The sequence below is a fragment of the Mandrillus leucophaeus genome, unplaced genomic scaffold (genome assembly GCF_000951045.1).
Source record: "Mandrillus leucophaeus isolate KB7577 unplaced genomic scaffold, Mleu.le_1.0 Scaffold722, whole genome shotgun sequence".
In the NCBI taxonomy this organism is placed as follows: domain Eukaryota; kingdom Metazoa; phylum Chordata; class Mammalia; order Primates; family Cercopithecidae; genus Mandrillus; species Mandrillus leucophaeus.
Window position 1 is genome coordinate 1139701 of NW_012107831.1, and position 139748 is coordinate 1279448.

The 139748-nt window shown below is 37.1% G+C and overlaps 2 protein-coding genes across 4 annotated transcripts in view; one reads left to right on the top strand and one right to left on the bottom strand.

Moving 5' to 3' along the window:
- Positions 1-17835, bottom strand: part of STAP1 (signal transducing adaptor family member 1) — a 51113-nt gene extending 33278 nt beyond the window's left edge. For all 3 annotated transcript variants that reach the window (XM_011965396.1, XM_011965397.1, XM_011965395.1), the window contains exons 1-3: positions 17603-17835; positions 5147-5218; positions 820-933 (exon numbers count right to left, since the gene is read on the bottom strand). In XM_011965396.1, coding sequence (XP_011820786.1) covers positions 820-933; positions 5147-5218; positions 17603-17722 — 306 coding nt within the window. In that variant the 5' untranslated portion in view covers positions 17723-17835. The remainder of the gene's footprint in view (positions 1-819; positions 934-5146; positions 5219-17602) is intronic.
- A 13281-nt stretch (positions 17836-31116) lies between these two features.
- Positions 31117-103397, top strand: CENPC (centromere protein C). Its single transcript, XM_011965398.1, has 19 exons — positions 31117-31379; positions 32489-32535; positions 35632-35702; positions 36762-36856; positions 43584-43683; positions 55381-55666; positions 56511-56723; positions 60166-60779; positions 62608-62775; positions 67249-67540; positions 69415-69561; positions 71069-71154; positions 81193-81246; positions 82451-82555; positions 83435-83563; positions 84162-84257; positions 86200-86354; positions 101027-101117; positions 103201-103397. Exons 1-19 carry the CDS (start codon positions 31362-31364, stop codon positions 103269-103271), a joined length of 2838 nt encoding a protein of 945 aa, XP_011820788.1. The 5' UTR covers positions 31117-31361; the 3' UTR covers positions 103272-103397.
- The last annotated feature ends 36351 nt before the right edge of the window (positions 103398-139748 follow it).

Below are 139748 nucleotides of genomic sequence, written 5' to 3' on the forward strand. Positions count from 1 at the left end.
ATAATAAACATAATAGTAAATTTTATAGTGTCAAAAAGAAAGAAATGAGAAAAATTAAAGGTACAGAAGGGTAAGAGAGATTAGGAGTGCAACTAGAGGGTAGGAGAGGGGGAAAAGGTTGCCACTGTAATAAAGTGGTCCAGGTAGGCCTTGATGAGGGGGTTTCATCTGAGCAAAGACTTACTTCTGAGTGAAGAAACAAAGACACAAAAAGGGTAAGTGACTTGCCTATAATCACAATGAATGAATAAAACAGCCCAAATTCAGACCCAAGTATCCGACACCAGTCCTGTGCTCTTCACCATCATATCTGCAAATCATCTGGGAGCTTGCTTAAAATATAGGTTTTGGGTTGGGGAATGGGGGGTCCTATTTCCTTAGTACAGGTGATTCCTATTACACGAAAGTTTAGACCAGTGCTTTTCAAGGTCAATCAGTAATCTCCCAGGAAAAGTCTCAGAGTATATCTTATTTAATACATGTTGTTCTCTTTATGTTATTACTGTAGTTACTGGTTGACTTTTATTGGCTCATTTTGAATGCTGATTCAAGAACAACCTTAACAAACACCAGGTGGGATCCCTGACTTTGTCAGAGCGCAGGAGTATCTGGTTTCGTGGTGCTTGTATGCTAAACAAGTGACCATATCTTTTTATATTCCAATTCAGAAAACTAGCTCTTGGCCAGACGCAAGCAAAAAATATTAACAAAGTATAAGACTTAGCCTGTCTTACAATTTCTCTTTACTTTAGCCACTGGATGTGAAGAATGTTATTTATAACCACAACCCTTTACAGACTACTGTTTCTCCTCACTCACCTTCAGTTGTACTTCCTCTTTCGGCAAAACAAGGGTGAATTTCGCACAATTCTTTTCAGTTGAATTCTGCTCAGTAAGGCATGTGAGGTCTATTATATCTAATTTGTCAATATACTGCAAAGATAAAGGAAGATCACATTACATTATTTCATGGGTAATACATATTAGTTCTAGCAGGAAGCAAAATAAGTAATAGCTTCCTTTCAACTGATTAGTACTTTGTATGATACCCTGGTTTTCCTAATCCCAGAGGACATGTGGAAATGTATTATGTGGTGGTGTGCTGAACCTGGCTCACATAGGTTTGCAAAAGCCAATTGTTAAATTTTCAGGAATTTTGTAAGCAGGTTGTTAAACACAGCCATTATTTTAAAAAATTGAATTATATAAACATACCAGTAAATAAATTACATTCAAAGCAAAAGTAATTAAAACAAAATTTGTTACATTCTAATTGTGTTTCTATATTTTACTGTTCTGTATGTTCTTAAGGTTATTTACATCTTCATTTCTGTATGGTGAAAATACCATATAATACTGTGCTACTGTGCTTTTCTTCCCAACTACATGTTCAGTGAGGTCATAGTGATAGGTTGAAATCAGCCATGGTAGGAGTATTTTACACCATGGAAATTGGTAAACCTTACAAATCAAGCTTGATTTATTATTTTGTTGATGTCCAGGGGCAGCACTTTTTTTCTGCAAAAGGCCAAACAGTACCTACTTCAGGAATACATACAGCCTGTTGCACATTCTTTGTTTTTGTTTTTTTCTTTAGAAGCACTTTAAACATATAAAGACATTCTTAGCTCAAAGACTGAACAAAATCAGGCCATAGGCCAGATTTGGCCCATCATCCAGATTATTGGCCCCTGGGGTAGGCTTTAAAAAGTAAAGGAAAAAACGTTAATACGCAGATGAGATAGGTTTGTTGTGTCTGAATCTGTTTCACTGTAAATAGAATAAAAATTGACAAAATATTCTTCCAATTCAGCAAAGAAATTGCTCACATTTATTGATTTTAATAAATACATGATGTTTTAACATACATTATTGTTTTGCTTTCTTTTTACTCTTTAATGTAAATGAAAATATTAGACAATATTCATGTCAAATATCATAATGCATTTATTATGGAAATAGATTTTAAATACCATTTAAATCTCCATATGTCAAATTATGATTGAATTACATTGACAGTTGCTTACCAATGCAAAAGGTAGGCAAAAATCAAGGAAAGCATTCTGTGAGAATGAATTGTCTGTATGGACATTACAATAAAGACTATTGTGTATTTTTCTAATTGTGTACTATACATTGTTCATATCAGTAATATTTATAACAAGTTTATGTACATATATATTCATACTGTTTTCCAGAAAACTATTCAACATTTACTACACACCACTGATTATGGCATTCCTATTAAGAAATTCCTATCCTATCCAAGATAATAAAAATATTTGTTCTGAGAAACTGGTCAATTTCCTTCTCTATATGCAACAGGCTTGCCTTCTAGTAGTAGAAAGAACCACCTGTGGTAAGTATAGTAGGGTTTTTATGATGTATATATTTTTACTAAATTAGCCTCATTCTTGAGTTCTTTTTATCTTTTTACATTTCTTTCAACTGTGCCCAGTATAACTTATTTTACTGTATATTTGTAAGTCTTATTTTTTGAGTAAAGTAGGACGTAAAAAAAGATATGTAATTTTTTTCCAAAGCTATTTCTATATTGATGAGGTTGAGAGTAAGTTTGAGTTGGCCTAGTTATTTTCAATTTAACCATTCCACAATGTATATATACTTTAAAACATCATGTTGTACATAATAAACAATTTTATATGCCAATTTTAAAAATAAATAAATTTTTAAAATATGGAAGGAGAGGCACAAGGGAAGAAAGAATCTAAAATTAAACAAATATTTTTTCTGAGGGATTGTCTAGATCAAACTCAGTGAGTTTTGCTGCAACGAAGGAGGAAGCAACAGAGGAAGAGGAAGCAGTTAGATGGAGTGCGGTAGCCTGATCCATTGATTAGAAGAAAGGAAGTCATATCTTTTTGTTGTTATTTGTATCTTGTGAAGAGGCTTAAACGTCATCTGTCTAACCTCACTGACATCTGATGGCATCTCTGCCAGGGTATCCTTTTATTAGTCATCCAGTCTGTGTTCAAACATCTCTAACATGGAACTCATGCCTCCTGAGCACCTCTGCCTACTAGGCAGTTTTTTCTTGTATTAAGCCACAGCTTTCCTCCAATTTTCATCCATTGCTCCTAATCTCTTCTTTCTGGAGTAACATAAAACAAATTCAGTGACCCTTTCACACGACTTCCTGACAGCCTTTCAAATATTTAAAGGCAGCTTTAAATTCTTCCCTTTTGTAAGATAAAAATCTACACTTCTCACCTTGTCTATCCCAGTGCTTTCTTCTGAGACTATCACTTTAAGAAGTTCCCAAAAGGTCTGTATACTCTTAACAAAAATTGGTAGATGGGCAATTCTGAGTCATTTCATTATAACAATCTCTTCATGGCATGGTGATGAAGAAGGCTGGCTTAGGAGAAGACCTGGACTGTACCTTTCATATTTCCTGTCTGACCTTGTACAATTTCTTAATCTTTAAACTTCACTAATCTCATCTATAAAGCCAGAATTAAAATAGCACCCATTCTGCAGAGTTGTGAGAATTAAATTAGACAATGCATGTAAAATGCCTGAATGCTTACTATGTGCCAGCTACTGTCTTAGATCCTTACATATGCTATCTCATTTAGTTATTTTGAGAACCTTATAAAATAGACTACTATTTTTATTCTAATTTTAGAGATTTGAAGACTGTGTTGGAGATCTTTTGTTTGCCCTTTTAGATTCACTTTTATTCCTTCACCACCCAACACTCTGCATCTGGAGAGAGACCTGTATGGACAACATCAAGGAGCTCCGTACCCTTTGAGTTCCTATTGGGTTGGACCACTGGAGAACAGTGGCAGGAGATCAGAAGAGTGAGGGTGGATATTTATTACCCTGCGCAGTTGCTCCCTCAATCAAAGATCATACTCTCCTCAAGGCAGTCATCTCCATACAATTCTCACTACTTTCCCACTCTTTGCTCTCAATCCTAGATGTGGTAATGGACACTGTTGCTAGCCTCAGGGTTTTGTACTATCTTTGTAATTTTCCTACACCCTGCTCACTGCTTTGCATATTTATTAAAACTTTATTAAATTCTCTTCAAATTGCCCAATTTGAGATGTCTTCTGTTTTCTACCAGTTTCCTGTCTGATAACACTGAGACACAGAGAGGTCGGTAACTGACCCAAGATTCTGCAGTTAACAGTGGCAGGGCTAGGACAAACACCCACGCAGGCTGTTGGAAGAGACCAGGCTCTTGATTACTAAGCTTTACTGCCTCTTGCCATGTAGTAAGTGAGCAACAATTGTTAGCTCTCTCACTTACTGTGCATTAGAAAAGGTTAGAATGAAAGCTTTTTTATATTTACGGACATCAGTGGGAAATTGGAATGCACAAAAGAGGAATTAATTTTGTAAAATTTATTATGGCATTTGAAAACATTCTACATTACACGGGTTATATTTCTGTCTCTTTCATTAGATGTTGGCTTCTATAATGATGTTCTAAGAAGTATGGGCTACTATATCCAGATCCAGAATGTTTATATTTAATCAAGTTACTGGCTCAGAAAATCTCTTATAAATATAGTGTTCCAAGGTAGGTAAGCATTTGCCACTAAAATGCTATATCTTATTCCTGGAAGAACTGAAACATACAATCAGAATTTGAAATTAATATGAATAAATAAATCTCAGAATCCCTTTATTGTTATTCTCATGTTTAAGCCCTTAGAAGTCCTGCTTTGTGAAATATGTTTTTGTCTTTTCAGAAAACTTAAATAGTGGCTTTGCATGCTCTGGAGATCGTTTTCTTCCTTTCCAATTATAAATGCATGCTATAGCAAGATAAAAAATGGGAGAAATTGAAGCTATCACTTGGTATTAAGCAATATATGTGCATATGTCTTGTTAAAAATTTTTACTTTGTAACTAAGTTTAGTTATCAGAATCAGAAAGAAAAGAATGAAAAGTAAAAAACATGAGTCAATATCTTCTTCTGAATTGCCCAGGAAAATTTGCCATTGTTCCTGTCATCATTGATGGCCTTCACAGATTTAAACTTTCTTTTTTGAATTAATTTTACCAGAGCATCTTTATTCTTGGATGACAGAAAATGCAAAATGAATAATATGCTATGTGACAAGGTTGTATTGGGAAACAATGGAATCAGCTGAACGTGTTTACTTACTATTGTACTCTTTTTGTCGGTATAAAAGAAAAGTGTAGTTCCTCTCAACTCTGTCCAGTAATGCTCATACTCCTGTGGGAAAGAAATCATAAGCCTTATTTCATTAGTGTATATTCAACTATTTTTCTAATAATATTACTCTTTGTAACTTTCTTAATTGCTTGTGTGATATAAGAAGACTTCTTTATCCTGGATAATTCTAATTTTTATAGCTTAATTTTACATTTAATTCTTCTCGTTTTTTGAGATAGGTTCTGTGGTCTCAATATGTCACCCAGGGTGGACTCCCCAACTCCTGGGCTCAAGGAATTCTTCTGCCTCAGCTTCCCCTCCAAGTAGCTGGGACTACAGGCATATGCCACCATGCCTGGCTTAGGCTTAACATTTAATTTCCTTCCTTCCTCCCTCCCTCCTTCCTTTTCTTTCCTTTCCTTTCCTTTCCTTTCCTTTCTTTCTTTCTTTCCTTTTTCTCTTTTCCTCTTCTTTCTTTCTTTCTTTCTTTCTTTCTTTCTTTCTTTCTTTCTTTCTTTCTTTCTTTCTTTCTTTCTTTCTCTCTCTCTCTCTCTCTCTCTTTCTTTCTTTCTTTCCTCTCTTTTTCTTTTCTTTTCTTTCTTTTTTCTGAGTCTGGCTCTGTCACCCAGGCTGGAGTGTAGTGGTACAATCATGGCTCACTGCAGCCTTGAACTCCTGGGCTCAAGCAATTCTCCCACTACAACCTCCAGAGTAGCTAGGACTACAGGCCTATGCCACCACTTGATTAAATCATTCTCAAATTTATTTTAGTATAAAGTTTCAGATAAGGATATACAATCATGTGCCACAAAAAGATCTTTTAGTCAATGACAAATTGCCTATATGACAGTGGTCCCATAAGATACAATGGCACTGAAAAATTCCTATCAACTGTCATGATGTTGTAGCGCAATGCATGACTCAGGTGTTTGTGGTGATGATGGCAAACAAACCTACTGCATTTCCAGTCAAACAAAAATATATGACATATAATTATGTACAGTAAATAATACTTGTTAATGATTAATAAATGACTATATTACTGGTTTAGGTACTTACTACACTATACTTTTAATCATTGTTTTAGAGTGTACTACTTCTACTTTGAAAAAACATAACTATGAAGCAGCCTCAAGCGCATTCTTCAGGAGGTATTCCTAAAGAGAACATTGCTATTATAGAGATGACAGCTCCATGCATGTTATTACCCCAAAGGCCATCCACTGGGGCTGGGCATGGTGGCTCACGCCATAATCCCAACACTTTGAGAGGCTGAGGTGGGCGACTCCCTTGACGCCAGGAGTTCCAGACCAGCCTGAACAACATGGCAAAACCCCGTCTGTATCTAAAAATACAAAAATTAGCCAGGCATTGTGATGTGCACCTGTAATCCCAACTACTCAGGAGACTGAGGCAGGAGAATCACTTGAACCCAGGAGGCAGAGGTTGCAATGAGCCGAGATCATGCAACTGCACTCCAGCCTGGATGACAGAGCGAGACTCTATCACAAAAAAAAAAAAAAAAAAGAAAAGAAATAAGATATGAAGGTGGAAGACAATGATATTGATAATCTTGACCCTGTGTAGGCCTAGGCTAATGTATGTGTTTGTGTCTTAGTTTTAAACAAAAAGCTTAAAAAGTAAAAAAATAAAGAATTTTAAAAATATAAAAAGCTAATAGAATACAGATATAAAGAAAGAAAATATTTTTGTAGAGCTGTACAATGTGTTTTTGTTTTAAGGTAATGTTACTACAAAAGAGTCAAAAAGTGACAAAAGTTTATAAAGTAAAATAGTTACCGTAAGCTAAGATGAATTTGTTAATGAAGAAAGAAAAACGTTTTTTATAAACTTAGTGTAGCTTGAGTGTATAGTGTTCATAAAGTCTACAGTAGTACCTGGTGATATTCTAGGCCTTCACATTTACTCACCACTCACTCACTGACTTACCCAGAGAGACTACCAGTCCTGCAAGCTCCATTTGTTGTAAGTGCCCTATACAGGTATACCATTTTTTCTTTTATACCACATTTTTACTCTCTTTTGCTATGTTTAGATAAACAAATACTTACCTTTATTTTACAACTGCCTACAGTATTTAATACAATAACATGCTATACAGGTTTGTAGCCAAGAAGCAATAGGCTATATCATATAGCCTGGGTGTGTAATAGGCTATACCATCTATGGTTGCATAAGTCTACTCTGTGATGTTCACACAATGATGAAATCACCTAACAATGCATTTCTGAGAATGTGTCCCCATTGTTAAGTGACTCATGAATGTAATTTGATTTGTGTTTAAATAGTTCATTTTCTAAAACTTTCTTCATTGATTTAGGACTTTTTATGCAATTTCAGTGGAAGCTTACACATGTCAGATGGACCAATGAAGGGCCCAGGATAGGAAAAGCATATAGTATCTACCTTCTAGGACAGATGAAAGAATTTAATGAATTAATACATGTAAAGCACTTAGCAGAGTACATGGCTCATAGTTGGGGTTCAATAAATAGTACATATTATTGACAGATCAAGAAAATGTGAGAAATTAATAATTTAACACCATCAAAGCTGAACTTTAAAATCCAAATCTTATTCATGTGGTGAATATTTAATTATTAATACATTCATACTACTCTGAATTCTACAGAAATATGACTTTTGAAGTTTAAAGTACGTAAATAACCTAGTCAAACTCCCATTTCATTCAAGTGAATTTATTTAAGTAAATACAAAGAGTGACTATATTACAAAAGAATGGCAAGTAAGTTTTAAAAATAAAATCCTTTCACATCTAAAGATTTACCTTCATATGCGACTTTTTCCAAAAGTGTGTTTTTAAAAATTCCAATTATTTTAATAAACATGTTAATTATTCCTTCCTTTATGGTTTGATAAGCTGATGTTTTACAACTTAGTGAACCATCATGACATATATTGGTGATTAATATAAGAAAGTTATATAAAGGGTTCTCTTTTATTGTGCATGTGAAGATACTTTGTTTTATGGTATTTTGTGTCTCTTCCATATTGACATATCTTTTATGTTTTTTAACCAGTATGTTTGTCAGCTCTTCAGAATTTATATGCTTATTTTCTCAAATAGTGACAACTCTATAACTCAATCTTGCTTTTAATTCACTGGCTACCAGGAAGCTCAAGATTAAATTCATTTTGAACTACAATCACCTTTTTTTTCTTATGTTTTTGGTAGAATTCTTTTCTTTCTTTGTCTTCATGGCTAGTAAGATAGTATATCAGTTAGCTTCTCCCATGTAACAAGTCACCCTATAACTTAGTGGACTAAAATAAGCAAATGATTTCTCTTTCTCACCATTCTATGGTTGGCTGATGACCTTTCTGATCTGGGCTTGCTTGGCTATGGCTGAATGGTCTAAGGTGGCCTCACTTACTTGTCTAGGGTCTTAGCTGGGAAGGCAGGAATGACAGGGAAGAGACGGACAACTGGAGTCTCACTCTGTCTGCTCTCTTATCCAGTCAGCTAGCCTAGACTTGACACAGGCTGGCAAAAGGATTCCCAGGAAAAAGAGAGAGCAAAACCCAACGGGCAAGCTTATTCTAAGCCTCTGCTTGTGTCACATTTACCAACACATGTCACATAACCCAATCCAGATTCAAAGGGTAGAAATTTATTGTTTGCTGTAAGTTCAATTTTTAAAAAATAGAATAAAGATTAGAGAAATAGATTCAGCCTCTTTGTAGGATGAGCAGAAAAGTCATATTTCAAAGAGAGGTACATACGGTAAGACTTGAACAAATTGGTAGTGTGACTGCAGCAGTCAACCTCAGGGGCACATTGGAATTTGGGACAATGTATCTTTGTTCAAGCCCTGCTGTGTTTTCACTCTGTCCTCCCCCAGGTTGAGAACTGCTTATAACATGTAATGAACCTGCTGATGCCTCTTGAACCAAGAACAAATTACCATTGAAAAGAACAGTTCAAAAGGGCATATGATTGGAGGATCAGCCAATAAATGGTCCTCAAAGAAGCAGTTATAAAACTAGGCAAAGGGATTCTCTCTCTTGTCTGAAATTGAGATGCCCAATATATACCTGACACATCCCAGAGTCAAGAAGTTGAATAGGACAAGAAAACACATTTTAATTTCAACCCCACCCAAAGTCTTTTCTTTCCTTATTTTTATATAGGATGTAAAGTATTATTGCTATAACAGTATCCCTTTACCTGTCTTTCTACCACCTTCTTATACTTTCTAATCTATTAATCTACTCTATATTTATTTCATTTTATTTTTTGATGGAAGTCTCACTTACTCTGTTGCCCAGGCTAGAGTGCAGTGAGATGATCTTGGCTCACTGCAACCTGCTCCCCTCTGGGTTCAAGCGATTCTCCTACCTTAGCCTCCCCAGTAGCTAGGACTACAGGCATGTGCCATCATGCCCGGCTAATTTTTATATTTTTAGTAGAGATGGAGTTTCACCATGTTGGGCAGGCTGGTCTCTAACACCTGACCTCAAGTGATCTGCCCACTTCAAACTCCCAAAGTGCTGGGATTACAGGCATGAGCCACCATGTCCAGCCTACTTTCTTATCTATTCTGCTCAGTGCGGCCAGGGTGAATTATCTCCTTTGCAGAGAGTAGGACTGAGTATGTAATAGGTGTGTTTGGGAGGCAGCAAGCTCAACTCAGCCCCTTCCTGTTCTCTCTCAACTCAGTCTACCAGGAGAGAGGGAGTATACTGCTGTGTTCCCTGCCATGTGGTAAAGGGCCTCCAAGAGGTTCAGGCTTGTGGTTCTTAATCTGAGTCAGTGACTTGATGTAGCTCAAGGTTACCCAAATCTGGAGTAATATATTAGCACAGCTTTGGCCTTAATTCTAAACTACACATTGATAAATTGTCAGTAATAAAAGTAACTAACTGATCTTCATTTGTGTGATTTCTGTGTCTGACTGGCTTCACACTTGGGAGAAGAAAAATTCTAACAAAAGAGTATATAAAAAATGGAAAGAGAGGAAAGAGAGCCAGGTGCGGTGGCTCATGCCTGTCATCCCAGCACTTTAGGAGGTTGAGGCGGGCAGATTACCTGAGGTCAGGAGTTCGAGGCCAGCCTTGCCAACATGGTGAAACCCTGTATCTATAAAAATGTGAAAATTAGCCGGAGTAGTGGTAGACACCTGTAATCCTAGCTACTCGGGAGGCTGAGACAGGAGGCTCTCTTGAACCCAGGAGGTGGAGTTTGCAGTGAGCAGAGATTGCGCCACTGCACTCTAGCCTGGGCGACAGAGCAAGACTCTGTCTCGAAAAAAAAAAAAAAGAATAAAAAAGCAGTTGGGTTTGGGGGAAGAAAAGTGGGTGTGACTGCCTATGGAGCTTCTTTTTAAAATTATGAAAATGTTGTGAAATTAGATACTGGTGATAGTTGTATAAGTTTGTGAATATATCAAAAGACACTGAATAATAATAATTATTATTGTGTCTCCTATATGAGAGTTCACTTTAAGGGACCAAAAATAGGAGTACCCCATAAACACAACCCCACCTCCTGCTATTGCTCCATAGGGTTGTTAAATAATCGAATGGACTAATAATGTATGTATGTAAAGCACCTAAGACCTGGGACATAGCAAGTATTTAATAAATGTTAGGCACTTTAAAAAAAGAAAAGAAAAGAAAAAGAAGAGCATTGCCTCAACACTCACATTATTGGCAAGAACTTTGCATTTTTTATTAGTCACATAATACTTCTTCCATGTGGTGCTTTGTATGTGTGGGTGTGATAGCAGTATCTAAAAATTTCTAACATAGGTCTCTTTCAATGACAATATGTATGAGAAGGAGGAAATATTTTGTAAACCAGAATAATGAAACCTGTTGTCATTCCTATGTAAAATCACCCTTTCGTGTTTTCTCAAATAAAGAGATTTAAGAATCCATTGAGAAATCTGGCTTGAGAAGTTGCTAATATATACTAGCACTATGATCAGACAGCCATTCTGTAAAAACCATATGGGAGTGACTAGTTTGTTTCACTCTATTAAAAAATACTTGAACTTTCTCAGATCTGACTTATAATTACATAACAAAACAATTAAAATTTGTCTTGCAAGTTGGTTTGTTTCTTTGCTTATCAGACCAACTCTTTTTAAGGCTTCCCCACCCTGCGTTAATGGTAAACCTCTGCAATGAAAGGAGTAAATCAAGGCTATCCTATTTTTTGGAGCTAGGAAGCAGGTGAGGAAGAGTGCAGGAGGAGATGGGAATGTAGAGAATGCATATTGTTCTGAGAACTTTATCATCTGTGTAGTTTGTTTGTTTTGAGATGGAGTCTCCTTCTGTCTTCTGTCGCCCAGGGTGGAATGCAGTGGTGTGATTTCGATCTCTGCTCACTGAAACCTCCGCCTCCCAGGTTGAAGCCATTCTCCCACCTCAGCCTCCCAAGTAGCTGGGATTACAGGCACATACCACCATCCCTGGCTAATTTTTGTGTTTTTAATAGAGACAATTTCACCGTGTTAGCCAGGCTGGTCTCGAACTCCTGACCTCACATGATCCGCCCGCCTCAGCCTCCCAAAGTGTCATTTGTGTAACTTTACTAAAGTATGGCTTCTAAGGTTTAGTCCATCTCCAGGACTGTATGATTCCTGGAGGAAAAAAATACAAAAGAAAACCCTGAAGTCAAAGCGTACCACTCTGTTCATCTTCCTAATCGGCCTCATAAGTACAGTATTACCCTGCCATAAGGTATAAAAACTAGCGTTACTGATAACCAGTAAAAGTTTATTGAATTCCCTCTGTATGTACATGCAGACCTCCATTGTACTACTGAAAAAAAATTGTAGAGGTGTTCAATCTCAAAAGAACAATAAGAATTGGGTAGAGTTAAATAGGGAAAAATGGGAGTTTTATGGGTAAGCAAACATACATAGTTGTGGAAAGGATTAAGGATTTATTAAATGGGAGGAAAAACAAGTATAAAAGCACTGAGTTGAAAGCAAAGGCAGCCCTTTAGGAAAAGTAAGGTTACAAATAGCATTAGACTCTGTGAACTGCAAACACAGCTGCAAACCTAAGGACAGACCAAACTGGTATTCAGTATGCAGAGACTTACAGGTCACAGTCTTGATTTCATTTCTGATAAGATGTAATAAATACACGTATAAGCTGAGTCATTTATAAATATCAATCTCAATAAAAAACATCTAGGTACCTATTCATATCTAGAGAAATAGTTAAAAATTTAAAAAATTAATTTGGAAGGACATGTCTTTGGAATGAAGCACAAACTTCTTTTTTTTAAACAATCGTTTTGTGTTAAATTACTGACATAAGAAAAGAGACTAAAATAAGACTTCTGAATTTATCACTAGCTTAACTAGGAAACCTACAATCAAATGGAATTAGAACTTGAGTTTCAGAAGCAGCATAGTCAAGTGCATCACAATCAAATCCAAGCTAGCCTCCTTAATGGAAGAGGAACCTTGAATAAACTCTGTGTCCAGAACTCACTCATTTGTTTATTTGGGGTTGTTTTAGAGAGACAGGGTCTCGCTCTGTTGCTCAGGCTGGGGTGCAGTAGTGCAATCATAGCTCACTGCAGCCTCGAACTCCAGGGCTCAAGTGATCCTACCACTTCAGCCTCCCGAGTATTTGGGAATACAGGGTGTGCCACCACACCTGGCTAATTTTTTGATTTTGTAGAAATGGGATTTTGCTATGTTGCCTAGGCTGATCTCCAACTCCTGGCCTCAAGCAATCCTCCTGCCTTGGCCTTCATAAGTGCTGGGATTACAAGCATGAGCCAGCATGCCCCACCTACTCACTCATTTGTGAAGTGAATAAAATAATTTCTACCCAGAAGAGTTACTGTAAGGATCAGAGTGACAGAACACTAAGAGCCTAGAATGGTATCCATTGTATGTTATACCTCAAAAGGTTGTACTCATTATTATATAGTCCACTTAGTCATTGGAGCAACCTATTCAGCTATGCAAGAGGTAATTATTCTTTTCAGAAAGGAGGGAATAGATTTAAAAATGTGAAGGAATAGCCCAAATTCTAGAATTGGACTGACACTTTTATCTCTTGCCTCCCCAGTGCTCTTTTCTCATTAATATAACTAGCAAAAATGAATTAACTAGCAAAAATGAATTAACTAGCAAAAATGAATTACAATGCAAACTCTAGTTAAGTTTCTCTTCCCCTCTCCCCAATAAAAAGCTCTCATTCTTTCTTTTTTTGTGAGCAAATAAAGTACATTTACCTAAGGAAGAACGTTGTATAGTGGTCTCCAAAATGGGATGCATAAATTCCAAAGGTGTGCAAGATGATCCATTGGGAGAGAAAATTTTAGAATATTTAATTATATTTTATGTTTCTTAATTCATTTTTTATATATCTTAATTTACATGGAGTAATAGTATGGGACTATATATGTTTATAATTTCTAAATGAATCAATATTCTTATTTTAAGGATCTGTGCTCAAAATGTTTCCCTGAAAGGAGTGTGTTATTTTAAAATTCGGAGATTACTGCTGTAGAGAACTGTTTGTGAGCACAACTTAGACAGCAAAAAATTTACTTTTTTTTTTTTTTCGAGACAGAGTTTCGCTCTGTCACCCAGGCTGGAGTGCAGTGGCACGATCTTGGCTCACTGCAACCTCTGCCTCCCGGTTCAAGCGATTCTCCTGCCTCAGCCTTCCCAATAGCTGGGATTACAGGCGTGTACCACCACGCCCAGTTAATTTTTGTGTTTTTAGTAGAGACGGAGTTTCACTAAATGAATTAGAGGTGAGTAGATTAGTCAGAGGAATACGATTTTGATATAGTTATGATGATCCCATGCTTATGTTCAGGTTAATAAGACATATTAAACACACTGTTTTTGTTGTTGTTTTGAGACCAGTCTCGCTCTGTAGTCCAGGCTGGAGTGCGGTGGCGCGATCTCGGCTCACTGCAAGCTCAGCCTCCCAGGTTCAGGCCATTCTCCTGCCTCAGCCTCCCCAGCAGCTGGGACTACAGGCTCCCGCCGCCACGCCCAGCTAATTTTTTTGTATTTTTAGTAGAGATGGGGTTTCACCGTGTTAGCCAGGATGATCTCGGTCTCCTGACCTCGTGATCCACCTGCCTCAGCTTCCCAAAGTGCTGGGATTACAGGCGTGAGCCACCACGCCCGGTCAACACACACAGTTTTTGTTTTTGTTTTTTTTTTTAATTTTAGCACATCACAGATTGAAGGAATTACGAGACATTGCCCAAACTCTCTCTTATTTTCTTTTTCTTTTTTCTTCCTTTCTTTTCTTTCTTTTTTTTTTTTAAAGATAGAGTCTTGCTCTGTTTCCAGACTGGAGTGCAGTGGTGCCATCTCAGCTCACTGCAACCTCTGCCTCCCGGGTTCAAGTGATTCTCCTGCCTCAGCCTCCCTAGTAGCTGGAACCACAGGCATGTGCCACCACACCCAGCTAATTTTTGTATTTTTAGTAGAGACGGGGTTTCACCATGTTGACCAGGTTGGTCTCGATCTCCTGACCTCGTGATCTGCCCACCTGGGCCTCCCAGAGTGCTGGGATTACAGGCATGAGCCATGGCGCCTGGCCCACCCAAACTGTCTTATTTTCAAACGGTCCCAGAAAAAATGAGCAATTTTCCCATTTGTAAGAACTGCAAGGCCATTGGTATTCCACTGTGGCATTTAATAGTTTTTATTATCAAATACATCTTCCTGGTTAATCCAGAATCATAGTGATGTGGTTTAAATAAATCTTCTCACATTATCTTTTCCATAAAGATTATGTGTTTTTCATGGGTTCTTGACCTCAGATTTAGAAACCTTCTAGAATTGCATGCAAAATGGTATACACTGGTACATTTTCCTGGGGAAAAGCTCTTTAAATACTTAAAAGTGCCCCACAAAAAAAATGGCTAAGAAACACCTCTCAACATTCAATGCCTTTATAGACCAGGTTACTCATCAGTTATATTTTTTCTAGTTTAAATGTTCTAAATGACTTTGGCAGAGACCCAACTTTACATTCTGCAGAGCCTCTCAACTTCCTCCAGCCAATCAGCTCCGAAGATTACTTGGCTATATACCTGTGGCTCACCTTCTGTTCAAAGATTCCCTGGCACTTTGCTGCCAATTGCTTGGAAATTCCACATATTTTCCTTAGATTTTTCTCATAGCTACTATTTTCAAGTACTCTAATTATCACCATGCTCACTCTCCTTTGAGCCATATTACTTGTAGACCTCAAACTAATTTTAGCACATGAGTAAGAATATGGTAAGTGATGAAAGGGTAAGAGAATGAATCTAACCTTTAGTGTGAGCCAGGTGTTTTACATATGCTATCCCTGAAACCACAACATAAGTAGGCATTATTGTCATCCTCTTGCTCTCTTCTCCCTGACATACAAGTAAAAGGTACTTTGTAGCCTAACTCAGTGGCCCACACCTGTAATTCTAGCACGTTGGGAGGCCAAGGTGGGCAGGTTGCTGGAGCCCAGGGGTTTGAGACCAACCTGAACAACGTGATGAAACCCTGTCTCTATAAACAATACCAACATTAGCTGGGTATGGTACGCACTTGTAGTCCCAGCTACTCAGGAGGCTGAGGCAGGAGAATCACCAGAGCCGGGGATGTTGAGGCTGCATGACTAGTGATTGCACCACAGCACTCCAGCTTGGGCAACAGAGGAGACACTGCCACACACACACACACACACACACACACACACACACACACACACACAGGTACTTTATTATAAATTCAAATAGAAACCAGTTAATTTCATTGGAAATATTTATGCCTATGGTTATTCATTCTGCATCAAATAATGCTTTCTAAGAGAAGGTAAAGAGTAGAAATTCAGTAAGGAAGACATCATTCCTACTATATTAAGCCTCTTGAAAATAAAATCTTTGTGTTTTTTTCATATTCTCCAGAAATAAAAGTGATGCTTGGTGCATAGAAGGCACACAATAAATGCTGAGTGAATAAATTGCTTGAACACTACTGTGTCCCAGAATGTGCCTTAGGAGGCAAGTAGCAAGTAGTGTACTCTCTATCTTATAGTTGAAGAAACAGTCTCAAGGAGATTGAGTAACTTGCACAAGATAACGAGCAGTAAGTGGCAAAACCATCAGATAAAGACACTCTAAAATTCTTATTCTTTCTGCTAACCATACCAATGACGTACCTTCTTTAAGCATTTAAAAAAAAACTGCTATCATAAACAGTTATTACAAACACCTTGGAAAACATTCAGTGAACAACCAAATTTAAATTACAAATTAGATTTTTTTTTTTTCTCAACTTCCCTTTCCTGGCAAAGTGTGACTATGTGGCTTACCTGTGGTGACAAGATTAAATTTACATTAAAAGCATGTAGGAACAACCTGAAAATATTCTAATATAACTGAAAGATAATTATTTATGCATGTTTAACATCCATAACAGAATACAAATTACCATGTCTTTACTCTCAAATAGTAAATGATCTGATTATATATGTAAGAAATATGAATATGCTCTTACAGATTTTTCATATATATAATTTTTCCATATAAGTATTCATAAATCCTCAGAAAATATATTTTATCATCATTAAACATTTCTGATGGAATTTCTGAAAACCTTAAAGTTTTTCTAGTTTTAGTCAATATACAATTTCATAAAATTTGACGTAAGTTAATGATTTTTTCTTTAATAACAGGCAATTTTGGGCTCATTTCTCTAATTAATTTCAAGTCATCCACAATTACTATTTTAAAAGTAATGATTTTAACTAACTATAAGTTTTAATTATTACATTTAAAAATACAGAATGCTTCATGGATTTTCTTAGAGCAAAGGTATTTGTGTAGCTTAGTGTACTTAATATCCACAGTAGTACCCCAAAAATTAAAAGCCACTATCTTGAATAGTATTTTAGAACACATAACACTATATAATGTTAAACAGTACGAACTTTGTCATTTTAACAATTTTTACAAAAGCCATTTTTAATAATTTGATCATTATAAACTTCAAATGACTGAGAACAGAAGTAGGTTTAATTTCAATAATGATATTTTATCTTAATGGTACATCTCATCATTGAAGCATAGCAATAAATTGTGGAGAAAATACAGGAAACATTTTATCTCCCAAGCCAAAGTCTTCTGTGATATTTAAATTCTTTGGAATTCTTTGTAAATTTAGCTTATTGAATTTTTTATATTAGTGCCTTAATATTACAACCTGTGTTATTATACATATTATATATTCATAGACATACAGGTTTAAGCCAGACATTGTATTTAAATTATGAAAAATTGGAATCATTTCTGAGCTCAAAGAAGAGAAGATGATTTAATTTCAACAGAAACAAGGGGGTCTCAACACATCACATCACCATGAAATAAATATTAAATTAAAAGAGAAGTCTTAGGTTTAACATTATCATGTATAGACTCACCCGGTATCCTGACCGCTTGACTAACAAAAAACCTTCAAAGTACAAAGGTAGAGCAGTAATCTTTAACCTTTCCTGGAAGATCCTGCGAGGGGCTGGTTTTGGGGGCTTCTTAGCCATCATACCCCTCTCTTTGGTGTGTGGTTTGGTTTCTCGTCTCAAACAAAATGAAATCCTCCTTGTGTGAGAGGAAAAGGCAACTGTTCAAAGAGGAAGTCCCAAATTGCTTTTTAACCACCAACAGGACACACACAGACACACACACACACACACACACTTTTTTTTCCATTACTTTTTGTGAGGTAAGAAAGAACAGGTGTAATCTGACTTTTAGAGAGCAATCTCTGGGTAATCTACATGTGCTTAGATTTAAAGCAGCAAAATAAACAGAAGATTAACATCACCGAAGATGAAAGAAACAGGTGTAGAGATTGTGAACTTTAGGGGAGACATCAAGAACATTCTTTCTACCTTTGTTTTTGTTTATTGCTGTCCATTTTTATTTGCAGAAGACATGACTTGAATAAACTCTGCTTCATTAAAAATTGCTTCATAGAATAATTTTATTAGTACTATTTCTGTTGGTTAAATATTTCAGGGCCAAGTTTTGTGTAAATAAAAAAAATAGTTCTATCTCATGCCCATTTGATGCTTCACTAAATATAAACCACAGTTATGGGAACATGGAATATGGAATTTTTTTCTTTTTTTATTTTTGCCAGTAGGTATTCCAAGTACATGAGTTCACAATGAATATTTAGTACTATGTTTTGAATGTGTCCTCCAAAGTTTGTGTGTTAGAAACTTAATCCCCAATGCAACAGTGTTTAGAAATAGGACCTTTAGAAGGGGGTTAAGTCATGAGGCATCTGCCCTCATGAATGAATTAATGAATTAATGCTGTGGGAGTGGGTTTCTTTCTCTTTTTTCAGAGGCAGGGTCTTGCTGTGTTGCCCAGGCTGGAATACACTGATGCAATCACAGCTCACTGCAGCCTTGACCTCTCAGGCTCAAACAATCCTCACATATCAGCCTCCCAAGTAGCTGGGACTACAGGGCAAGTGCCACCACTCCTAGCTAACTTTTTCATTTTTTGTATAGACAGTATCTCCCTATGTTGCCCAGGTTGGTCTCGAACTCTTGGGCTCAAGCGATTCTCCTGCTGTGGCCTCCCAAAGTGCTGGGATTACAGGTGTGAGCCATTGCACCTGGCCTGAAAGTGGGTTTTTTATAAAATCAAGTTTGGCACTTTCTGGCATGCTATCACCCTCTCTTGCTCTTCTATCTTCTGCCATGGAATGATGCCGCATGAAGGTCCTCATCAGATGTTGGCTTCCAGCCTCCAGAACCATGAGCCAAATACATTTCTGTTCATTATAAGTTACCAGTCTGTGGGTGTTCTGTTACAGCAACACAAAGGAGTCTAAGATATTTGGCAAAAAATATCTGACAGAGAAAGCTGTAAGTTTTCAAACTTTTATTTTGTTCTTTTTGCTTTCTGAGCTGCAGACCATTGATTCATGGATGGAGTTCATGAATACTATTGATACTATGATTCATGGATGGAGTTCCCACAGTTATCTAGTGAGATTTATAAAGCTATACTGGGGCCAAAGTGCACTCAATGGTTGCATGTAGGAAATGGCCCTTAAGAGATTGGATTTGACCTAGCACAGTGCAGGAAATGATGGGAGAAAAGAATATTAGAAGGAATTTTGATTTGTCTTACAGGGGTCCTAAGAATTTCTACCATTGCCTATTTCACACTCAGTATTTCAGAACTACTCTAGATTTAGAACAGCCTGGGCCCAGTGAGACCAGCCTATTATTAGAAATCAGAGCAAGCCAGGAGTCTTCAGTCTGATTCTCCTTTCCTAATGGAGAGACTGCATGGTTTTCTCCACCAGTGTGGGTCCCACTGATCCTGCAGTGGGATATGAGATGCCAAATTGTCTACAAAGTAACGTAGAACAATACAGACTGATTATCAGTAAGTTAGAGGAGAGTGTTCAGATGTATTATCAAAATGAAAACAGCTAGAGACAGACATAGGGAGTTGAAGATCCAAAATTACTGCTTTGCTTTTATAAGTTTAGACCTGCTTCTTGCTACCCAACCTTCAAATAATAAAATATAAGTCCAACTTAATTTTTTGAGACAAAAACCATAACTCTTTTTTTAGTTTCAGTATACTAAGAAAGTGACTTGAGTAACGGGAAAACCTCCTGATTGAATATATGATCTAATCCACTTTCTTGGCAGCTGTTAGTTGTTGTAATACAGGGGGGAAGTGAAAGGAAGGATTAAGAATTGAAAAATGAAAAGAAGCAGCAAGGACAGAGAAAGATAGAATGCTGGGGATCATCAGTGATTAGATACTGACTTTATGGCCAGAAAGTTTCATAGGCAAGAGAAAATAATATCTCTAGAAAAATGTAAAGAGGAGTTTTTTTTTCTTGTTGTCAAATAAGCACTTGGTTATGTTCTTTTTGCCTTTAAAAAAATAAGCAACAATTTAAAAACAGCTAATCAGACGCGGTAAGTTACTTTGGTCTACTGATTTATACATCAAATTCATTTTTAATATACCAAGAATCTCCCTAAAAAAGACTACAAAATGCAAAAATCTTTCTTAAACAATATTAACCAGTTAGTCTTGTCTGCAATTACTAGTATCATTGTACCACTGCACCATTACAATGGAAATCCTCTTACAGATATCTCAAGTCTTAGGCAGTGAATAATAAATTTGTAGGTAAGGAAATACAGTAGAAAATATGTTTGGACATAGGGCTGAAGCTAATTTTGCTACTAACTGGCTCTTGAGACCTTGAACAAACCACTTGACTTCTCTGGTATCATAGCTTCCTCACCTATACAATGAGACGATGGACTACATGACTTATTGTCTGAAGAGCTGCAAAAGGCTTTTAAGTGGTCTCCTAGTTTCCACTCTTTTTCTTCTCCAATTCATTTAAAATTCAGCCTAATCAAGATACTCCCCTACTGAAAAGACTTTAATGGATTTTCATTGCTTTTGAGATTTCTTTTTAAATTTTTTTCATTGAACATTGAATATTTATTGAATACAAACAATGGGCTCAAGCATGGCACATTGGTCCTTCATAGCAGGGCCCTTTTAAATAATAACTCCTCAAAATACCCTTTGCTCTGGTAATTTCATTTATTCTCAGTTGCCTGAATACCCTATGATCTTCCCTATCTCCTCATACCTTTTCAGTCACTGTACTCTGCTTAGATGCCCCTCCTTCCCTTTGTTTATATGGTAATGTCCTACTCATCCTTCAAGACCCAGGCTGAATCTATCCTTAATTCTGAAGATTTCCTAATTTCCTGAATCTTTCTTCACCCTCCCCCCACACACAAAAAAAGGTTATTACTCTCATTTCTGCTTTCCCAATGCACTTTGTATGATTTCTTTTTTATAGCATTTGTCCTGTTGTAGTTATTTGTATACATTCAGTATCAACAAGAAACAGTTTTTCCAAGGGAAAGATTGTGTTGAAGTAGGGGTTGGTTATAAGTAGATTGCAATATCATTTATTTACTGAATAGCTTCCAGATAAAAAATATGATTCTAATTTGGAGAATTATTAGCTTCCATTGTGACAGGAGTTTCCTTTTTTCTGATATATGTGACTATTGGTTGACATATGATTCTTGTGTTGCCTTGTAGAATAATCATGTTACTATTAAACTATTGGAGTCCAATATTACAGCCATCGGTAGCATCTGTGTCACAGAAGATTGTTATAAATCAGGTTTTATGGCAAATATAACTTAACTACTTTGGGTAAAGTATAACAGTTAACTCATATAAACCAAAATGTCAGTGATCTATTGAGTCCTCTATGTTATAATGTCATTTGAGTAAAAATCCACATTTTTTACAATAATTGAGGATCTCTAAAATACTTTTCTATCCATTTATTAGTACTGAATCAATCAAGTCTGAATAGGAGGCTCCAACTCTGCTCTAGTATTTCCACATTTCTGACCTTTGTTTTACTTAATATTTATTGATGATTTATTGCCATATGCATTATAATTTGCGTTAGTATATTTCGAAGATATTTTAATTCAATGCATTTATGTTTATAACTCATACCTGAAGAATACAGCTTTAATTTTAACCACTGCATGAAATGCTTATAGCTTATCAATGGCTGGTATGAATCCAATACCATCTTTATTATGAGTAAATTTTTTATTACTATTGATAGAATTAAGCCACATTTTCTTTTTCTTTTCTTTTCTTTTTTTGAGACTGAGTCTTGCTCTGTCGCCCAGGCTGGAGTGCAATGGCACGATCTCAGCTCATTGCCACCTCTGCCCCCCGGATTCACACCATTCTCCTGCCTCAGCTCCTGAGTAGCTGGGACTACAGGTGCTCACCACCACACCTGGCTAATTTTTTGTATTTTTAGTAGATACGAGGTTTCACCATGTTGGTCAGGCAGGCTAGTCTCGAACTCCTGACCTTAAATGATCCATCCACCTTGGCCTCCCAAAGCGCTGGGATTTATAGGCATTAGCCACCACACCCAGACAAGCAGCATTTTCAGTGGAGAAAATGCACATTGTAATACCACAACTCCAGAGATTATCAGACATACAATATGGAGTTTCTTACTCCTTTGCTTGAGACATAGTGAGCCATTGTTACTCAGAAAATGTTTCCCTTAAGTCTTTTGAAACAGAAAAAAAAGGTGGGCAATCATTGTTACAGAAGTGATATTAGTAGCTCTGTCAGAAAAGTTTAATTTGCTAACCCTTATAATTTTCAGTGCAAAGAGTTGCAACTGGGATGATAAGAGCCTTTCCTAGTTATGTATTTTCAAACTACTTTTGTAGTGGAAAATATCACTTTTATTACTGAGAAGTAGTTTTTGGATGCCAGGTAAATACAGGACACTGGTTTTCGTACTAGGTAACTCACAGAATAATGGTAACTTTAATGGAAACTAGAAATTCAGAGTGGGGAGATAGTTTGGGGGGTAGAGGGATAATGAATTCAGTTTTAACCATTTCAAACTCAATGTATACAAAGGTTAAGTCTATGTTTTCTCTTTTATTTCTCATCCTTCATGGCTTCCTTAGGGAATAAGGTGGATTGGTGCTTACCATCATTCCAAACCCTTCTAGTGTGCTTTTCTTTATTGCAGAGGCTAAAAAGATAAAATCTACATTTCTCAGACTTCTTTGCAGCTAAGATTGAAAAACATTCAACATGATTGACAAGGCAGAAGGGAGGCAGTGTTCATCGTTATGCTGCCTTTGTTTTTGTTTGTTTGTTTGTTTTTTAAACTCCATTGAGAGGGAGTCTGGCTATGTTGCCCAGGCTGGTCTCAAACTCCCGGGCTTAAGTGATTGTCCCACCTCAGCCTTCTGAGTAGCTGGAATTAACAGATGTGAGCTAGTGCACCAGGCAACCTTTGGTTTTCTAACCAATAAAAAGGCATGTGTGGCCTGTAGGCATCTAACTTTCCTGTGGCAATGTTATCAGAAGTCCCAATGTCTGATCACTAACTTCATGGGTCAAGTCATTGATAGTCAAGTCACAGACATCAGTTGGCTGGTGCATGTCATCATATCATTTTAGGTAAGGTGTGACTCTGGAGCCAGAAGCAGTAAGGAGGCTTTCTGCTCATGAGAGGATTCTTTTTTTTTTTTCTTTTTTTGAGACAAAGTCTAGCTGTGTCCTGCAGGCTGGAGTGCAGTGGCACCATCTTGGCTCACTGTAACCTCCGCCTCCTGAGTTCGAGTCTCATGCCTCAGCCACCTGAGTGGCTGGGATTATAGTGTGCCACCACTCCTGTATAAGTATAGAACAAGCTACCATTATTCTGTGAGTTACCTAGTATGAAAACCAGTGTCCTGTGTTTACCTGGCATCCAAAAACTACTTCTCAGTAACAGAAGTGATATTTTCCACTACAGAAATAGTTTGAAGATACATAACTAGGAAAGGCTCTTATCATCCCAGATGCAACTCTTTGTATTGAAAATTATAAGGGTTAGCAAATTAAACTGTTCTGACAGAGCTACTAATATCACTTCTGTAACAATGATTGCCTTGCTAATTTTTGTATTTTTAGTAGAGATGAGGTTTCACCATATTGGCCAGGCTGGTCTCCAACTCCTGGCCTCAAGAAATTTGCCTATCTCAGCCTCCCAAAGTGCTGGAATTAAACATGAGCCGCCATACCCGGACTCATTGGAAAATTCTTATTTGTGGTGACTGATAGAGCAGGAATACCATCATCTCAAACACTGCCACTTTAAGTTCCAGCTCCCTTTCTAGCCTCATGCATTTCAAGGAAATCACTTCTCTTCTAACTACAAGCAGCCAGGAAGAGCAGACAGTAAAACAGATAAGACAGCTTGGGCACAGAGGGAGGTGGGGGGAAAGTCTCTTGGGTAACTGCCAGACTTCACCCTCATACAATAGGCCCAGTAAAACAGTGGGCCTTAATAAGCACATTCCTTTCCCTTCAGGTGCACTAAGATAGGGAAGCTAAAAGCAGACTCCGGGGAGTATACCTGCAGTACAGAAAGATGTATGGGAACAGACACACAAATCTTCCTCCCAGATAATCACAGCAAAGAGACAGAAGCAGTACAAGCCTCTGATAAACTCTCCCACCCTGAATCCTTCAAAACCCTTAGTCTGTAAGAGAGTGTGCCTCTGACCTAACTTGGCCAGAAGCCCTCTTGGGTTTTCTCTAAAATAAACCTGACTTTGACTGTCAAGTCACTTTTTGTGTTTCTTTCCTCTTTCTTTAATTCTTACAGTGATTTCCATGACATGGCAGCTTTGTAATTGTGGTGGCTTCCTGATTGCATGATGTCAGTATGATCTTGGAGACATAAGCAATAATGTCAGCTTCTCAATTTTTCTATTTGTTTTATGACTGTAGAAACATCAGCTGCCTCTTAATGGCTTAGTTCTTTAATGTGCATTTGGGAATTATTCCTGAAAATCCAAAATACATGGTTTCTTCATCCTCTCAAGAATTTTATGAGCTGTTAAATGCAGGTAGCAGATCCCTTTTTGCCAAAACTAGCCATCACAAATTGTCTTTTTTTTTTTCTTTTTTGAGATGGAATCTCACTCTGTTGCCTTGTCTAGAGTGCAGTGGTGCAATCTCGGTTCACTGCAGCCTCCGTCTCCCAGGTTCAGGTGATTCTTCCGCCTCAGCCTCCCGAATAACTGGAATTACAGGCATGTGCCACTATGCCTGGCTAATTGTTTTTGTGTTTTTAGTAGAGACGGGGTTTCTCCACGTTGGTCAGGCTGGTCTCAAACTCCCGACCTCAGGTGATCTGCCCGTCTCGGCCTCCCAAAGTGCTGGAATTACAGGAGTGAGCCACCGCACCTGGCTACAAATTTTCTTCTATGTAATTGAACCCTGATGACCACAGTTCCCCATAGTCTATAGGATAAGTGAAAAGTTACCCTGACATTGAAGTTGCCACATAATCTAGTTCCATTGTGTCAACATGAACACTTTTAAAATTTTTATTGTTAGTTTAAGAGAAGGAGTCTTGCTCTATTGCCTAGGCAGAGTGCCATGGTGCAAACTCCTGGGCCCAAGCAATCCTCCCACCTCAGCCTCCTGAGTAGCTGAAACTAGTCACATGCAATCACACCTAGCTAAATTTTTAAATTTTTGATTTTTTGTTGAGAATGGGTCTCACTGTGTTGCCCAGGCTGGTTGTGAACTCCTGGCCTCAAGTGATCCTGCTGCCTTGGCTTCCCAAAATGTTGGGATTACAGATATGAGCCACTGTGCCTGGCCACACTTTTCAGTATTAGTCAGGTTTCTCTGTGTCAACAGCACATCATTTCTGCCCTGTGTCTTTGCTTCTAGTTTATCTTCCTCTTGTCTCTTACTTTTAGGTGAATGATGGAGCCTTCGGAAAAACAAAACCAAACAACTCTTACTTTAGGTACTGTCTGCAAGTTACCATTTTGGTATTTTATGTTTATGAGTTTCTATAGACACTTGAATTTACAAATATGTTATATATCCTATGCCACATATACTTAATTTAAAATGACCCAAGCTTAGAAAGTAGTATAACAATTCACCAAAAGATGCTCACTCTGTATCATAAGTTGCAGCTGAGAAGAAGGCAGGCACTATTCAAACTATTCTTGATAGCTTTCTTTTTTTTACAAAGAACTTAAGCATGTTTCCTGTCAGGAGCCAAAAATAAAAAAAGAGAAAAGAAAACTGAGAACTAAAGCATTTTAATGATCAATGTTTCTAATGCTTTGAGTTACAATGTGCTAAATAAGTATTAGTTTTACTATTTTTTCATTTTCCCATAAATTTATAACTGACAGTAAGAGACATGGCAATATTTTGATAATTTTTTTTTTTTTTTTTTTTTTTTTTGAGATGGGGAGTCTCGCTCTGTCGCCCAGGCTGGAGTGCAGTGGCCGGATCTCAGCTCACTGCAAACTCCGCCTCCCGGGTTTACGCCATTCTCCTGCCTCAGCCTCCCGAGTAGCTGGGACTACAGGCGCCCGCCACCTCGCCCAGCTAGTTTTTGTATTTTTTAGTAGAGATGGGGTTTCACCGTGTTAACCACGATGGTCTCGATCTCCTGACCTCGTGATACACCTGCATCTCACTCTGTCGCCCAGGCTGGAGTACAGTGGCATGATCTCGGCTCACTGTAGCCTCTGCCTCCCAGGTTCAAGCAATTCTCTTGCCTCAGCCTCCTGAGTAGCTGGTATTACTGGCGCTCACCACCACTCCTGACTATTTTTGTATCTTTATTTTTATTTTTTTTGAGACAGAGTCTCGCTGTGTTGCCCAGGCTGGAGTGCAGTGGCACGATCTCGGCTCACTGCAAGCTCCGCCTCTTGGGTTCTCATCATTCTCCTGCCTCAGCCCCCTGAGTAGCTGGGACTACAGGCGCCCGCCACCATGTCCGGCTAATTTTTTTGTTTTTCAGTAGAGACAGGGTTTCACCGTGTTAACCACGATGGTCTTGATCTCCTGACCTTGTGATACACCTGCCTCAGCCTCCCAAAGTGCTGAGATTACAGGCGTGCCCAGCTTATTGCTGGGATTACTACGCCCAGCTAATTTTTGTATTTTTAGTAGAGACGGGGTTTCGCCACGTTGGCCAGGCTGATCTTGAACTCCTGACCTCAGGTGATCCGCCCGCCTCAGTCTCCCAAAGTGCTGGGATTACAGGCATTAGCCACCGCGTCTAACTGATACAGTTTTTTAAAGATCATGAAACAATCAGAATTTTTCCCAAGCAAAGATTGGTTTGCATGGTTTCAGCTTACATAGTCTTTTTTAGGGTCCTGCACTAGTTTGCAAAGCAATGACTGTCTGAAATTTAAAAACTGTATCCTACATTACTTGCCAATTTTCACTCAAGGTAATTTAAATCTTCTCAAGAGTAAAATTATAATGCAGAACCATTTTATTAAGCTTTTGAAAATCTTAATATGTTTTCAATGACAAAATTTCCTTTGTGTGAGTAGAAAATAAGTTGACTAGAAGTAAACTATCCTAGGATGCAGAATGGAGATCTACAGAATAGTGTTATTTGTTGTGATCTTGAGTTGAGAAACAATGTGTACATAATAGAATATAACTATAACTAATAAGCAATGGTTGACACAGAGATAATTTAGGAAATGTAAAGATCAGTTAATTTATACAGCATTTTACAATTAAGGACTCATTGCAGACCTTAACAACTCATAGCATTGTAAAACTGTTTTTGTAAACATTGCTGCCACCTACCTGTACATTGCAAGCACACTTTATTAACTTTTCCATTATGAGCTACATAGCATAGATAGCATTTCTATTGGAGGATAATTTTTTATCAGAAAAGGATACTTAAATGAATCTCCTTAACAGAGGGACCAACATTTGGCAGTAAGGAGTAAAAGAAAAAAAAATTACATTATAAAAAAAACCAAAATCATAAAAATAAGTCTCTTTTATCTTAGCAAATATTGTTATAATTGCAACTATGCTATACTTTTTAGAAAAAATTCATTTTTCATGTATAATTTTTCTGACAAAATTATATGATAATCGTTTGCTAATATTTTCACTTTTGACTTTTGCAGAATAAATAATAAATGTTTTCACGAAAGTTTTTAGAACTTAAGCAATTTTATTAAGGTCAAGTTTCCTCATCATTTTTCTATGAAATATTTCAAATATACAGAGAAACTGAAAGAGTAATGTTAATAAACATACCAACGAACTAAGTTCAATAATTGACATTTTTCCATATTTATTTAACTAAATCTCTTTATGATTAACAATTTCAAAGTGCTTACAAATATCACAAGACATTTTACCCCTAAATACTTTGATATGCATATCCTAAGAGTAATGACAAATTACATAAATATAATCACATTATAATACCTAAGAAAACTACAATTCTCTAATATCATCTGAAAATGAATTTTTTCATTTTCACTTATTGCTTAATGCTCTTTACAGTTACTTTGTTTTGAACTAGACTCTAATCAAAGTTTACACATTGCATTTGGTTTTCATATAGTGCCTTTGAGTCTCTCTCATTTTCTCTTTCTCTCTTTCGTTATCTCTCTCACAGATTTACTGAGGTATAATTTATTGCAAAAGTCACTATTTTGGCCAGGTGTGGTGGCTCATTCCTGTAATCCCAGCAATTGGGAGGCAGAAGCCAGAGGATCACTTGAGCCCAAGAGTTCAAGACCAGCTTGAGCAACATAGGAAGATCCCATCTCTACAAAAAATTAAAAAAAAAAAAAATTAGCAGGGTGTGGTGGTGCATGCCTGTGGTCCCAGGTATTCAGGAGGCTGAGGTAGGAGAATTATTTTAGCCCAGGAGGTCGAGGCTGCAGTGGGCCTTGATTGTGCCACTGCACTCCAGCCTGGGCGACTGAGCAAGATCTTTCTCATTAAAAAAAAAAAAAAAAAAAAAAAAAAGTCACCTTTTTTCAGGGGCACAGTTCTAACTAGGAATTTTGACAAGTAGATATAGCCATGTAACTACCATCATAATCAAGACATAGAATATTTTCAGCACTACAAAAAGTTCCCTCATATTCCTTTATAGCCTTTTTCCCCCACCCTCCTCAACCCCTGGTAACCATTGATTTGACTTCTTTTCATACAGTCATTGATATCCAGCTTCTTTCACTTAGTACAATGCTTTCAAGATTCATCCATATTGTACATCAGTAGTTTGCTTTTATTGCTGAAGAGTATTGCACTGCATTGAGGTACATTTGTACCTCAATGGACAGATGCGCATGTTAAGCTGTGGGATGGGAATGAATACAGACTAATTTTTAAGTGGTTAGTTCAGTTGTGAATATTTTTGTGCTAACACTTAACGGAAGACACGTTGATAGTAAATACTCATACCATAATTGTTTGATGGAAATCAAAGATCTAAAACAAAATATTCTTTGAAATAATTTTAATATTTACAAATTTTAAATTATCTACCTAAAACCATAAGTAATGAAAAGTTTTTTTGCTTCTCTTTCAAGACAAATTTCTGGATACTTTATGTTCCCATATACACATCTAATTATGTATATGTTAATACTTCCATATACTGATATGTAAGTACACACACACACACACACACACCCTTAACTAGGTAAGTAGTTGTGAAAGAAAACTTCAAGATTGCATTAGCAGCTCATAAGAAGTAATCTTGATGTATTTTGGGGGGAGATTTATAAAGACAAACCTGGGTTTTTAAATAAATATTACTCCCCCCATTAATTAGCAATCCTATTTTAGGATACTAAAACCATGGTGGGGCTACTAAGCACTACAACAATATGGAAGTAAAACGTCTGTCTGGAAACTGTGGCGTCTCCATAACTGTTTTTATAAGAGTGCTGCTCCATTTTCTTTAGAACAGTTCATCCTCAGCACCCTGTGTGGCCTGCATTCTACAGCAGCACAAGCCATTGCATTTCAAATTTCTTAAAACCCTCTGTGGGACTTAGTTTCCAGTGGAAGCAGGAGGATATAATTTTACATATGGGACTTTACATCTATAAGTGTGCTTGCTAAAATTTCTTACCCAGAGGCAAAGAGTGTAGTGATTAAGAGCTCAGTTGTGGAGTCAGAATTCTTGGGATAATATCCCATCCTACCATTTAGTGGTGATGTGATCTTGGGCAAGACACTTCTCTCTCTGTGTTTCAGTGCCCTTGTTTATAAAACAGGAATATTAATTGTTCTCTTCAATGCATGCGAAGCATTTACAGAACTGGGCATAGAGTATGCACTCAATAAATGTTAGTGTTTATTACTATCTATTCCAAATGTGATACTACCAAAATATATATAATGTGGACTGATTGGCAAAACTGCCAAACATAGTAAAAGTGTCTCCATAATGATCCCAATAGCTTTATTATTGAATTCTTACTCTGTTCCAAACATTGTGCGTAGATCTTAACAGGAATTATTCAATTACAACATCTCAACCACTTAATATTATTCTCATTTTGCAGACAAGAGAATTAAGGAACAGATAACTTAGTTGCCCATAATGGCAGAATTAATGGAATGGAGTGCAATCTAGGCCTAATTTCTGTCAGAGTTCATAGTTCCTCTTTCTTTCCTATCAAAAAAATAAATAAAATAAAAAATTGGCTTTCATAGGTGACAGCATTTATTAAAGCACTACATGTTTTAAAAATCTATTAGCTCAACTCCTGATTAATGTATTTATTCAATGAGTAAACTACTTTCTGATTAGAATTTTCTTGTAATTTTAAATTAAATAATAAAATAAGACACAGCTTCATAGAATCATACACTGGTCAGGTGAGAAGTCTTCAGAGCGTCTAAGTTAGACTTCCATTCTATCACTATGGAAACACCCAGAATGGTGCCGAAATTTTTCTCCCCATAACACAGCTAGTCATTGGCTGGCAGGTTTCAGGATTCTGTATAGAATTCTTTTCAGTGCATCATAGTTAAATGATAGCTATTTACGTGGGTCATTTGTTGGCAATGCATCATAAAAACATCACCCACATACTTGAAAAAGAATACAAGCCATCATCACCATTATTACACATAATTATTCAATTATTTTCAGAGATGATGGTTAGATGGGTTGGGCGTGGCTGACGAATTTGCATTAGAAAAATCTCTTCAAAAAGATTCTATTAAAAAAAAAGTCTTCAATTTCTACCTCTCATCCTTCCAAGTATTACTTATTATTCTTTAATAGAACTGTTGAGACGTTTTACATTGGGCACAAGGAGCGGTTCCCAGGACCGCGCCTTCCAAATAAAAGCCCACTCTCGCGCCTGTCCCCGACGCGGCGCTGTGGAAGGGAGGTGGGAAGAGCAGAGCAGCTAGAGATAGGGCGGGCGGAGCTGCGGGCGGGAGGGCCATTGGCTTAGAGAGCAAGAAGGGGCGAGCTCACTAACCGCTTGCTTCCTATTGGACGGCGCAGCCCGTTTTGCGCATGTGCCGCTGGGTTCAAACCCATGCAGGCGCCGAGCGTTCTTGTTTGTTGAGGGCGGAGCTAATGGCGGGGAAGTGTTGTTAGCGCGCGCCTTCCGGATCGCAGCGCTAGCGCCCGTCGCCTTCGACTTAGGGGTGTTGCTTGGCCGCCGCCTGGTAGTCTGGCGGTTCATTTCTTGCTCGGCCTCCTGGAGTTGTGGTCCGTGTGGGCTTCCACCTCAGACCCCTGCGCTGGTTCAGCGGGGCCGGAACATGGCTGCGTCGGGTCTGGTAAGTGCGGGCCCTCGCGCTCCAGGCAAGCGGTTGAGCGGCTGGCTGGGGACACGGGCGCCCGAGGAGGGGGAGAAGGGCTCCAGGCAAGCGGTTGAGGGGCTGGCTGGGGCTGTGGTCCATGAGGGATTTCAGTGGGAAAGCCGCAGGAATTTTTGAAATCAAGTGTGATCGTGTGTCGATAATCGGAGTTAATTTACTGTACTTTTATTATTTCTTAAGTTTTCGTGTCTTCGTCTGTGCCTGCGTCTTACTCTTGAGAGGTGCTTGTAATTTCTGTTGGGGTTTTTTTTCGAGACGGAGTCTTGCTGTATCCCCCAGGCTGGAGTGCAGTGGCGCGATCTTGGCGTCTGCTTTTTAGTCTAGCTCCAGTTCCTAGTCCTCCAAATACTTTTCTCCCCATGGTAGAAGTATTGAAACGCCTTAAAAATGTGCCTTTGCGTCACACTTGCTAGTTGGGAGAAACAGATTATGTAATAAGTATGTCCCGAAATAGTTTGACGTTTTCAGTTCTTCTGTCAAAATGGTGGCGTTATATGGAGTTCTTGAGGCTGATTTATGGAGCATCAGTTATCGACAGTGTTCTTAAAGACAGCTATTAGTTAAAAGGTACAAGCTGTGAATGACTAATGGGGGCGGCAACTCATATTTTGTTTACATATTTCTGGACTTCTTTGGTGTTCACTATTCTATATTTCATACTTTGGTTATGGTTGCTATATGAAACCCGTATCATTTCTTTTCTAATTTATCTCCTAAGAAAATCTTCAGCTTCGATGATCTTCCATTGTGTGACGTTATACATATAAACATAAAGAGTTGTATGAAAGAATAATATAATCTATACTTTTTACTATGAGCACATATATTGTTTACATTATATATAATCAGAAAAAAGCAATAAAGCCATTCTCACTGGGGAGAGAAGCGGAATAAAGCTTACCAGATGCCGGCCGTTCAATTTTTAAATCCTATCATAACCTTAGAATTGTTTTGAGCCCTTAGGAGATGTTTGGTGTATAGCATGCCCATGCTGGATGAAGTTACTTTGAAAATAAATTTTATTCTGCTATATCTTAAACCAAATTGATGATTTACTTTTCTTTCAGGATCATCTCAAAAATGGCTACAGAAGAAGATTTTGTCGACCTTCCAGGTGATTTATATACTTAAGCTTTTAATATTATTTTTATTCTCATCGTTAATAGATTTTTAAATGAAGAAAGGAAAAACTATCACCTCTGACTAAAATAATGATTTCTATGCCCATTGATTAAGGGTAGTCATCTTATACTAACGGAATGTTAATGCAAGCAGTGCAATGACTTTGTGGCTGTGAAAAAAGAAATTCACCTGATAAAACAGTGGAACCAGGAAGAGGGAGTCTCAGTTCTGACTAAGTGACTGCCATGGGAAAAGCATTTTGTAGAATGAATCAAATGGTAAAATTAGAAGGATGTAGCTTATTCAGTGGGGCAAAAAGAAAAATAATACATGCTACCATGCATTTATTTGTTGGATGTTTATTTGGGTTGTTTTGGTCCTTCTTTTAGTTGTGAAACCTGTAAAAAGTAAATTTTCTAGTTAAATATTTACTAGTAATAGGATGAAAAGCATGTTTTTAAAAGTGAAGGTGTTATTGTGAATAACATCTTGTTTATTAAGCTGTGATTTTAGTAGGTCCGATAAGGCACAGAAGTATGTTATTTTGCTTCCAAGAAGCTTTCATTTCTATTGGGAAGATGTATATGTACATTTGTGAAATACTTTAATAGACAAAAATTAGTACTTATAATACTGAAGTAATGACTTGTGTATCATAGAGAGTACGCCTATATATAATTAGTCATTAACTTGCAGTATAGACAGCCATGTGAGAAATTAGGGATTTCTGTGTTGTTGATATTAAGAAAAGCTTTAAAGTTGTAGTGTAACTTTGGTGGACTTTGAATAGGTTAGGTATTTAAAGACTAAGATAAAGTTCATTCCAGACATAGAAAGTAACTTAGCAAAGGAACCAAAGTAGGAATACATACATTTGTCGGTAGCAGAAACCTGATTTAAGAAGGTTGAATATGTTGGGTAGAAGTGGAAAACAAGACTATATGAGTTGGATTGAGCCATAAAATGGATATGTTAGGCTTAGGTATCTATTATAGGTTTGAATAAGCTGTCCTAAATCTTCTGTGGAATAAGGGCTATCTGATGTAAACACACACACACATTTAAAAAAGCAAAGATGTTTGATGTTTACAGAGTAGCTTAAGGAAGGGGTTATAGTAATCTAGACTTGATGGAGGTGCTTTTATGCTAAGGTAATAATGACAAGGGGGAAGAAAAGATGAATTTGATAAATTTTGAAAAAGCTGTTGCCTAGACTAATGTGACCTGTGTTCTAATAGTGACTCTGCATTATCACCTTAGAAAATCTGATGTTTCTGGATCTCCTCCTTGAAATAGGTAATAGTAGGAGTGTATTTATAGCTGTAGGTGGTATTTTGGGGTGGTGTCAAGGCCAGAATTTGTAACAGTCACCTATATATATATTCTGGTAGAAAACCGGCCACTAATACTAATTAGGTTTACAAACTGAGGTAGGCCATTTGACCATTTTGGATTTCAGTTAGCCTGTCTGCAAAATGAGGGCATAGGATTCAGCCTAGTAGTTTTTAACTAGATTTGCACCTCAGAATTATCTCCGTCACCCTAGGAAATCTGATTAAATTGGTCTCTAGGAAGTGACCAATTATGTGTATTTCTGCAAAGCTCCAAAAGTAACTTATGCATCTATTTGGATAATTATTGGACTGGATGATATCTGAGATCTTTCAGTTATGAAACTTTATGACGGATGACCTGATAATGCACTGTGGCTCACAATCTTTACTGCATATATAGTACTTTTCGAGCTCTCAAGAATAATAGGAATGTTGTAGATCAGGGATCAGTAAATTCTGGCTGATAGGCCAGCCAAATGTTTTGTCACAGGTTTTGTTTCAATTTTTTTATTGGAACACAGCCATGCCTCTTTGTTTACATACTGTCTGTGATTGCTTTCGGGCTAGAATGGGAGAGTCGACTGGTTGTGACAGAAACTATGGTTTACAAGCCTAAAATATTTACCATCTGGCCCTTTAAGCAAAAGTTTGTCCACCCTGTTAGAGATGCATGTCAGTTTTTTACTGATTGAAATCCAGATGTTCTTCAACAGGTAAATGGTTAAACACTGTGGTGCACATATAGCATGGAACACTATTTGACTCTAAATAGCAATGAAATATTGATACATTCAACTTGGATTGATTTCCATAGAATTGTGTTGAGTGAAAAAAGCCAAGGCCAAAGGATATGTACTGTATGATTCTAGTTACATATAATTTTTTCCAAATGACAGAATTTTAGAAATGGAGGACAGATTAGTAGTTGCCAGAGGTAGGAATGAGAAGAGGCAGGAAGGAGATGAGAGAAAGGTGGTTATGGTTACAAAAGGACAATAGAGGATCTTTGTGATGATGGAACTATTCAGTATCTTGACTCTGGTTGTTTTGTCTGAACTTAGAGATGTGATACATTGTGTAGAAATAAATACAAACATGAGTATATTCAGAAATGAGTACATGTAGAACTGAAGAAATCAGAATAGCATTGGTAGATTTTAATCAGTATCAGTATCCTGATTGTGATGATATGCTATAGTTTTGCAAAATATTAGCACTGAGGAGAACTAGGTAAAGTGAACAAGGGATCTCTATTATGTTGTATAGCTGTGTGTGAATCTACAAGCTCAATATAATTTTTAATTAAAATTTATACTGATTCATAAACTGTTAAGATTAATCAATGATACTGAATCAAAAATGCATTTGAGAATTTATAGGGAGGAATCTGTTATTTGGAGATGTGACTGTAAAGTCTGTTAAAGAAGCGTTTCAGGACTGATTGGATTCATTCAAAAAAATTTGTGTTTTTGAGATACAGCAGTAATCTAAAACAGCTTTAGACATGGCTGTTCAACTAAGAAATATTAATTATTAATGTAGATTATGATATACTAATTCTTATTAGGAAGGAAAGAGTTCAGTTCAGGGAATGTATAGACCCTCAAGTACTTGTTTTGTCTTCAGATAGTAAAGATATTTTACATATTAAGTAAATTAATATTTTACAATGAGATGTGGAATTTTCAAATAGATGGTAAGATAAAGAAATATCTTCTGAAAATGATAGGCTGTATTTTTCCTTTCTTTATTAGGGCACGTGACATTAACACACAGCAAGGCCAGAATGTTCTGGAAATCTTACAAGACTGTTTTGAAGAACAAAGTAAGTCTTCATTTCAAGATGGAATTTGAGGGTTAGATGGATGAAAATATGAATTTGTCATGGTAATTAATACCAAATGCAGCAAATAAAAAATAAAAAATTTAAACCCTATAGGGTTTAAATATATGTAAAATGTTTTCCCTGGTATTTTGAATTCATATGCAATCCTTTGTGTACCTTCTGGTATACTTAGGATAATACTGACAAAAATAATAATTTGACAATAATTTGTCATCCCCTTTAGTTCACATTAGATTACTGTAATCTAGAAGTCCATACATAATTATACATAAGAAAAAGTATTTTATTATTTATTTATTTATTGAGACATAGTCTCACTCTGTCACCCAAGCTGTAGTACAGTGGCGCTATCTCAACTCACTGCAACCTTTGTCTCCCAGGTTCAAGTGATTCTTGTTCCTCAGCCGTCCAAGTAGCTGGGATTACAGGTGTGTGCCACCACGCCTGGCTAAGTTTTGTATTTTTTAGTAGAGACCACGTTTCACCATGTTGGCCAGGCTGGTCTTGGACCTCTGCCCTTCAGTGATCTGCCCTCTTCAGCCTCCCAAAGTGTTGGGATTACAGGCATGATCCACTGCATCCAGCCACAAAAAATAGATAATGAAAACAGATGTGTAGAATTGTTGGGATCATTGGAGAATTTGAGATAATCTTTGATGATTTACATATCTGTTTAAGGAAGTCATAAATTACTGCAAAAACTTTTCCAGTTGCTGATTAACATCAGCAGGTATTGGAATAAGAGAATAAGCCACCCAAAGAAATAGGGGCACTTGACAGAAAAGAATGCTTTCTGTACAAGCTCTTTCTGTACAATATATGAAAGAAGAACCGGCATATATTGATACTTCAGGTGTTTTGTTTGCTTTTCTCATTTCCTGATGCTTCTCAGGAACATTTGAATCTTGAACTGAGGTCTCTACTTGATTGAAGCTAATTGTGGTCAGTGAGTCACATGTCATATACAGCTACTTTTAATTGTAACTAATAGATATTACACTATATCTTGTTTTTGAAAATTTCATACTTTTGTTTTAGGTCTTGCCAATGATTTTAGTACAAATTCTACAAAATCAGTGCTTTATTCCACACACAAAATAAAAGACACTTGTATTCAGTCACGAAGCAAAGAGGTAAGTGATGAAGAAGAGCTGGTATAGGTTTAATATTTTAATGAATGAAGATATATACACAATATACTTAAGTATATTTTAGTTGTTTGTAAGTCTTATTCTTGAAAGGGAATTCTATATTCCCGTTGACTTTCTGTAAAATTAGGAGGTATTTTGTGAAAAGTTTTATTTGATATTTTCTGTGTTGGAATTGGGGTTATGGGAATTAGAATTATCAAATTATAACAAACATTTTTCACTTCCCTAAAATAATACTCAAATTAGATTTTTAGGAAAATGGGCAGCAATCGAAGTTGCTAATCAGGTTGACAGGGTTGGTTATATTCTAATAAATGAAGGCACTTCATTGCTATATGGGGAAATCAATCTTCTATTGATTATAGGTTTTAATTGCTTGCTGTTAGTTTGATCAGAAATAAAGTATTGGTTGACTTAACTATACTAAATAGCAGACTTTCAAATAAAGTATTTGAAGCTAATCTAAGGCAAATTATTCAGAAGCACAGTACTAATTAGAAAAATCATATACAAACTGTAAAAGACAATCAACATATTAAACATATGTAGCCTTTTGGTTCCAAGGAATGAAGACAAAACCATTTCTTTCAGAATTGAGAGACCTGAAACATAAATTACAATGGTTTTTGAAAGTTAAAGCAACTTGAAGTTTTCTGGGATAAACTTGACTTGGTCATAAAGTATTAACTTTTTTTGATTCGGTTTGCCTAATACTGAAGATGTTTGCATCTATGTTTATGAATAATACTGTCTTTTTTTTTTTTTTTTTTAATGTTCTTACAGGGCTTTGGTATCAAGGTTATGCTAGAGGTTCCTCTTCTAGGTAGAATGCAATAAGTCACAGAAGGCTAATACTCCTGCTAAGGCAGCTATTTTAAAAAAATGGAAACAAATTTTAGAGATATGAGAAGCCATGGACACAATAAAGGCTAGCAAAATATAGTCTGTAGCTAATTTGCTCTCCTTCTGAGGCAAAATTCTTCTTTACTGTGTCCCGTTATTTATGGAGGTTTTCGACTCTGGCTGGTAGGTACAGGCATTATTCTAGGTCCTTTGTAACTGGGAGGATATTCCCCCTGAAGGCTTTGGGTGGTTCTTTCTCTGGTTTTCCTACGACACTTTCTCTGATCAATGTTTGATTGAATGCTTGAGAGAGATCTGCACATTCTGCAGTTTTCTCTATGTAACTGTCTCCTGTCCAGTACTTTACCCTGCAAATTCTAACCACTTTCGTCTTCCTGAATCCTCAGCTTTGGCTCCTCAACTGAGGATTTCTCCTTTGTCACATTCTGGAAATGGGTGATGAGAGGGTTTACCTCATTTGTTTACCATCTCAGTAATCATTCTTTTTGGTTTTTCAGTTTCATATTTCTTGAGAATCTTGTATACTTTTTCTTTTTTTAAAATTGATTCAGGCAGAAGGGTAAATCTGGTCCCTTTTAAGACATTTTGAAAATTTATACATTTAAGTCATGTAAGACAGAGAGCAAGACTCTATGCTCTAAAGCCAAGGTCCACTACAGTGACTTCTAAATGACTTAGAATGTGTCTTATATGTCTTATGTCTCTCTTTGTCTTTTTACAGTCTTGTTAATGTCTGTGGGATCTACAGTTATATCCCCTTTTTTATTCCTGACTTTGGTTATGTATGCCTTATCTTTTTTTGTTTGTTTGTTTAGATGTAGGGATTTTGGTATGTTGCCCAAGCTGGATTAGAACTCCTGGGCTTAAGTGATCCTCCCTAACCTACGGAGTAGCTGGGACTACTGCTTGTGAGGCACATGCCACTGTACCTGCTATGCCTTGTCTTTTTCATTGATTAGTTTTGTCAGGGTTTATCAATTTTGGTCTTTCAGAAAACCAAGTTTGGCTTTGTTGGTCCTCTCATTTGATTGTTTTTAGTTTCATTATTTTTTTCTTAATTTTATTTTTCATATATTCTTTATTTTTATTTTTATATTATTAATTTTTTTCTAATCCTTGAGATGGATGCTTCCAAACAGCAGAGACTTTGTAGGTGTTCGAGGTTTTTTTTCAGATAGATCCTTTCCATGCAGCAAGCTTGGCCCAGGCCTTCCACGTAAGAAATGGAATTTGTTTACTTGATTTGAAAATAAAATCAGACTTAAGACTTACCTATCTTACAAGCTTTTCTGTTTGAGAACTTGAGATTCCTAGGTCTGGTTATTACTTCATATTTGTTTGTTTTTAAGTAAAATAAGATACTACTCCTTAGGTTTTTTCTGAAACACAGCTGAACTTCATAAAAGAAATTAGTTTTTCTCTTCTGTTTTCTGGGATAACTTGATTAAGCAAAAATGATCTGTTTCTTCAAATTTAGATCATTTGTAAAACATGGTTGGGGCTGTTTTGGTGGGGTGTTTGTGATTACCACTTTATTTAATGATCTGTTACATTTTTTGTATTTCTTTTGCCAGTTTTGACATTTTATAATTTTCTTGAAATATTTCCTCTGTTCTCAGTTTGTGTATAGTTAACTTTATGATCTTTCTCATAGTTAGTACTCTCCTTTTATTGCTGATTTTCACCTTTTTAAATATTCTGTGTTGTTAGAGGTATTTTTCTGTCATTAGCATTTTCAAAGAATCAGCAGTCTATTCTGGTTCACTATTTTATTCTGTTCCCTATCTTTTTACATAATTTTCTTCTTAATTTGTTGGAAGAATGATTTTAAAACTCAAAGGCATTATGTACATGGTAGTTAAAATAGTTCCATAAATTCCACAAAAAAACAGTAGAGCCCTCTTTTCCTCCTCCAAGTCCAACTTCTTATTCTTAGCTATTTCTTCCAGGTATTTTGACTCCATATTTCTAAATAATGTTTATATTGCTGTTTCTTGATTTTTTTTTTCAGTCTTTGCTATTATTTATTGGCTTTCTACTATGGAAATTTAGACTATTTGTCATATAATTTCTACTTCCCACCACAACACATAAACTTCCATTCTTTAGTACGACATAATTTTTAGTAGGATTAGTATTTAGTGTTTACGGTATTATTACGACTGTTTCAGTAGTCACAGCTATGTAGAGTACTAATGGTTAAATTTTCTTTATGTACAACTCTTAGTTTTCTCTTGATTTAATTTTGGTTTTTCCATTTTTGACTTTCTGTGCACCTATGACTAATTCGTCACCAGTTTTCTATGACAAAAGTCTAAGTATAAATGTCTTAGTATATGTAGACACATTAATTTATCGTTTTCAGCTTTTCTCTCTCTGCTCTTTTCTTTTTTTTTTTTTTCCTGCAATCTGTCCTTAGACCTGTTACATAGGTTTTGTCATGTACTCTCCCTGTATCACAGGGAGTCCCTTTGCTTTTCTCCTGAATTGCAACTCTTATTTCTTGGATCTTAAATCTTCCTTTTTTCTTGGCCTCTCCTTTTTTGGTAGGACTTATCCTTTAGCAGCTTTCTGAGACTTTAAGACCTTAATTGTTTAAAAATACCATGGTTTTACCTTCATGATGTGTAATTTGGGTGAGTACAGAATTCTAGATTAGAAATTATTTTCCTTTAATTAAAAAATATATTTTTTTCATGTCAAGCCTCCCTTTTAGTCAGGTATATTTTCCCTTAGACTTTTAAAAATGTTGCTTTCTTTTATTTTAGCTTCCCTGTTGAGAATACTGTTTTGATTTCATGATCCTTTGTGACTATTTTTGTCCTCTTTGCAGGCTTTTAGGATCATGTCCTCTGTCTTTAGTGATCTAAATTTTTATTATATTCCTTGACTTTAGGTTCTTCTAACCATTTTCATACATATTTCTTCAGTTTCTGTTTTCTGCAAGTACCTTTTTTACTGACTTTGCTCTTTACCTGGCCTTTTTTCATATGTCCGGTGATCCTTAGCTATCTCTTCTTGTTTGAAAGTGGGAAACTAAAATGCATTGGAAGCTCTATATGCCTAGTAAAATTTGTAAACTGGTGGATGTCACCGTGGTGTAGTTTGGTCCATTTCATTGTTGATGTCCAGGTGTTAATATCTGTAGTTTTCTTTTCTCTTGGCTGGTAAGTATTTCTGACAAAGAAATCTCTCCCACTTGGCTGTTGGAGTCTAACTGTGATTGTTTTCCATTTCAATCAGATGTGGCAGAGGGGAAAGTGCAGTTTGAATGCTCCTACTTAATATCTCTGGTTTTCGTGTATTGCCCTTAACTTCAGCTGTATCTTATGCCACTAATGTCACAGTCTCTCTGATTTAGAAACTCAAGAGAGTAAATATCTAATCTTCTGATAGGTTTGGGAGGGGCTTCTCGGTTTTACTACCTTCTTTTTTTGAGACGGAGTCTCGCTGTGTCTCCTGGGCTGGAGTGCAGTGGCACGATTTCAGTTCACTGCAACCTCTGCCTCCGGGTTCAAGCAATTTTCCTGTCTCAGCCTCTCGAGTAGCTGGGACTACAGGTGTCTGCCACCATGCCTGGCTAATTTTTGTATTTTTAGTAGAGACAGGGTTTCACCATATTGGTCAGGCTGGTCTCGAACTCCTGACCTCAGGTGATCCACCCGCCTCGTCCTCCCAAAGTATGGGGATTACAGGTGTGAGCCACTGCACCCAGCCAGTTTTACTACTTTCTATACACACCTTTTTTTTCTCTGACAAAAGACATATTCAACTATACGCACTTTTAACACCCTCTGTTTACGTGCCCCTTCTGTTTTTTGAGACAGGGTCTTGCACTGTTGCTGGAGTGCAGTTGCGTGCACATAGCCCACTGCAACCTCAAACCTCTGGGCTCAAGTGATCCTCCTGCCTCAGCCTCCTGAGTAGGTAGGACCACAAGCATGCACCACCACTCTTGGCTAATTTTTTATTTTTACATAGAGATGTGGTCTTGCTTAGTTTCCCACGCTGATCTTGAATTCTTGACCTCTAGTGATCCTCCTGCCTTGGCCTCCCAAAGTGCTAGGATTACAGGTGTGAGCCACTGCATCTGACCTGCCCCCTTTTTTTAGTGGTGTCTTGCAATTTTACTAATCTTTATAGGTTTATCCATAAACTGATCTGTCTGCTTCTGGGTTTTCTCCATTGCTAGCATGTTTCCATTCTCTCTGGGTTGCTTAATTACCAGTAATTTGCTTTTCAACCTAAAAATGTTTGCTGACATGTCTCATCTACTCCTTTGTCTTTCTCTTCATCCTTCTGAGTTTGTTTTTAAAAATCTTTAATGAGATATTAAGAGGGAGCAGAGATGAAGTGAAAGCCTGCCTCTGTCTTTTTATGGAATTGAATTCCATACTGTGGTCACTCAACAACAGTGTAGTGGATCTGTGTATTAGTCCATTTTCACACTTCTGATGAAGAGATTCCTAAGACTGGGAAGAAAAGGAGATTTAATTTGCCTTACACATGGCTCGGAGGCCTCATAATCATGGCAGAGGGCAAAAGGTACTTCTTACATGGTGGTGGCAAGAGAAAAATGAGGAAGAAGCAAAAGTGGAAACCCCTGATAAATCCATGAGATCTCGTGAGACTTATTCACTATCACGAGAATAGCACGGGAAAGACTGGCCCTGATGATTCAGTTATCTCCCACTGGGCCCCTTCCACAACACAGGGAAATTCTGGGAGATACAATTCAAGTTGAGATTTGGGTGGGGACACAGCCAAACCATATCAGCCTGTCATTTATTCATTTCTGTACTGTGCCAATACTGTGTCCACACTTCTGCTACCACTTGTGACAGAGGTCCCACTACCATCCACATTTGGGTGCTTCACTAAAAGGACTCGGCAGACTTGACATATAGTTGAACTCATGACCGATACTTATTATAGTCATTCAGCCAGGATACACAGCTGGGTCAGTAAGGGAAAAATGTACATTAGCAGAGTCTGGAGGAATCCATGTATAGGCTTCCTGTGCTCCCCAGCGGGCCATATAGAGTGTACTCATTCCTTCCAGCAGTGAAATGCAGTAACGTGTATATATTCTTTCTCCTCAGAGAAGCCTTTTGAAACTCAGCCTGTTTTCACTGGGGATTGGTCTAAGCACCCTATGCCTACCAAAATTTTACACACTCCCAGAAGGAAAGAAAGCAGATGTTCACCACAAATCACAGTGTTTATGCAAACAGTCTAGGCAGGCTGGCATAGCAGGTGCAACCTTGTCTGCTGGTAATGGAGGGAACATTCTAAAAGTCAAGTTTTCGGATGCCAACCAAGGGGTAGCCCTGTAAGCTGGCCCTTTAAATATATCAGGCCTGCTACGTTAACTCTTACCTGCAGAATGAATCTCTAAATACTGTAGTGTTTTATGTGGCTGTTTTGAACTTTACATAGATAGGATTGTTATGTACTTCTGCAGCTTGCTTTTTTTTCTGGTTAAAATAATAATTTATATTATTGTAGTTTATTTGGTCCACTGTTATATATGTAATATGATATATCTATACTATATTTATTCAATAAGTTTATTCAGTCTTCTATCCACATAGTTGTTTGCTGTTTAGAGCCATACTGTTTCTGTGATAGGTTGTATGAAATTTCAGCTTTACTGAATAATGCCATATTGTTTTCCAAAGTAACTATTACTTTAGAAATAAAATAAAAAGTAGTGTAAAACTCTTAACAGCTGGTTTGTTGTTTTAGAATACTTGTTTTTCCCCCCATTTAAAAAACAAATATATTTCATCAGAATTGGTAAGTTAATAAAATAGTTCTAATGTTGTATTTCTTCTGTGCTCAGTGCCAGAAATCACATCCAAAGTCAGTTCCAGTTTCTTCAAGGAAGAAAGAAGCCTCTTTGCAGTTTGTTGTAGAACCAAGTGAAGCCACCAACAGATCAGGTTGGTGGCATTCCATGGGCATTATTTGCTTGGATATATTTAAAAAGTGAGAAATGCTAATGGTGCCTGTGTTGCTTTGAGTATGAAGGTCAGGGTCAGCCTAGACAGAATTGTGAATTGTGAAATGGATGAATTCGTTTTTGATTTCCTTACAACTCCATGGTCAGTGCTCTTTTTCTCTCTTCTCCATTTCCTTTAGTCAGTGATATGTGCTACTACTTATTAAAGTTTTATTTATATTCATTTTTCAGATTAAAAGAGTGTTATATTACTCCATTGAGTTAATAAAGGTTTAAAATAAGAATTTAGTCATTACTCCTATCGTTCTGCTGAGGTAGCCTTTGAATCATTCTATACCTTAATTGGTGCCCATAAATGAAAAAAAAAAAAGCATATGTGTTTGTATGTGTCTGTGCCTGTACCTGCTTTCAGAAAAGGCTATTATAATTTCCTTTTACACTAATAGTGTAAAGTACCTTTAACCTGATAATCTATTTACTATTCCACATTTTTGCCCATTCATTGATATTAAGCAATCTCATTTTGACTTTAGTGTCTGTTTCCATGATTGCCAGAGTTTGAGCACCTTATGTTTATTGGCTGTTGGATTTTAATTATTAAATGTGTGACTTTTATAGCTTTAAGTTTGTTGTAGTTAAAAGTTCTGTCTTATCCCAACTTAGATTTTTCATCTGAAAACCTTTTTTTTTTTAAAAAAAAAAAAAAAGAAAATTAGGTCTTTAACCATTTGGAATGTGTTTCGGTATATAACATGACAATCTTCTAAGTTTGTTTTCTTCTGGGTGGTCAGTTGTGTCAGATCTATTTATTAAATTAAAAAAAATCTGTTCTCTTCTAAATGTACTACTTTTATTCTATATTAAATCTCACGTAACATTCAACGTACTTTTGAATTTTGATGTATTTTTTTCCTCTGCCAACACATACTCTTGTTACTAATAGTAGCTTTATAGTATGTCCTGATATAAAGATAAATACCTTCACTATTCCGCTGCCATTCTGCAGCCTTTTTTCTTTCTATGAGCTTTTAGTTTTATCCAATTTCTAATAAACTTTTGGAATTCTAACTAGAATTGCATGTAATATATGTAGTAATTTTGTGAGAATTCATATTTTTTATGTTATTTAGGTTTTTTACAAAATAAATTTTGTTTCTTTCTTATAAAAATGTTAATTTGGGGCCAGGAGTGGTTGCTCATGCCTGTAATCCCAGCACTTTGGGAGACTGAGACAGGTGGATCAATTGAGGTCAAAAGTTTGAGACCACTGTGGCCAATGTGGTAAAACTCCATCTCTGCTAAAATTACCAAAATTTGCCGGGCGTGGTGGCAGGTGCCTGTTATCTCAGCTACTCCGTAGACTGAGTCAGGAGAATCACTTGAGCCTAGGAGGTGGAGGTTGCAGTGAGTCCAAGATCGCGCCACTGCACTCCAGCCTGGCGACAGAGTGAGACCCTGTCTCCAAAAAAAAAAATAATAATAATAATAATCTGAAGGACACTGTCAAGAGTGTGAAAGGGCAACCAGACTAGGAGAAGATATTTGCAGATAATTTACCTGATAAGGATGATAGAGATTTAAAATCAGAGAATATAAAGAACTTCTACAGCTCAACAACAGAAAAACCAAACAACCCAAATAAAAGATGAACAAAGGACTTGAATAGACATTTCTCCAGAGAAGTTATGCAATTGGCCAATGAATATATGAAAGGATCCTTGAAATCTTTAGTCATTAGAGAATGCAAATCAAGACCCTAGGAAGATACCACTTTACACTCACTAGGTTAGCTATTATTTAAAACAAAAAAAGGAAAATAAGTGTTGAAGATATGGATAAATCAGAACCCTCATGCATCACTGGTGGGAATGTAAAATGGTGCAGCCACCATGGAAAACAGTTTGATAGTTTCTCAAAAGTTAAACATAGAGCTACCATATGACCCAGTACTTCCCTCCTAGATATATACCCCAAAGAATTGAAAGCAGGGATGGAAACAGATAATTATTTGTATACTAATATTCCTAGCAGCATTATTCACAATACTCAAAAGGTGTAAACAAGCCAAGTGTCCGTCAACAGATGAATGGATAAACAGCATGTGATGTATACATAGAATAGAATATTAGTCATTAAAAACAAAGTTCTGCTATGTAACATAGCATGGAAAAATCTTGAACACATTAAAACATGCAAGCTGAAATAAACTAGACAAAAAAGGGCAAAAATTTTGTAGTTCCACTTACATGAGGCATTTATAATAGGTAAATTTAGAGATAGGAAGCAGAATAGAGGTTGCAGGGGATTAGGGTAGTGGGTAATGGTATTTTGATGTTTGATGTGTACAGAATTTGAGATGATGAAAAAGTTCTAGAAATGGTCTTGGTTGCACAGTCTTATGAATGTACTTAATGCCATTAAATTGTATACTCATAAATGGTTAATATGGTAAATTTCATGTTTTATCATAAAAAATGTTTTAATAAAGTCTGTCTTCTGGCTTCCCATTCTCCCCTCCCTCATAGTATTGGGTCTTTGACTTTCTTGTTAAGGTTAATCCTAACTATACTATAATTTTTGTACTATTCTGAACATTTTGTTAAATTATGAGGCTAATTTTTATATCAAGAAAATTTTAATTCAGCACTTACCAAGGTTTTTTAAAAAATTAATTCTAGACCTTTAAAAATTTGAATCTTCTAGTTTTCTTTAAGCTATATAACCATGTCATCAGCTAAAGAGAGGTTTTATTTATTATATTTAATCTGATTATTTCAGTCTGCTTGCCTTTGATAGAATCTCTGAGTCAATGTTGTTTAATAATGATGATATTAGATACCCATGTCTATTCTATGATTTTAACTGAAATTAGTACGGTGCCACTTAAAATAATAATTGTGGGTAGTTTGGGGTAAATTTAGTTTATGTCTTTAATTTCTTTTTCTTACCGTTATTAGCTAGCACTTCAGTGTTGTGTTAAGTATCAGTGATGGGTCCAAGCACCGTGGCGTAAACCTATAGTTCCAGCACTTTGGGAGTCTGAGGTGGGAGAATCGCTTGAGGCCAGATGTTTGATACCAGCCTAGGCAACGTGGTGAGAACTTGTCTCTACAAAAAAACACAAAAATATAGCCTGTGCAGTGGCAGGTACCTGTAACCCTGCCTACTTGGGAGACTGAGGTGGGAGAATCACTTGAGCCCAAAAGGTTGAGACTGCAGTGAGCTGTGCTAGTGCCACCACACTCCAGCCTGGGTTCAGAGTCAGACCTTGTCTCAAAAAACAACAACAAAAAACAAACAAACACAAAAAAAACGACAGGGTGAAAATTCTAGCCTTGTTCCTGCTCTTAGAAAGCATTTGATCTTTCACATTAAGTATATGATGTTAGCTGTAAGTTTTTAGTAGATGTTTTTCATAGGGTTGGGAAATTTTGTCCTGCCAGTATGCTGAGAATTTTAATCATGGGTAATGTAGATTTTGTCAAATGCATCTTTTGCATAAATCCATATGATCATATGATTTTTCTTCTTTAATCTGTTAATATGGTGGCTTATACAGATTGATTTTTTGAATGTTTAACTAGCCTTGCATAAAATTTCCATGTGGTCATGATGTATTATTGATTTGAGCTCTTTTTCCCTTTTCAAATGTATTCATTTGGCATAAATTTCCCCCTCAGCACTGTTGTAGCTGCATTCCACAGGTTTTGTGTCTTGTATTTTCTGTTCATTTCACTTATTTTGGTGTATTTTTAAATATCTTTTCAGACTTTCGCCTATTGGTTATTTAGAAGTGTGTTAATTTTTCAGTGTTTGCTAATTTCTTATCTTTTACATATTAATTTCTGATCTTGATTCCTTTATGAAAAGTATGCACTATGTAATTTCAGTTCTTTTACATTTATGAAGATTTGTTTTGTGACCCAAGATATTGCCTGTCTTTATGAATGATTCATGGGCATTTAAAGAAAATGTTTTCTGTTGTTGGATGTAGTTATCTATAAATGTCAGTTATTGTGCATTATTACTATTTTTTATACATTGTTGAATGTGACTTGCTAAAATTTCGAGGATTTTTGTATTTAAGTAAGGAGAGATTGGTTTATATTTTTTTAATGCTGTGTTTGTATGGTTTTGGTATCAAGGTAATATTTGCCTTATTAAATGAGTTGGAAATTATTCCCTTTTCTAATTTCTGGAAGGGACTGTATAAAATTGGTGTTAATTCTTTAACTATTTGGTGTAACAGTCTCCGGTGAAATTCTCTGGTCCAGGAGATTTTTTTTTTCAAGAACTTTAAATAACAAAATTAATTCTTGAATAGTTATAAGACTATTTAGATTATCATTTTTGTTGTGACCGAATTTTGGTAGTTTGTGTTTTCTGAGGTATCGGTCCATTTTTTCTAATCATCTGTCAAGTTTGTAAGCATGAAGTTGTTCATAGCATTATCCTTTTTTTTTTTTTTTGAGTTTTTTTTAATACGTATTTTTTTACTTTAAGTTCTGGGATACATGTGCTAAACATGCAGGTTTGTTACATAGATATACATGTGCCATGGTGGTTTGTTGCACCTGTTAACCCGTCATCTAGGTTTTAAGCCTAGGTATTTGTCCTAATGCTTTCGCTTCCCTTTTCCCCCCTCCCCCGACAGGCCCCGGTGTGTGATGTTCCCCTCCCTGTGTCCGTATGTTCTCATTGTTCTACTCCTGCCTATGAGTGAGAAAATGCGGTGTCTGGTTTTCTGTTTCTGTGTTAGTTTGCTGAGGATGATGGTTTCCAGCTTCATCCATATCCTTGCAAAGGACATGAACATTCTTTTTTATGGCTGCTTAGTATTCCATGGTGTATATGTGTCACATTTCCTTTATCCAGTCTATCATTGATGGGCATTTGGGTTGGTTCCAAGTCTTTGCTATTGTAAATAGTGCTGCAGTAAACATACATGTGCATGTCTCTTTATAGTAGAATGATTTATAATCCTTTGGGTATATACCCAGTGATGGGATTGCTGGGTCGAATGGTATTTCTGGTTCTAGATCCTTGAGGAATTGCCACACTGTCTTCCACAATGGTTGAACTAATTTACACTCCCACCAACAGTGTAAAAGTGTTCCTATTTCTCCACATCCTTGCCAGCATCTGTTTCTTTTCTTTTTAATGATCACTATTCAAACTGGTGTGAGATGGTATCACATTGTGGTTTTGATTTGCATTTCTCTAATGACCAGTGATGATGAGCTTTTTTTTATTATGTTTGTTGACCACGTAAACATCTTCTTCTGAGAAGTGTCTGTTCATATCCTTTGCCCAGTTTTTGACGGGATTGTTTGTTTTTGTTTTTCTCGTAAATTTGTTTAAGTTTATTGTAGATTCTGGATATTAGACCTCTGTCAGATGGAGAGGTTGCAAAAATATTCTCCCATTCTGTAGGATGCCTGTTCAGTCTTGCTGAGCAGAAGCTCTTTAGTGTGATTAGATCCCGTTTGTCAATTTTGGCTTTTGTTGCAATTGCTTTTGGTGTTTTAGTAATGAAGTCTTTGCCCGTGCCTATGTCCTGAATGGTATTGCCTACGTTTTCTTCTAGGGTTTTTATGATGTTAGGCCTTACATGTAAGTCTTTAATCCATCTTGAGTTAATTTTTGTATAAGGTGTAAGAAAGGGGTCCAGTTTCAGTTTTCTGAATATGTCTAGCCAGTTTTCCCAGCACCATTTGTTAAATAGGGAATTCTTTCCCCATTGCTTGTTTTTGTCCGATTTGTCGAAGATCAAATGGTTGTAGATATGTGATGTCATTATTATTATTATTTTTTGAGACGGAGTCTCGCTCTGTCGCCCAGTCTGGAGTGCAGTGTTGCGATCTCGGCTCACTGCAAGCTCCGCCTCCCGGGTTCACGCCATTCTCCTGCCTCGGCCTCCACAGTTGCTGGGACTACAGGCGCCCGCCAACGAGTTCAGCTAATTTTTTGTATTTTTTAGTAGAGATGGGGTTTCACCGTGGTCTGGATCTCCTGACCTCGTGATCTGCCCGTCTTGTCCTCCCAAAGTGCTGGGATTATAGGTGTGAGCCACCGCGTCCGGCCGTGTGGTGTTATTTCTGAGGCCTCTCTTCTGTTCCATTGGTCTGTATATCTGTTTTAGTACCAGTACCAAGCTATTTTGGTTACTGTAGCCTTGTAGTATAGTTTGAAGCCAGGTAGCGTAATACCTTCCACTTTGTTCTTTTTGCTTATGATTGTCTTGGCTATATGGGCTCTTTGGTTCTATATGAAATTTAAAGTAGTGTTTTCTAGTTCTGTGAAGAAAGTCAGTAGTAGCATGATGGCAGTAATATTGAATTTATAAATTACTTTGAGCAGTATGGCCATTTTCACTATATTGATTCTTTGTATCCATGAGCATGGAATTTTTTTCTCTTTGTGTCCTCTCATTTCCTTGAGCAGTGGTTTGTAGTTCTCCTTGAAGAGGTCCCTCACGTCCCTTGTAAGTTGTATTCCTGGGTATTTTATTTTCTCCGTAGCAATTGTGAATGGGAGTTCACTCATGATTTGGCTCTCCGCTTGTCTATTATTGGTGTATAGGAATGCTTGTGTTTTTTTTGTTTCTTTGTTTGCTTGTTTGTTTAATTATACTTTAAGTTCTAGGGTACATGTGCACAACGTGCAGGTGTGTTACATATGTATACTTGTGCCGTGTTGGTGTGCTGCTGCTTGTGATTTTTGCGCATTGATTTTGTATCCTGAGACCCTCCCAACTGCTGAAGTTTCTTACCAGCTTAAGGAATTTTGGTACTGAAACAATGGGGTTTTCTAAGTATACAGTCACGTCATCTGCAAACAGAGACAGTTTGACTTCCTCTCTTCCTGTTTGAATAACCTTTCTTTCTTTCTCTTGCCTGATTGCCCTGACCAGAACTTCCAGTACTGTGTTGAATAGGAGTGGTGAGAGAGGGCATCCTTGTCTGTGCCAGTTTTCAAAGTGAAGCATTACCCTATTTTTGATGGCTGCAAAATCTATTGTGATATCATCGCCTATTTTATTCCGCATATCTTCTAATGATTGTCACTTTTGTTATCATTTTGTAGGTTTTTCCCCCCCAATAATTTTCTGTATTTTTCTATTTTCAGTTTTATTGATTTCTGCTCTTTATTTTTTCCCATCTTTCTGCTTGATTGGGTTTATTTTGCTCTTTTCTTGATGGAGAAATTTTATTTTCTGCTTTATAATTCATTACTGTTTAGTTTGTTATTCAAATTGTTCCAGATTTGGCTAATAGAAGCTCTTACTTTGGTTCCAGTGTCCCTTTGACGTAGCCCATTTTTGTTGTTGTTTCTGAGCACCTTCATACCTTTTGGAGCCACAAGATGCTCTCCTGCGCCATCCTAGAATCAACCGTTTCTTCATGAAATCATGATTTCTTTTACTGGGTAATGGTATTAGAAACCAGATCTGAGTGCTAGGTGTGCTGTCACTCCTGTAGAGTTGTTTCTTCTAGACCCTCTCAACTGATAAAGCTGGGTAAATGTATGTGTGTGTATGCTAACTTGTGTATCAGCACATATCTATAAATATCTTTAAATGTAGCTATCTGTATCTATGTTGAACTAATCATAAGTTCATATTGATATCTCTGACTCTAATCCATTACCATGTGGATTATTCTAGCCTCCTCCTCTTGCTTATCTGTAAACTCCCATTACATGAATGAGAAACTGGGCATTCACCGTTCAGCATCCATTTACTTATCTTTTACATTTCTGTGTACATGTAAAAGAGTGTCAGAATTGTTGACTCATATCCTGTGGAAAACAGTTTTATCAACTAGAGAATAGTGCTTATGTACAGTTTCTTTTGCCTTCAGTCTTACAGACTCCATTCATTTTTGTTTGTTTGTTTGTTTTGAGAGAGAGTCTCCCTCTGCCACCCTGGTTGAAATGCAGTGGCATGATCTCGGCTCACTGCAACTTCTGACTCCAGGGTTCAAGCGAATCTTCTGCCTCAATCTCCTGAGTAGCTGGGATTACTGGCAACAGCCGCCACGCTCATCTAATTTTTTGTATTTTTAGTAGAGATGGGGTTTCATCATGTTAGCCATGCTGGTCCTAAAGTCCTGACCTCAAGTTATCCGCCTGCCTCAGCATTCCAAAGGGCTGGGATTATAAGTGTGAGCCACCATGCCTAGCAGATTCATTCCTTTTTTTTTTTGAGATGGAATTTTGCCATTATCACCCAGGCTGGAGTGCAATGGCACAATCTTGGTTGCCCTGAAACCTCCGCCTCCTGAGTTTAAGCGATTCTCCTGTCTCAGCCTCCCAAGTAGCTGGGATTACAGGCACGCACCACTGTGCCCAGATACTTTTTGTTTATTTAGTAGAGATGGGGTTTCACCATGTTGGCCAGGCTCTTCTTGAACCTGACCCCAAGTGATCCACCCACCTCGGCCTCCCAAAGTGCTGGGATTACAGGCATGAGCCACCACACTTGGCCTTCGATTCATTTCTGATCTTTCTTAGGTCATCACCTTTTCCCCCCATCCACTTCAGTGAAGTTGTTTCTACATATCATACATCAAATGTGGCATATATAATACGTGTGATTTCCATGATTAGGTCATAAAAGGTTATGTGGCTCTGCCTGGCATGCTGGATCTGTCTCTCTTCCTCTCTTTCTCATTCTCTCCAGTTGCCCTTGGAACCCAGACAATATGCTGTGAAGAAGCCCAAACTAGCCATTATGGAGAGAAAGACTCCCATCCTGCAGCCCAGACCAGGTGTCAAATATGTGTAAACAAGCTGTCAGATGATTCCAGGGCTCAGACTTCATGGAAGAAGCCATCCCTTCTGTGCTCCGCTGAATTCCTGGCTTACTGAATCCATGAACATAACAAATGGTTGTTTTATGCAACCAAGTTAAGAAGTTGTATTATGCAGAAATAGTAACTGAAACAATGAATTCCCAACTTAAATACTACTGTTACTTATTTCTGTTATCGTGTATTTTAATATTTTTTAACTTTACAAGACTTTTTGTTTTAAATAGTTTGTTTATATATACACATCACTTCCTTTGCTCTTTTTTAAAGAAATGTATTTTCAAATATTATATAATATAAACATAAAATTTTCCACTTTATTTCTGAGTATACAGTTCAGTAGCATTAAGTACTTTCACATTGTTGTGAGGCTATCACCTCCATGAATCCATAGAACTTCTTTCATTTTTCAAAACTGAAACACTGTACCCATTAAACAGTATCTCTTTTTCCATCAGCCCTGGCAACCACCATTCTACTTTATCTGTCTATGAATTTCAGACAGAAAATTTGTCTGTGATTGGCTTATTTCACTTAGCATAATGTCTTCAAGGTTCATCCATTTTGTATCATGTGTCTGAATTTCATTCTAAGACTGGGTAATATTTCATTGTATGTGTATACCGCTTTTTATCTATTAATCTGTTGATGGGCACTTGGGCTGTTTTCAGTTTTTGGCTATTGTGAGTAATGCTGCTATGAATATTGGTGTGAAAGTATCTGTTTGAGTTCCTGCTTTCAATTTTAAGTTTAAGGATTCAGTGTACACTTCTCATAGTGACTGTCATTCTACATGCACACCAGCAGTGCATGCACAAAGGTTCCATTTTTTCTAATTCAACAGTCGTTATCTTTTGTTTTTATAAATAATAGCCATCCTAATGGGTGTGATGTAGTATCTCATTGTGGTTTTGATTTGTTTTACATCACTGTTATTAGGAAAATTAAAAATAACATTTAAAAACCACTACTTACTGATAATGGCTAACATCCAAAAAACTGTCTTTTTTTTTTTTTAATGCTACTTCTTTGAGAGTTTCTTTTTCATTTGTTACAAGAGGATTTGTAATTATTAAAGCATTTTATGATGTTTGCTTTAAAATTTCTTGTTAAATAATTTTAAAATCTGATTCATCTCATTTATTTATGTCTATTGATTATTTCTTACTTTTTTTTTTTTGGTTTGTTTTGGTTTTGGTATGATGAGTTGTTTTGATTGTATTCCTGAGATTTGGTTACTTATGTTAGGGGATTCTTAGACTACTTAAATCTTTTGTTACAGCACATAGTTGCCCTATTTTGGTTTAATGTGTAGGTTCTTGCGTTATTTATTTGTATATTTATTTATTTATTGAGACAGAGTCTTGCTTTATCACTCAGGCTGGAGTGCAGTGGTATGATCTTACCTCACTGCAACCACCGCCTCCTGGGTTCAAGTGATTCTCATGCCTTAGCCTCCTGAGTAGCTGGGATTACAGGCATGTGCCACTACGCCTGGCTGATTTTTCTATTTTTAGTAGAGATGAGGTTTCGCCATGTTGGCCAGGCTGGTCTTGAACCCCTGGCCTCAAGTGATCCACTTGCTTTGGCCTCCCAAAGTGCTGGGATTACAGGCATGGACCACTGCGCCCAGCCCCTCTTTCTTAGTTTTATGAGTTTTATTTTCAGTGATAGTTAAGTGTTCAGAGTAATAGCAGTGGTGTTTTGTTCTATTTCATTTTCTGATGCTGTTAGGATTGTAGCTCAGTTCCTGTTGGTGCTTTCTGGGGTGGTTGGAAGATACCTTTTGATGTCCTTGTTCACCTGTGTGGGGTTCTGGTTAGAAGCTGCTGGGCCTGGTTTCCTTATATCATTGGGTGGAGGACAGGGGGATGCTGCCCTCTCTTACACTGTTCTTGCCTCAGATTAGACTGTCTGCTGGTGCCCTGGTTGTAAAGTAGGGACTAGGATGGCCTGGGTGTCAATACTATCAGTGGATCAAAATGTTGTCTTGGGCTGCGAAGATCAGAGGTTTCACTACTCTACAGCATCATGTGGGTCATACCGCCTGCCATCTATGATTGTGGAAGCAGGACTGGCTTGGTATGAGCTCCTTTGCTGCTGCAGTCCCATAGCACAGCCCAGGGCTTTGTTGCTCTGCCAATGCAGGTAGTAAGGAGTGCTCCATGGCCCACAATGCTGAATGGGGCTTGAGTTTCCTCATTACGTCTTCATTGGGTTTACCTTGTTCAGAGAATGCAATTCCACCCAGCCTCCACCCTGTCTTTCACCTATTGGTGGTTCCAGGTTATAGGCTTCTCCAGTAACCAGTCCAGGGGTATATGGGAGATAGACAGAAAACCCAAGGCTTATCTGTTCCTGGTCTTGAGTTTCCTAGCTAGTCTACCTTTTTTTCTTCCAGCTTTCAGAGTCCTGTTGTTGATTGATGGATAATTTCCAGGGAATTTAGTTGTATTTACAGGGAGAAGCAGGGAAATGCCATCTCATTCTGAAGGGTGAGGTTTAAGAGAATATGTATATATTCCCTTATATTTTCTCATTGTACATAAATGTTCATATACATATATACTGTTCATGCATATATACACACATGATTATGTCATATCTCTATATATCTGTTATATCTATATTCCATGTGTGTATGTGTAAATATGTGATCATCTTACTGCCCTAGGTCACCGTTAGCCCAAAGATAGAAAAATCTTAAGTACTTTTTTAAATCATAGACCTTTGATTCTTATCTTAATGACTTTGAGTTTTCTGAAAACTATTTCTGATTAAATTATTGCGGAATTTTAAAAAGCCTGCTTGATTCTCTTATTATTCTTTTAATTGACAAGTATCTTTATGTAATTTTCTTCTAGTTCAGGCCCATGAAGTTCGTCAGAAAATTCTGGCAACTGATGTTAGCTCCAAAACTACATCTGACTCGAAAAAAATGTCAAGTAGAAACATAAATGATTATCACAGTGATGCTGGTGAAGAATTTTACTTATCTGTTGGCTCACCTTCTGTTCTTTTGGATGCAAAAACATCTGTATCGCAAAATGTTATTCCATCTAGTGCTCAAAAGAGAGAGACTTACACTTTTGAAAATTCAGTAAATACGCTGCCTTCAAGTACAGAGGTTTCACTTAAAACCAAAAAAAGGTAACATTTTATTTAAATAATGTTAATTGCACTTTAAAAATTTTACTTTTTGTATGAAAAAATGATAATTCAATCTTGTTATATTATTTTACAGTAAGGAAGGAGGAATATTAACACATTATGAGAAAGTATACATTTAGCATATATTCAGTTTATATTAATTAAGGAAGGCCTTAAAGTGTACTTTAGAGAAGTTTAGAGGTTAACTTTTCTATAGTCTGGAAAAATGTGTTTTCTCTCTGATAGTATTTGATAGCTTCCTAAGAGAAACAATTTGTATTTTCTCAATATTTTTTGTAATTGCAAGTGTAAATATGTATCAGGTCACTTCTAGGGTAGCAGTGCATAAGTATTATTGAGGATGCTATGCTTTGTGGACAGCTGGTTTCTCTTTCTTGGCCTTACCTTTGGCCTTTAGGAAGCAAAGTAGATTATTCAAGGTCTTTTGCATTTGGAGATCTCTGTAATGAGTGTAATTTCTATGTAGAGTATTGTGTGATTACTGGAGCCAAGGAGTTAAGTATATTCTAAGACTTTGATATTCAAAGTTTGGTCTGCCACAGTGCTCTCAGATTGCCCTGAGAACCATTGCCTAGCTATACATTTGATTGATGTATACTTTAACCATTATTTTCTCTTTCATGTTTTTCTGTTGATAAATACAAAAGTTAATCTTCCTGAGCAGTTTATCTTGTGTATTTGGAATGCACAAATCAGCATTTATGTGTTAAATAAATGCCTAGTACAGAGTTTTAAATTGGTCTGTATTGTCTCTGTAAAGGAGTTCAGGAAGACTCGTACTCGTTTTGGGAGCATTCAACTTACCCTCCTTTTAACCTTTTAGGTTAAACTTTGAAGATAAAGTTATGTTAAAGAAAATAGAAATAGATAATAAAGTATCAGATGAAGAGTATAAAACATCAGAAGGACAAGAAAGAAAACCATCAGGATCATCTCAGAATATAACACGAGATTCAGAATATGAAATTCAACGAAAAGCTAAAAAAAGTTTTTCAACATTGTTTTTAGAAACAGTAAAACGAAAAAGTAAATCCAGGTGAGTTATTAGGAAACTTCCCTTTGAGGCATTTTTTTTTATATTCTATGAACCATATATGAGGATTCCTAATGCTATTTAACTTAGAAATAAGTAATTTAATTAACAAATATTTTAGTTGAAATTTTTGTCTGACTTCTAAGGAGAGATGGTTTTTTACCAGTCAGTGAGTCACTCCCAAAGCCATTTTTTAATAGATACTAAATTAGACTTGAAAGAAAACAGGTTCATTCAGTTTTCATTGCCTTCTAGTTTGTCTGTGTGATATCAAAGAATGAAGTCAATGCAGTATTTATGTATGTATGTATGTATTTGTTTTGAGACAAGGTCTTTCTCTGTCATCCAGGCTGAAGTGCAGTGACACAATCTCGGCTCATTGCAACTTCCGCCTCCCGGGTTCAAGTGATTCTCTTGCTCAGCCTCCCGAGTAGCTGGGATCACAGGCACCTGCCACCACACCTGTCTAATTTTTGTATTTTTAGTAGAGATGGAATATCCCTATGTTGATAAGGCTGGTCTCAAACTCCTGACCTCAGGTGATCCACCCGCCTCGGCCTCCCAAAGTGCTGGGATTACAGGCGTGAGCCACCACACCTGACTAGCAATGCTGTATTTAGACATTGTTATGTTAGGCTGCCCTTATGTCACTATCATAGGTATCAGAGTGCTAGTGAACATACTAGGAAGTTTTTATTGCTGTATGCGGTGGCTCACGCCTGTGATCCTAACACTTTGATAGGCCGAGGCGGGCAGATCACTTGAGATCAGGGATTCAGGACCAGCCTGACCAACATGGTGAAACCCTATCTCTACTAAAAATACAAAAATTAGTCGGGCTTGGTGGCACATGCCTGTAATCCCAGCTGTTCGGGAGGCTGAGGTAAGAGAGTCAATTGAACCTGCGAGGTGGAGGTTGCAGTGAGTTGAGACTGCGCCACTGCACTCTAGCCTGGGTGACAGAGTGAGACTCTGTCTCAAAAATAAAAAGGAAGTTTTTATAAAAACATGTTAAATGAATGAATGAAATTCCCTTTTTGTTCAGTCTCTGCTTCCGCTTCCTGTAGTTGATTAATAATTTTTATGTATATATTTTAAACCTCATATGGATATTGTCACCACCGTCTGAAACAAATGTGTTATACTTATGGGCTAATTATATTATGTCTGAGAAATTATTTTTAATGTTCTTTTTGATGTTCTAGTGAGTAAAGTTAATTTTATGTTTAATTGTTGTCAAATATAACTATTCATTATTCCCAGTGCTTTCTAGCCTCATTACTTCCACTTATGCTCTTCCTTTTGATTGTCTTTCTTGCATTTCCTTGTGACCAAATCTTATAAATCGTTCAACAGCCAGCCTAAATGCTACAAAGCCTTTCATGGTTTTTCTAGCAAATTAGAAGCCATCTTTCCCTATTCTAAACTTTCATAGTGTCAAGGTTGTTTCCTAAGGATATCATCTCTGTTAAACATACATTCATTATAGTATTTGTATTGACTTTGTTCTTTATTAGTTTTTACAGAGTTTTCTAATTATATAAATTTGTGAAATGCTACCGTTAGAGAGTATATTTCTTAGAGTATTTACTATTTTACATTATAAGATTTGTCAGGAGTTTACGATTAGAGGAATAAAGGCGTTTTCATTTCTGATTCCTTTTGTGTGTTCTAATTAAAAGAGAAAAACATAATCTAATTTTTGCATTCTGTCTTTGTTTCTGTTATGGCTAAACACAGCTAACTGAGCCTTATCCAAGTGAAAAAGTGGAAACGAGTGCGTATGCCAGCTTTGGAGTTTGGATGTTTACCTTGTTTTTTATTTTGTGTATCTCACTGCAGTATGTGGTGTGCTCAAAGCTATTAAAACAATCAGGGAAATGTAAAATTAGTCTATCAGATTACCATCCTTGGAATAATTCCTTCCTTCTCTGGAAAATTTTTCTGACTAATTGGAGGAGGTACTCTGTAATTTCAATGCACTAGTCTTAATTTATTCAACACCTCATTAAATGCATGACTCTCTTTGTATGTACCTAACATGTACATGCTTTTATGAAAATTTGAGAATTAATGTTGATGTTCGATTATAAGCCGTAAGATAGTAGATGAAATTGTCTGTGTTACTCTTTATCCTTTTACAACATTTGGCGTGGGAAACAACAATAATATTCATCATATAGGCTTTCTGCCTTTTAGTAAAATACGTAGTTTGGGCTAGGACTATGGGGAAAGGTCTAGAGTTGGGAAACATTGACTACATTATTTATGACATTCTATGGCATTGTATGCTTTGTGATAAGACTTGCCTTTTATTTTTTCCTGTTTCTGTGGCACTAGATTTCTTTTGTGCTTATGCTACCTCTCTAGATGCACTCCATTTATTTCTATACCATGATTATAATATGGAAATATATATGAAATATCCAAACGAAATGCATTTTTACACATATGCTGTCATATAACAAGTCACTACACACTTAGCGGCTTAAAACAACATTTATTATAGTTCTGTGGGTCTACAATTTATAGTCCTATAGTAATATTAGTAATTTTTACATTCATTCAACCATCTGTGTATTTGGTGTTGCCATGTGTGAAGAACTGTGGAATGTAAAAAAAGATAGGAAGAAATTTTCCCCAATCTCTCTCCCTTTTTTTTTGTCTGAGATAGAGTTTTGCTCAGTCACCCAGGCTGGAGTGCAGTGGCACGATCTCGGCTCACTGCAACATCTGCCTCCTGGGTTCAAGCGATTCTTCCGCCTCAGCCTCCCAAGTAGCTGGTATTACAGGGACCCGCCATCATGCCTGGCTAATTTTTGTATTTTTAGTAGACATGGGGTTTCACCATGTTGGCCACGCTGGTCTTGAACTCCTGACCTCAGGTGATCCACCCGCCTTGGCCTCCCAAAGTGCTGGTATTACAGACGTGAGCCACCGTGCCTGGCCTCCCCAATCTCTTATAATTTAGTAGTAATCCAAGTCAAATATTAGACTTGGAGTGTTGTCAGAAATAATCTTGTTGGCTCATTTGAATGTGAAGAAATTCAGACCCCAAAAGATATGTATACAAATATGTAATTTAATATAAGATTATATATAATAGTGGCATTCATTTTGGACTGTGAGTCAATGTATCTGGGTTATAATTATATCTCTTTGGGCTTCAGTTTTAGTATATATAATGGGTGGGTGGGTGGGATCAAATTAGTTGATGTCTAGATTTCTAGTTCTAAATTTTTGTGATGTCATTACTATTATAAATGAGGGTGAACAGGCATAGAAATGTAAAAGGAGGGAAAGATTTGTACGATTAAGTGTAAATTGAGGAGATGCATAAACTGTTTAAAAGATACTTAGATTTTATTTCTTAGATGATTTTCTTTACTAAACAAATCTAAAAGCTTTATTTTTTTGAACTGTTAAAAGTATCACCCTGTTTCAGTCCCGTTGTTAGGCATGCGGCAACTGCTCCACCTCATTCGTGTCCTCCCGATGATAAGAAGGTGATAGAGGATGAATTTATAATTGATGAGTCAGATCAAAGTTTTGCCAGTAGATCTTGGATTACAATACCAAGAAAGGCAGGGCCTCCGAAACAACGCCCAGTATCTCCGGCTGAGAGCACTGCACTGCTTCAAAATAGAAAGTCAAGAGAAAAGCATCATAATATATTACCTAAGACTTTGGCAAATGGCAAACATTCTCGTGAACCTCACCCAGTAGAACCATCTCAGTCCTCTGATAAAACAGTACTGGATACAAGTTATGCTTTGACAGGTGAAACGGAAAATGATTGTAAATCTGCAAAATATGAAATGTGTTCCAAGGATGCAGAAAAGTCATCTGGAAGCAAAAGGACTATAAAACAAAAACAGAGAAGAAAATTTAAGGCTAAACCAGCTGAAGAACAGCTTGATGTGGGACAGTCTAAAGATGAAAACATACGTATGTCACATACTACCCAAGACAAATTTCAAAGAAATTCAGACAGAAATATAGAAGAGCGTGAAGAGATAGGAAATGATTGTGTTTCCAAAAAACAGATGTCACCTGTGGGTAAGTGTTTATATCAAATATAACTGTGATCATTATTCTACCCATTTTATGTTTTTTAATATCCCAACTTAACTTTGGCAAGTAGGCAAAGTAAACCTAAATGAACAAAGAGCCCGAAAAGCCTATAAGTTCTTTTCTAGAATCTTTTTATTTTATATATAATTTAATTCTAACTTACATAGTTTTTGGTTATCTTGTGAGATGGCAGTATACATAGAGGGCAAAGTGAAAAGGAAAGGCTAGTAAACAAGTTAGTATCAGAACATGAATAAGACAAATGATAAATTCTTTAGAAAATAAAAATGTTAAAAAAAGTCCTAGGGTACCGTGGGACTATTTTTTATAGAGATAAAAATCCATTCTCTTCCATCATTCACTCATTTATCTAACAGTTGTTGAATGCCATACACTGCATTAGGCACTGTAATCACAAAAATTACTAACCCATTATTTCTACTGTTAACGAGATCATTCTGGTGGGTTCTGTAGAACAATAGATAATATACATACATGCATAGGATTAAAAGGGAGGGTACAAAATTTTGATTTATCCGTAATTTCTTAGGAAAAGACATATGAAGGAAGTACGCTTGAAGGATGGTCTCTATAATTGTCAATATTAAATATTTACTGAGTGTCTGCTATATTCTACACACTAATTTTTACATATATTCTGTATCTAGATTGGTTAGTGAATATAATGCTGTCATTAATTACCATGCCAGGCCGGGCGCGGTGGCTCAAGCTTGTAATCCCAGCACTTTGGGAGGCCGAGACGGGTGGATCATGAGGTCAGGAGATCGAGACCATCCTGGCTAACCCGGTGAAACCCCGTCTCTACTAAAAAATACAAAAAACTAGCCGGGCGAGGTAGCGGATGCCTGTAGTCCCAGCTACTCGGGAGGCTGAGGCAGGAGAATGGCATGAACCCGGGAGGCGGAGCTTGCAGTGAGCTGAGATCTGGCCACTGCATTCCAGCCTGGGCAACAGAGCGAGACTCCGTCTCAAAAAAAAAAAAAAAAAAAATTACCATGCCAGTTGTATTAATTTTCTATTGCTGTCATATGACAAGTTACCATATACTTACTGGCTTAAAACAACAAACATTGATTATCTTACAGTTCTGTGGGTCAGATGTCCCACTGGGATAAAATCAAGGTATTGGTGGGGCTTTCTTTCTTTCTAGTGATTTTGGGAGAAAATCTGTTTCTTTGCCTTTTCTAGCCTCTGGAAACTACCTATATTCCTTGACTCATGGTCCTCCTCCACCATCTACAAAACTAGGAATACCAGCCTTCTCATGTTTTGAATTTATCTTGCCTCTTCTTCCATCATTTCATCTCTCTGACCACAGCTTTTAAAGGACACATACTTAGATTGTGTCAGCCTGGATGATGCAAAATAATGCCTCTATTTCAGAGTTTATAATTTAATCACACTTTAAATCTCCTCTTCTTAGGTTGAAAAAAGTCATTTCTAAACAGGAAAGCAGTAATTGCCTAATTTTACTTGGGAAGTTGTAGGAAGGAACTGTATTTTTTTTTCAGTTTCAGAAGATACTTTTTTTTTGGCTGAGGAGTGTATAAGAGTTATCAAGCAGTGCGGAAAAATTTGCATTTTAATAGGAAGTTAGTGCTTACTTCAGCAGCACGTATAATTGACAGAAAGAGAACATGTGACTTTAAAAAATAGACATGAAAAGAAGGCCACAGGATAAATTTAAGAAGTTCCTATAATTGAGGGTTTTTTTTTTTTTTAATAATCTTGTGGTTTTCTGAAAACTTTTTTAGTAGATTGTGAATTGGTTTTATGGTTTTCTTTATTTTAGGAAGCAAGAAAAGTAGCGCTAGAAAAGATAAGGGAGAAGCTAAAAAGAAGCACTTTTCCAATGAGTCCAAGAACAAACTTGTGCCTGAAGAAGTGATTTCAGCTGTCACGAGAAGTCGAAGAATTTCCAGACGTCCATCTGATTGGTGGGTGGTAAAATCAGAGGAGAGTAAGTATTTTTATTTAAATTATGTTTGTTCATAGATAAAATCATTCTGTAAGGGACATTATGTTTGATTTTTTATTTCTATAGAGAGAATATCATGAGGACCAAGTTAAATTGGGTCATCAAAAGGAATAAATCAATTGTAAAGATATTTCTTAAAGCTTTAATACATACAGTATTTTAGGTAGAGGGATAATAGCTATGGGAAAACAAAACCCCAAACCAAAAATCCCTGCTCTCATGGAGCTTATGTTCTAGTTGGGAAAGGCAATATAAATAATCCAGCTATTTTAATGTCTTGGCTGTGAGGGATACAAAGATTGATCATATGAGGTTCTGCCACCAAGGAGTTTATAATCTAAAAGATTATAGTTTATTACACATAAAAAAGTAAATTACTTGTGTTGGTGGTTCCCAAGACTACCCTCAGATTTGGTAATTTGCTAGGATAATTGGGCATATAGTTGTATTCGTGGCTGTGATTCATTACAGTGAAAGGATACCGTGCAAATTCAGTGGAAAAAAAGTGCATGGGCCAAGTCTGGAGGAAATCAGCAGAAGCTTGAAGAGTCCTTTCCCAGTGGATTCCCACAGGAGTTGCTTAATTCCTCTAGCAATGAGTTGTGACAAATAGGCAAAATGTCTATCGGGGAAGCTCACTAGAGACTTAGTGCCCAAGATCTTTATGGGGGGTGGTCACATAGGTACTCTCTACCTAGCAAGTACTACAATTCCAGGCTCCCTGAAGGAAGGCAATATTTGCCTAAACCATATTTTTTGTATAAGCAGTTTAAGCCCACAACACCACATTTGCCAAATAGGAAATGACAGGAACACTCCTGAAATTTAAGTTTACAGGGCTAACTTTGAAAGCAGGCCCTTTTAAAGGTAGTATACTCAGAGCTGCTTTGCTAACTTTTTTCTTTACAATATGAAACATTTATTGTTTTGGAAGAATTGTCACTTTTTTAAAGGAAATGATCCTGAAAAGATTGGTGGATCATAAGGTGGCATTCTCATACACAAATACTATTGACTGTTGGGCATTTAGATTAATAAGTGAAAGATTAGTACAACTATGGCATTGTATCTGTGAGGCCTTATTGCTATGAATTATTATTTTTTAATTTTTTTATTATACTTTAAGTTCTAGGGTACATGTGCACAATGTGCAGGTTTGTTACATGTGTATACATGTGCCATGTTGGTGCGCTGCACCCATTAACTCGTCATTTACATTAGGTATATCTCCTAATGCTATCCATCTACTCCCTGCTATGAATTATTAAATCATTGAGTTTCTTGATTGATAGTAGCAAGTATTTATTTTGTTACAGCCTTTGGATTTTGGAGTCAGATCTGAGTTCAAAGTATCACTCTTCCACTTTGAGTAGATTACTTTGTTTAGTTTCTCATTCTGTAACATGATTACCTCATTGAGTTTTTATAAGGTTTAAATGCTATTAGCATAGTAGGTTTGGCATATGTTAGTACTGAAGTGTTAAATAATACTGTTACTGCTTTGAGGAGCTCACTTTTCTGCCCCAGGATGCCTGAAATGCTAAAGAAATTACCAGTGCATCACAACTGTGTCAGATGAGCACATAAATAGATGGGTAAATAAGTTCTTACAGAACTTGGATAAATGTGCTAGATCTCTGAAACTATCAAAAAACACTTATTTAACAGTCCTGAAATAGATGTTGGATTTTTGATCAATCTGGGAGTTGAAAAAGTGGAGGAATCCTTATATATCATATAGTCTAAACTGTCATCTGATGGGAGAAGAAATTGAAGTCTGAAGTTAAGAAGAACAACTTGACTTGCCCCCAGCCTGCCTGTAGTACATGTGACACTGTTGTCCTTTCATATATACGAAGAAATGTATGTATATGGAGTACTTGAAATGGGACAGGAATGAGGTAAAGTAGGACCAGGACTAGGGTAAGACAGTGAGACACTAGGGTGAAAAATTTAAGGCACTCAGTCACAGGATTGTATTAGTTCGGGTTCTGTACTTGCACAGACCTAAAAATGAGCACCTTCTTGAATTTTCCAGCTGAGGCTACTCTTGTTTCACCATAGTCCTGCCTCTGTCATTAGGCATTGGGAATATACATAGATAAAATACCAGTCAATTACTTGGGGTCAAGGAATTAGTCTGCTGGAGGAGCGGGGTAGAGGTAAGTAAACAGTCGTATGTTGATAGCAAGCTACCTAAGACTTGGAAATTAGGGAAAGCTTCCTGAAGGATGAATTAGGAGTTAGCTAAGTGATTGAGTGGAGTAAGGAGGAAGTTATGGAATATTTTAAGTAGAAGTAGCTTGTGCAGAGATCTGGAGCAGAGAGCTTGATCTTTTCTTTTTTAAATTTAGCGTGCTTTAGAATTGTCTGGGGGCTTATTAAGATACAGATTACTGGGCCCTGCTCTGAAAAATCTTTGATTCCCTGGGTCTGAGGTGAGTCATGATAATTTGCATTTCAAATTCCCAGATAATGCGGATCTTGCTGGTCTAGAGACTGCCTTTTGACAACCAGTGCTTTAGAGAAACTATAGGTAGTTCAGTACTGATGGCTTTTTTTGGTTTGTTTGTTTGGAGGGGGGTTTTGGGAGATGCAGTTTATGAAATAAGCAAATCTAAATGTAGATATGAGTTGATGTTGAAAGTATTTGGACTTTATCCTGAAGCTATACATAATAACTAAAATAATTAAGCAGGGTTGTAATGATCCAGTTTTTGTTTTCCAAAGGTGATTCTTGCAGCAGTGTAAAGAATGGATTGAAAAATAACAAGACTAGAATGGGGGAGATTAGTAAAGAGACTGATATAATCCAGTTATGAAATGATGAGGGCTTCTGCTGATGACAGGAGGGAGAGCTTGAAAGATTTGAAAGGCATTAATAAAGTCGAATTGATAGGATTTAGGGCATGATTGTGGATAGGAGTAGTAGTCTTGCATAATTCAAGTTTCTGATTTAGATATCTGGATAGAATAGGTAGTTGTATTTTTCATTAAGATAGGAAATAAAGCAAGAGAGGCAGTTTTAGAGGAGAGCAGTAGGTGGATATTATAGGTGTCAGCATATAGATAGTAATTAAAGCTCTGGGTAAATAAGTCCTTCAAGTCCTTCCAGTCATCATACAGCCTAAATAGGTGAGTCTCAAAAATAAGCTAATGTTCATCTTTCATCTGATTCAATGTCCTGAAACCCTTTGGTTTAAATTTGTTAATTCTTCTCATGGCTTTTCTCCTAGAAAACCAACTAATACCACAGCTATTTATTACTGTCAGCTCTAACTTTGTCCACAATCTCACATCCCTTTTGACCACACTTATAGAAATATTACAACAAGTAAACCAAATTTATTCTTCATTATTAATTTTTAAATGTTTTCAGCACAAATCTGGTAACTTGGAGGGCTACAAGTTGATGATTCTCATATGTTTGGGGGTTTAGTCTCAACAGTTTCTTAATGGTTTCTATGTTGTTTTTCTTGATCCAACTAAATATTATTCCCAGATGGAATCAGTTTTTGACCCTCTTGTTCTACTCTCCTAGTCTTGGCCCTTCTAAAAGTTTCTTGCTGTGGTTCCTTTCTTTTGTCTGCCACTAATGACTATGCCTGGTTACATAACTCCTGTAACAGGTGTTGACCAATTTGAACACACTTGTGTATGGTATAGAGCTATTCTTATGGTTCATAAAAAGCTTAGTGAGAACATACCATCTAATGAATAGGGAAATTACGTCTCCCTTAAGGTTTTTCTCAGGACTGGCCTTATACAAGAATTTCAAGGATTGTGAGTGACATAGTTTAACATTGGACTGGGCCTTTCAAATTATCCAGCATGAATTTGAAAACACCTCTGCCACTCTGCTCAGTAGCAGAGTTTTCTGTTTACTTAGTATTTTCCCTATGCTAATTACGGAAATTTTCAACAGTTTTTTTAGGCCAACTTATTTGATACTAGACTAGACAACTTTTTTTTTTTTTTTCTTGCAAGGAAGACTGAAGGTAGGAGTAACTAGGAAGCTTAAATAAACATAATTAAATATAAAATGCTTATAATGATAGAATTGACCTCAGCCAATTAAAATTATTAATAGAAAAAACATGTCAATGTCAAGCCTACTACCTCTGTTCCCACTTGGGTAATGAAGAAGGTATATGGAGTGAAAAGCTGAAGCTGTCACCTTGGGGAATATCCAATATTAAGGATGGCCAAAAGGGCGGTGGGCAGAGCCAGAGAGTGTTTCTTGAAGCCTGTGACAGATTTGAAGCTCCTGTTTCATGTATCTGTAAACTGAAGAGCTACATTGTTTAAAGAATTTAATTTGGAAATTAGCCTATGAGATGTGTGTGTGTGTGTATGTGTATATGTTTATATGCAAATATAAATACTGTTGGTATTTCAGTGAGCCAAATCATCTGGACAAACATACTAACTTTAGGTTATCATTGAATCCTTCAGGTCCTGTTTATAGCAATTCTTCAATAAGAAATGAATTACCAGTGCATCGCAACAGTAGACAAAAATCTGCTAAGAAAACAAATCAGTCATCTAAGAATATTGGAGAAAAAACTATTCCACTTAAAAGGCAGAAGATAGCAACTAAAGGCAACCAAAGAGTACAGAAGTTTTTAAATGCTAAAGGTTCTGGAGGTACCGTTGGTCATGATGAAATTTCCAGTTGTTTGCTGAGTGAGCCATTGGAAAGTGATGAGGAAGACTTGGCTAAGAAGAAAAATCTTGATTGTTCTAGGTAACATCTGTTATGTGTATAATATAGTTACTTTTGTTGTTCAGCATTTAATAATTTGTGCTATTTAATCATTTATAGACAGGCAGTAATTAGCATGAAGAGCTCTACACTCTGACATACCCGGTATTAAATCCAGTCTCTACCATTAGCTGGGTGACACACAGGCAAAGTAGTACTCTGCACTTGTTTCCTGATATTAAAATAGGGAATAGTACGTAGCACCTGGGATTATGACTGTTAAACTTAATAAGATATTGTCGTCGAAGAGTTAAACTTTTTTTTTTTTTAAAGAGACAGAGTCTTCCTCTGTTGCCTAGGCTGGAGTACAGTGGCATGATCACAGCCCACTGTAACCTCAAACTCCTGGGTCAGGTAATCCTCTAGCCTTAGCTTCCTTTGTAGCTAGGACTACAGGTGTGGACCACCACACCTGGCTAATTTTTTAATTTGTTATAGAAATGAGGTCTTGCTTTGTTGCCTAGGTTTATCTCGAAGTCCTGGTGTGAAGTGATTCTCCTGCGTTGGGCTCCCAAAGTAGAGATTCACAAAACAAACAAACAAAAAACACATAACATAAAATTTACTATCTTTATCTTTTTTAAGTGTATAGTTCAAATTGTTTCCTTTTAAGTGAGATTAATGTGATTTCAATAGTTAGGAATATAGCTTAATACTTTTCTTCTTAGGATGACAATAGTTAACATTTTTTTGAGTTCATACTATGTGCCAAATATTTGCTAGATGCTTTTAATGAATTCTTATTAGTTCCAAAAACCTAGTGAGGTAATACATACTTTGTGTTAGAAGCAGTAAGGCGCTGAGGATATACTGAAATAAATGGCAGTGTGTCCTAAAATATATTAGTGTATGTCATTATAGTGTATAAAGAAATCCCATACACCTTCTGTTTCACTTTTTCGGGCCATTCTCTGCTTTTGTCTCTCTTTTTTTTATTATGTTGCTGGAATTTGCTAGTATTTTGTTGAGGGATTCCAATCTGTAGCTTGCTTTCCTTCTGTTTTCTTTGTTTAGTTTTAGTATCATGGTAATACTGGCTTTATACAATGAATTGGGAAGTATTATCTCTCTATTTTTTGAAACAGTTTGTAAATAATTTGTCTTAATTCTTCTTTGGATGTTTGGTAAAATTCAGCAGTGAAGCCACCTGTGCCTGAGCTTTTCTATATGGGTAGTTTGTTTTTGATTACTGATTCATGGTATTTTGAGACTATTTCCTCTTGAATCAATTTTGATAATTTGTGTGTTTCTAGGAGTTTGTCCATTTCATCTAGGTTATCTAATTTGTTGGCATACAGTTGTTCATAGTATTCTCTTGTAATCACTTTTATTTCTTTTGACTCGAATGGTAGGACCCAGGAGGATACTAGAACCTGAAGAAATATACAGTCACTAGGAATAGTGTATCTTGTTTGCATATATTTGGAATAAACTAACTACCAAAGAGATGAACTGAGTCCCTGTGAGGACCCTATTGCCCCTCAGTAGGCTGACTAGGGATATCAAAGAAGACAGTTTTAGTTGTTTATGGATTCTCCAGTAAAACATCATAGATTAACTGTAGTATATATCATAAGCCGCTTATACATAGGATCTCCTCATGTGCCTTTCACCACCTTCCTGGGCAGGTGTCTTCTCCATTCCTCTCATCAGAATTTTTCAAATTAGGACTCTTGGTAGGTCCTAGAAACCAGTTTCCTTCCTTAGCTAGTTGCAGATGTCAGAGCCTGAACAGGGTGGTCTGATATTCATTATAGCCAATATTGTATTGTCTTTGTACCCACCCGTATATTGTTTCTGGAAGAAAATTTTATTTTGAAGAAGTATAAACAGTCATACATTTATCGTTTTTATAGATCTACAAGAAGCTCAAAAAAGGAAGATAATGTTATGACTGCACAGCATGTTCCCCTAAAGCCTCAGACCAGTGGATATACATATAACACACCAACAGAATCAAGCTTGGATTCTGGAGAGCGTAAGACTTTAGTTTTAGAGGAAAGGTATGCATGTATTGTAAAGATAATAGTTACATATATTAGTTACCCATTGCTATATAACAGATTACCCAAAAACTTTATTTTAATTTTGTTAAAGGCTTAAAAACACTTACTGTTTCATAGTTTCTATGGGTCAGCAATCTGGGAGGCTTAACTAGCTAGTTCTGGCTCGGATATTCTCAGGAGGTAGCAGTCAAGATATCTTTCTGGTTTTAGCGCTTTAAAGTCTTGTCTGGAACTGGAGAATCCACCTATAAAATGTCTCACATCGCTGTTGGCTGGAGGCCCCAGTTCTGTTCTGGCTGTTTTCAGTAGATCTTAAGTTTCTTACCGTGTGGCCCTCTCAGCTGCTGAGTATGGCAACTGGCTTCCCACAAAGCACATGCTCCAAGAGAAGATGTGACTGTGATGGATATCACAGTGTCTTTTAATGACTTGTACACTGTCACTTCTACTTTATTCTGTTCATTAGAAACAACTGATTAAGGCCACACTACATTCAGGGAGAGGTGGAATTAGTCTCCACCTCTTGAAAGGTGGTGTATTAAAGAATTTGGACATACAATGTTAAAATGACACATTTAGTGATCAAATTGAATTACCTACTCTTAATTATATCTGATGTCATATAACCTTTTAAAAAATTAATAAAAGGTAAATTTTAGCAAATTCTCAGACTTTTAAGGGATGGCTAAGATTTCTTTACTATTTGTGAGGTTATGACTAGGCTTATCCTGGGTTCATAATAGGTAGAAAGAGACCTAGAACTGGGAGAGGCTGAATCATCTGTGACAATTTCTGGACCATATTTTAAATTCCATTGGTTTTTGGCTGTAGTTATTTTTTGTTTGTTTGTTTGTTTAATTAAGATATGATAATTTTTTTTTTTTATAATTTGATTTTCACCACAGTATGTTATCATTTGAATTTACTAAGTCCATAACTCTGATCTATAAGTCATAAATTTAGTACTTATGATGCTCAGCCATCAGTTATGGGATGAAATTGTAGTCTTTGTTTAATGCTGCAAGTACAGTCAGCCTTCCATAACTGTGGGTTCTGCATCCACTGATTCAACCCTCATGGATTGAAAATATTCAGAAAATAAAATATAAAACAATAAAAAGTGACAATATGACATTAAAAATAATGCAAATAAAAATACTGTATAACAACTATTTACATAGCATTTACATTGTATTAGGTATTATAAGTAACCTAGATATGATTTGAAATATACAGTAGGATATGTGAAAGTAATATGCAAATACTGCACCATTGTATATAAGGGACTTGAGCATCCTTAGATTTTGGTTTCCACAGTGGATGCTGGAACCAATCCCCCACAAATACTGAGGGATGACCATATATTCTTGATGACTTTAACATCACTATTGGTTTTATAAGAAAGACTTATGGCAGTTTTAGGAGAAAAATGATCGTTAAGGCAAATACATTAGATATATGCATTATAAAAGCATTAATTTTGTGGTTTACTTTTTTTCTTAAGTGGACCTTCCAGGCTCAATAATAATTATTTAACGTCTGGAAAGAATAATAATGATGTGGATGAGGAGGAAGCTCATGGAAGTTCAGGTAAACTATTGTTTTTTGGGTTTTTTTCTGTCTTGATTTTAATGGCATTATGAATATGGAATAAGGAGTGCTATGTTTTGTTTCCATTGTCACTGTTGGCGAATGTATATTGAGTACCTACCTCTTAAGACCCTTAGTTAGAGATTAATAAGACGCTATACCTAAGTGAGAGACAAAGAAAATGAGTGACAGTTGTTTAAGTAGAACATAATGAAATATTGGCACTTAAGGTGTCTACTCCAGTATTTAAAATTGTTAAACTGATAAGCGTATACATGAAGCAGATTAGTCATCTGTTGATGATTACTGAAGCTGGGTGATGGATATATTGGGTCCATTATACTATTTTCTCTATTTTTAATACTTGAAAGTTTTCTTTGTTTTTGTTTTTGTTTTTGTTTTTGTTTTGTTTTGTTTGAGAGAGAGTATTGGTCTGTCGCCCAGGCTGGAGTGCAGTGGTGCAATCTCAGCTCACTACATCCTCTACCTCCTGGGTTCAAGCAATTCTCCCCTCTTAGCCTCCCGAGTAGCTGGGATTACAGGCACATGCCACCATGCCTGGCTAATTTTTTTGTATTTTTGGTAGAGATGGGGTTTCACCATCTTGGCCAGGCTAGTCTTGAACTCCTGACCTTGTGATTAACCTGCCTCAGCCTCCCAAAGTTCTGAGATTACAGGCGTGAGCCACCATGCCCAGCCTTCAGTACTTGAAAAATTTCATACTGAAGTTTAAAAATGCCTCTTAATAGAGAATTTTATAATTTTTTCATGCTCCTAAAAATGCACGCTTGATTGTAATCTGTTATACTTTTTTTCTAATAATCACTATTCTTTTAACTTTTTAGTTTTTCTCCCATCATTAGATTTATCGTATTTTCTCTTTTAACTTGAATGTTTTCTGTGTTTTTCTGCTTTGATAAAGAAGCAGCATTGAATTTCCCTCAGTATAGTTTTGGCTTAATTTTATAGGTTTTGCTATGTAATGTTATTGTAGTGTACTCTGAATTGTAGCGATTTTTCTTTGACCCAGGAATTATTTAAGAATATGTTAGTTAAGAGCTTGGTCTTCAGGGTCATGGATCTGGGATTGGTTGTGGCTCTACTACTTACTTGCTACGTTATCTTTTTCTTTTTTTTCCCCATTCACCACTGATCAGGAAGCATCACTATATTATCTTGAGTAAGAAATTTCAGTGTTCTTAAACTTCAGTTTCCTTATCTGTAAAATGATATCAGCTCCAATACCATAAGCTGATACAAAGATGAATACGTGATCTTTGCTTAGTTTAATATCAGGTGTATGTTAAATAGCCAATTTTTGCTGTTATTCTAAGAAGTTGTGTTTTATTTTGTTCTTTTATTATTTTCTAGTTTCATTTTATTGTTCTGGAAAACTTGGTCCATATTATTTATTGTTTGAATTCATTAAGTGTTTTTCTGTGTGTTCTAGTGGATGCTTAGTTTTTATAATTTTCCCATTGGTGCTTGAAAAAAGAATAATTTGTATACAGATGGGGATTCAAAGATATATGTCCAGTTATTTCATTGATAGCGTAAGTGGATATATTTTTTTGAATATACTTTAAATATTTATGGAATTCTTAAATATGAAAAATTATGGAATATTTACTATATATTATTTTAAGGGTAGGGATGTGTCAGTGAACAAAACTGACAAAATTTTCTGCCCTCCTGCAGCTTAATTTCTGGAAGAGCAGAGTGGCAGACAATATAAAAAGATAAAGTTTATGATTTGTTGGGTGTTGAGAGTAGAGAAATAGAACAGGGTTTTTAGGGTGGGAAATTAAGTTTACATTTTTAGGTAGGTGGGCAGAAAAGTCCTCCCTAAGGAAGTGATCATTTGAGCAAAGATGTAAAGAGATGAGACAGCAAACCATGCAGCTGTCTGGGTAAATAGTGTACCAGGTAGGGGGAAGATGAAAGGCAAAGGTTCCAATGTGGTAAAGAGTCCATCTTGATTGAGGAACACCAAGAAGGCCAGGGGGTTAGAGCAGAGGAAGAGAGCGAACGAATAGTAGGAAAAATGATGTCACAGAGGCAACAGAGTGAAAGATCACATAGGATGTTAAACGCAAAATTTTACTAAGAGAGATGGGAAGCCATTAGAGAGTTTTGAGCAGAAGAGAGACATGACTTGACCTGTATTAACAGAATCACTGCAGGTACCGTGTTAGGAGTTGACCATTGGGGTTGAAGGGACAGGAAGGTTTGAAGCAAGGAGACTAGCTAGAGAGATGTTGAAATAATCTTAGTGAGAGGTGTTGGCTTAGACCAGCGTGGTAACAGTAGGAGGTGGAAGAGGATTTTTAGGTATTTTTGAAGGTAAAGTCAACAGGATTTTCTGATGGACGAGATGTGGTGTATAAGAGAAAGAGAGGTGTTAGAGAGAACTTGAAGGTTTTTGGCCTGAGCACCTGGAAGAATGGCAATACTACTACCTGATCTGGGGACTATTGGGGAAGAAGCAGATTTGAGGGAAAAGAACATGTGTTAGATTTGGACATACTAAGCTTGATATTATTCTGAACCTTTGTATTCTTTTGATTTGAGATCTATTAAGGACTACTAGAATTGAAGTAAAGTGTTCCCACTACAACTGACTTTCTCCTTGTATTTTCTGTAGTCTTTGTTATGTACATTTCAGTGCTGTTGCTGATCACATAAGCCTTCATATGGAGTGTACCTGCTTTGGTCAAATTTATTTGCTTCGTTGTGTTAAATGCTTTTTACTTTGTAGTTTGTTTTGTCTAATATTACTATTGTGACTTCCGCTTTCTTTTGGTTGGTTGTTATTTCTTTGTTTCTTATCTTTTTATTTAACTTATTAGAGAATTTAAAAAGTGGCTAAGAAACAACACATGATTGAATTGTTGTTTTTGACTTGCTGTGTCAGTACTTTTTCCTTTAATAAAATATTTAATATGTATACACTTATTGTCAACAGATATATTTGTTACTTCTTTGTAAAGTTGGTAGACATTCTCACATATTCTAGCAAGGACTCAGCATTTTTTTTCTTTTTAAACATGATGAACCACCAGCTAAATAGAGAACATAATCTTGAGTCATGATCTTTTTTTCTTTAAACTATTGCTATTTGCTTCATGAGAGTTAATGCTTATGAATAGAAATTTGAAGGCAGCCTTATTTCTTCTTTTCTTTGTAGATAATCTGTTTTCTTCCATCTCCATACTTACTAGGATCCTTTAATCTTTGAAATTTAGGAGTTGTCCCTTGCGTTAGTCACTTAAAAAATAATTTATTTGAAATGATTTCAGTCTTATACAGAAATCCCATATCCCCCTCATCGAGATTTCACAATTATCCTCATTTTACAACATTTTTCCATCTGTCTCCCTGCCTCCTCTAATAAATACACATGTTTATTATCATTCATCTTTTTTTCTGAACTATTTGAGAGGGAATTGTAGACATGATACATTATTTCCCTTAAATACCCCACAATGTATTTCAGCAAGAGAAGGATATAACTACCCTCGAACCATCCAAATAAGGAAATCAGCGTTAATACAACACAGATTCATTCACAGACTCCATTCAGATTTCACTAGCAGTTCCTTTTCCCTTGCAGCTCTGGATCCGGTCCTGGATCTCAGTGTTTCTTCTTCCTCCTGGTTCAAGATCCAGTCCTGGATCATCGACTGCATTTAGCTGTCATGTCCCTTAGTTTCCTTCAACATGGAACAGTTTCTTAGTTTTTTTCCTAACTTAACTCATGATCAAATGTGTGCCATTCGTATTGACAGTAATACTACAGAAATGATGCTATAGGGTTAGGAGTTAGGGGTTGTAATTTGTGCATCACACAGGAGGCACACAACATTCACCCATCTGCATGATGCTTTTGTTTTTTGTTTGTTTGTTTGAGACGGAGTCTTGCTCTGTCACCCAGGCTGGAGTGAAGTTGTGTGATCTGAGTTCACTGTAACCTCCACCTCCCAGGTTCAAGCAATTCTCATGCCTCAGCCTCCTGAGTAGCTGGGATTACAGCCACATGCCACCATGCCTGGCTAGTTTTTGTATTTTTAGTAGAGACAGGCTTTCACCTTGTTGGCCAGGCTGGTCTCGAACTCCGGACCTCAAGTGATCTGCCCAACTCAGTCTCCCAAAGTGCTGGGTTTACAGGTGTGAGCCACCATGCCCTGCTGACATGATGTTAATCCTGATCACCTGTTCATGTTATTGTCTGCCAGGTTTCTCTACTGTAAAGACACTGCTTTTCTCTTACAATTGATAAATATTATTGTGGAGTGATATTCTAGTACTATTTTAATAGCCTGTTTTTTGTTGAACCTCCATTCACCAACCTTAACATATATTCAAGACTCCCACTTGAATTATCAGCCATTAATGATGGTACCACATTATTTTCTATTTTCTGTTTCTTTAATTCCTTTCCCATTAATTAGTTGCCAGTTTTTCTCCCCCATGCCAATTATTTTATTCATGATTCATTTTATTTGTATCAGTATGGACTACTGGGTTTATATTTTATCCCATGGGGTTGTAAAATCTTGATCATTTATTATGGTACTCAAATTGTGATAGATTTGGTCATTGGATTTTCTTTCAGCTGGTCTCTGTGTGCTTTTGTCATAATTCTCTGAATACTGTTTTTGTTTTTTGGCATAAGATGTTCCAGTCTTTTTCCTGCCCCAGCTCTGGGATCAGTTACTGCTCCAGGAAACTTAGTTCTTTTTGGTGGAGGATGGCATTTAGAAACCAAGATTTGGACACTCGATGTGATCCTTGTTTGGGATACCATTGCTTCTGGTCTTTCTCAGTGTACAGAGATGGGAAATATACATACACACGTACACATAGGTACACACCATATATAATACAGGCATCTGTATCTATTTCTATATTTATATTTATACAGGCATACCTTGTTTTATTGTGTTTTGTGTCATTGCATTTTGGAGATACTACATTTTTCACAAATTGAAAGTTGTGGCAACCCTTTGTTGAGTAAGCCTTATTGGCACCATTTTTTTTTTTTTTTTCAGTAGCATCTGCTCACCTTGTGTCTGTGTGTCACATTTTGGTAATTTTCACAGTATATCAAACTTTTTCATTACTATGTCTTTTATGGTGATTTGTGATCAGGTGATCTTTGACATTACTATTGTAATTGTTTTGGGGCACTGCAAACCACACCTACATAAGAAAGTGAAAATTCGTGTGTTCTTACTGCTCTGCTGACTGGCCAGTTCCCTATCTTTCTCTCTGTCTTCAGGCTTCCCTGTTTCCTGAGACACAATATTGAAATTAGGCCATTAATAACCCTACAATGGCTTCTAAGTGTTCAAGTAAAAGAAAGAGTCACACGTTTTTCACTTTAAATCAAAAGCTAGAAATGATTAAGCTTAGTGAGGAAGGCATGTCAGAAACCGAGCTAGTCCAGAAGCTAGGCCTCTGGCACCAAACAGCCAATTTGTGAATGCAAAGGAAAAGTTCTTGAAGGAAAAGAAAAGTGCTACTACAATGAACACATGAATAATAAGAAAGAGAAACTGCCTTACTGCTGATACAGAGAAAGTTTCAGTGGTCGGGACAGAGAATTAAACAAGCCACCGCATTCCTTTAAGCCAAAGCCTAATCCAGAGCAAGGCCCTAACTCTCTTTAATTCTGTGGAGTCTGAGAGAGTTAAGGAAGCAGCAGAAGAAAAGTTTGAAGCTAGCAGAGGCTGGTTCATGAGGTTTAAGGAAAGAAGCTGTTTCCATAACATAAAAGAGCAAGGTGAAGCAACAAGGTCTGATGTAGAAGTTGCAGTAAGTTATCTAGAAAATGTAGCTGAGATAATTGAAGGTGTCTTTACTAAACAACAGATTTTCCCTGTAGACAAAACAGCCTTCTATTGAAAGAAGATGTCATCTAGGACGTTCATAGCTAATGAGAAGTCAATGCATGACTTCAGAGCTTCCAAGGTCAGACTGTGACTCTCTTGGTAAGGGCTAATACAGCTGGTGACTTTAAGTTGAAACTAGTGCTTATTTACCATTCCAGAAATCCTAGAATCCTTAGGAATTATGCTAAATCTACTTTGCTCTATTAGTAGAACAACAAAGCCTGAGTGACAGCACATCCATGGCAATGCACCAGGCCACCCAGCAGCTCTAATGGACAAGGATGAGGAGATTAATGTTGCTTTCATGCCTACTAAGAGAGCATTCGTTCTGCAGCCCATGCATGGATCAAGGAATAATTTGGACTTTTAAGTCTTATTTAAGAAATAGATTTTGTAAGGCAGTAGCTGTCATGAATAGTGATTCCTCTGTTGGATCTGGACAAAATAAATAAACCTTCTGGTAAGGATTCACCATTCTAGATGCCCTTAAAAATATTTGTGTTTCGTGGGAGGAGGTCAAAATATCAATATTAACAGGAGCTTGGAAGAAGTTGATTCTAACCCTTATGGGTGAATTTGAAGGATTCAAGACTTCAGTGGAGGAAGTAACTAGATGTGGTAGAAATAGCAAGGGAACTAGAATTAGAAGTGGAGTCTGGAGATGAAACTGAATTGCTGCAATTTCATGACAAAATTTGAACAGATGAGGAGTTGCTTCTTATGGAAGAACAAAGAAACTGATTTCTTGAGGTGGAATCTACTCCTGGTGAATATGCTGTGAACCCTTGAAATGACAAAAAAGGATTTAGGATATACCATGAACTTAGTTGATAAAGCAGCAGCAGAGTTTGAGAGGATTGATTGCAGTTTTGAAAGAAGTTCTGCTATGGGTAAAATGCTATAAAACAGCGTTTTATATTCTCCAGAGAAACTTCATTATTGACTTATTTTAAGAAACTGCCACAAGCATCCCAGCCTGATCAGTCAGCAGTCATCAACAATGAGGCAAAATACCCTACCAACAAAAAGATTAAAACTCACTGAAAGCTCAGCTGATAAGCATTTTTATTTTTATTTTTTATTTTTATTTTTTGAGAATGAGACAGAGGCTTGCTCTGATTCCCAGGCTGGGGTGCAGTGGCATGATCTCAGCTCACTGAAACCTTTTTCCTCCTGGGTTCAAGTGATTCTTGTGCCATAGCCACAAAGAGTAGCTGGGATTGCAAGGTGTGCACCACCGCACCCAGCTAATTTTTTTTATTTTTAGTAGAGACGGGTTTTCGCCATGTTGGCCAGGCTTGTCTCAAACTCCTGGCCTCAAGTGATCCACCCTCCTGGGCCTCCCAAAGTCTTGGGATTACAGGCATGAGCTACTATGCCTGGTTGATCTTTAACATTTTTAGCAATAAAATATTTTTAAATTAAGGTGTGTGTACACTGATTTTTTTGGATATAATGATCTTGCACATTTAATAGACTATAGTATAGTATAGACATAACTTTTGGCTGGGCATGGTGGCTCACGCCTGTAATCCCAAGACTTTGGGAGGTGAGGCAGGCAGATCACTTGAGCCCAGGAGTTGGCGACCAGCCTGGCCAACATGCCAAAAACCTGTTTCTAAAAAAATACAAAAATTAGCTGAGCATGGTGGTGTGCATTTGTGGTTCCGGCTACTTGGCGGGCTGAGGCGGGAGAATCATTTGCTCCCAGAAGGTTGAGGCCGCAGTGAGTCTCCATCTCACCACTGCACTGCTGCCTGGGTGACAGAGTGAGACTTTGTCTCAAAAAAACAAAATAAAACAGCCAAAGAAATAGCTCTTATATTCACCAGGAAACTAAAAAGCTGTTTGACTTGCTTTATTGCAGCATCTGTTTTATTGCAGTAGTCTGGAACTGAACTGGCAATATCTCTGAGGTATGCCTGTATTTGTATGTATGTATGTATGTATGTATTTATTTTAAGATGGAGTCTCCCTCCGTCGCCCAGACTGGAGTGCAGTGGTGCGATCTCGGCTCACTGCAACCTCCGCCTCTCGGGTTCAAGCTGTTCTCCTGCCTCAGCCTCCTGAGTAGCTGAGGTTACAGGCGTGTGCCACCACGCCCAGCTAATTTTTGTATTTTTAGTAGAGATGGGGTTTCACCATGTTGGTAAGGCTGGTCTCGAACTGACCTCCTGATCCACCCGCCTCGGCCTCCCAAAGTGCTGGGATTACAGGCGTGAGCCACTACGCCCGGCCGCCTGTATTTATTATAAGTTCACATTTCTACCCGCTCTTCCAGTCCAACATAGACTTCCCCTTTTCCATTTTTATAAACCTCTTCTCAAATAGTGACAAACCTGACTCCCATTATCCTCAGTATATTTACTTGTTTCTGTGATTCCTTATATGACTCTGATGCTGACTCTGAGGCCCAGTGTCACAGGAGAATTTCCAACAGAGATGAGACCTGCTTGTTCTAGTGGAGACTGCGTGGGAAATTGGATTTTTGGGGGTGGGGGGTACACAAATTTATTGAGCTAGACTTCACGTACCATATAATTAATCCACTTATAGTATACAAATCAATGATATGTAGTCATTGACACAATCGATGTTAGAACGTCTTCATAACCCCCAAAAAGAAACTCGTTTACCCTTTAGTAGCCAACTTTCATTTCCTTTCCCTGGGCCTACCCAATTACTAATCTACTTTTGATGTCTAGAGATTTGCCTATTTCTGACAGGGAAATTAGATGTTAATGATCACTGAAGTTTCTTCCAAACCAACAATTTTATAAAATAATTTTTTTTTTTTTTTTTTTTTTTGCTTTCATGGACTCATTTGAGAATATGATAAAAGCTCAGACCCACTTTTCAGGGAAAAAAGGTATATATTTCATACAAAATTGTGTTTGCAGTTTTAGGTGGTTCACAGACATTGTGTCCCAGTTGTATATTGCTGTATAACTAACCACCCCAAAACTTAAAGGCTTAATACAATGATTGATTTATCTTTCATGGTTCTGTGAATTGACTTGGCTTAGTTGGGTAATTGTCACTTGAGTACACTCATCAATTTATAGTTAAATGCAAGCTGCTGGGACTGGAGTCATCTGAAAGTTGAACTGGGTTGGACATTCAAGGCAACTTCCTCACTTATATATTTGAACCCAGCTAGAAGAGCTGGGACATTGAGGTTGGCTAAACATCTCTTTTCCTCCATGTGGCTTTTCCATGTGGCCACATTGGGTTTCCTTACAGCATGGTAGTCTTGTGTTAATCTTCATATTGTTGCTGTCTTCCCCTAGACTGAGATCCCAAGACTTCTAGATGGAACCTGTAGATTGTATTAGGACTTAGCCTTTTAAGCCCCAGAACATCATTTCTGTTGCATACTATTAGTTAAGCAAGTCACTAACTCCAGCAGAGATTGAAAGAGAAGGGAACAATATTCTACTTCTTGATACAGAACATTTGTGCATAGAAAGGGAAAGAAGGGATGACACCATCTTTAGGTGCTAGTTACCAAAGTTGAGAACCCCTAAGCTCATTGGCACACTGCTAAATTCAGTACACTTACACTATTTTAGAACTTTAAGGAGAAGTTACAGGTAGTTCATAAATAACATATTAATTATCCATTATCAGGCCCTACATTTTATCCACCAGTGGCTTATTTCCATGAGCAATAGAAAATCTGTGTGGTTTTTTTTTGTTTGTTTTTTAAACTGTTACACTCTTTAGAATAAAAACCAGGGTTGTCCAAGGGAGCGAATATAGTCATGAGTTTTTAAGTTTCTGTTTCTGGTTTATCCAGTAAAACCCCTTCCTCATCCCTCTTTTCCACTTGTCTCCAGAGACAGAAACTAAAAAGCATGGTTTCAGGCTGCTAAAGGCCTAAAACAAAACAAAACAGAACAACAACAACAAAATAAGGCAGATTGGACAAGCTTGGGATGATATTCATTCTAGCAAAATCTAGAGAAATAGTTCTTTTCCTTAGTTTTTATAGTTGAGCAATGAAAAGCAGAAGGAGTAATAAAATATATTATCAGGTCAAACTTTATTTAAAATCCTCATACTGAAATTGACCAGAAACACATTTTAATTTAACATAGAATTAGCAGTCATTTCTTGTGATACTATCTTTTGCATTTTGTAGATGACTCAAAACGATCTAAAGTGATACCAAAGAACAGAATCCATCACAAACTAGGTAAGAATATTTTTCTTTTTTAATATTTTCATTGAGAAAAATACTTTCATTAAGTTTCTGTTTCTAAATATAAGTTACTTTTCTTAAGCAGGAAAAATACAATTACTTGGATTAATTGGCAGATAAATTAAAATTATGCACTTAGTTTTTATGAATTTCGTAGTAAGTCACCACAAGCCACTGAATTAGTCTATTGTCTATTTATAAATCCTATTGCTCTCTCACTTTTTGCCCCATAGTAGGGGGCATGATCCTCCCTTATCTATGAAGCTAGGGTGGATAATTTTATCAAAGAAACTATAACTACCAAAAAAAAAAAAAAAAAAGAAACTATAACTACCAGGTAGATGGCTTCCTTGACAGCATCTCCTTCCACTTTAATCCACTTGACTCGTGAACAAAGCAGTAGCTAAAGTAGTAAGTAGACAAATCTGAGAACTGTGGAACCCATGGAGAGGCCCATGTAAAGATTAACAATCCATGGTTCCCAAAGAGATATTTGCCAGTCAAGATACATGATAGTTCCCACCTTTCTGTGATGTTGGGTGGCTTTTCATGTTTCTCCCTTTATTTGAGTCTGTGAGTGCTCTTGCATTCATACTGAGAGATTACCAGAAGAAGTGAAGCTTTCTCTCATTGCCTTACTCAAGAACTTAGATCTTGTCAGTATTTTGTGGGCCTATGTGATGAGAGACTGCTATACCTCTCAATACTTAATGCTTGTCTTGAAGTGAAATGATGAATCAGGAGTAGGGGGGAAATAAAAATGTTCCTGAGCAGGGCTTCAGTATATACAGAGGGGAACATTGAGCATTATGCCTAAGAGCAGTAGGCAACTTCTCATTAGCTTCAGGATAGCTTTAGCAAACAAAAGTAGGTACGAACATGGGAATTTGAAGATATAGCCAACAAACTCAATTTAGTATACAGAACTTTGCATTGTTCAGATAAGATGAGTGGACATTTAACATTGTCAGCACTGAGTATTATTAAATTTTTAACTATTTGCCAATTTGATAGCCTGTGTTTCCATTGGCATTTCTTTAATTATTAGCATAAATATATGTTTTTTCTAGTCTTTTGTCTAGAAAAACATTCATATTTTTAAAAATAAAGCATTCATGTTCTGAAAGATAGTCTTTCCACTGCCAAGTACCATCAACTAAAAAACATGTATACACTTTTGTCTGACATCTTTTTATAGTATTGCCCTCCAACACACCAAATGTTCGCAGGACCAAGAGAACACGCTTGAAACCTTTGGAGTACTGGCGAGGAGAGCGAATAGATTATCAAGGAAGGCCATCAGGTAAAACTTACTTATGTTATAATGTCTGTCAATAACAAATTTGTTTACTATGTGCCAAACGCTACACTACATGTTTATATACGTTACCTTACTTAATCATCACCCCCCAAATTTTGATAATAGGATTTAAATTCATTTTTGTCTGATTAATGTAGAGATGCTGATACTTTCTCTTTGGTAGCTGAATGTTATTCCTGTATTATCTGACAAGATTTCCAGTTGCATAATATAAAACATTAGATTAGAACATGAAAAAATTGTAACTGGTAAAGGTAAAGTAGTTTTCATTATTTTTCCTATTAACCATTTACCATTTTCTCATAGTTTTCTACAGAGTAGTGTAGGGTGGGCAAGAGAGTATAGTGTTCATCTTAGAGTTACTTTCTTTCTTATTTTTGTAGAGATGAGGCCTTGCTATGTTGTCCAGGCTGGTCTCAATCTCATGGGCTCAAGCAATCCTCCCGCTTTGGCATCTCAAAGTGCTGAGATTGCAGGTATGAGCCACTGTGCCTGGCCATATTTGTTTCTTTGGTGGATATATCTAAGTCAAAGGACTAAACTCATGTGGATTTCTATAAATAGTTCATTGCTAGCCCTCCTGCTTTTTTTTTTAAAGCCTCTGCTGATGACTGTTGATTTCAGGCGAGCAATAGGACCATCTAATCATGTTCCATCATCTAATCCTGTTTTATCAGCCTCTGATTTAAGGTGGTAGAGATATAATGAAATTGGTTGGTATTTGTGTTATTTTAACTATTAGCTGCAGACATCTATATTCTTTGGTACTTTGAAAGGAAATATGCTGTATTAAATTTAAGGAGTTTTGTTGCAAGATTTTCTCTTTCCCATGTACATTTTACTTTTTTTGTTAAATTTTAGGAGGATTCGTGATTGGTGGGATACTGTCTCCAGACACAATGTCGTCTAAAAGGAAGGCAAAAGAAAATATTGGAAAAGTCGACAAAAAGTCTAATAAGAAAAGGATCTGTCTTGATAATGATGAAAGAAGTATGAACTTATTTCTGAAAGTAACTTTTAGATTTTATTTTAAATAGGAGTACTTTGAGAAGAAGCTGTTTGCAAAATATGAAATTTACTTCCAAAAACTTCAGAAATAATACCATAGGTAAAATTCATTTTTTAATGTCTACTTTCTTCCAAATGGAAAGTAAGCTAATTTTATTCTTACAAATTATTAATAGCATATTATAAATTTCTTCATGAGTAAATTGCCCAGTCAAATGAAACCTACCATTCCTATGCCCAAACTATGGTTAAAATAGACATTTCTAAAGTATATTATATACCTCTATCTCACTTAGAGATTATGCAGAACATCACTTAATTCATTGATGATGCAAGAGTTTACATGTTAAGGCTTACAGAAAATAGGAAGTTTAGGGTGTTTGCTTTTATATTAAATCATTATGGGTTTTTAAGTTTGAATTTTTGTTTATCAGAGTGATTTATAAATAGGAAGATACTTTTATGCTTTTAACATTTTTCTTTTATAACTTCTCTATAGCTATATTTTGTACTGAACTTTTTTAGGATTGAGAATAATTTTAAGTAAGTAGTTCATATTTCAATGGTATTTCTTTTGCAGAGACTAGCTTAATGGTAAATCTAGGTATACCTCTTGGAGATCCTTTGCAGCCAACGAGGGTAAAGGACCCAGAAACAAGAGAGATTATTCTCATGGGTAAGATCAGGGATGATATTGAAAATACTTAATTAAACAACTTGTAAGAAAACATTGCTTGCTTGATGGTTGGCCTGTCTACTTTCCCTTTCTCTCCCCAATTCTATCAGTGCTAAAGTCCAGAAGAGAGTCTAATTCCAATAAGCAGCCTATATGAAGACAACTGTAGGGGAATATTGATGTCAGACAACTCCAGGGTACACGTAACACCCTGGACTTGTTCTCTGGGGCACAAGTGCTACAATCAGGAATGTTGTCCCCCCCCAACAGCGTCTAGGCCTTCTTTGACCAGGGAGACACATGGGAACAGAGGCTGTTTATGGGGAATTATAGGTAGATAGTTGGCAGACTCAAGGGATACTCTTACCATGAGGCCAGGCAGGGATCGTGGGTAGGGCACAGACAAACTTTTGGGCCTACAGGTGGCAGTAATGTTACCTGGAATATGAATCCTTTGTGAGGATGACTAACAAGGGCATCAATCAGTTGTACAAATGCCAGGTTTAACCTTAAAGCTGGTGCTGCAAAGTCCTGGAAGCCTCCTGCTGTATTGAATAGGTATTAAATATTTAGTTTCCAGCAGGTCATGTAAGATGCCCAAGGGATGGGTTATAGTGGGATAGGAGTTTATGTATTACTCAACTGTTTAACAACCAGACTATATATATATACACACACACATATATATATAATATTTAAATATTTTAACAACTGTTATGACTGTACCATTGAGTACTAAGGGCTGTTTTCCTACATCAGAGGAGAAGTAGGTCAAATCAGAAAGGCGGTAATGGAAGCCGGGCATGGTGGTGGATGCTTGTAGTCCCAGCTACTTGGGAGGCTGAGACAGGAGAATTGCTAGAATCTGGGAGGCGGAGATTGCAGTGAGCCGAGATCATGCCACTGCACTTCAGCCTGGGCGTGCAGAGCCAGACCCTGTCTCAAAAAAATAATAAAATTATTTCAAAAAAAAAAAAAGTGGTAATAATGGTACTCCTACTTAAAATTTTGACTATGAAAATAGATTTCATTTAATGTCTTAACATCTTAGCAAAGGTATCTCTATGTAGATTATTTATTTGGCAACAGAGCTTAGAGGTATGGAGTTTTGTTTAGTGTCTTAACTGAAAGCATTGCTGTACTCTATCAGGTTATTGTGAGTGTTGTCAAAAGTTCATTTCTTATTTGTTTCTTGAATCTACTATATATATATATATATAATTGTTTCTATATCATGTAGTCTGTAGGATCACTAACATTCCCAAATATCCTGGGAAACAGAATCAGACGTTGATAACAGAATAGTTTATTAATTATAGATCTGGAAAGGTTTGTTAAGTGATGGAAATTTTTGTAAGTGAGGTAGTAATTTATGAGCGACCATTAGAGCTCTGCTTTCTCACAAAGTTTACCTAATAAAAACTACTAGTCAAGCAGGAAAAAAAATCTATTGGCATGGTGATGATACATTGTGGTTTATGTCAAACTTTAAAAATAAAGAATTCTTTTTTGTATCTCAGCTAATTTTATTTTCTGTCTCAGTTCCTATAATGCTGCCATTCGTATTCTTCAGCTGGTACTAACAATGCTTACTTTTTGCCAGAAAATATTTTAAATAATTTACACACATTAACTCATTGATATTCACAGCAGCTCATTAACATCGAATAGATGAACTTATTATTATTTCATTTTACCAAAAAGGAAATTGAGGCACAGTGAGAGAGAGCTTAAGTTAACTTGCCTAACGTCATGCAGCTTTTAAGACAGAGACAGGATTTGACCTCTGGCATTCTATCTCTAGAGTTAATGATCTGAAACGGCTCTCTCTCTCTAAGGCAGACTTATATCCAGAAATAACTCTTTATTACATGTATGTTTATATGTTATTAACCAATATCATTGCTGTTGTTTTATATTTGTATTACTGTTTTGCTCCTAGATCTTGTAAGGCCACAAGATACATATCAATTTTTTGTTAAACATGGTGAGTTGAAGGTATATAAGACATTGGACACACCCTTTTTTTCTACTGGGAAATTGATATTAGGACCACAAGAGGAAAAGGGAAAGCAGCATGTTGGCCAAGATATATTGGTGAGTACTTTTTTTATATATATTTATGTTTCACTATTGGTAGAACTCTGATTTATTGGATTTGATGAGACATTAAAATGCTATTTCCTCAGAAATGAAATTCTATTACTACACCACACAGAGAAAGATTTTTATTTGTTAAATCTGTTTAGAGTCAACTAACCAACCGTTATTTCACAGTATCTGTTCCCTGCATAGCACTGTATTCTTTTGAGATTCAGAAATGTAAGGAATGTTCTTTACTTAAAAACATCTTAAATATAGGTTTGCAAACAAATCATTAGAATTTTAGTGCTGGGGGGGATTATAGAGATTAAATCTAATTCCACATTTCTATGATAATGCAATGGAGAAATAGGTTTAAAGACTTCTTGAAAAATCACTTATATCCCAATTACCCTGATTTGATCATTACACATTGCATACAGATATTAAAATGTGACATGTACCACAAAATTATGTAAAATTATTGTATATCAATAAAACAGTAACCTGAGAAAAAAGTAAATAAAAATGAGTGAGATTATAAAAAAACTACTTAACTATTTAGCAATAGACTCAGGACTAAGAGCTAGTTGCTTCAATAAGTACTAAATAATATACTATTATATGTAACAATATTACTGGCTGAAGTTGTAATGAGATTCAAGGTCACTCAGGCTCTGTCTTCTTTCTCTTTATCTCCTTTCTTCCACTCCCATCCCCATTTAGAGACATACACCTCTGCAGCATTGCTCTGTTTTATATGTGTGTGTGTGTGTGTGTGTGTGTATAGCAGGAATATTTTATATATATATAAAATATTTGTATTCTGAGTTCGAAAATTGTAGAATATAAAATTTGAAAAGCACCAAATTTTAAGAATATTTAACATTATACCAGCAGTTAGAAAAATATAACTAAGGAACATTTTTCAGTATCTGACATTTCAGGAGTCTGAAATTGTGCTACTAAAGTATCACATTCAGAATGATTCTCTTTACTGACAGACGTAAAGTAAATTCAGAAAGGAGGGAAAAATTGTGAACACCTTTGAGTTTATATGAACAAAGAAGGGCAAATTTAGGCAAGGCAAGGAAAAGATACATATGAATTTCAAAGATTGTTACTACATCAGTATGGCTAGAATCATGATTTAAAATAATTTAACAATATTCATTAATTCAAACTGAAAATGTTATAGGCCTCCAGTTATTATTATGAGTGAAAATAACACATTTTAAAAGCATAGAATGGTCCGTGTATAATAATAAAATAACTAATAATGAAGATAAATATGAAATATCATCACTGAACTAATAGCAGTTACCTATTAAACTGTAATGCCTTTATTATACAAAAGGAAATTTGAGGAGTAGATGTTTAAAAGTGTGTAATCTGGCTAATATTCAAAGGAATACACATTTAAATCCAAATGACACTTTATAGTTACTGAGTTAATGGAAATTGTTAGAAAAATATTCATACCCTGTGACCTGTGAATCTCATTTCTAGAAATTTTTCCTAGGGAAGTAATTTGAAAGTTCAGAGTGAGGGGTGCTGAACATACGTAGTTATTTATGGAATCATTGATGGTAATTGCAGAATTAGAAACCACTACAGTGTGCTACAGGAAGAAAATGGTTGCATTTTAATTTTGACTTAGTAATGATAAAGCATTCTATGATATAATAAACAGTTATACAGAACTTATGTGTTGCAGGCACTGCACTAAGCACATGAAAATTAGTTTGACATTGTATTTTGAAGAATAGCTGTATATGAAGACCCATGGGATAAACATTTAAGCAAATATACAAGATAAAAGTTCTTTGTATATACTATCTATTTTTCTAACTAGAATTTTAAAAATGTAAATAAAATCTTGAAGAGAATACATGTTTTACTGTGTGATTATGTAGTTATTTTAGTTGATTTTATTTCTTCTATATATTACCTTTAACTTTTTACAATGAAAATTAAAGTTGAAGTTTTTTTTAATAAAACTAATATTTTTACGTTTTAAAACATGAAGCACACTTACAAATATATGCTTTTGAAAAAAATAATGAAGAGGACAAGATGGAGAACCAGCACAGGCCATTAACTGTCTTTCAAACACTACTAGAGAATATTTAAAAGAGTAGTAGGTTTATTAAAATCAAACTACAGAAGAATTTACAAATTAATTATGAGAGCTGGTTGTAGAACTTCCCAGGAGACAAGAAGGAAATTAAAAAGTAGAAAATATTAAAGGTTAAATAATGTAGAGAAGAGAGAAAAACATGCCTAAATTCAAATAATAAGAATTTCAGGTGAGAGAAAAAACCCAATGAAAATATTCTTAAAATTAGACAATGAATGTTCCAGAGCTAAAAAAACAAAAAAGTGACAGCAGCTTACTTAAAAGAACCAGTTCCTTGGAGGAATGCCTGATTCTAGGCCTGAAACTGAGCTTGGAGTTGATAGCAAACTACTAATCAGAAACCATTAAGATTGGGTCATGTTTCAGCTTCCAACTTGAAGATGCTACCACTGGCTGACTAAGGATATGAAACTTGAGTGTTAACAAGAATAGCTTCAGTAGATTGCTATGTATCAATTATATCAATCCATGAATCTGTAAGGCTACTACTACTGCAACAGCAACAAAAATTTGTTACTGTTGGAGGATTCTAGGAAGCCAACTCACTTTAACAACTGATTCTGCCTTTTCTATATAAACTCTGCTATTAGATAATCAAATAATAGATGAGATGTTTGTTCTTACTAGAATAATATTCCAGCTAATGAGTGAAGAAGGAATGTTTGAGTTAAAATATTATGATTTTGCAATCCCTGATAAGCTATTGGGATCTAGGCATCAAGGCCCAGCTAAGTGGCTGACAGATATCTAAAAAGAATACAACCAGGCATTATGTGCCTCCTAATAGAAAAATACAACACTATCCAAGAAGTAATCTTGCCAACCCCATGCCTTAAAAAAGAAAAAAAGACCCCAAAAGCAAATACAAAACCTGAATCTGGTCAAGTCTCTAGATTTGACTTCCAGGTTACAAGAAATAAAGGGTGGTGAAACCTTTCAAATGATACCTGGGGATATAGTCAGCAAAATCCACCTGTATGAAGATTTTTATGACAAACTGCTTAATGTTTTCAATAAATTAAATGTAAGAAATTAAAAGAAAGAACAAGGTAGAACCTAGGGAATCAGGGTTTCTCAACCATGGCACTAGTAACATTTTTGATTAGATACTTCTTTGTTGTAGTGGGGGCTCTCCTGTTTGTTGTAGGATATTTAGAAGCTTACCTGGCCTCTACTTATTAGATTCCAGTAGCACCGCTCTAGTTGTGACAGAATCAAATACATCTTCAGAAATTGTCCGTTGTCCCTTAGAGGCAAAATCACCTTGATTGAGAACCACTAATATTGATTGAGAAATTTAAGAAACAGATCAACCAATCACTGTGTGTGGTGCTAACCTGGATCCTGATTCAAAGAAACCCTTGAAGATATATTTTCACTGATGATTGGAAATTTGACTATTAACTAGGTATTTGGTATTAAATATTCATTTTTTAGGTGTGATAACAGTATTGTGGTTATGTTTTTTAGAAGCGCTTGATTTCTCAGTACATACTGAAATATTTGCAGATGAATTATGATACTTGGCATTTATTTCAAAATAAGATGAAGTGAGGATAGTAGACTCTGGCTTGGGCAGGTGGTTGGTATTAAGTATTCATGAGAGTTCATCATTCTATTTTTGTATGTTTCAAAAGCTTTCTTAATTAAATGTGTACAGAAATGAGGAGAGGTGTGCTTAGAGAACCAAATTGAATAGATGAGAAAAAACACTAGAAATATATACTTGACTTTTTAGTATTACTTTTGTCTTTTTGATTGAGGGAAATTATTTTTGGATGTAATAAGAACTTTTTTTTATGTCTTACTAAGTTATAAAAATACCTTTGGAACATTTCAGGGGGCTTTTTTCCCCATTTAGGGAGGTAGTATATCACAGTGGTTAGGGAATGAATTCTGTAATCTAAATGCCTGAGTTCAAACCCCAGCTCTGCCATTTACATTGTGACCTTGGAAAATTACTTAACCTCTCTGTGCCTCAGTTTCTTCATCCATGAAAAGCTACCAAAGTAGTAACTGTCTCATTAGTGGGCATATAAATTAAATAAATAAGAATAAAGTGCTCATAATACTACTTGGTACAGAGTAAGTGCTATATAAGTGCTAGCTGTTATTGTTATTCTGGTATATTATGATCATTGTATAAAGTAGTAATAAAAAAATAAGGAGGCGAATAATTATCTGTGGCAAAACATTCTTGATGGATGTCTTAGTCAGATTGGGCTGCTATAATCAGAATATCATAGATTTTGATCTGTGTCTCTTTTAAGGGCACTGGTCCCATTCCTGAAGGCTCTGCACTCAGGACGTAATTACGTCCCAAATTCACCACCTCCTGATCCCATCACATTGGGGGTTAAGATTCCAGAATATGAATTTTCAGGGGACACACTAATTCCTAACAATGGCTGAATCTCAAAGTTTGAAGGCCTTTTACTGTTTATTTTAGTTGCTCAAAAAACCAGGTCACTGCCAGGATGCTACCTCTGTATAAAGTATGAAATTTGCCACGTTTGAATATGGAAGCCAGCATGATTGAGAGATTTATTCTCTTTTACTTTCTTAATCTTGATGCTTGTTTAACATATGATTTTAAGGGGAATAGGGATTTAGCTTTTTGTTTTCTTTGATTCTTCAGATTGAGTAGTTTGTTGTCCTAAACATGTGACCTTTAAAGAGGCATACATATAGCCTAGGTATTTTTTTAGTGTAGGTGATAATCTGTTTGAGACGAAGTCTTGCTCTGTCACCCAGGCTGGAGTGCAGTGGCACAATCTCAACTCACTGCAAGCTCCGCCTCCCGGGTTCATGCCATTCTCCTACCTCAGTCTCCCGAGTAGCTGGGACTACAGGCACCCGCAACCACACCCGGCTAATTTTTTGTAGAGATGAGGTTTCACCGTGTTAGCCAGAGTGGTCTTGATCTCCTGACTTCGTGATCCACCCACCTCAGCCTCCCGAAGTGCTGGGATTACAGGCAGGAGCCACCACGCCCAGCCTGTAGGTGATAATCTTTACAGTGGCTCTGGAATTTTCATAAGCCAGTAAATAATAAGGGAAAGCAAAAGAAATCTCTTCCTGTATTACAAGGGTCCCCAACCTTTTTGGCACCAAGGACTGGTTCAGAAAGACGATTTTTCTTCCACAGAAATTGATGGTGGCAGTGGGAGTTGGCATTAGATTTTCATAAGGAGCACACAACCTAGATTTCTCACATGCATAGTTCACAATAGGGCTCATGTTCCTGAGAGAATTTAATGCTGCTGCTGATCTAACAGGAGTCGGAGCTCAGGCAGTAACGCTCACTGGCCTGCTGCTTACTTCCTGCTGTGTGAACCCATTCCTAACAGGCCACTGCCAGTAGCGGTCCCTGTCCCGGGTTTTGGGGGCACCTGCTGTATTAGTTTTCAGTGGCTGCTCTAACAGATTACCACTATGGGTCACTGAGAAATGGGTCATTAAGCTATTTTGTCTTATGAACATCATAAGATAATATAGCCTACTATGAGCCTAGGCTATATAGGATACCCTGTTGCTTCCGTACTTCATACCTGTACAGCGTGTTTCTGTGCTGAATACTGTAGACAGTTGTATTTGTGTATTTAAATGTAGAAAAAGTATAATAAAAATATGGCATAAAAGATAAATGGTACACTTATAGGTCACTTACCATAAATGGAGCTTGAAGGACTGGAAGTGGCCCTGGATGAGTCAGTGAGTGAGTGCTGAGTAAATGTGAAGGCCTGGGACATTACTGTACACTCCCGTAGACTTTACTGTAGACTTAGGCCACACTAAATTCATAAACAAAATTTTTCTGTCTTCAGTAATAAACCTCATCTAACATTTTTACTTTATATCCTTTTTTTTCCATTATTGTTAACTTTTGGACTCTTTTGTAATATTTAAAACTTAACCGTACTGTTCAGCTGTACAAAAATATTTCCTTATTCTATAAGTTTTTTTCTATTTTTTTTTTAACTTTTAAAACTTTTTTGTTAAAAACTAAGACACAAACAACAAATCACCCTTGTGCTACACGAGATTAGGATCATTATCAGTGTCTTCCACTACCACATCTTGTCCCACTGTAAAGTCTTTGGGAACAATAACACACATGGAGCTGTCATCTCCTATAATAACATTGCTTTCTTCTGGAATACCTCCTGAGGGACCTGCCTGAGACTGTTTCACACTTAACTTTTTTTTATATAAGTAGTTGGAGTACACTCTAAGTTAGTGGATAAAAGTATAGTAAATACATAAACCAGTGGCATAGTTGTTTATTATCGTTACCAACTGTTTTGTACTGCACAAAATTGTGTTATACTTTATTTTTTATTTCAGTAGGGTTTGGGGAACAAGTAGTGTTTGGTTAGATAGATAATTTCTTTTTTTTTTCTTTCATTGAGATAGTCTCCCTCTGTCACCCAGGCTGGAGTGGCACAATATCGGCCCACTGCAGCCTCTGCCTCTTGGGTTCAAGCAATTCTCATGCCTCAGCCTCTCAAGTAGCTGGGATTATAGGATGTATTAGTCCTTTCTCACACTGCTATAAAGAACTGCCCAAGACTGGGTACTTTTTAAAGGAAAGATGTTTAATTGACTCACAGTTCTGTGGGGCTGGGGGTGCCTCAGGAAACTTACAATTATGGCAGAAGGGGAAGCAAACATGTCCTTCTTCACATGGTGGCAGCAAGGAGAATTGGCACACAAGGGGGAAAAGCATCAGATCTCGTGAGAACTCACTCTTATGAGAACAGCATGAGGGTAACCGCCCCCATGATTCAACTGCCTCCCACTGGGTCCTTCCCATGACATGTGGGGATTATGGCAACTATAGTTCAAGGTGAAATTTGGGTGGGGAGACAAAGCTAAACCATATTACAGGGGATAATTTATTTAGTGGTGATTTCTGAGATTTTGATGCACCTATCACCTGAACAGTGTACACTCTACCCACCGTGTAGTCTTGTATCCCTCTCCTCCTCCCACCCTTCCCCCTGAGTCCTCAAAGTCCATTGTATCATTCTTATGCTTTTGAATCCCCATAGCTTAGCTCCCACTTACAAGTGAGAACATGCGATGTTTGGTTTTCCATTTCTGGGTTACTTTATTGGAATGATGGTCTCCAACTCCATGCAGATTGCTACAAATGCCATCCATTATTTCATTCCTTTTTATGGTTGAGTAGCATTCCATGGTACATGTATACCACATTATCTGCTCGTTGATTAATGGGCATTTGGGTTGGTTCCATATTTTTGCAGTCGCAAATTATGCTGCTATAAACGTACGTGTGCAAGTGTCTTTTTCATATAGTGAGTCACTTTTCTTCTGAGTAGGTACCCAGTAGTGGGATTGCTGGATCAAATGGTAGATCTACTTTTAGCTCTACTAAGGTTTTCCATAGCGGTTGTACTAGTTTACATTCCCACCAGCAGTGTAAAATTGTTCCCTTTTCACTGCATCCAGGCCAACATCTGCTATATTTTGATTATGGCCATTCTTGCAGGAATGAGGTGGTATCTCATTGTGGTTTCGATTTGCATTTTCCTGATCATTAGTTATTGTTGAGCATGTTTTTGTATGCTTCTTGGCCATTTCTGTATCTTCTTTTGAGAATTGTCTATTCATGTCCTTAGCCCACCTTTTGATGAGATTGTTTGTTTTTTTCTTGCTGATTTGTTTGAGTTCCATGTAGATTCTGGATATTATTCCATTGTTGGATGGACAGTTTGTGAATATTTTCTTTGACTCTGTGGGTTGTCTGTTTACTCTGCCGTTGCCAGTTTACCAATTATTTCTTTGGCTTTGCAGAAGCTTTTTAGTTTAATTAGGTCCCATCTATTTTGTTTTTGTTGTGTTTGCTTTTGGATTCTTGGTCATGAAGTCTTTGCCTAAGCCAATGCCTAGAAGGGTTTTTCTGATGTTATCTTCAAGAATTTTTATGGCTTCAGGTCTTAGATTCAAGTCTTTGATCCATCTTGAGTTGATTTTGGTATAAGGTGGCAGATGAGGATTCAGTTTCATTTTTCTACCTGTGCCTTACTGATTATCCCAGCACCATTTGTTGAATAGGGTGTCCCTTCCCTACTTAATGTTTTTGTTTGCTTTGTTGAAGATCAGTTGGCTGTAAGTATTTGGCTTTACTTCTGGGCTCTCTATTCACTTCCATGGTCTATGTGCCTATTTTCATTTCAGTACTGTGCTGTTTTGGTAACTATATAGTATCGTTTGAAGTCAGGTAATGTGATGCCTCCAGATTTGTTCTTTTTGCTTAGTCTTCCCTTTGGCTATGCAGGCTCTTTTTTGGTTCCATATGAATTTTAGGATTGCTTTTTCTAGTTCTGTGAAGAATGATGATGGTGTTTTGATGGGAATTGCATTGAATTTGAAAATTTGAAGATTGCTTTTGGCAGTATGTCATTTTCACAATATTGGTTCTACCCATCCATGAGCATAGGATGTGTTTTCATTTGTTTATGTTGTCTATGATTTCTCACCTCTTTGGTTAGGTGTATTCCAAATTATTATTATTATTATTATTATTATTATTATTATTTGCAGCTATTGTAAAAGGAGTTGAGTTCTTGATTTGTTTCTCAGCTTGGTTGCTGCTGGTGTATAGCAGAGCTATTGATTTGTGTACATTGATTTTGTATCTTGAAAGTTTACTGAATTCATTTGCCAGATCTAGGAGCTTTTTGGATGAGTCTAGGGTTTTCTAGGTATATGATCATATAATTGGCAAACAGCAACAGTTTGACTACCTCTTTTCTAATTTGTATACCCTTTATTTCCTTCTTTTGTCCGATTGCTCTGGCCAGGACTTCTAATACTATGTTGAATACAAGTGGTGAAAGTGGGCAACCTTGTCTTGTTTCTGTTCTCAGGAGAAATACTTTCAACTTTTCCTTGTTCAGTATGATGCTGGCTGTAGGTTTATCATAAACGGCTTTTATTACCTTGAGTTATGTTCCTTCTATGCCGATTTTGCTGAGGGTTTTAGTCATAAAGTGGTGCCGGATGTTGGCAAATGCTTTTTCTGCCCCTATTGAGCTGATCATGTGATTTTTGGTTTTAATTCTTTTTATGTGGTGTATCACATCTATTGACTTTGCATATTGACTTCTCTATGTCTTTTGGAATCATTTCATTGGATTGGTACCAATTCTTCTTTGAATGTCTGATAGAATTCAGCTGTGAATCCATCTGGTCCTGGACTTTTTTTGTTGTTGACAATTCTTTTATTACCCTTTCACTCTTGCTGCTTATTATTGGTCTATTTAGAGTTTCTATTTCTTCCTGGTTTAATCTAAGAGGGTTGTATATTTCCAGGAATTTATCTCTCTCTTCTGATAGATAAATTGAATGTCTGATAGAATTCAGCTGTGAATCCATCTGGTCCTGGAATTTTTTTTTTTTCTTTTTTTGAGACGGGGTTTTGCTCTTGTTGCCCAGGCTGGAGTGCAATGGTGTGATTTCAGCTCACTGTAACCTCCACCTCCCAGATTCAAATGATTATCCTGCCTCAGCCTCCCAAGTAGCTGGGATTACAGGTATGCACCACCACACCTGGCTAATTTCGTATTTTTAGTAGAGACGGGGTTTTGCCATGTTGGCCAGGCTGGTTTTGAACTCCTGACCTCAGGCAATCCACCTGCCTCTGCCTCCCAAAGTGTTGGGATTACAGGCATCAGCCACTGTACCCGGCCTGGACTTTTTGTTGTTGTTGACAATTCTTTTTTTTTTTTTTTTTGAGACGGAGTCTTCACTTTGTCGCCCAGGCTGGAGTGCAGTGGCACGACAATTCTTTTATTACCATTTCAATCTCATTGCTTGTTATTGGTATTTTCAGAGTTTCTTTTTCTTCGTGGTTTAATCTAGGAGGGTTGTATATTTCCAGGAATTTATCTGTCTCATCTAGGTCTGGTTTGTATACATAAAGGTATTCATACGAGCCTTGAATGATCTTTTGTCTTTCTGTGGTATCAGTTGTAATATCTCCTGTTTTGTTTCTAATTGAGTTTATTTGGATCTTCTGTCTTCTTTGTTAACCTCGCTAATGGTCTATCAATTTTGATTATATTTTCATTTAGTTCTACCAAATGGCTTGATCTTTGTTATTTCTTTTCATCTGCTGGGTTTAGGTTTTGTTTATTCTTCTTTCTCTAGTTCTAGTTCCTTGAGGTGTGACTTTAGATTGTGTATTTGTGTTCTTTCAGACTTTTTGATGTAGACATTTAATGCTATGAACTTTCCCGTTAGCACTGTTTTTGCTGTATCTTAGAAGTTTTGATAGGTTGTGTCACTATTATTGTTCAGTTCAAATAATTTTTCAATTTTCATCTTTATTTCATTGTTGATCCAACAGTCGTTCAGGAGCAGATTATTTAATTTCCATCTATTTGCTTGGTTTTGAGCATTCATTTTGGAAATTGACTTCCAATTTTATTCGACTGTGGTCTGAGAGAGTACTTGATATAATTTTGGTTTTCTTAAATTTATTGAGACTTGATTTGTGGTCTCTCTCATGCAGTCTATCTTGGAGAATGTTCCATGAGCTGATGAATAGAATGTATATTCTGCAGTTGTTGGGTAGAATGTTCTGTAAATATCTATTAAGTCCATTTGTTCCAGTGTATACTTTAAGTCCGTTGTTTCTATGTTGACTTTCTGTCTTGATGACCTGTTTACTGCTGTCCGTGAGGGTATTGAAGACCCTCACTGTAAGTGTGTTGCCGTCTGTCTCATTTCTTAGGCCTAGTAGAAATTGTCTTATAAATTTCGGAGCTCTGGTGTTAGGTGCATATATATTTAGGATTGTGATATTTTCCTGTTGGACTAGTCCATTTCTTATATAATGGCCTTTTATGTCTTTTAACTGTTGTTGCTTTAAAGTCTGTTTTGTCTGATATAAGAATAGCTACTCCTGCTCTCTTTTGGTATCCATTTGCATGGAATATCTTTTACTACTTCTTTACCTTAAGCTTATGTGAATCCTTATGTGTTAAGTGAGTCTTTGAGGACAGCAGGTACTTGGTTGGTGCATGCTTATCCATTCTGCCATTCTGTGTCTTTTAAGTGGAGCATTTAAGCCATTTAGATTCAATGTTAGTATTGAGATGTGAGGTACTGTTCTATTCATTATACTAGTTGCCTGAATTTTGTGTGTGTGTGTGTGTGTGTGTGTGTGTGTGTGTGTGTGTGTGTGTTTTATAGACCCTGGGAGATTTATCCTTTAAGGAGGTTCTATTTTGGTGTATTTTGAGTTTTTGTTTCAAGATTTAGAGCTTCTTTTAGCAGTTGTAGTGCTGGCTTGTTAGTGGGGATTTCTGTCACCATTTGTTTGTCTGAAAAAGACTTTTATCTTTCCTTCATTTATGAAGCTTAGTTTTGCTGGATACTAAAATTCTTGGCTGATAATTGTTTTATTTAAGGAAGATAAAAATAGGACCTCAGTCCCATCTGACTTGTAGGGTTTCTGCTGAGAAATCTGCTGTTAATCTGATAGGTTGTTTTTTTAAAATAGGTTACCTGATGCTTTTGCCTCACAGCTCTTAAGATTCTTTGCTTTGTCTTGACTTTAGATAACCTAATGACTATGTGGCCAGGTGATGATCTTTTTGCAATGAATTTTCCAGGTGCTCTTTGAACTTCTTGTATTTGGATGTCTAGATTGCTAGCAAGGCCAGGGAAGTTATCCTTGATTATTTCCTCAATTTTTCCAAACTTTTAGATTTCTCTTCTTCCTCAGGAACACCAATTATTCTTATGTTTGGTCGTTTAACAAAATCCCAAACTTCTTCAAGGCTTTGTTCATTTTTTTTAAATTTATTTTTTCTTTGTCTTTGATTGAGTTAATTCAAAAGCCTTGTTTTTGAGCTCAGAAGTTCTTCTACTTGTTTGATTCTGTTGTTAAAACTTTCTAATGTATTTTGCATTTCTCTAAGTGTGCCTTTCTTTTCCAGAAGTTGTGATTGTTTTTTATTTATGCTATCTATTTCTCTGGAGATTTTGTCATAAGTCTTGTATTTTTTAAAAAAATTCTTTAAGTTGGTTTTCACCTTTCTCTGGTGCCTCCTTGAGTAATGTAATGATCAACCTTCTGAATTATTTTTCTGGCAATCAGAGATTTATTTGTTTGGATCCATTGCTGGGGAGCTAGTATGATCTTTTGGGGATGTTAAAGAACCTTGCTTTGTCATAGTACCAGAATTGTTTTCCTGGTTTCTTCTCATTTGGGTAGACTATGTCAGAGGAAACATCTGGAGGTCAAGCGCTGTAATTCAGATTCATTTGTCTCATGGAGTGATCCCTTAATGTGGTGTTCTCCTCCTTCCCCTAGGGATTATATTTCCAGAGAGGCAGCCTGAAGTGATTGCTATTGCTTTTCTGTGTCTAGCCACCCAACAGAGCTATGGGGCTCCAGGCTGGTACTGGGAAGTGCCTGCAAAGAGTCCTGTGATATGATCTGTCTTCAGGTCTCTCAACCATGGATCTCAGCACCTCCTCTGGTGGAGGTAGCAGGGGAGTGAAGCAGACTCTGTGAGGGTCTTTGGTTGTAGTTTTGTTTAATGTGCTGGTTTTCTTTAATATTGGTTGTGTTAGCAGGTGGCTGGCCACCAGCCAGGAGGTGGTACTTTCAAGAGAGCATCTGCTGATACAAGGTTGCCTGGATAAGTATTCAGGTTTCTCAGGTGATTTGTGGGGCCTTAGAACTCCTGTCTTAGGCTACAGGGCAGTTAGAGAAAGACCATCAGGTGGAGGTAGGATTGATTAGGTGTGTCCAAGCTCAGACTCTCCTTGGGCTGAGCTTCTTGTGACCACTGTAGGGGATGAGAGTATGGTTCCCAGGCCACTGGACTTACGTTCCCAAGGGGATTATGGCTGTCTCCACTGCATCATACTGGTCACCAAGGAAGTGGGGGAAGCCGACAGACTGGCTTCACCCAGCTCCCATGCAGCTAGGTGAGGCCAGTTTCACTGCCACTGTGCCCCACCAAACCAAGTTTGTATCCAGGCAACCAGTGAGCAGGACTGACATTTTGCGCCAGGCTACAAGCCTCCCTGCTGAGAAAGGAAGCTGGGCCTTCAGGCCCTGCCCCTTGCCTCCTACCCTGGCTTGTATTTGAACTTCCTATTCGCCCTTCCCCCAATTCTGCCCAGGAAAATTCATGCGTGGTCAAAATTATTTAAAGTTCAACTGGAAGTTTCCTTCTTTCTGTGGTCCTTCCCCAATTCCACTGGCAGCCCTCCCCAAGGAACCCTGTGAGAGAAAGTCAGAAATGGTTTCCTTGGAAACCAGGAGTACTTACAGGGCTCTTCCCACCTCTGCTTCTACTATTATATTTCCCTTGGGTCTCTCAATTCCTTTCAGCTCTAGGTAAGGTTAAATCCTTCTCTCATGACCTGGATTTTCAGGTTCCCCAGTAAGGATGTGTTTGGAGGCAGACTTTTCCCCCTTTCACACTTCGGGCACTCATAGTTTTTCAGCTGTCTCATGGAGTTTGCAGCGGCAAGCCATTTCTTTCAAAGAGTCTTTGAATTCTTTCAGTTTTCTTGGTATGTTCCTGTGATAGTTCTTGGAGCAAAGAAGTTCATGATGTGAAGTTTCCACACGCTGTTCTGTCCATCTGAGTGGGAGCTGCAAGTTAGTCCTACCTTCTGTCCTCCACTTTTTCCTGTGTGTACTATCCTTTAATGTGACTGGCAGTGCAGTTTATTTACATCAGCATCACCACAAACATATGAGTAATGCTTTTCACTAGGACATCATGATGGCTGTGAGGTCACTAGGCAATACAATTTTTTAGTGCCGTTGTAACCTTATAGGACCACTATCATGTTTACAGTTTGTTGTTGACTGAAACGTTATTGGGCAGTGCATGACTGTTTCACAAATTTAATGGCTTAAAACAACACTCTTCTATTATCTATCGCACCGTTATGTAGAGAGAACCATGAGCTTGACCAGGTATTCTGTTTAGAGTATTACAAGACTAGAATCAAGATGTTGACAGGTTTGTATTTCTTTCTGGAGGCTGTAGGGATGAATCTGCTTCCAGTCTGCTTCCAATCTTATTCAGATTGTTGGCAGAATTCAGTTTCAAGTGGTTGTAGGACTGAGGTTCCCATTTCCTCATTGGCTGTTCACCAGGGTGTCATTCTTAGTTTCTAGAAATAACTCATGTTTCTTGGTGTATGGCCCCACATCTTTAGTACCAGCAACAGTGCAAGTCCTTTTCATGCTTCAAATTTCTGTGACTGTTCCTTCTGCTTCATTTCTCCTCTGCTTCCAGCAGGAGAAAGTACTCTATTTTTAAGGGCTTAATGTGATTAGATTGGGCCTACCTACATTATCAAAGATAATCTCCCCATCTCAAGGTCTCTTTTGCCGTGAAATTTAATGTATTTACAAGTTCTGAAGATTAAAGCAGGCACATTTGTGGGGAATTGTTTTTCTTCCCACTACATTTTAAGGTTCCTTTGGAGTATTGTCATGATTCAATTTTGAATGAGATTTTTATTTTTATTTTTACAGGTTTTTTATGTTAACTTTGGTGACCTTTTGTGTACTTTACACGAAACACCTTATATAATAAGTACTGGGGATTCGTTCTATGTTCCTTCAGGTAAGTATAATTAAAGACAATTTATTTCACTTAGACAACATGTATATGGTTGTTTTTGGGCACCATGGAAATGGAAGCCACAGTGGTCAAAATGAAGTGTGATGTGACTGATGGATGTCGAAATAGTTTGGTACATATTTTCCTTTCATTTGATTATCAGGTAAGTGTGTTAGCATTTTGTGGTGGTTTTTTTGTTTTTGAGACAGGGTCTCGCTCTGTCACCCAGGCTGGAGTGCAGTGGCGCGATCTCAGCTCAGTGCAGTCTCCACCTCCCTGTTTCATGTGATTCTTGTGCTTCAGACTCCCAAGTAGCTGGAACAACAGGCACGAACCACCACGTCTGGCTACTTTTTGTATTTTTAGTAGAGACGAGAGTTTGCTACGTTGGCCAGGCTGGTCTAGAACTCCTGACCTCAAGTGATCTGCCCACCTCGGCCTCCCAAAGTGCCACGATTACAGGTGTGAGCCACCGTGCCCAACCAATTAATGTTTTGATACATGAGAACAAGAGTTGTTTACTACTGACTATAAAAATATTGGCCGGGCACGGTGGCTCAAGCCTGTAATCCCAGCACTTTGAGAGGCCAAGGTGGGTGGATCACAAGGTCAGGAGATTGAGACCATCCTGGCTAACATGGTGAAACCCATCTCTACTAAAAATACAAAAAAATTAGCCAGGCGTGGTGTGGGTAGCTGTAGTCCCAGCTGCTCTGGAGGCTGAGGCAGGAGAATGGCATGAACCTGGGAGGTGGAACTTGCAGTGAGCAGAAGTTGCACCACTGCACTCCAGCCTGGGGAACAGAGCGAGACTCGGTCTCAAAATAATATGTATGTATATATTTATATATATACATATGTATATATACATAAATATGTATATATTTTTAGTCAGCAGATATGTTGTATTCCAGAGTAGAACGAAAATTGCCCCATGTTATCTCTAAGAAATTATGTTTTTAGAACATTATTTTAAACTGTTTAAAGAATGGAATGGTATGCTTCATCAGCTATTGAACAGCAAAAGTTATTGTAAATAGCCATTTTAATCCACTTGTCATTCATTCACTCATTCAACAAGTATGATTAAGAGACTGCTATGGGCCAGGTGCAGTGGCTCACACCTGTAATCCCAACATTTTGAGAGGCTGAGGAGGGCTTGAGGTGAGGAGTTCGGGACCAGCCTGGGCAACGTAGGGAGACCCTGTCTCTACAAAAAATGCAAAAGTTAACCAGGCATGGTGATGCACACCTACAGTCCTAGCTTTTGGGAGCCTGGGACAGGAGGATTGCACGAGCCCAGGAGTTCAAGGTTGCAGTGAGCTATGATTGTACTACTGCACTCCAGCCTGGGTGACAGAGCAAGACTCTGTCTCAAAAACAAAAACAAAACAAAGTGTCTACTATGTCCATGTATTGCTGGAAGATTTGGGATATATAAATGAACAAAACAGGCAAAAATCCCTGCTCTTATAGAGCTTACATTCTGTTAGGAGACAATAATAATAGTCATACTTGCATAGTCCTTAGTATGCCAGCACTGTTGTGAATACTTTCTCAATTTCTAGTATATAGAAAGTCACAGTGATAGTACTCAATTCTAATAAGCCTGTCACATGTGATAATTGTGGTCCATCTGTATTTCACTTTTCCTGTTATTTATTACCTCATTTAAGAGTAGCATTTGCCTTTTTAAAATTTTGAGATTTTATTCTACTTAACATTGTACCTTTTATACTCATATATATATGAGTATGTCTGGTTTAGAGGAATCCACAGAAGTTCTGTAGACCTAATAAAGATTGGTTTCAGAAAGAGATTTTCTTTTCTTACCCTCTTGACTGACTCATCCCTGCATTTATTACCATAACGATATGAAATTTGTATTTCTGTTCTCTGAAGCCTCATCTGGATCACGTATCATGGTTAGCTCTTGATGTTGTAGTTCATGGAATTAAGTAAGTTACTTAGGTTAGGTGAATTGTTTTTATTTTGTGTCTTACTACAACTGTCAGGTGATGGCTATATACTTAATCAAAAGGAATGATTCCTATGGAAATAATTGTTATTTTCTTATCACTTTTAGGTAACTATTATAACATCAAAAATCTCCTGAATGAGGAAAGTGTTCTTCTTTTTACTCAGATAAAAAGATGAAAGATCAACCAAGCTTAAATATGTGTGTATATATGTATATGTGAAAAACAGTTTGTATAGTTGGGACATTTGTCTTTGTAATTACTTGTGATGTTTTAAAATAAAAATTTTATTCATTTTTGTGTAGACTTGTATTTGATAAACATTTCTAACTCCCATGTTTTTTCCGATTTTTCAGTGACTATACATAATAGCTTGTAGCGATGCCCATATTTATGATATTATTTTTATAATTTGACAAGAATACGAAAATGAAATATAGAACATTTCTGTGTCAAAAGAGACCGATTAATATATCTATTCATTAAAAAACACCTTTTCCAAATATGAATTTTAAATCATTAATTATTAAATAATCCAATGGGAGAAAACTGTGGTGAATGGCATATTTGTGTTAATTTCCTAAAACTGCTGTAACAAAATACCACAGAATGAGTGACTTAAAGCAACAGAAATTTATTATCTCAGTTCTAGAGGCTAGAAGCCTGAAATTAAGCTGTTGTCAGGGCTGTGATGTGTTCGAAAACCTGTAAGGGAGAATCCTTCCTTATTCCTAACTTCTGGTGGTTTACTGGCAATTTCTGGCATTCCTTGACTTGCACTGGTAGGTAGCATTTCAGTCTACTTGCATTATCACATGGTATTCTCACCTTCTGTGTCTGTGTTCGCATGACATCTCTTTAGTATATTACATGTAAATGTTTTTCCATCATGCTTTTTGGTTCATATTTTCGTTGGAGGCAGTGTCTTTTGCCATTGCTTTCTGTATGTGGCCTCAACTTTCCCTCAATAAGTAAATCTAAGCTAAAAATTTTATTCAATATTTTTGGTATGGTTAGCATGTAATTATCATTAACTCTGGTTAATTAGAAAATTAGAAAAATCATAAAAAAAAGTTTTTTTTGGTTTTTGGTGTGGTTTTTGGTATGGTTAGCATATAATTATCATTAACTCTGAAGAAATTGGTGTTTCACAGTAAATTATTTTTAGGTCAACTCCCTTTTCAGGTCTTACATATTAAATATACACATTCAAAGCAACTCTGGTGTAGGACTTAGGAAGAATGAAGTGTGATGGCTTTTTTAAATACTTTATAATTTTCTATTGTGATTTTTATTGAATCTTTTTTTTTTTAACCTTTATTTCTTTGAATATATTTGTTTTGAAGTCTTATTGAAGGCTTGACTAATCAAGTATCTGGGCTCATACAGATTTAGTTTTCACTGAATGCTTTTTTTCCTTTAGTATATTTCACTTTCCTATGTTTTTACATGTCTAATAATTTTTGGTTGACAGCTGGACATTTTAGGTAGCATATTGTAGCAACTCAATTTTGTCTTATATCTAAGGGATTTGTATTTTAAATTTAGCATTTTGACTGGACTCAAACTGTGGAATCTATCTTATATATGATGTGAAGTTCTGGCTGTGCTCTGTTTTTAAATTCTTTATTTCAATATTTATTCTTGCTTGCTAGGGGTAGTTCCTGTGTCTGCATAGCTTAGCAGTCAGCCAATCATTTGGACAAAGGTTAAGATCAAACACTTGAGTCTATAAGCCTTCCACCCCCTGTTGGTTGTTCTGTGTGGGATGGGGGCTGCATTCAGTGTAGCAGGCAGTTCCCAAATCCCCCTTGGTTTTTACATTTGCCATGCTCTCTTGAGTCTCCTCTGTGCATGCATCATTTCAGTTTGCCAAAGATGTTTGGAGAGCTCATGTTACTCTTCTCTACCCTTCTGTTTCCAGGACCTTTTTAAATTTCTGGCTGCTCTGTTGCTCTTCAAGAACTAGGACTGTAACCTTTGGTTAATAACTAAAGATATTCCTTGTCCATTCCTAAGTGATTTTTTTGCTTTTGACTTACAGAGTTGTAGGTTTATACCTCTGCTGTAAATCAAGACTCCTCTTACAGCAAAGTTGCTAGTTTTCAGTAAACTACAGCCAGACAAAACTGTAGTTTTTACCGATCAACCTAGGGGTGGGTGAGACCTCACTCAAGAAGGCCACAGATTCCAACAGTTCTTTTCCAAAGCTTTAGCAATTTTTTTTTTCTTTCTTGTATTGTTTTTTTCCTTCTTTCTTTATTTTTTTTTCTGGAGGCAGAGTTTCACTCTTGTTGCCCAGGCTGGAATGCAATGGCATGATCTCGGCTCACTGCAGCCTCCGCCTCCTGAGTTCAAGCAATCCTCCTGCATCAGTCTCCTGAGTAACTGGGATTACAGGTGCTCGCCACCACACCCGGCTAATTTTTGTATTTTTAGTAGAGACGAGTTTTCACCATGTTAGCCAGGCTGGTCTCAAATTCCTGACCTCTGGGTGATCCACCCACCTCGGCCTCCCAAAGTGTTGGGATTACAGCTGTGAGCCACTGTGCCCAGCTTAAGTATATCCTTTCTGTGTCTAAACTGAAAGCCCATATGGTTCAGCAAAAGCTCTCCAGTCTGCTTGGTCAGAGCCACATCTGAATTTTGCCACCTCTGTACTCTGTTCAGCTCATAGACTTCTGTCATGTCTCAGAATTTTGCTCTGCACATTTGCAGCCTACTGTTCAGCCAACTTCTAGGGCTATAATGGTTGATACAGTAGTCACAAGTTGTAGCTATTTAAATTTAAAATATTGTTTCTTACTTGCATTTGCCACATTTCAAGTGCTTAGTAGCACATGGTAGTGGTGACTACCACATTAGATGTCACAGATATAATTATTATGCAATTAACCCACAGATATAAGTTGCAGAAAGTTCTGTTGTTCTTGGGCACCTCATGCAGATTTCTGGAGCTCTTTTTCAGTTTCTACTTCTGTACCCTGCATCACAATTCAGTCTTCTCAACAGTCCTAAATTGTGATCTTTCTCTGCTCATTAAGACCACTGTTCTTTTTGAACTCAACTCTCTGTGTCCAGTTTTGCAGAGTGCCCCCAGGCATAAAATTGGGTGACTATGGAGTTAATCTCTTGTCTTGAAAGAATCACAGTCCTGGTGGGGTGTGGTGGCTCACACCTGTAATCCTAGCACTTTGGGAGACCGAGGCAGGTGGATCACCTGAGGTCAGGAGTTCAAGACCAGCCTGGCCAACATGATGAAACCCTATGTCTACTGAAATACAAACGTTAGCCGGGCATGATGGCAGGTGCCTGTAATCCGAGCTACTCGGAAGCTGAGATGGGAGAATTGCTTAAACCTGGGAGATGGTGGTTGCAGTGAGCCAAGATCACGCATCTGCACTCCAGGCTGGGCAGCTGAGCAAGACACTGATTCAAAAAAAAGAAAAAAAAGAATTCACTTCTGTCCAATGTCTGCATAGAATTACCTTTTATCTTTTTCTATTTTAAAGTTTATTGGAGGAGGACAAATTCGACCCCCATTAATCCATCGTGGGCATCACCCACGAGAGAGGTTTTTTTTTAATGATTTTTCTAATTTTTATTGTTGGGTAGGATTCCACAGTTTGTTGTCCATTTACTTACCACATGGATGCATGTGTCTTTAATTTCTTCCAGTGGTTGCTTACATCTATGTAACTACAATTCTGAAAAAGAAATTGGCAAGGATACAATGCATGTGTATAGTTCTGTTTCATCATGTGTGAATTTGTGTAACTACTGCAATCAACATAGAACTGTTTCATCACTAATTTGTTCTTCATTTCTGTAATATTGTCACTTACATATTGTTGTAGCAATGGAATAATATAGTGTATGACCTTTGGTTTTTCTCACTCAGCATGAAGCCCTTAAGATCATCCAAGCAGTTGTACCTATCAATAGCTCATTTCTTTTTATTGCTAAGTGATATTCTCTAGTATGGATAACTGTACCACAAATAAAGATGAAGTGAACACTTCCTACAGGTTTTTCTGTAAATTTAAGTTTTTGTTTCTTTGTAGTAATGCCCATATGGGAAGCATACGTTTGATTTTTTAGGAAACTGCTTAACTGTTTTCCAGATTGGCTATGCCATTTCAGATTCCCATAATCAATTTATGAGACACTGTGGTCTCATAAACCCCTTATTTATGGTTTCACTTTCCTTGAATGCAATTAACCCACAGTTAACAGTGGTCCAAAAATGTTAAATGGAAAATTCCAGAAATAATCTCTAAGTTTCAAATTGTGTGCTGTTCCGAATAGCATAATGAAATTCCATGCCCTCCCACCTGGGACCTGAATCCTCCTTTTGTCCAACATATGTATACTATAGACTACCTGCCTGTTAGTCATTATTATTTTCTGCTGTTGATTTTTAACCATTGATACCACCATGGTTCTATGATCCAGGATCACCTGAAGCAGTTGATCCTCCTGACAGTAGTAGCCTAACGCTACGTCCCAATGCCTGTGTCATTCACCTCACTTCATCCCATCAGCAGAGGCCTTTTATCACGTCATCACAAAAAGACGGGTAAGTGCAGTACAAGAAAGTATTTTGAGAGAAAGACCATATTTACAAAACTTTTACTACAACACATTATAATTTTTGTTTCATTGTTAACTCATACTTTGTCTAATTTATAAATTAAAACATATGCATACAAAAAATCTAAAGGTATCTATCTATAGATATATATAAGGTTCAGTACTGTCTGTAGTTTCAGGCATCCACTGGGGGTCTTGGGAACCTAACCCCCAAGGCGGACTGCTGTATCTAGTTTCTTTACCCCCTCACCAAACATTTGGTATTGTTAATTTTTTTAGCTGTTCTAATAAGTGAGTAAGGATATTGTCTCTTGAACTTAATTTGCATTTCTCTAATGACTGGTGATGTTAAGCATCTTTTCATGTGTTTATTTGCTATCCATATATCCTCTTTAGTGAAATGCCTTATCATGTCTTTTGATCATTTTTTATGTGGATTTTTAAATGTTGAATTTTGGAAGTTTAAAAATATATTTTCGATATGAGTCATTTGTTGGACATATGGTTTGCAAATATTTTCTCCTGTTCTGTGCCTTGTCTCATCTTTATAACAAGGCCTTTTGAAGAGCAAAGCTTTTAATTTTGATGAAGTCTAACATTGATTTTTATTCTTTTATGGGTCATACTGCATCTTGCAAACTCATCAATCTCTAGATCCAAAATATTTTTTTCCTATTTCCTTCTATAAGTTTATAGTTTTGCATTTTATATTTCAGTTTTGTAATCCATTTTGAATTAAATGTTTTCTCATAAGGTGAGAGAGTTAGGTCAAAATTCATTTTTTGGCTGTGGATGTCTGATTGTACCCGCAGCAGTTGTTGAAAGGGCTCTTTCTTCCATTGAATTGCTTTTGCACCTTTGTCAAAAATCAGTTGAGCATATTTGTGTGGATCTATTCTGAGTTCTGTATCTATTTTTTTTAATATGGTAGAAGTTTATTACTCCATTGAAACAGTTCAGAGGTATATAGTCAAAAGCCGAAATAGGATGGTTCTGCTATCCTTGATATGTGGCTTAAATTTTTTTAAAATTTTATTTCAGTGGCTTTTGGGTACAAATGGTTTTTGGTTACATGGTTGAATTACATAGTGGTGAAGTCTGAGGTTTTAGTGTACCTGTCACTCAAGTTGTGTACATTGTACCCAATATGTAGTTTTTTTATCTCTCCCTTTTCATCCTCCCCCTTCTGAGTCTCCAAAGTCCATCATACCACTCTGTATGCCTTTGCATATTCATAGCTTAGCTCCCTCTCACTTAGCTCATGACTGAGAACATAGGGTATTTGGTTTTCCATTCCTGAGTTACCTCACTTGGAATAATGGCCTCCAGCTGTATTCACATTGCTGCAAAATACATTATTTTAATTCAATTTTATTTTAGATCCAGGGGGTACATGTGCAAGTTTGTTACTTGAGTACATTACATCCAGGTAGTGAGCACAGTTAAGTAACGAGCACATCCAAGTAGTGAGCACAGGTAGTGAGCACCCAATAGTCAGTTTTTCAACCCTTGCTCCCCTCCCCGCTTCCCTGTATCTATCCCAAGGAAAAGAAGTAGATAGATATTCTGTCCTCTGACTTCTCAGTTTCACTGCCAGGCCATCAGGATCCACCTAGTGATACTCCTGACCCAGTGTTCCGGCTATTCAGATCAGGCAGGTACCTCTTTTCATCTGCAGGAACGTTGGTGTTCCAGGTAGAGAGGGAGTATGACTCTACCCCACATACAAGCCTGAAACTTTAGGGCACTCTTCCTGTGGGGATGCAGGATAAACCTGACGTGTTCCAGAAAGGCTGTCTATAGGTGTACCCACGTGAAGCTCCCGTGGGAGAAGCCCTAGCTCTGTCTGCAGTGGTAGATTAAGGGGGAAAATAAGTCTCTTTTTTTTTTTTTAAAGATGGAACCTTGCTCTGTTGCCCAGGCTAGAGTGCCGTGGTGTGATCTTGGCTCACTGCATCCTCTGCCTCCTGGGTTCAAGCAATTCTCCTCCCTCAGCCTCTCGAATAGCTGAGATTACAGGTGCCCACCACCATGCCCGGCTAATTTTTATATTTTTAGTAGAGACAGGGTTTCACCATGTTAGCCAGACTGGTCTCGAACTCCTGACCTCATGATCCGCCCGACTCAGCCTTCCAAAGTGCTGGGATTACAGGCGTGAGCCAGCATGCCCGGCTAGCTAGCGTGCTCTTTCTTTAAGACCCTTCATGAGCATGAGAGCTGCCTGACAAAGTAGAGTTACAGACTTTCCACGCTAAGCCCAGCGCTGCACCTGTTCCTCTGCTGAAAGAAACTTTCCACAAACAAAGGTTCTGGAACTCAAGGCCTGCCGTCTGGGTTCTTTTGTCATACGGGATGCTCCCTTGATGTGGTATACTCCCCCTTCCTGCAGTAGTGGGAGTCCCTGAGAGCCAGACTACTGTTAATGCTCTGCTGGGGTTAGCCACCCAGTGGGGCTGCCACACTCTAGGCTGGTGCAGGGGAATGTCTGCAAGGAATCCAGTGATGTGAGCTGTCCTCAGAATTTCCAGTAGTGGCTACCAGGGCCAGCTGTGGTGGAGGTGGCAGGGGAGTGACATAGATTCTGAGACTCCTTGGTTTTAAATAGCCTTAGTGTGTTTGCTTTCAGTTGCAGTAGTTATGAACTGGTCACATGGACAGACTCAGGACCTCCTAGTTAGCCAGGGTGGTACAGGCAATGGTGATAGCTGAAGTCACACACACATTTTTTCCTTACTTGGCACTGTGTTATTCTACCTAGAGATGCTGTAATGGACTGTGTGTGTTGGCCTCCAGCTCGGAGGTGGTGCTTGCCAAAGAGTGCCAGCCGCAGTGGTACTGGTGACATTTGTGCTTGCTTTATGTTACCCAGGGAAGGTACCCTGGTGTCTCAGGCAATGGGCAGTGCCATAGTGCTCCCAAAAGTTTCTATTGTTTGTATTAAGCTACCAGGGCAGGTAGTGGGGCAAAGCCAAGTGGAGGCTGGGCCAGGTAAGTCTGCACTCTGACTTTCTGTGTGTAGGGCAAGCAGTGGTCCCAGTAGCAGTCAGCGGACACTTCTCTGGCCTCCGCGGTGATGTTACAGGTAGGAGTACAGCTGCCTCTGTTGCACATAAGAGTTCACATAGGGAGTGGGGAGTAGCAGGGGACAGTAAACCCAGCTCCCATGCACTTGGCAAGGTGGGTATCACAGCTGCAGTGTTTCATTAGCAGCAGCTGGCTAGATTCCAGGCAGTCTGTGCTCAGATTCTCTCTTGATCCACATGTCTACCTCTCTGTCAGTACAACACTCTTGATTATGTATGACTTGAAATTGGGTATAGTGGCCCTCCCATTTTGTTTTTTCTCAGAATTATTTTAGGTATTCTGATTCCTTTGCCTTTTCATGTAAATTTGAATAATTTTTATCATTATGCACAAAGAATCCTGTGATTTTGATGAGTTTTGTTAAACTTATATATCATTTTGGGGAAAAATTAACATTTTTGCTCTCTTGAAGTTTTCTAATCCATTAACTTGATAGGATATGTTTCTCCATCTATTTAGATCTTTGATTTCTTTCATTAGTATTGTGTGTTTTCAGTATAAAAGTCATGTACATGTTTTGTTAGATTTAGATATATTTTTTGAGGAATCGTAAATGGTAATTTTTTTGTAGTATGTGTTCTGTGATTTATTTCTTTAGCATTTTTGCCCTTCCTAGTCTTTTAAAATTTTACATTAAAAGTATCTTATCTCTCTGATACCAGAATGTATTCTACTGATTTTTACATGTAACTTTCATGATATTCACTAGATTAAATTAAAATAGCTTCAGGAAGTTCTGAGATTGTAAATTGAAGCTTCAGAGAAGGAATAAAAGTAGTAGTCTGGAAACAGCTTTATTAAAGGAAATCAGAAACTTTATAACAAGGTCAAGGTGGGCAACATTTTCCTGTAAAGGGCTAGAAGGTAAATAAATATCTTAGGCTTTGTGGAACACACAGAGTGTCTTGCATATTTTAAAAATAGGCTTTATTTATTAGAGCGGTTTTATGTTCACAGCAAAATGGAGCAGAGAGTACTGAGAGCTCCTGTACACTGCTTGCCCCTGCACATGCACCTTTCCTACTGTCAACACCCTGAATCACAGTGGCACATCTGTTACAGTTGATGAACCTACATTGACACATCATTATTACCCACAGTTTATAGTTTACATTAGGGTTTTCAGTTGGTTTTGGGTATTCTCTGGGTTTTAATAAATATATAATGACATGTATCCATTATTATAGTGTCATAGAGAACAGTTTCACTGCCTTAAAATTCTCTATGTTCCTCTTATTTATACTTCCCATCTCCCTCACCTCTGATCTTTTTAATCTCCAAGGTTTTGCCTTTTTCAGAATGTCATAGCATTGGATTATACAGCCTCTTTTGTTTGATTTCTTTGATATTGTATTTTTAATACAATTTTTAGCTTACACAGGTTATTTGCTAGAGTTATATAAATACAATTTTTTGAGATGGGGTCTTGCTATATTGCCCAGGCTAGAGTACAGTGACTATTCACAGGTATGATTATAGTGCCCAATAGCCTTGAACTTCTGGTGTCCTGAGTAGCTAGAACTACATATGTATGCCACCTCATCAGGCTCTCAACTGAGTTTTATATTTCAATTTTTGCATCCTGAAAACTTGCTAGAGTCACTACAAGTTCTAGGAAGCCTTTGTTTTTCAAAGATTTGTTTTTAAAGATTTTCTACTTAGACCACCATGTCATCTGCAAATAGAGCCAATTTTCTTTCTATCCTATCTGAATGGTTTTCACTATTAGAACTTCCAGTTTTATGTTGAACAAGAGTAGTGAAAATAGATATCCTTACCCTTTTTCCTAATTATAGGGGGAAAACATCTAGTCTTCACCATTAAGTTTGATGTTAGCCATAGGTTTTTTTTTTTTTTTTTTTTTTTGGTTGGGGACTAATTTTTTAAGTAACAAGTGAGTGTTGAATCTTGTTAAATGCCTTTTTGCATCTGTGGATATGATCATGTGCTTTTTCTTATGTGTATAGATCTGTTTGTAATATTTTCTTTTTCTTTTCTTTCTTTTTTTTTTTTCGTTTTCTACAGAGTCTATAGTGATATTCTCTGTTTTGTTCTTGGTATTGGTAATTGGTGCCTTCTCTCATCTTTGCCAGTTTTGCTAGAGATTTGTCAATATTATTGATCTTTTTAAAGACCCAGCTTCTTATTGTTCAGTGATTTTTCTCCTGTCTTTTGTTTTCAATTTCATTGATTTCTGCTCTTATTTTTTCCATTTTCTGCTATTTTTGAGTTTATTTTTATCTTTTTCTAGGTTAAGACTATCAACTTGAGACTCTTACTCTTTTTTAATGTATGCATTTCGTACTATAAATTTCCCTCTCAGCACTGCTTTATATATGTCTCAAGGTTTTTTTGTTTTGTTTTGTTTTGTTTTTTATGAGACGGAGTCTCACACTGTTGCCCAGGCTGGAGTGCAGTGGTGCGATCTCGGCTCACTGAAGGCTCCGCCTCCCGGGTTCACGCCATTCTCCTTCCTCAGCCTCTCTGAGTAGCTGGGGCTACAGGCGCCCGCCACCACGCCTGGCTACGTTTTTTTTGTTTTTTTTTTTTTTTTTTAGGTAGAGACGGGGTTTCACCGTGGTCTCGATCTTCTGACCTGGTGATCCGCCCGCCTCGGCCTCCCAGAGTGCTGGGATTACAAGCCTGAGCCACCGCGCCAGGCCTCAAATTTTCATTCAGCTCAATGTGTATATCTTTTAATTCCCTTGAGATTTCTTCAACCAAGGATTCTATAGTAGTGCATTGTTTAGTTTCTAAGATTTAAAAAAAAAAAAATTCTATTACGTTTTATTACTGTTTTCTAGTTTGAGCCTACTGTATTCAGAGAATACAGTGTATGCTGGTAATGATTTTAAATGTGCTGAGGTTTGTTTTATGACCCAAGATATTGCCTATTTTTTTTATGTTTTGTTGGCACTTGAAGAAAATGTGTATTCTGCTTTTACTGTGTGGAATTTGCTAAAAATGTCAAGTAGATCCTGTTTGTTAATGGTGGTGTTGAGTTCGTGTATATACTTGGTGATTTTTTTCCTAGTTCTATCAATTGAGATTGAGGAGCGTGAAGTCTCCAACAATTGTGAATTTGTCTGTTTCTCTTTTCAGTTCTATCATTGCTTGCTTCGCATATTTTAAAGTTCATTTGTTTGGTACATACACACTTGGGATTGCTCTGTGTTCTTGGCTCCTTTTTTATTATGTTCTTTATCAAAGTGAGGAAGTTTCCCACTATTACTAGTGTATCAAGAGTTTCTTGCAGAAGGAGCAGGATTGAGATAATTTTTTTTAAGTTTCTATCATGTAATGTTTACATTATATAATGTCCATCTTTGTTGCTGGTAATTTTCTTTGAAGTCTGCTTTATCTCATACTAATATAATAACCCTTTCTTTCTTTTAATTAATGTATGAATGATATCTTTTCCTATTCTTTGTCTTTCAATTTACCCACATTGGTATATTTGAAGGTAATTTCTTATAGACAGTATATTGTTGGATCATGGTGGTTTTTTAAAATAAATTGTTTTTAATTATAATAGAGAGAAGGTCTTGCTTTGTTACCCAGGCTTGTTTCAAACTCCTGGCCTCAAGTGATCTGCTTACTTCAACCTTCCAAAGTCCAGAAATTATAAGCATGAGACACTGTGCCCAGTTGGTTGTTTTTGTTTTATTTTAATACACCTCGCCAAATCTTTGTCATTTAATTGGGACATTTAGATTGCTTACTTCTAATGCATTTATTCATATGGAAGGGCTATTGTCTGCTATTTTACTTTTTCAGTTTCTTCCCTGTTTTTTGTTTCTTTTTTTCTCCCTTCTAGTGGCTTAACATTTTGTAGAATTAATTCATCTATAGCATTTTTAGTTTATCTGCTTATACAGTATTTTAATACCTAGAATAAAGTATTTATTATACACACATACACGAGTTACCACTTTACATATTTGCGTATAGAAATCTTAGCATCATCTACATCCCTTTGCCTGCCTTTATATGTAACTGATTTTTAAATATTTCTTCTATATCAATTGAGAACCATACCAGTGTTAGAATTTTTACTCTAAAACATAGTTTATAAAAGGCAAGTGGAAAAAGAAAATCTATTGTATTTACCCATATACTTACTCTCTTTGTAGTTCTTTTTTGTTCCTGATATTTCAAGATTTCTTTTTTCTTTTTTATTTCAGAATTTTATTAGCCATTCTTTTATTGATAGGTCTGCTGGTGACGAATTGTTTTTTTTTTTTTTTTTTTCATCTGAGAATGTCTTTATTTCACTTCATTTTTGAAAGATATTGCACTAGACATAGAATTCTAAGTTAACGTTGTTTTCTATCAGTTATTTAAAAATGCTGGGACACTTCGTTCTGGCCTCCATCTTTCCTGATGAGAAATGCACTGCCATTTGAAATTTTCCCCTGGACTTGAGACATTTCTCTCTTGTGCCTCTCAAGATTTATCTTTGGTTTTCAGAAGTTTTTTTTGTAATTGTCTTGATGTGAACTTTTTGGGTTTATCCTGTTTGGTGTTTGTTCAGCTTCTTGAGTTTGTAGGTTTATGTATCTTGCTAAGTTTGGGAATATTTTAGCCATTCTTTCATCAAATACTTTTCAAGGCCACCCTCTTTCTTTTCTCCCTCTAGGATCTGATGACACAAATGTCAGATTTTTTTTGTTGGTAAATTCCCACAGATTACTGAGGCTCTGTATTTTTTTGTCTTTTTTCCTTCTGTTGTTCATACTAATTTTTTTTTTTTTTTTTTTTTTTTTTTTTTTTTTTTTTTTTTTTTGAGATGGAGTCTTGCTCTGTCGCCAGGCTGGAGCGCGGTGGCAGGATCTCGGCTCACCTCAGCCTCCGCCTCCACAGGATCTCGGCTCACTTCAACCTCTACCTCCCAGGTTCAGCCGATTCTCTGCCTCAGCCTCCCGAGTAGCTGGGAATAGCTGGGACTACAGGCACGCGCCACCACGCCCAGCCCATTTTTGTATTTTTAGTAGAGACGGGGTTTCACCTTGTTGGCAGGATGGTCTCGATCTCTTGACGTTGTGATCCGCCTGCCTCGGCCTCCCAAAGTGCTGGGATTATAGGCGTGAGCCACCGCACCCAGCGTATTGAGTAATGTCTGTTATTCTGTATTCAGGTTCGCTATTTTCTTCCTCTGTTTCTTCCATTCTACTTTTGAGTTCATTAATTGATTAGAACATTGTATTTTTCAATTGCTGAAACTTTCTAATTTTTGTTTCAACTCATTTTGTAATTGTTCCTCATAACATTTTTATGATGGTTACTTTAAAATATTTGTTACATTCTATAGTCTGTATCATCCTGACATTGGCATCTTTTGGTGGGACATTGTATTTTTCACTTGCTGAAACTTTCTGTTTTTTGTTTCAATGCAATTTGTAATTATTCCTTGGAACATTTTTATGATGATTACTTTAAAATATTTGTTAGATTCTATAATCTGTATCGTCCAGACATTGGTGTCTGTTGATTATCTTTTCTCATTCAATTTTAGACTTTTCTGTTTCTTGGTATGAGGAGTGATTTTCATGTGAATCCTGAACATTTTGGATATTTTGTTATTACTTTTGGATTTTATTTCAATCTGTTTGGCAGTCCTCTGACACCTCTTCTTACATACCTGACATTGTGCAGTCAGGGAAAGAGGTTGCTTCCTTCGTGCTACAAGATGGGAGTGGATACCCAGGCTCCCTACTGAGCCTCCATTTACACTTTAGGTGTAAGAGGGCTGCCTTATTATTGCTAGATGGGTTTGATAATTCAGGCTCCCAATTAGGCCTCCACTACTAACTACCCGGAGGCACAGGGGTGCCTTGTTAGTATTCTCCATGTGGCTTCCACCATCGTTGTGGGGTGATAAAAGTCCTTTCTGTCCATTTGGCCTTCACTAAAGTCACCACAGCATAAAGGGGGAGAGGTGTCTCACTACTTCCTGGTAATGGATGGAAGTTAAGTTTCTCCACCTGATCTCCACCCTCGCCCCTCACACCCTTGACAATGAAGGAAGAGGAGGGCACTCTTTCTGCTAGGCTGAAAATCATGAATCATGAATCCCAGTTCAACCTTCCCCAACGTCACTCTGGAGGGTAAGAGGAGTGTTTTGTTACACCTGGTTAAGGTGGAAGTCTAGACTCCACATTATCTGATGGGAATGGGGATAGAGCTGTATATTTTCTCTATGCTGTTTGACTGGAGTTGAGCAGTTCTGCCACTTTCCTGATCCTATGGCTAGAAAGAGCAGGCTGTTTTGGAACTTTTTTTAAAAAGGTGAGCCTGTTGCTCTGTCTAGTACCTAGAAATTTGAAACCTGCTTCTATAGTGCCAAGTTTAGGATAAATGAGGCAAAACAGAAAATCTGTGGAACTCACTGTCCTGTCATTCCTCAGATCCCAAGGTTCCTGGTTCTTCTGTCTTCTTTCCACTTTTCAGAGTCTTTTCATGTTTTACATATACTGTGCAGAATTCTTAGCTGTACTTAGTGGAGGGAATAGGGAAAAGTATGTCTACTTCATTTTTTCTGGAAGCCATAGAACAGCCTTTTTTAAAAAATAGATTTTATATTTTATAAGTTTTAGATTTTCCTAACAATTGAGCACATAGCACAGAAAGTTCTCATATATCTCTCCTTCCACCCCACAGTTTCCTTTATTATTAACACCTTACATTAGTGTGGTATATTTGATAATGAACTATTACTGATATATTAACTAAAGTCCACAGTTTATATTAAGGTTGAACTGAATCTATAGATGAATTTGAGAAGAATGTACATCTTAACTATCTTAAATCTTCTAATCCATCAATGTGGAATAGCTCTCCACTTATTTTTATCTCCTTTAATTTCTTAAATTAGAGTTTTGTTGTTTTATGCATACATACTCTCTAATTTTTGTTAAATTCATACCTAAGTTTTTTTTTTTTTGGTGCAAATATAAATGGTAGTGTGTTTTTAGTTTCAAATTTCAGTTGTTCATGCTGTTGTTGATATAGGAAATCGGTTGACTTTTGTATATTAAGCTTGTATCTTTCAACTTTGTTAGGGCCTTCCAGAGAAATAGAACCAACAAGGGGTGTGTGCGTGTGTGTGTGTGTGTATGTATATATATATATATAGAGAGAGAGAGAGAGATTTATTGTAAGGAATTGATTCGCACAATTGTGGAGGCAGGCAAGTCCCATTATCTGCAGGGTGAACTGCCAAACTAGAGACCTAGGAGATCTGATGGTGGTGTTCCAGTCCAAAGGGTGGCAGGGGTGGGTCCCAAGAAGAGTCAATGGTTTAGTTTGAGTCTGAAGGCAAGAAAAAAGCTGATGTTCCAGTTCAGAGGCCATCAAGGTGAAAGAATTCTCTCTTACTTGGAGGTTAGTCATTTTGTTTTATTCAAGTCTTCAACTGATTGAATGAGGCCCTCCCACATTGGGGAGGGGAATCTGCTTTACTCAGTTTACTGATTTAAATGTTAATCTCATCCAAAAACAGCCTCACAAAAACACTCAGAATAATTTTTGGCCAAATGTCTTGGCACTCTGTGGCTCAGTCAAGTTGATGTGTAAAATTAAGCTCTCACTTACTGTAATTGTTTCTTAGTTCCAGAAGTTTTTTAAAATTCTTATTTTGGGAGATTTTCTTCATAGAGAAGTCATGTCATCTATGAACAAAGATAGTTTTGTTTCTTCTTTTCCAATTTGTATACCTTTTATTTCCTTTTCTTGTTGTATTGCATTAGCTGGAACTTCCAGTATGATGTTGAATTGGATTGGGGAAAGGGGACATCATTGCCTTCTTCCCGATCTTAGGGGGACATATCTTTTTAAAAACAATTTTTTCTTTTATTTACTATGTTTTTTCTGAACACCAGTGGAAATGTCTTTTTTAAAATATGATGTTGTTTTAGGTTTGTTTGTTTTTTTTTTTTTGTAGTTCAAATTAAAGTTTCTCTAGGAAATCTAAATAGAGTTTATGTCTTGTAGCTCTAAATTGTAACCCCCTGTTATTATACTGAAGCACTATTATGGTGGTGGTAAGGTGTGGAAAAGGAAAACATAATCTTATGATTAACTCTCAGTTTAATAGTGGGCCTTAGTTGCTGCGATGAGATCTTTTTGTTTTGTTCTCTTTGTTTGTTCATTTGTTTAGACGTGGGATTTTGCTGTGTCACCCAGGCTGGAATGCAATGGTACTGTTATTGGAAAGAGGTCCCAATTCAGACCCCAAGAGGAGGTTCTTGGAAACCTCACCACAAGAAGGAATTTGGGATGGGTCCATAGAGTAAAGTGAAAGCAAGTTTATTAGGAAAGTAAAGGAATAAAGAATGGATGGTTATTCCATAGACAGAGCAGTAGCAGGGCCACTCAGCTGAGTACATGTATAGTTAATTTTTAATTATATGCTAAACAAGGGGTAGATTATTCATGAGCTTTCTGGGAAGGGGGTGGGCAATTCCCAGAACTGAGGATTCCCTTCCCTTTTAGATCATATAAGGTAACTTCGTCATATTGCCATGGCATTTGTAAACTGTCATGGTGCTGGTGGGAGCATCTCTTAACATGCTAATGCATTATAATAATTAGCATATAATGAGCAGTGAGGACAACCAGTGGTCACTTTAGTTGCTGTCTTGAATTTGGTGGTTTTTGGCCAGCTTCTTTATAGCATCCTGTTTTATCAGTGGGGCCTTTATGATCTATAAAGAGATCTTTTGCCAACCTCCTATCTCATTCTGGGAATGCAGTCCATTAGGTCTCAGCCTTATTTTACCCAACCCCTATTCAAGATGGAGTTACTCTAGTTCCAGTGCCTCTCACAGGGCCACCATAGTTCACTATATAACCTCTAACCCCTGGGCTCAAGTGATCCTTCCACCTCAGCCTACTGAATAGCTAGGATTACAGTTGCATGCCACCATGCCTGGCTAATTTCCTTTTCTTTTCTTTTCTTTTTTTTCTTTTTTTTTTTTTTTTGAGACAGGGTCTCACTATGTTGCCCAGGCTGGTCTTGAACTCTTGGCCTCAAGAGATCACTGCCTCAGCCTCTCAGAGTGTTGAGATTACAGATATGAGCTATCGTGTCCGGACTAAGCTGAGTTTTTCTCAGTCTGTCTTTTTTTTTCTCTCTCTTCTTACATGAGACAGAAACTTGAAGTCTACTTTTTATATACTATTTTTTCTTGCAAAACACATTCATGAACATTTAATTAGATTAAGATACATTTTTAGCTTAAAGATTTTTAAATAATGAATTATAGCCTAATTTACTAATAAATCATATTTATTTGCTAGTTTGTTTCATAATTCTGAAGTTTAATCTTTCCTATGTAATTTTCTAATTTAATCCTAATTTCTAAAAATTTTTGTGTCCAAGATGTTTCTTCTGGGAAATAAGTAGCAAGTAGTCCATAAAGTTATTGGCCTTTTTTCAAAGAAGCACTGATTTTGACATGTACTCTTGGATGCTTTTCTAGTGTTTTTCTGGCAATTCAGTCACTTTTTTGGTGTTTTTGCTTTATGCTTTTTGCTTTCTGCCATATCTATGTGTTAAAGTGGGTGTAGGTGTGAATGTACAGTTTTGTGTTCCTTTTCTAGTATTTGCATTTTATTGTACTATGTAATTCTAGTATACAAAAAGGTATTTTTACTAAAACCTTATTAGTAGCAAATTGTTCCAGTTATGTATTACTGCATAAAAGCAACAGCCATTTGCCTGACATGGTGGCTCACATCTGTAATGCCAGCAGTTTGGGAGGCCAAGGTGGGAAGATTGCTTGAGCCCAGGAGTTCAAGACCAGCCTGGGCAACATAGTGAGACCCCTCAACATATTGAGATCTTTTAAAATAAAATAAAATAAATTTTAAAAACCAGCAGCCATTTTTATTATGTTAACAGTCTCTGTGAGTCCATGATCATTGAGGCCTCAGTTGTGAAGATCTGAATGCTGGGAACTGTTATCATCTGAAGCTTTATTCACTAATGTGTCTGGTGGTTGATCATGACTCTCTTCTGGGATCTCAGCTGAACTGATGTCTAGAACAACTGATCATGGACTTTCCACGTGGCCTGTCCTTCCTTGCACCATGGAAGCCTTTTTGCACTCAGACTGCTGAAATAGTGGACCAGGGTAGTAAGTTAGGGAGATAACCAGATGGAAGCTATCTCACTTTTTAATAATAAAATCATATAGCTTCATTTTTGCTGTCACAATTTTGCCTGAATTCACGGGAAGAGAACGTGACTACCTGAGGGGTTCTTCCTGCCTGCTGCACAAAGAAAGACCATGGCATTGCAGTAAAGAAAGAATTTAATAGACCAAGGCAGGCCACTCCACGTGGGAAATGGAGTTAGTACTCAAATCATTTTCATCCAAAGCTCATAGGTAAGGGGTTTTTCAAAGGCCATTTGGGGGAAGGGCTGGGGGTGGCTAGGATTACTGCTGATTGGTTGGGGTGGAGATAAAATCATAAGGAGTCAAAGGTGCCCTCGAATTTAATTGCTTCTGGGTGGGGCCACAGGAATGGGATTGTTGGGTCCAGGTAGAGCTGTGGGTGTCAGATATGCAAAAAATTCTGAAAAGATGTCTCAAAAGTCCATCTATAATACTGATGTTATTTGCAGGAACAGCTGGCAGTCACTTGTGTCTATACCTTAGCAAAATTCTGATTCCTCTCCTTTCCCAGCCTGATTAGCTTTACAAAGGCTGTTGAGTTTTGAGGAAGGACTCTCATTATTTAAGCTATCTTCCAAAGTTAGCTTGGCCTAAGCCCAGGAATAATTAAGGCCACTTGAAAGCTAAAGGCAAGAAGAGGGTGGGCTAGATCAGATCTCTTTCACTGTCATAATTTTCTCACTAACAATTTTGCAAAGGTGGTTTCAAGAGCAGACACCCCTATTCTCAACTGGAGCTATGTCAAAGACACATTGTAAGAAAAATTGGTAGGGTAGGTTTTTAACCATCTTTGGAAAATAGACTCTGCCTCATTTACTTTTTCTTTTTTTTATTTTTAGAGACAGGGTCTCACTCTGCCACCCAGGATGGAGTGCACTGGCTTAATCTCAGCTCACTGCAACCTCCACCTCCCAAGTTCAAGTGATTCTCCCTTCAGCCTCCCAAGTAGCTGGGACAACAGAACAGGCGCATGCCACCATAACTGGCTAATTTTTGTATTTTTTGGTAGACATAGAGTTTCACCATGTCTGCAAGGCTCATCTCAAACTCCTGACCCCAAGTGATCTGTCCACCTCGGTCTCTCAAAGTGCTGGGATTACAGGTGTGAACAATTGCACCTAGCCATGCCCCATTTACTTTTAATGAATATTTACTGTGTGCTAGTGATATGAGTTGGCTTTGTGTCCCTATCCAAATCTCATCTTGAATTGTAATTGAGATTATTAAAATTCTATTATAATAGGAGTCCCTCCCGTCACAGGTCTGGGTGCCCAGGTGTTGAGGAAGGGACCTGGTGGGAGGTGGTTGGATCATGTTTCCCTCATGCTGTTTTCATGATAGTGAGTGAGTTCTCACAAGATCTGATGGTTTTATAAGGGGCTCTTCTCCCTTCACTCTGGCTGTCTCTCTTGCCACCTTGTGAAGAAGGTTCTTCTCCTTTGCTTTCCACCATTATTTTGTTTCCTGAGGCTGCCCCAGCCATGCATAACTGTGAGTCAATTAAACCTCTTTCCTTTATCAGTTACCCAGAACTGAGTCAATTAAACCTCTTTCCTTTATCAGTTACCCAGTCTTGGGTATTTCTCTATACAGTGTGAAAACAAACTAATACAGGAAATTGGTACCAAAGAGAGTGGGGCACTGCTATAATAATAACCTATAATAATAACCTAAAAATGTGAAAGTGAGTTTGGAACTGGGTAACATGCAGAGTTGGAATAGTTTGGAGGGCTCTGAAGAAGATAGGAAGATGTGGGAAAATTTGGAACTTCCTAGACACTTGTTGAATGGTTTTGACCCAAATACTGATAGTGACATGGATGACGAAGTCCAGGCTAAGGTGGTCTCAGATGGAGATGAGGAATTTATTGGGAACTGAAATAAGGTTACTCATGCTATGTTTTAACAAAAAGACTGGCAGCATTTTACCCCTGCCCTAGAGATCTGTGGAACTTGGAACTTGAGAGAGAGAATTTAGGGTATCTGGCAGAATAAATTTATAAGCAGCAAAGTGTTTAAGAGGTAACAGTGTAAAAGTTTCGAAAATTTGCAGCCTGATCATGTGGTAGAAAAGGCAAACCCATTTTTTGGGGGAAAAATTCCAGCTGGCTCCAGAAATTTGGATAAGCGAAGAGGGGCTGAATGTTAGTCACCAAGACAACGGGGCAGATTTATCCAGGGCATGTCAGAGATCTTCATGGCAGCCCCTCCTGTGGCAGGCCTAGAGGCCTGGGAGGTAAAAATGGTTTCCTGAGCAGGGCCCAGGACATGCTACTTTGTGCAGCTTCAGCACTTGATGCCCTGCATCCAGCTGCTCCAGCTCTAGCCGGGGCTAAATGGGCCAAGATGCAGCTCAGGCCATTGCTTCAGAGGGTGGAAGCCTCAGGCCTTGACAGCTTCCCCAGGGTATTGGGCCTCCAGGTGTACAGAATTCAAGAATTACGGTTTGGGAACCTCTACCTGGATTTCAGAGGATGGATGGAAATACTTGAATGTCCAGACAGAAGTCTGCTGCAGGAGTGGAACCCTCATGGAGAACCTCTGCTAGTGTAGTGTGGAAGGGAAATGTGGAGTTGGAGCCCCCACAAAGAGTCCCTACTGGGACACTGCCCTGTGCAGCTCTGAGAAGAAGGCCACTGTCCACTAGATCCCAGAATAGTAGATCCACCCACAGCTTGCACTGTGTGCCTGGAAAAGCTGCAGGCACTCAACACCAGCCCATGAGGGAGCTGTCCAAGGCCATGGGAGTCCACCCTTTGCATCAGCATGCCCTGGATATGAGACATGGAGCAAAGGGAAGTTATTTTGGAACTTTAAGATTTATTTCCTGCTCTGCTGGATTTAGGACTTGCATGGGGGCTGTAGCCCCTTTGTTTTGGCCAATTTCTGTGATTTGGAATGGGAACATTTAACCAGTGCCTGTACTCTATTGTATCTTCGAAGTAACTAACTTGCATTTGATTTTACAGGTTCATAGATGGAAGGAACTTGCCTTGTCTCATATAAGATTTTGGATTTGGACTTTTGGGTTAGTGCTGGAATGACGTAAGACTTTGAGGGGCTGTTGGGAAGGCATGATTGGTTTTGAAATGTGAAAGGGACGTGAGATTTAGGAGGGGCCGGGATTGAAACGATATGGTTTGGTTCTGTATCCCCACCCAAATCTCATCTTGAATTGTAACCCCCAGGTATTGATGGAGGGACATGGTGGAAGGTAATTAGATCATGGGGGCAGTTTTCCCCATGCTGTTCTCATAATAGTGAGTGAGTTCTCACGAGATCTGATGGTTTAATAAGGGGCTCTTCTCCCTTCACTCTGTCTGTCTCCCCTGCTGCCTTGTGAAGAAGTTACTTTCTTCTCCTTCGCCTTTCCCTGTGATTGTAAGTTTCCTGAGACCTCCTCAGCCATGCAGAACTGTGAGTCAATTAAACTTCTTTCCTTTATAAATTACCCAGTCTTGGGTATTTCTTCGTAGCAGTGTGAAAATAGACTAATTCAGCCAGGAATCTTAAGTATCTTATAAGATTTTACTCATTTAATTGTATCTTTACTCATTAGATGGCTTTTGTTCCTCTTCAGCACTTTAGGAAAAAAAGAGAGAAAGCAACGTGTCAAGAATTCACAACTACAAAGTGATAGAAGTAAGATTTCAAACAGACACCACTCTCAACCACCACTGCCTTTCATTGCTTCACTGAAATCAAACACTTGCTGCAAGTGCTGTGTGGATTTCAATTTATGTAGCTGAGCACTGCAATCTGCACTACACTTTGGTATTACTTAAGGAATTTTTAGGGTAATTAGACTATGTAATTTTTGTCTTATGCATGGGTTTTTGTATCTAACCCCACAGAAGGATACAATGCAGCCCAATTCTTTATTTTTTTTCTTTTTTTTTCTGTTTTTTTTTTTTTTTTTTTTTTTTTTTTTTTGAGACAGAGTCTCGCTCTAATGCCCAGGATGGAGTGCAATTGTTCAGTCTCAGCTCACTGCAACCTCTGCTCCCCAGGCTTAAACAATTCTCTTGCCTTAGCCTTGGAGTAACTGGGATTACAGGAGTGCACCACCACACCCAGCTCATTTTTGTATTTTTTAGTAGAAATGGAGTTTCACCATGTTGGCCAGGCTGCTCTCGAACTCTTGACCTCAAGTGATCTGCTTGCCTTGGCCTCCCAAATTGCTGGGATTACAGGTGTGAGCCACTGTGCCCAGCCACCACGTGATTCTTTCACTTCATTTTCACTTTCATTTTTTTTTCTTTTTTCTATTTTAATTGAATCAGTCTGTGAAAGACAGTTCTGTTGGTGCCATGCTTAACTTGAGAAGATTTGATATTGGTTTTATATATAATAGATTGTAAACAATTTCTTGTGTTAATAGGTATCATGGGTGTGTGTGAATGAACCATCTCTTCTGTGAATATTCAACTTTGTTGGACCTTGATCAATTTATATCCTGCTATAGATAGTACAATTCGAAGTGGAAGCTCATGAGTAAGTGTTATAAAGTATGCTCTGTAAACACATAAATTTATCAAGTATTGTTTAGAAAGCATCTATTGTTCATTCATTCTATCACTATAAAAGGAGAGTAGCTTGCCTATGGCTGGAGGGATCATTAATTTTCCTGAGAGATAATTTGTCAAGCAGCACAGATTATGTCAACTGAGATTATTTAGGCCTCTTTTTCCCCTTTAATTCAGAAAGGAAACAAGATAAAGGTGTTACAATGTAAACTAGAAAGAGAATAGAGGAAAGTCGCATACTCAGGAGTGCACAGAGTTGACAACTTATATCTCTGCAAATGCCTTTCTGGTCAGGATGGAGTGTAGTACATTGGCACACAGTTCAGGCAGATAAGTGGGATGTTTGGATAAAGGGAAAAAGGGGATTTGCTATATAACAATACATATCTTTAGGGTTTTTAAAACATGCAAAGTAACCACATGTGAAACCCAACTATCTTTCCTTGATATTTGCTGTGTATGTCAGGCATTATTTTTCCATATATGTATATACTATATATGTATATATGATACATATTTATATTTTTATAACACAGTAAATAGAGTTGTTAGGTTTCTTTGCTGTTGTTAAACAAATTCTCATAAAGCAGAAGTGGAATTGATTAGAAGGTTAGTGGATAGATAATAGTATTTGGATAGAGTTGGTGAGCTAAGCTCAATAAAGGATAATGCCTGTCTATACATGGAGCTAGAGAGTAAAATCTCTGCCACTACTGATGCTTCTACTGCCCCCTCCCACCCCTGCCACTGCCTCTATTATCATTGTTGCTGTTTCATTGATCTTACCTTCAGGTCTCACATCTTTGTATCCAGTGCCCAAAACTGTGAAGACCACACCCAGTGGCAGAGGGACTACAGTCATTTTGACTTTGGGAATCATGGGAATAGTCAGGCAGCTAAAGCTCAAATATATGTGTACGAGAGTCATGCTTTTGGCTGCCAAATAGCCATGTGCATCTATCTTCCCAAATGTAAACTCCTAAAATTATTCCAATCAATGTAAATATTCATAATAATATAAACACACTCTTCCTGTCTAAAAGAGGGCAATCTAATTAGGTGATCTCAGTTCTTTCAGTGCTATTACAACCCTATCTCAATATTCTGCAATGCAAGGATTAAGTGGTAATGTTCATTACCAACAGGGCACCAAATTTGTTAGTTGTGCTGCAAAAGAGTGCAAAGAGAGAGGATGTAGTTAAGATAAAATTAGTGCATGATGTATTAATGAAGACATTCTACTATCCTTGCTTCTGCAACTGGAGGTAAGGATATAACTTGGGATTTGACTTTCTTCTTCACTAGCCATTCCATGTTCCGTTTGTCTTCAAGCAGTCTCTCAGAAGGTCAGAGTTCTTTGTTTAGTGTAAGGACTCAAACTTTCATGTAAGAAGAATGTAAACCCTCTGTGTTACAGCCCTATAGAATTTCAGATAGTCTCCCATTAACTTTTTAATTTTAAAGTTGTATATATTTAAGATGTACAACATGACGTTTTGAAATACATATATAGTAGTGCTCCCTTATCCTCGGTTTCACTTTACACAGTTTCAGTTACCTACAGTCTAAAAACATCAAATGGAAAATTCCAGAAATAATACTTAAGTTTTAAATTGCATTCTGAGTAGCATAAAATTTTGTGCTGTCCCTCTCTGTCTTGCCCAGGAACTGAATTGTCCCTTTGTCCAGCACATTTTTGTTGTAAATGCTATCCACCTGTGTGACATTTAATAGTTGTCTTGATTATCAGATTGAAAAAACATGATATATATAGGGCTTGGCACTATCTAATGTACCAGGCTTCCACTGGGGATCTTGGAACATATCCCTTAGGGATAAGGGGGTACCAATGCACATTGTTAAAAGATTACTACAGTCAAGCCGATTAACATATCTGTCATCGTACATAGTTACTTTTTTTGTGTGCATAGTAAAAGTACCTAGAATCTACCTTCTTGGCAGATTTCCAGTTATACAACATAATTTTATTAACTTTTTTGAAATATGTTTTATTTTAGAGCAGTATTACATTTACAGAAATTTTGTGAAGATGGTACAGAGGTTTCCATATACCTCACACTGAATTTTCCTTATAATTTTGGTATATTTGTTTCCGTTTATAAACTAGTATTGATGCATTATTATTAATGCACTTTCAAACTTTACTCAGATTTCCTTAGTTTTTATTTAATGTCTTTTTTGTTCTGAGATCTATCCAAGATACCACATTATAATTAGTTATTCTACTTCCTTAGGTTCCCCACGGCAGTGATATTTTCTCATACATACATACACACACACACACACACACACACACACACACACGTAGTTTTTGATGTACTTGACAGTTTTGAGGAGTACTGGTGAGGAATTTTGTAGAATGATTTTTCATTGGAATTTGCTGGTATTTTTCTCATTATTATCCTGGGGTTATGAGATTTTTAGGAAGAAGATCACAGAAGTAAAGTGCCATTTTCATCACATCATTTTAAGGGTACAAACTATCAACATGATTTATGATTATTGATGTTGACCTTGATCACCTGATTGAGGTAGTGTTTGCCATGTTTCTCTGTGGTAAAGTTACCTTTTCCCTCCTTCTTTCTATACTGTAGTCCTTGAAAGGAAGTCACCTTTGCAGCCTATATGTAATGAGGTGGGAGTTATGCTTTGCCTCCTTGACAGTGGAACATTTATTTATTTTATTTTATTTTACTTTAAGTTCTGGGATACCTGTGCAGAACATGCAGGTTTGTTACATAGGTATACATGTGTTATGGTGGTTTGCTGCACCTATCAAGCCATCATCTAGGTTTTAAGACCCACATGCATTAGGTATTTGTCCTAATGCTCTCCCTCCCCTTATCCCCGACCCCCCAACAAGCCCCAGTATCTGATGTGAGTGAGAGTGGGATATTTATATAAATTATTTGGAATTCTTCTGTAAGGGAGATTTGTCCTTCCTCCCATGTTTGCTTACTTATTCAATTATTTATTTATTCAGTATCAACTCATGGATATTTGTTTTATACTTTGAGTTATAACCCAGTAGTACTTTATTTTCTTGCTCAAATTGTTCTAGCTTTGGCTATTGAGAGCTCCTCAGGTGGTTCCTGTGTTCCTTTGACATATTCCTATTATTGTGACATGTTTACCTGCTTGCTTATTTTTTAGCACTTCCTTACTTTCTGGCACTTCAAGATGCCCTAGGCTCATTGTCTATATTATTTTGTCTCAGTCCTAGAATTAGCCATTTCTCCAAGAAGCTCTGGTTCCTCTTATTAGAGAATGGTATTACAAGACAAAATGTGTGTACTATATATACTCTAGGCATTTTGCTTCTAGGCTCTCTCAGCTTATAGAGCAAAGTAATATATCTGGGTATACTAATATGAATACATATGCATATTGTAACATTTCTATATGTAATCAACTCTAAACTGAGCTAAAACATTAATTACTACTGATGTCTCTAATCCATTCTCATATGGACCATTCTAGCCTCCTCACCGTGCTTACCTGTAAATTCCCACTCCAACTGTGAGAAACCTGGGTCCCACTATCCATCATTGATTTATTTATTTGCTGTATTCCAGTGTGCTTGTGCAGTCATGTGCTGCATTTCAGTCAATGATGGACCACATATACAACAGTGGTCCTGTAAGTTTATGATGGAGCTGAAAAATTCCTACTGCCTACTGATGTTGTAGCCATTACAATGTAGCATGATGCATTACTCGTGTTTGTGATGATGCTGGTGTAAACAAACCTACTGCTCTGCCTGTTGTATAATATTATAGCACATACAGTTATGCACAGTAAATACTTGAAAGGTGACTATGTTACTAGTTTGTGTATTTATTATACTGTACTTTTTATCACTGTATGACAGCATACTCCTTCTACTTATTTAAAAAACAAAGTTAATTGTAAAACAGCCTAAGGCAGATGCAGAGCCTTCAGGAATTGTTCAAGATGAAGGCATTTTTATTAGTCCATTCTTGCACTGCAATAAAAAAATACCCGAGGCTGGGTAATTTATAAAGAAAAAGGGTTTAATTTCACAGTTCCACAGGCTGTACAGAAAGCATGATGGCTTCTTGGGAGGCTTCCAGAAACTTTCAATCATGGCAGAAGGTAAAGGGGAAGCAGGCATGTCTTACACGGCCAGGGTAAGATGAAGAGAAGGGAGTGAAAGGTGCTACATACTTTTAAACCACCAGATCTTGTGGGAACTTACTATTGCAACTTCATCTCCAAGGGGGATGGTGTTAAACCATGAGAAACCACCACTATGATCCAATCACTTCCCATCAGGCCCCACCTTCAACATTGGGGATTACAATTTGACATGAGATTTGGGTAGGAACACAGATCCAAATCGTGCCATGTGTCCTTGCCCAAATCTCATGTAGAATTGTAATCCTCGGTGTTTGAGGTGGGGCCTGGTGGGAGCTAATTGGATGATGGGGGCAGATTTTGCTCTTACTGTTCTTGTGATAATGAGTGAGTTCTCATAATATATGGTTGTTTAAAAGCCTTTAGTACCTCCCCCCTCCACCTCCTTTCCTCCTGCTCCAGCTGTGTAAGGCATGCCTGCTTCCTCTTCATCTTCTGCCATGATTGGGAGTTTCCTGAGGCCTCCCCAGAAGCCATCAGGCTTCCTGTCCAGCCTGCAGAACTGTGAGCCAGTAAAAACTCTTTTCTTTATAAATTACCCAACTCTTGGATATTACTTTATAGCAGTGCAAGAACAAACTAATATAGAAAATTGCTACCTAGTTGTGGGTCATTACTATAAAGATACCTGAAAACGTGGAAGAACTTCGGAAGTGAGTAACGGGCAGCAGTTGGAAGTGTTTAAACCTCAGAAGAAGACAGGAAGATGAGGGAAAGTTTGGAACTTCCTAGGGACTTGTTAAATTGTTGTGACCAAAATGCTGATAGTGATATGGAAAATAAAGTTCAGGCTGAGGAGTCTCAGATAGAGATGAAACACTTATTGGGAACTGGAGCAAAGATCACTTTAGTTATGCATTAGTAAAGAGGTTAGAGACATTATGGCCCTGCTCTAGTAATTTGTGAAATTCTGAACTTGAGAGCAATGATTTAGGGTGTTTAGTGGAAGAAATTTCTAAGCAGCAAAGCATTCAAGCTGTAGCCTGGCTGCTTCTAACACCTTGTGCTTATATTTGTGAGCAAAGAAATTATGTAAAGCTGGCACTTTAATTTAAAAGGGAAGCAAAGTGTAAAATTTTGGAAAATTTGCAGCTGGCCATGTGGTAGAAAAGAAAAACGTATTTTCTGGGGAGGAATTCAAGCCAGCTGCCAAAATTTGTATAATAAAAATGAAGGCAAGTAGTAATAGCCAAGACAATAAGAAAAGGGCCCTGAAGGCATTTCAGAGAACTTCCTGGTAGCCCCTCTGTATCAGTTCATTCTCACACTGCTATAAAGAACTACTTGAGACCAGATAATTTATGAATAAAAGAGGTTTATATTGACTCACAGTTCTACAGGCTGAATAAGAACTATGGCTGGCAGGCCTCAGGAAATGTACAATCATGGTGGAAGGGCAAAGGGAAAGCAAGCATGTTTTCACATGGTGGCAGGAGAAAGAGAAAAGTGAAGGGAGAAGTGCCACCCACTTTTAAAGCATCAGTTCCTGTGAGAGCTTACTATCATTAGAACGGCAAACGGGGAATCTGCCCCATGATTCAACCACCTCCCACCAGGTCCCTTCCCCAACATTGGGAATTACAACATTGCCAATGTTTGGCCAGGCCCAGTGGCTCATGCCTGTTACTTAGCACTGTGGGAGGCTGAAGTGGGAGGATCACTTGAAGCCAGGAGTTTGAGACTGGCCTGAGCAACATAGCAAGGTCCCCATCTCTATTAAAAGGAAAAAAAGAAGAAGAAGGCATTTTTATTATGGGAGATGACAGCTTCTTGAGTGTTATAACCCTTGAAAACCTTTCAGTGGCACAAATATGGAGGTGGAAGATAGTGATATTTATGATGCTGACCCTGTGTAGGCCTAGACTAATGTGTGTGTTTGTGTCTTCATTTTTAACAAAAGTTTCAAAAGGTAAAAAAAAAAAAAAAATAGATAAAAGCTTATAGAATCAGGATATAATGAAAAACATTTTTTATAGTGTTACTATGTGTTTGTGTTTTAAGTGTTATACAGAAGTGTCAAAAATTTTTTTAAATTAAAAAGTGTATAAAGTAAAAATGTTGCAATAAACTAAGATTAATTTTATTAGTGAAGAAAGAAAAAATGTTTTTATAAATTCTGTGTAACCTAAATGTACAGTGTTTATAAACTCTATAGTAGTGTACAGAAATATCCTAGGCCTTTACATTTACTCACTGCCCACTCACTGACTCATGTAGAGCAACTTCCAGTCTTGTGAGCTCCATTCATATTAAGTGTTCTATACAGGTATACCACTTTTAATCTTTTTTTTTTTTTTTTTCAGAGTTTCACTCTTGTTGCCCAGGCTGGAGTGCAATGGTGTGATCTTGGCTCACTGCAACCTCTTCCTCCCAGTTTCAAGCAATTCTTCTGCCTCAGCCTCCTGAGTAACTGGGATTACAGGTGCCCGCCACGACACCTGGCTAATTTTTTATATTTTTAATGAAGATGGGATTTCAGCATGTTGGCCAGGCTGGTCTCAAACTCCTGACCTCAGGTGATCCAACCGCCTTGGCCTCCCAAAGTGCTGGGATTACAGGCTTGAACCACCACACCCGGCCCATTTTAAATTTTTTATGCTGTATTTTTACTGTGCCTTTTCTGTTTGGATATGTTTAGATGCACAAACACCATTGTATTATAGTTGCCTACAGTATTCAGTACAATATCATGCTGTACAAATTTGTAGCCTAGGAGCAATAGGATATATATACCACATAGCCTTGGTGGGTAGGAAGCTGTACATCATAGGTTTGTGTAAGTATGCACTATGATGTTCACATAATGATGAAATCATCTATTGAAGCATTTCTCAGAATGTATTCCCTTTGTTAAGTGATGCATGGCTCTACAGCTGTTTCAGAGTTGTTAACCTGTACCTCAATGGGAAACAACTTTATCAGTTTATGTTCAGTTTGTTTTGTCTTTAGAATTACAGACTCCACTCATTTCCAGGGTTACTTAGATCAGCACCCTTCTTCTCTTCCCCCTTCAGTGAGATTGTTTTATACTTTTGTAATACAGTTAGATTGTTTTGTCATATTCTGCATTCCATACTGGGATATCCTGACTTCCTAAATAACTTTATGAAAATTTGTATACATTAGCCTTCACTGTTTATACTGTAAATTTCTATGGATTTTTATAAATAGTGTCATGTACCAATCATTACAGTGTCATATGGAATAGTTTCAGTACTTTAAAAATCTTCTTTGTTTTTCCAATTTAACTACCTTCTCCTCTGCCTGAACCCCTAGCAAAGACTGACCTTTTCTTGATTTGTGTTTTACAGAATTTTTTTTTGATTTGTGTTTTATAGAATGTCATGTAATAGGAATCATATAATATATAACCTGTTCAGACTGGCTTATTTCACTTAGAAAAAACGCAATTAAGTTTCTTTCATTGACTTTTTGTTGCTTCATAGATCATTTCTTATTTGTTTCAAAGACTTTATTTTTTAGAGCAATTTTTGATTCACAGCAGAATTAAGAGGAAGGTACAGAGATTTCCCATATGCTTCCTGCCTCTACTCTCTTGTTATTAATATCCCCCAAGAAAGTGGTATATTTGTTACAATGATGAACCTAGATTGACACATCATTATCACCTAGATTTCATAGTTTACATCAGAGTTCACTCTTGATATTGTACATTCTCTGTATTTGAACAAACATATAATGACGTATTCACCATCACAGTATTATACAGAGTAGTTTTACTACACTAAAAATCCTCTATGCTCTGCCTATTCATCCCACCTTCCTCCTTAATCCCTGGCAATCACTGATCTTTCTACTGTCTCCATAGTTTTGCTTTCTCCGGAATGTCATATAGTTTGAGTCGTACAGTATGTGACCTTTTCAGATTGATTTCCGTCCCTTAGTAATGTGCATTCATATTTCCTTTATGTTTTCAAAGCTTGATGGCTATCTTTTTACTGTTGAATAATATTCCATTGTCTAGATGTACCACAGTCTGTCCACTCACCTGCTGAAGGACACCTTGGTCGCTTCCAAGTTTTGACAATTATGAATAAGGCTGACAAACATCCATATGAAGGATTTTGTGTAGAACATAAGTTTTCAATTCCTTTGATAAATACAAAGGAGTATGATTGCTGCACGGTATGATGAGAGTATACGTAGCTATGTAAGAAACTGCCAAACTCTCTTTCAAAGTAGTTGTACCATTTTGCATTCCCACCAGCAATAAATGAGGCTGTATCTAGGTTCTTGTTTTTTTTTGTTGTTGTTGTTGTATAAGCATGGTCAATTATTCAAGCACCATTTGTTGAAAGACTTCACCAATACTGCATTACATTGAATACAGTAGCTTTACAATAAGTCTTGAAGTCAGCTTGTGGTAGTCCTCCAACTTTGTTCTTCTCCAATATTGTATCAGCAATTCTGAGTCTTTTGCCTCTGCAAATAAACTCTAAAATTTGTTTGTTAGTATCCACAAAATGATTTGCTGAGATTTTGACTGGGATTGCCTTGAATCTGGAAAGTTGGGAAGAACTGACATCTTGACAATGTTAAGTCTTTCCATTCATGAACATGAAATTTTCTTCCTTTATTTAATTCCATTTTGATTTCTTTAATCAATAGTTTTGTAGTTTTCCTCATGTAGATCCTGTACATATTTTGTGAGATTTGTACCTAAGAAATTCATTTCTTGGATGCTAATGTAAATGATATTCTATTTTAAACTTCAAATTCCACTTCTTTATTACTGGTATATAGAAAAGGGTTTGACTTTTGTGTATTAACCTTGTATTCCACACCCCTGCTGTAATTGCTTATTAGTTCCAGGAGCATTTTTGTTGATTCTTTCAGATTTTCTACATAGATGATCATTCATCTAAGAACAAAGGGTTTTAATTATTCTTCCCAATCTGTATACCTTTTATGTCTTTTTATTGTTTTATTGCATTAACTAGGACTTCCAGTAGGATGTTGAATAGGAATAGTGGGAGGGGACAACATGGCCTTCTTCAAAATTGTAGTGGGAAGTGTCCAGTTTCCATTAAGTATGAAGTTAGCCTTTTGTTTTGTTTTTGTTTTTGTAGATCAAATTGAGGAAATTCCTGTAAGAACTCTATCTAAGTAGAGTTTGTGTCTTGCAGCTCTCCAAGTTGTACCCTCTTGTTATGATACTGAAGCCTGTTTGTGTATTGAAAAGGAAAATATTTTATAATTTTATGATTGTCTCCATTTATTAGGGGGCATTTTATTTGCTTCTTTTGGGGGGGTCATATTGCATTTCCTAAGACTTCCATTGTGATGTTGAAAAGTGATAGAGGGGATATTCTTACCTTGTTCCTATTAGTGGGAAAGCTTCAAGTATCTTAATTATTAAGTATGATGTTAGCTATAGGTTTCTTATATATGTCATTTAAAAAAATAATTTCAACTTTTATTTTAGATTCAGAGAGGTACATTTGCAGGTTTGTTACATAGTTATGTTGCATGATGTGAAGTTTTGGCTATGATTAATCCTATTGCCCAGGTACTGAACATAGTAGCCAATAGTTATTTTTTCAATCTTTGCTCCCATCCCTCTCTCTCTCCCCCAGTGTCTATTGTTGCAATCATTATGTCCATAAGTACCCAAAGTTTAGCTCCCACTTATAAGTGAGAACATGTGGTATTTGATTTTCTGTTCTTCAGTTAATTTGCTAAGGATAATGGCCTTCAGCTGTATTCATATTGCTGCAAAGGACATAATTTTGTTCCTTTTAATGGCTGTGTAGTATTCCATGGTGTATATGTATTACATTTTCTTTATCCAGTCCACTGTTGATGAGCACCTAGGTTGATTCCATGTCTTTGCTATTGTGAATAGTGCTGTGATAAACATATGAGTTCTTGTGTCTTTTTGCTAGAACTATTTATTTATTTATTTTTGATATATACCCAGTAATGGGATTCCTGAGTCAAATTTTAAGCTCTTTGAGAAATCTTCAAAATGCTTTCTACAGTGACTGAACTAATTTACATTCCCACCAACAGTGTGTAAGCATTCTTTTCTTCACAGCCTCACCAGCATCTGTTGCTTTTTGACTTTTTAATAGTAGCCATCCTGACTGGTATGAGATGGTATCTCATTATGGTTTTGATTTGCATTTCTCTGATGATTAATGCTGTGGAGCATTTTTTCATATGTCTGTTGGCCACTTATATGTCTCTTTTTGAGAAGTGTCTGTTCATGTATTCTGCCTATTTTTAACTGGAGTTGTTTTTTGCTTGTTCAATTATTTAAGTTCCTTATAGAGTCTGAATATTAGACCTTTGTCTGACACATCATCTGTGAGTATTTCCTCCCATTCTGCAGGTTGTCTATTTACTCTGCTGATAGTTTCTTTTGCTATGCAGAGGCTCTTTAGTTTAATTGCATCCCACTTGTCAATTTTTGTTTTGTTGCAATTGTTTTTGAGGACTTAGTCACAAGATTTTTCCCTAGGCTAATGTCCAATATGGTGTTTCCTAGGTTTTCTTCTAGGATTCTTATAGTTTGAGGTCTTACATTTAAATCTTTCATCCATCTTGAATTAATTTTTGTATATGATAAAAGGTAGGGGGTCCAGTTTCATTCTTCTGCATGTGGTTAGCCAGCTATCCTGCACCGTTTACTGAATAGAGAGTCCCTTTCCCATTGCTTATTTTTGTCACCTTTGTTAAATATCAAATGGCTGTAAGTGTACAGCTTTGTTTCTGAGCTCTCTATTCTGTTCCATTGGTCTATGTGTCTGTTCTTGTATCGTACAATACTATTTTGGTTACTGTAGCCTTATAGTATAATTTGAAGTTGGGTAATGTGATGCCTCAGGCTTTGTGCTTTTTGCTTAGAGTTGCTTTGGCTATTTTTTCTAGTTCTGTGAAAAATTACAGTGATAGTTTGATAGAAATAACATTGAATCTGTTGATTGCTTTGGGCAGTATAGCTATTTTAATGATATTGATTCTTCCCAACCATGAGTAAGGAATGTTTTTCCATATGTTTCTGTCATCTGTGAATTCTTTCAGCAGTGTCTTGTAGTTTCCTTGTAGAGATCTTTCACCTCTTTGGTTATGTGTATTCCTAGGTATTTTATTTTACTTTATTTTATTTTATTTTATTTTATTTTATTTTGCAGCTGTTGTGAATGGGATTGTGTTCCTGATTTTGCTCTCAGCCTGAACATTATTGGTTTATAGAAATGCTACTAATTTTTGTAAACGGATTGGATATCCTGAAACTTTACTGACATTGTTTATCTGTTTCAGAATGCTTTTCGAAGATTCTTTAAGAATCATATTGTAAGCAAAAGAGATAGTTCGAATTTCTCTTTTCCTATTTGGATGGCTTTTATTTCTTTCTCTTGAGTGCTTGGCTAGGACTTCCAGTTTTTTGTAGATATCCTCTATCAATTTGAAGAAGTTCCCCGTCATTCCCAGTTTACTGAGAAATTTTTTTTTTAATCATGAATGGGTGGTGGATTTTGTCAAATGCTTTTTCTGCATCTATTGATATAATCATGTGATTTTTTTTTTTCAGCTTGTTGATATGAAGGGTCACATTAGTTGATTTTCCAGTGTTGAATCAGCTTTTCTTACCTGGAATAAATCTCACTTAGTCATGATGTATAATTTTTAAACACATTGTTGGATCAGATTTGCTGATATTTTGTTGAGGATTTTTGAATCTATTTTCTCTTCATTTGTGTGAATTTTGACAGATAGTGTCTTTCAAGGAATTGGTTCATTTTATATACGTTATCAAATTTTGGGGAGTAGAGTTTTTTATTGCATTGTCTATTATGCATTTAATGTCCATGGGCTCTTTAATGATGTCCCAGCTTTCGTTTCTGATATTAATGATTTGTATCTTCTAATATTTTTCTTAGCCTGGCTAGAAGTTTATCAGTTTTATTCATCTTTCCAAAGAACTATTATAGCTCTTGGTTTTGTTAATTTTCTCTATTGATTTTCTCCTTTCAACTTCATTGATCTCTGCTCTCTTTTTATTATTTTTTCTGGTTACTTTGAACTTAATTTGCTCTTTTTTTCTAGTTCTCTAAGGTGGATGTTTAGGTAATTAATTTTTTATTTTTAGTTTTTTTAATTTATGCATTCAGTGCTTTAAATTTATCTTAAGCACTGCTTTCACTGCATCTTGCAAAATTTTGACGTTAAGTTTTAATTTTCCTTTAGTTCAAAGTATTTTTAAATTTCTCTCAAGATTTCTTCATTGATCTGTGTATTGTTTAGGAGTGTGTTTTTTAATCTCCAAGTATTTTGAGATTTTTCTAGCTCTTTTTCTGTTATTGGTTTCCACTTTAATTATATTGTGCTTGGAAAACAGACAATGCATAATTTCTATTCTTTTAAATTTGTTACTGGGGGCGCCCAAGATGGCCAAATGGGAACAGCTCCAGCCTTCAGCTCCCAGCATGAGCAACACAGAAGACAGGTGATTTCTGCATTTTCAACTGAGGTACCGGGTTCATCTCACTGGGGCATGTTGGACAGTTGGTGCTGGTCAGAGTGAGAGCTGAAGCAGCGAGGCATCGCCTCACCTGGGAAGTGCAAGGGGGTAGGGAATTCCTTTTCCTAGCCAAGGGAAACTGAGACACACAACACCTGGAAAATCGGGTAACTCCCACCCTAATACTGTGCTTTAACAAGGGTCTTAGCAAATGGCACACCAGGAGATTATATCCCACACCTGATCCAGAGGGTCCCATGCCCATAGAGCCTCCCTCATTGCTAGCACAGCAGTCTGAGATCTAACTGCAAGATGGCAGTGAGGCTGGGGGAGGGGCGCCCACCATTGCTGAGGCTTAAGTAGGTAAACAAAGCCACCAGGAAGCTCAAATTGGATGGAGCCCACCGCAGCTCAAGGAGGCCTGCCTGCCTCTGTAGACTCCACCTCTTGGGAGAGGGCATAGCTAAACAAAAAGCAGCAGAAACCTCTGCAGATGTAAATGCCCCTATCTGACAGCTTTGAAGAGAGCAGTGGTTCTCCCAGCATGAAGGTTGAGTTCTGAGAACGGACAGACTGCCTGCTCAAGTGGGTCCCTGACCCCTGAGTAGCTTAACTGGGAGACATCCCCCACTAGGTGCAGACCAACACCTCACACCTCACACAGCTGGGTACACCTCTGAGACGAAGCTTCCAGGGCAAGAATCAGACAGCAACACTCACTGTTCAGCAATATTCTATCTTCTGCAGCCTCTGCTGCTGATACCCAGGCAAACAGGGTCTGAAGTGGACCTCAAGCAAACTCCAACAGACCTGCAACTGAGGGTCCTGACTGTTAGAAGGAAAACTAACAAACAGAAAGAACACCCACACCAAAACCCCATCAGTACATCACCATCATCAAAGACCAAAGGCAGATAAAACCACAAAGATGGGGAAAAAGCAGTGCAGAAAAGCTGGAAATTCAAAAAATCGAGCGCATGTCCCCCTCCAAAGGAACGCAACTCATCGCCAGCAATGGAATAAAGCTGGACAGAGAATGACTTTGACGAGTTGAGAGAAGAAGGCTTCAGTCGATCAAACTTCTCAGAGCTAAAGGAGGAACTATGTACCCAGTGCAAAGAAACCAAAAACCTTGAAAAAAGAATGGATGAATGGATAACTAGAATAATCAATGCAGAGAAGTCCTTAAAAGAACTGATAGAGTGGAAAACCATGACACGAGAAATATGTGGCAAATGCACAAGCTTCAGTAACCGACTCGATCAACTGGAAGAAAGAGTATCAGTGATTGAAGATCAAATGAATGAAATGAAGCGAGAAGAGAAGTGTAGAGAAAAAAGAGTAAAAAAAAAATGAACAAGCCTCCAAGAAATATGAGATTATGTGAAAAGACCAAATCTATGTCTGATTGGTGTGCCTGAAAGTAACAGGGAAAACGGAACCAAGTTGGAAAATACTCTGCAGGATATCATCCAGGAGAACTTCCCCAACCTAGTAAGGCAGGCCAATATTCAAATTCAGGAAATACAGAGAATGCCACAAAGATACTCCTCGAGAAGAGCAACTCCAAGACACATACTTGTCAGATTCACCAAAGTTGAAAT

Coding starts and splice junctions, on each gene's coding strand:
- CENPC (XM_011965398.1), top strand. Junction 60,780..62,607: donor AAAACAGATGTCACCTGTGG/GTAAGTGTTTAT, acceptor TCTTTATTTTAG/GAAGCAAGAAAAGTAGCGCT. Junction 101,118..103,200: donor TTCGTTCTATGTTCCTTCAG/GTAAGTATAATT, acceptor TATCACTTTTAG/GTAACTATTATAACATCAAA.